This window comes from Rhamphochromis sp. 'chilingali' (assembly GCF_963969265.1).
Source record: "Rhamphochromis sp. 'chilingali' genome assembly, chromosome: 19".
NCBI classification, from domain to species: Eukaryota; Metazoa; Chordata; class Actinopteri; order Cichliformes; family Cichlidae; genus Rhamphochromis; species Rhamphochromis sp. 'chilingali'.
In genome coordinates this window covers 17,747,962-17,892,140 of record NC_137946.1, presented here as the reverse complement: position 1 = coordinate 17,892,140, position 144,179 = coordinate 17,747,962, and the positions used below count along the sequence as shown (strand labels likewise).

Below are 144,179 nucleotides of genomic sequence, written 5' to 3'. Positions count from 1 at the left end.
ATTTGCACTGCACAAGACATAATGTGGATTGCACAACACTGGTCACTATATTCTTCATTTCCAGTTAATACTTGTACAGCTGCTGTTAGTGTGTGTATATATATATATATATATATATATATATATATATATTAGGGGTGCAACGATATTCGTATCGATATTGAACCGTTCGATACAGTGCTTTCGGTTCGGTACGCATATGTATGAACAATACAACATTTGTAATTTATTTTATCAATTTTCCTTCTGACGATGCTGTCTGTGTTGAGCGCTCAGTGAATCTGCGTTCGACTACTCCGCCTAGGCTGCACTGTCCAGCGCAGATCCACTGAGCGCTCAACACAGACAGCATAGTCAGAAGGAAGAGCGCAGGGCAAGCTAGTGAGACAGAAGTTAAGCTCTCCTTTTAACATGGACCTCCCCCACCCTCATTCAGATCTGGCGTTTGGAATTATTTTGGTTTTCATGTGACATATGACCCTGAAGGTAAGCGAGTCATGGACTAAAGTAAAACAGTATGTTGAATGTGCCATGCAATGCTCAATTACATGGGTGGGAACTAGTGTGTTAGCGCAGTTAGCTCGTTAACGTGTTGGCCGTCTAGCCCCATGCACGGAGCGATCGGCGGTAGCTCGTTAACGGAGATTTGCCGTGTTGTGGCGTTAAGGTCATTTCAACGAGATTAACCTGAAAGCACTAGTGGGAACACAATGAATATGACTGCACATTTACGCCGACATCATCCTAGTGCAAAGACAAGTGGAAGCAGACAAAAAAAAGCAAGCATGCTACTAACTTTAGCCGAGTCATTTAGACAGCTGTTAGCACATAATTCTCCTTATGCTGCTGAGAATATAGCCCAGAAGAAGCGGATAGTATAGCTTTTAATTTGGAAAGAGCCATTTCTCTGTAATAAACTCTCTTTTCCAAAGATGAGTGATTCCTCAATCAGATACAGGGCTTGCAATATCGCTAGCCCGACGTCCCGGAGCTAGCGATTTTTTCAGTCGAGCTACCAAAATCTATCTCTTCCCTGCCCGTCGGGCTATTGTAGGAAAAATATATGTCAATGCTTTTGCATTCTTTCAGAAATGTAGCTGGGTAATTATGTCATTGGCATCGGTGAGCCACTGTCAATATGTGACATATTGAAGTCGCGTTTGAATTTGCGCTTGTTTTTTTGCTTTCACTTTGCAATCGTGCGAACTGTGTATAGAGAGCGACAGCACTGATCTGTGAGTGATGATAATTTGTGCACCAATTCCTCTGACATCGTCTTATTAATCGTTAGCTTACTATGCAAACATGACAAGTGAAATCTCCCGCAGCAAGCTTAAACATGTGAGAGGTTGATCGCGCAGAGAATCGCTGAGCTTATGTGAGTGAGTGTGTAAAAGCATTTCAGTTCTGCTGAGCCAAATAAGACAGGTCAGGGTGAAGAAGTGACAGCCAAAGAAAAGCTTACCACAAAACGGAGAAGTTATGACAAATCAGACTATAAGGCAAAAAGAAAGTGCAGCTTTATGGTTTCATGGACAAAATAATTTCTGTGGCTGCAATATGATGAGCTAAATAACCAGGGCTGCACATAAGTGGTCCGCAGGTGCGTATTCGCTGTCAAAATAAAAAACGCGCACAAGGGTTAGGGTTAAATTTAAAAACTGTACTTTTGAGTTAAAATATATATTTATAATTTTAATAAATGACAAATTAAAAAGGCATGAACATTTTTTTGTATCGAAAAAATATCGAACCGTGACACCAAAGTATCGAACCGAACCGAACCGTGAATTTTGTGTATCGTTGCACCCCTAATATATATATATATATATATATATATATATATATATATATATATATATATATATATATATATATATATATATATATATTCTGCACAGGGAGTGCAGAATTATTAGGCAAATGAGTATTTTGTCCACATCATCCTCTTCATGCATGTTGTCTTACTCCAAGCTGTATAGGCTCGAAAGCCTACTACCAATTAAGCATATTAGGTGATGTGCATCTCTGTAATGAGAAGGGGTGTGGTCTAATGGCATCAACACCCTATATCAGGTGTGCATAATTATTAGGCAACGTCCTTTCCTTTGGCAAAATGGGTCAAAAGAAGGACTTGACAGGCTCAGAAAAGTCAAAAATAGTGAGATATCTTGCAGAGGGATGCAGCAGTCTCAAAATTGCAAAGCTTCTGAAGTGTGATCATCGAACAATCAAGCGTTTCATTCAAAATAGTCAACAGGGTCGCAAGAAGCGTGTGGAAAAACCAAGGCGCAAAAGATGCCACTTGCCAAAGCTGCCAAGATGCCACTTGCCACCAGTTTGGCCATATTTCAGAGCTCCAACATCACTGGAGTGCCCAAAAGCACAAGGTGTGCAATACTCAGAGACATGGCCAAGGTAAGAAAGGCTGAAAGACGACCACCACTGAACAAGACACACAAGCTGAAACGTCAAGACTGGGCCAAGAAATATCTCAAGACTGGTTTTTCTAAGGTTTTATGGACTGATGAAATGAGAGTGAGTCTTGATGGGCCAGATGGATGGGCCCGTGGCTGGATTGGTAAAGGGCAGAGAGCTCCAGTCCGACTCAGACGCCAGCAAGGTGGAGGTGGAGTACTGGTTTGGGCTGGTATCATCAAAGATGAGCTTGTGGGGCCTTTTCGGGTTGAGGATGGAGTCAAGCTCAACTCCCAGTCCTACTGCCAGTTTCTGGAAGACACCTTCTTCAAGCAGTGGTACAGGAAGAAGTCTGCATCCTTCAAGAAAAACATGATTTACATGCAGGACAATGCTCCATCACACGCGTCCAAGTACTCCACAGCGTGGCTGGCAAGAAAGGGTATAAAAGAAGAAAAACTAATGACATGGCCACCTTGTTCACCTGATCTGAACCCCATTGAGAACCTGTGGTCCATCATCAAATGTGAGATTTACAAGGAGGGAAAACAGTACACCTCTCTGAACAGTGTCTGGGAGGCTGTGGTTGCAGTTGTCTAAGCATTTCACTGCATATCGTACTGTGTATGACTGTGTACGTGACAAATAAAAATTTGAATTTGAATTTGAATTTCTGGCTTTCTTAATGGGGTTGGGACCATCAGTTGTGTTGTGCAGAAGCCTGGTTGGCACACAGCTGACAGCTGTATTTAACAGCTGCTAGAATTCATGTTTAGTTGGTTTTTTTTCAACAGCACAGCCCAAACACACTTCCAGGCCGTGTAAGGGCTATTTGACCAAGAAGAAGAGTGATGGAGTGCTGCACCGTATGGCCTAGCCTCCACAGTCACCTGACCTAAACCCAGTCAAGATGGTTTATAATGAGATGGATCGCAGTTTCCTATGATTAAGAACCCTGGGATGTACTTTATACATTTTTTGCTCACTATCCTACATCCATGTTCATTTCAACTTTTGCCTCTCCAAAGTGTGAACTGGCGTGTCTATTGCCGTGACACTGGGTTGTATAATACGGTGAGACATTACTGATGTGGGTGGTAAAAGAGTGAGTGCAGCATGACTCAACAACTTTTGACACTAAGGAAAGTGTTGACCTGACAACCATTTATAGAGACAACGAAAGCTGTAACTCAGTCCTGGCCAAAAGACTTGAGTTACAACTGCTTTAAAATTACATGTGCCTGTGAGGACTGCTTTTATGTCCATTGAATGTCTGGACTGGTCTTCACAGAGATTGCTGCACAGGCATTAGTTTCTTCTTTTGCTCGCATATTTAACACAAGTTCACACAAGAACCCATTATCTTTTGCCACCCAGCACTTATTCCAATTGTTGGCATTTGTATAGCATAAAAGAGCCGTAACACAAAGTCCCAGAACAAAAGAAAATCCAAGAAGTAGCTGCTGGCAAGACAGATAGACAGAGAGACGCTCTGCAAAGCAAGACAAACAAATGTTTAACTTTCCTGTTAATATTACTGTTATTTGCTAAAACAAAACTTGGCTTGGAAGGAATACAAGTTTATTTTGACTCCTGTTCACACTCGAGTGTCAAATTTTAAACCTTGACACCCACTTTGACTTGTACTTGTATTTGCAGACCCGTATTGAACTTGCACCCTGAGAAAACAGGGTATCTATTCAGTAGTCGTAGCAAGTGAAACAAAAATCTGAGGAAGACGATGCACATGGATGCTAAAGTATGCAAAAATAAAGAAAAGGATAAGATTAGATTGCCCTTCTCTATTCTAAGTTCTTCATATTATAAGGTCAGTGATGACTTTTGTCTTCAAAACTACTCCCCCAATTTAAAGACCCATGTTTAACCCATTGCATCACTGTGCTTTACTCTACCTCCATTCTTTTTTTAAAGCCAGAGCATGTTTTGTAGTGTTTTCATAATGAAAAAGATATTTTTGCTTCCTACTGCAATAGTTGTGTTGGCCTTGGGTGGGCATGACTATGAGTTGACTGCTCCACTGCTTATTTCACGGTGTGACCTTGAACTCTTCAGTGTTTATAAGTATTTATGAAAGAGACTCTCTCCAGTGTAAACAGTTGGATACAGAGATCTTTTAACAAGGTGTGACTGAACTCTTCTGTGTTCTGCATGAGGTCCTTGTGGCTAAACACAGGCCTGGTTCATGTAAAGAATTTCTGACTATAACTGTCAGTAGCACGCAGACACGAGTCTCCAGGGCCTTTTAAAAAGTTTATTACTGGTGTTATAACTCTCTATATTTCTCCATTACAGTGTGTCATATAACAGTCTTTCCTCAGGCAAGTGGCTGACTTGCTCGTCATTAGAAACCTTTTGAGAGAATTTATGGAATCCAAATACTGCATTTTAAAGCCCATGAATAAAATATTGGCATATTAGCCCTTTAAAACAAAGTGCATCACATTCAATACAAAATAATTAAAGAAATAAATAAACTGCATGATAATTTTTTTCAGGAATAAATTGCAAAAAAAGGAAACATGATACAAATGTTAACTCTAATACGCAAATTAATATTTAATTATTTTTTTTTAAATTTCATCTGAAGGTTCAAAAAAAAATCTGGCAATTATTTTGTGGTTCAGGCTATAAAGACATAGAAAGACAACATCTATCCTAATCTTATATAACATAGCAAGAAGCAATACATAATAAAAAGTTGATAACCTAGTGCTCTATTGAGTCTGAATTTTGTCTTCCTCTATACAGATAATCACATTAAATTCAACATAGTGGAATTTTACCAAAGAAATCAAAAGATCAAAGAGCAAACGTTATCTCTATGAGGAATTGGTGCACATAAGACACGTCCCTTCCTTTTTCCGTGTTTATTCTTTGTTTGCCAGAGAGCAGCAGCAACAGAGTTCAACATCCTCTATGAAGATTATGCAGTGAAACAATAACCCGCCCTTGAATGCTTCTTTCAATCGACTTCTGATGGATGTTTGTATGATTAACTTTTAACTTCTTGTTTTCTTACAAAAGACATGTTTTGTTTTCAATGGACGTTTTCTCCTAGAAACATTGTTTTTACAATCTTCACTGTGGCTGACATGAGACTGACAATCAGTCTATTACTTTGGTCCAGACTAACATTTCCCCCCAACTGCTGAATATCTTGCCCAGAGGGACAGAACTTTGTGCAGACATTCGTGTTACCAAAAGGATGTTTGCATGCTTATTAGCACTGAGAGTCACTGACAGACTTAAAGATCTGCTAGTGCAGCACTGCAGGCTTTTTCTCCACATCCACAAAAGACCCATGTACGAACAATTTTTGGCTGCTGTCACTCAACTGACAAAATAACTAGAATTGCTTTCAATCTGACTATGAGATACATTTTTCAGATAGATGTACAGCTAAATATATGAATATGAATGAATGAATTTCCTGTCCAGAAAGCTGCCAGTGACATTCTACTTGTTCACAATGAAAGACAAGGTTAGTGCTGGAAAAATAAACAGTGCACATGTGTCACATCTGCTGAGGTTGCTGAGGCACTATGCCAAATCAGTGAGGATGGGGAAACAGGACAGAACCATAAAACATGAGTTTTTAAATTTATTTTTTCCAGATCAGCAGCTTAACTTTAGTCAGACCTGCTTCATTTTGGATCTTGATGAGAAGATTTCCTTGTCAAGTACTGACTTGTACATTTAAGATAGTGAGTCGGAAAGCCAAAAGCATCACAGATGTGTCTTTTCAGCAAATTATCAGTATTTGTATCTAAACTGTAAATGAATTGGTTCATGTGTGCTTCATGTGTGACTGTGTGAGGTCTCTGTAGAGCAAGTTTGCTTTTACACTGCAGTTCAGTTGATGACCAACTGATCTGTTCTTATCTTATCTGATCTTATACTGTAACAAATGTCTATAAAAATTACATTATTTTATTTTATTTTGTTTATTTGTTTATTTTATTTTGTTTATTTTGTTTGTTGTCTTTCTACTGGAACCAGCTAACTTTCAAATGAAGTGCATCAGCCCTTGCTGGCAAATGCATTACTATTCATGCATCCGTTTTTTGCTGTTTATCTGGGATGTGGGAAGGGATGTGCTCAGGGTGGTGTGGCTTCCATACCAAGTGCATAAATAACAAGTCGTCATCCCAAATATGTAGTGCATAGTAGTGAAAAGTATTACTAACACAAATACTGGTTGCAAACATTGGTTTTTATGTTGTGGACGTCTCTATATATTAAATTAATTACAGTGTCAAATGTTTGTTTATATAGTTGGTGGCAGATGTCAGTTTATAGTTGGGGTGAGGTGGGAAATTCCTGCGTTATTCCATAATGACACAGGCTCCTCTGGTGTGTTTAGCTTAAGTGCGACTGCGATGTAAAATTAAAAGAAGCGGCTAAAAGAAAACAAAGACAAATCAAAAGCAGCCGGCGGAGCTCGAGGATGTAATCAGTTTTTGTATTTTGCCTCTGTGATCTTATCTTTTCTTTAATTTAGCTTGTTTGTTGTTTAGAAAAGGCAGAAAAATTAAAGAACAGCTTGATTTTGTGCATTAGTGTGGATTCATGCATATGACTGATAAACTAAGGCCTTATATGAACAAACAAACCCACCAAGATTGGTCTCACATTTTTTTCCCTCCTCAAAAAAATCCATCCATCACTAAAACATCCTTCTTGTGAGCAGGCTGGCACATGAGAGAGTAACTTCATCGAGTGAGTCTTGCATTTGTGTTTGTTTTAAGATTTTCATCTGTCAGTTGCAGAATCCTGCCATAGCCCACTGAGATCATCCTCATTTCCACCCCTAGGGAAACATGAACTTTGACAAAGGCTTACATTCAAATAGAGGCATGAAGAGTGTCACTGTAATGAGAGAGTCATTTGGCGTGTCTATACATGCTCTCTAAGTAAAAAAAAAAAGGAATGTATGCCATTTCTTGTCTATATGTATCCATGTGAGGTACTTTAAGGGCCATTAAGTCATTTTCCAGTCATGCTTCACCTTCACCATGGCTACTTCATAAAACAGTCCAGCAATGGACAATTTCACAACTATTATTTGTTAGGTGTATGCAAATAAATTTGTGCATCTTCAGCTCAAATCAGAATTTTTACCAACTAGTAAATATCAGGAGAAACAGTTTTTATAATTTATCTACGATGTTGTTTTTTAAACCTTTCTTCTCATGTTTCTCTTACAGCAGCTAAAGTTTCCACATGGTCACAATCCTCTCTGATACTGTGATGCCAACATCTGCTTACTCAGACTCAAGCTGTCATTTAAGATGCATGGCACTTCTGGCAGAGTTTGCCGTTGCTTTTGTTTAAATTACCCTCTTAGTCATTCTGAATTTGTTATTTCTTTAGAATCATTTGACAGCTGATGAAGCTAAATCTACAAATAGATTATGTTTGTCACGGTCTGGGGGGCAGACCGTGGGGGATGTTGGAGAAAGGACCCAAACGCTGGACTTAATGAAATGAACAGTGGGTTTATTTACAGTGAGGTAAATGTACACCACACATTGAATCTCCAAAAGTGCTCCCTCGACTCCCGTGACGTGTCTTCTCCCAAGTGCTGGTATCCCGTGCTCTCTGCCCCTGTGCCTTCACACACCCCGTGTGTCTTGCAGTCCTGTGTTCCACTCTCCTGAGGAAAAAACACAGACACAGCCGTTATGGCACCAACTCCAGCAGGCATACACTGACCAGCACTACAAACACTGACATGGAGTCTAACTCAACGATCCTGCGCCGGAGGAAGCTCCATCGCTCTGTTAAGTAGCTCCCCCGACGATCCTGATCAGAAGCAGGTGTGTGGTAAGCTAGGCGTGACCAGCAGCTGGCAGGGCCACACCCATCAGGCCTGCAGGTGGCTGTCCTTCATCCTCCAGCCTCACACACATACACACACCAGCATTGAACACAAGAACACAGTGCAGCAAACATACATCCAATACACTAATAACAATAAAGGTCCACACTGTTCACGAACCCCGAGTCCCCGGAACCGGGTCCGTGACAATGTTCTAGTTTAAAGGATGTGCTTGCTTTCCGTGAATAGCTGAGGAAAGAATCAAGAGGAACCACCTGGAAAAATAAGGAACACAGACTCTAAAAGCTGATGGGAGCAGTTTCCTGTAATGTCTGTTCATTACTGTAGGGGGTAAGTTAAATACCAGCACTTTTCTTTTCTTTAATAAACATCAAAAACGTTTCACTCTGTCATTGTCATGGCTAAAATAAATGTGTCACATGTATAAATTTAAGTTCTTTCTTTTGCAACCCCAATAAAAAATGCTATAGGGGAGGTTTTGAATCACTGACCTCCATAAAGAGAGAAGGAATTCATTTTTGGAAGGTTTTGTTGTTTCAGCCTTTAACAGATGACTTACAAGCAAGTTCTTCATTTTAGTAAGCTGTGCTGAAACTGATTTTCTATGGGGACTTGAAAAAGCCTCTAAGTCTCTAGAATAAAAAGGCATGGGGGAAAGAATGATATCAAATTTCACATGTGTACCAGTTGTCTTTGTAAGTGCCCTGTCAAACTTTGCACGCTATGGGTGATGAGCCTTTGGCCTTAGTTGTGTTTATAATTGTGTGTTATGCAAGTGGAAAAGTCACATCAGACATATTCCCATTAATGCTTGACAGCTAACTCAAGTGCTGATGTTCAGGCAGGTAAAAAAAAAAAAAACACCTCCCAGCGAGCCAGTGAAAGGAAATATTGTTCAGTACCAACAGAATAAAAGTGCTTTTGAGTTACTGGACATACCAACCTGCCTTCTGGACATCTATTGCATTTTATTTGAAGATATTTAAAAAAAAAAAAAAAAAAAGGTTTTCCAACAGTCCGACTTCAACAGACCAAACAGTCATCTAAGGGCTTAATTTTTCCATGTGGATACTGATAAGTTTGAATCAGGGCACAGGGCTGTGCTACAACATACCCTGGCCGTCTTTCCATTATCTGCATTCACTCACTCTAATATTGGATTAGGGTAAATGGTCATGCACAGAGCAGTAAAATAAACATTCTAATCATTTTTAAGGTGACAGCTGCACATTCGAGCTCTGACACTTTAAAGTGGATCCATTAAAACATACTATAACACAGCCTAATAAAGGAGAAGTGGAAAACGTGCTGCCCTTCGACTTGATTTCAGATGGAAGTAGAAGAAAATTGCTTGGATTTATGGTTTTATCATTTGAGATTTTTATTGAGACGATTGTCATGAACTGTAGAACAATCTGCCTCATTAATAGCGCACAACACAATGTGACACACTTTCCAGTCTCAGTTTATTTGTTTCTTACATGTTAATTTGTCATATTATAGTAATATGTGAACATCTTTCCCAGTAACACGTTTCGCCTATGATATTTAACACTGATTTATTTGTTGTGGTTTTCTTCTTTCATTATCTGTTTGAAGTACAAAATGCAATGTTTATAATTAGGGATTGGTATCGTTTAGGTTTTATCCGATACCAGTACCAAACCGGTACTTTTGAAACGGTGAAACAAAAACGTTGTCCAAAAACCTCTCATGTTTAGCTGTTTTCCACTTTTTCTTTGGTCATTTTAGCCTTTTTGGCAAGGGTGAAGGGAGTATCTGCCATCAAACAAGAAGACAGCCGCATGTAACTACGACGGTGTTTGCTAGTTTACCTTACATGCATTAATGTAATAACGTGGTTAGCCTACTCAACGTAAATTACACACGAACAACATTAAGCTACTCATGCAGAGAAGAACGGCTGTTGCTGCCATCATCATCCGTCATCATTTCTGCTACACTGGCAGGGCTAGGGGCCAGGACTCTCCTCTTTGGGTTTTTGGGGGATGTTGCTAACTCCGGGTCAGATAACAGGCAACCCACCCGCAGTAGATGTGCTCGGTGTGAGGTCTCCCAGCAAGCTATCAAATATGGTGCATTTCTCAGCTTTTAACAAAATGCTATACGTCAACAGGTGTTTCATCAGATTCAAGGAGTTACCTCCTTTGCACAGTATCACCTTAAAGCACTTGTTGCAGGCTGCTGAGTTTGATTCTTTTGCATCTTTTGCTGTGAAGTACAGCCAGACTTTGACCACTTCGCCTTGGGCATTTTTAATCTGTAGCTCTGCTCCAAAAGAACGTACGTACCTGGACCCGCCTACTACGCTCGCAAAGGTAAAATGATTGGCTGGAATCCAAAGTGTATGACATCTCAGGAAAAAAAAAGCACCGAAATGTGCGCTGCTTTTCGGTCTGGTTACTACCGTTTATGTTAGAATGGGTACCGGTATCCAGTGCCATTACCCATCCCTATTTATAATGCACCTGGATAAGCCAAAATCTTGCTTTGCAGTATAGGCCTCAGGCTGTAAAGTTTTATTATTACTAACAACGAGACGTTCACATGCCCTGCGCTGGTGGACTCCGGGGCGGAGCAAAACTTAATGGATGAGAAACTGGCAAGGAAATTAGAGTTATCACTTACTCCGTTCGAACCACCCATCCCCGCGTCTACGTTGAATAATCAGGTGTTTGCTTTTATCACTCACCAGACCGCGCCAGTAAAATTAGTCACATCAAGAAAACCCCACTTATTTTAGGTTACCTCTGGCTACAGAGACATAATCCTCACATTAATTGGGCAGGGAAAAAAATCACCAGCTGGAGTCTGTTTTGCTTGGTGAACTGCTTGAGATCAGCCGTTCCCCCCGCCTCTGCAGAGCGGATTCCAGCCCTGTCACAAGCACCAGACCTTTCCTCCATCCCCCCAGAATACCATGATTTACAACAAGTGTTCAATAAAGATAAGGCGCTCTCTCTTTCCCACCTCACCGACTGTATGACTGCGCCATTGACTTACTCCCGGGAGCTCCGCTGCCCTCCAGCAGACTGTACAATCTGTCTCGTCCCGAGAGAGAATCGATGGAGAACTACATCCAAGAGTTGCTGGCAGCAGGAAAAATCAGACCGCCTTCCTCCCCCGTCGCCGCGGGCTTCTTCTTCGTGGGAAAGAAGGACGGGTCACTCCATGCATCTGTCACGGCTGCCGAGGCGAGCCGTGTGGAATAAATGAGGATCCAATCGCAGGCAGTCGTGGAGAAGTGAAGGTGATTTATTGAACACGAAAAGAATGTGGACAAACAGCAAACGGACCTCGAGCTAAACTAAACTGGGAAACAACTAAACTACAGAGCACAAACCTGAATGAAAACGAGCAGAGGAGGATGACGATGAACAGCAGGGAGAAGACACGGTGGATACACAGACTGACACTGAGTAATACAGACGAACCGGCAACAGGCAGGAGAACACACAGGGCTTAAATACACACACCAGTAATCAGGGGATGAGAGACAGGAGGGCAACACAGCTGGGAGAAATCAGAGCTGACAGGACAGGGGAAACGTAAACTGATCACACTCACATACGACACGGACCTTCACAATAGAACAGGAAACTCAGACACATGGAACCAGACAAGACATTGAACTAAACAGACAGATTCACAAACAGATGGGGTGACACCATAGACAGACAGATACAGACGCAGACTCAGAGGCAGACCGAAAATAACACAGAACTTAAACAATCATTATCTAGAAAATGATAACAAACTAAAAGCGCTGGGTCACCGACCCAGGACCATGACAGTACCCCCCCCCCCCTCAAGGGCTGGCTCCAGACAGCCCAGCAGAAACACAAAAACCGACCAAAACAAAACAGAAAAGGACCCGACCAGGGCGGGCGGAGGGGGCCCAGGACGGAGGGACAGAGTCCAAAAAGGCCCAGATGGTCAAGTTCAGGAGGCCGGGGACATCTCAGGCCCTCCAAGGTTTGGAGGCCTATCTCCACCCACCACCACTTCCCCTGCCAGTTGCGGACTCCCTCAGGTGTCGGTGCGTTGGTGGTTCTTTGTGTCTCGGGGTGGGCGTCCGGGTACACACCGGCTCACTCCTTGGCGGCCGCTTATCGGGGCCTGGAGCCTGGGGCTCGCTCGGGCCACTTCGGAGGTGGGGTGCCCCCGGCCTCTCGGCCTGGGGCTCGGTCACTCAGGCGCAGCTGGCTGCCGGCAGAGCTCACGGGCGCGTCACTGCAACTCCCCCTGGCTTCTGCTCCGCGGCTGCTGAGTGAGCCCTCATCTGGGACTCTCCTCAGCTCTTACTGGGACAGTGGCGCGGCTGCCCCTCTGTTGGTCTTCCTTGGTCTCTTGTGTTCTGGGGGCCTCTGGATGTCTGGAGTTTTGATCTCCTCCATACCTGCTTCATACCCTGGAGGACGGGGCTGTGGCTCCCCACACTCCCTAGCAGATCATTACATGGAGAAACCTTTGGAATGCAAGCATGCTGATCCACACAGGTATGCACACAGGTGTACACACGGGTATTCACAGACGCGGACTACAGCTTTCTTGGCTGCTGCCTCAAAGCACATTGTGCGCTGTCTATCTTGCGTGCTGCACAATATCGTTTATTATTTAGTATCTACTGATATCTACTGCTAGCTAGTTTATTGTGATGGTGCCGTTTTTTGTTATTATGTTGCTCTTTGTTGTTTGCTTTCTCTTCTGTTTTTTTTCTCCATACAGGTGACCCAGGTGTTTTTTTTTTTTTTTTTCTTTCTTCCCCCCCTTCTCACCGTCTCTTCTCCCCTTTGGTTTTCTTTCTCTCCCTCTCTTTCTTTCATTCTTTCTCCCTGTCCTATCCCCCAGTCATGTCTGTCCCGTTTGTAGCAACTGTAAATAAAATAAATTCATAATTATAATAAAGGTCAATCAAATGGACCAATATGGCAAGGCCATGATGATCCACTTGGTAAAATAAATCCGCTTGGCATCTTTCTTGGCCTTAAGACAACAATCCTGATGGCTAAAGATCCAAACGGGACACAAAAAAAAAAAAAAAAGTTCAGGAGGCCGACCATGCGAATGGCAGCGGGGCAGGTCCGGATGCCGGCCACGCAGTAGGCAGTGGCATGGAAACAGTTCTGGGGGCAGACCGTGCGGACGGCAACAGCGGCGTGGAAACAGTTCTGGGGGCCGACCGTGCGGATGGCAACAGCGGCGTGGAAACAAGTCCAGAGGCCGGCCACGCGGAAGGCAGTGGCGGCGTTCAGGAGGGCGTCCACGGTGGCGGAGATGCCCAACAAGCGGCCTGGCAGATGACCGATGATGTGGAGTTGGTAGTAGGGGACCTGAAGGCTGCGTGGCCCCTGCAGCCCCAGGCGAAGCGGAGGCTGGACCAGACGAGGCGGAAGCTGAGGCTGGACCAGACGAGGCGGAAGCTGAGGCTGGACCAGACGAAGCTGATGAGGACGCTGAAGCAGAAGCTGGACCAGGCGATGCTGATGCTGAAGCTGAAGTTGGACCAGGCGATGCTGATGAGGATGAAGACACGGAGGCTGGACCAGGCAAGGCTGAAGCAGAAGCGGAGGCTGGACCAGGCGAGGCTGAAGCAGAAGCGGAGGCTGGACCAGGCGAGGCAGCAGCTGATGAAGATGCGGAAGCTGGACCAGGCAAAGCAGCTGATGAGGATGCTGAAGCTGGACCAGGCGAAGCAGCTGATGAAGATGCTGAAGCTGGACCAGGCGAAAGCAGCTGATGAGGATGCTGAAGCTGGACCAGGCGAAGCAGCTGATGAGGATGCTGAAGCTGGACCAGGCGAAGCAGCTGATGGGGATGCTGAAGCTGGGCCAGGCGAAGCAGCTGTTGGTGATGCTGAAGCTGGACCAGGCGAAGCAGCTGATGGGGATGCTGAAGCCGGAGCCGGACCAGGCGTGGGTGATGCTGAAGCCGGAGCCGGACCAGGCGTGGGTGATGTTGAAGCCGGAGCCGGACCAGGTGTGGGTGATGCTGATTCTGGACCAGGCGTGGGTGATGCTGAAGCCGGACCAGGCATGGGTGATGCTGATTCTGGACCAGGCGAGGGTGATGCTGAAGCCGGAGCCGGACCAGGCGTGGGTGATGCTGAAGCCGGAGCCGGACCAGGCGTGGGTGATGCTGCAGCAGAGGCCGAGCCAGGCGACGGCATGGGTGAAGACACGGAGGCTGCAGCTGGCGTGGAAGCTGGAGACGGAGGCGCTGCAGCAGGCGGCGGCATGGATGAAACTGCTGCTGCAAGCGTGGATGAGGCTGCTGGTGGAGCAGCTGGTGGCTGGACGGGCTCCTCGGGCCCCCCAGCTGACGAGGAAGGAGGCTGGACGGGCTCCTCGGGCCCCCCAGCTGACGAGGAAGGAGGCTGGACGGGCTCCTCGGGCCCCCCAGCTGATGAGGAAGGAGGCTGGACGGGCTCCTCGGGCCCTCCAGCGAGAACAGTCTCAGGACCAGTGGGCACAGGGGCCCCTGGAACACACAGGACAAAACCAGCAGGTGCGACGACCTCTGGCAGGAACAGATCAGAACCAGCAGGCGCACGGGCCTCTGGCAAGGACAGATCAGAACCAGCAGGCGCACGGGCCTCTGGCAGGGACAGATCAGAACCAGCAGGCGCACGGGCCTCTGGCAGGGACAGAACAGAACCAGCAGGCGCACGGGCCTCTGGCAAACACATAGCAGACTTCAGCCGCCCAGAGCATTGACTCTGCTCAGGCAGTGACAGCCGGGTGCAGTCCTCAGCTGGGTTCCTAGCCTCCAGGGGTCCAGAGTGGGCTGAGGGCTGAAACTCAGCCTCTGGGGAGGCCCTGGAGCGCGTCACAGTCTCTGAACTGGCCAGCTTTTTAGGAATGATTACATTATCATTAGGTTTGACGCTCTGCTTAGAACAAACGGATGAAACACAGTTCCTTTTAGATTGATTTGACTGAGCTTGTTGTACCGGAGTAGCAAGTGACACAGGGTGCAGGGCTAGTGGCTGCTGAACAGGAGGCTGAACTGAGGGTGACTGAAACAATGGTTGGGATGACGACGGTGGTGGAATTGGAGACTGAGCTTGAGGCCGGGCGGCTAACTGAGCTTGAGGCCGGGCGGCTAACTGAGCTTGAGGCCGGGCGGCTAACTGAGCTTGAGCTTCCGGTTGCAGTTCAAAAGAATAAACAGTCCTGGTATTATCAGAGCTGGTGTTAATTGTCTCTGGGATATATGCCACAGTTTTAGCAGACCCTGGGTTACCTGACATGGGTTTAACAGGTTCAGAAGAACAACAGCCCTTTGCTTTCACTGAAGTCTTAAAAATGCCAACCTGGGAGAGATCGGTTATCACGAAGGTAGGTAAGCTTTGTGAATTAGCTCCCACTGACACACCCCGAACAACCCCAGAAGAAAAAGTCTCAAAGTTCAGATTGGAGCTGTTATCCTTTTTACTCACCACAGTCAGCCGCTCTGATATCCTAGGGTCCGACTGTGGCGAGGGGCGTCGACGGCGTGAGTGCCGTTTCCCATTTGAAGGCTGGACCGACGGGCCGGGCAGGACACTCTCCGTCGGGTCAGGGAGTGAAGCATGAGTTGCAGGGTGGGTGGTAGCAGGGGGGAGAAGATGAAGCTCGTTCAGAACGAAATTCTGTGTGAGCGGGTGAAGTGAGCTGAGCAACCAGGGGAGACCAGAAACTAAGCGCTGTAGCCGAACAGCTATGCCTTGGCGGAATTCTCTCCCCTCATGCTCGAGCCATAAGTTAATTAATTTGTCTACCGAGTAAATAATGTCCTCCCGGAGCTCCTCGGGCAGGTTGACTGCTGCTGGGTCCATAGTGGCCGGTTCGTACTGTCACGGCTGCCGAGGCGAGCCGTGTGGAATAAATGAGGATCCAATCGCAGGCAGTCGTGGAGAAGTGAAGGTGATTTATTGAACACGAAAAGAATGTGGACAAACAGCAAACGGGGCTCGAACTAAACTAAACTGGGAAACAACTAAACTACAGAGCAGAAACCTGAATGAAAACGAGCAGAGGAGGATGACGATGAACAGCAGGGAGAAGACACAGTGGATACACAGACTGACACTGAGTAATACAGACGAACCGGCAACAGGCAGGAGAACACACAGGGCTTAAATACACACACCAGTAATCAGGGGATGAGAGACAGGAGGGCAACACAGCTGGGAGGAATCTGGGCTGACGGGACAGGGGAAACGTAAACTGATCACACTCACATACGACACGGACCTTCACAATAAAACAGGAAACTCAGACACATGGAACCAGACAAGACATTGAACTAAACAGACAGATTCACAAACAGATGGGGTGACACCATAGACAGACAGATACAGACGCAGACTCAGAGGCAGACCGAAAATAACACAGAACTTAAACAATCATCATCTAGAAAATGATAACAAACTAAAAGCGCTGGGTCACCGACCCAGGACCATGACAGCATCGATTACCGAGGTTTGAACGACATCACTGTAAAGAATAAATATCCTCTCCCATTAATCAACTCTGTTTTCGAATCTCTCCAGGAAGCCACAGTTCTCACTAAGCTGGACCTGCTCGGATACGAGAGGGTGATGAATGGAAGACTGCCTTCAATACTCCATTAGGGCATTTTGAATATTTGGTGATGCCGTTCAGCTTAACTAACGCACCAGCGGTTTTTCAGGCCCTAGTCAGTGATGTGTTATGGGATTTTTTTGAACATGTTCGTTTTTGTGTGCTTGGATGATATTCTGGTTTTCTTCAGGACTCTCGAAGAGCATCACGTCCATGTGAGGAATGTGTAACAGCGGCTGCTGGAGAGCAGACTGTACATCAAGGCAGAGAAATGTGAGTTCCACACCTCATCTATTTCCTTCTTGGGCTACATTTTGGCAGGAGGACAGGTGAAGACAGACCCTGTGAAGGTCAAGGCGGTGCTGGAATGGCCGGTCCCGGAGTCACAGAAGAAGCTCCAATGCTTCCTCGGGTTCGGGAATTTTTATCACCGCTTCATTCGGAACTACAGCCAAGTGGCCGCGCCTCTCACCCAGCTCATCTCGTCTATGGTACCTTTCTTCTCGCCCCCAGAAGCTCATGCAGCCTTCGTAAAATCAAAGCAATTATTCACTTCTGCACCCATTCTAACCCATCCTGACACCTCAGCTTGAGGCACAGAAAAGAAGATCAGACACCAGCGAGGGAGGATAAGAAGGACAGACGCAACAACATTGCCATCCCCTATGTAGCCGGTGCATCAGAAAAACTCAGGAGAGTTTTCTCCAAGCATGACATCCCGGTGCATTTCAGACCCAGCAACACGCTCAGACAAAAACTGGTTCACCCGAAAGACAAAACTCCAAAACACAGACTTAACAATGTGGTGTATGCTGTACAGTGCAGCGAGGAATGCCCAGACCTCTACATTGGAGAGACCAAACAGCCACTTCACAAGCGCATGGCACAACATAGAAGAGCCACCTGCACAGGACAAGACTCAGCAGTCCATCTGCATCTTAAGGATAAAGGACACTCTTTCGAGGATGCCAATGTTCACATTTTGGACAGAGAGGACAGATGTTTGAAAGAGGAGTGAAAGAAGCCATCTATGTCCACTGTGAGCGACCATCTTTGAACAGAGGCGGTGGTTTACGACACCAACTGTCTGCCATCTATAATCCAGTTTTGAGTTCCCTCCCCAGACGCCTTAACGCCCATTCACATCGTGGGCCATCTGACCTCAGGAATTCGCATGATAAGGTGGGGCCAGGTTTCACAATGAGCTCACCCGAAACCCTGGCTGATTGGGACCCACACCCAGTTTCACACTGTGGTGGGGCGTGGTCTGCGGTGCCATGCAGGGAGGGCGGACGCACCTGCACGGCATCCTTAATCACGCCCGCCTAGTTAAAAACATGGGGACTCAGGGGTTTGGGTGTGTTGTGGTGTGACGTGACTTAAATAAAGATGGCTCTGAACGTTGCTCCGTGGTCCCGCCGTGCCTTATTCACGCCACATTGGTGCCGAAACCCAGGAGGCGGCATGGCGGGTACTGACCAGAGCCAGGGAAGGGAAGAGCTGGCCGAGATGGTGGCCGAAATAGCGGCCACCCAGCGGAAGCAGGCGGCGGAGGTGCGTCGCCAGCAGGAAGAGCTGCAGGACCAGCCCGAGCGCCACCTGGAAAGGATTGGGGAGCTGGCGGCGCTGCTCTGGGCCTGGGCGCCACCCCCACAGGTGTGTCCCGAGGACAGTGAAGCGGTGGAGGAGCCGTGTGAGGCACCTCAGCAGCCGGAGGTGGCAGACGAGGCGCGCAGGGATCTGCGCCTGCCGGAGGAGGGGGAACAGCCGGGTGAAGGGCTGCTCCTGCCGGGAGCGGTGGATGAGCCGCTCCAACCGGAGGCGGCAGACGAGGCGCGCGAGGGTCTGCGCCGGCTGGAGGAGGAGGAGCTGTGCGAGGGGCTGCTCGAGCCGGAAGCAGCAGCAGGAGCAGCAGCAGCGGCGGAGGAGGAGCTGCGCGAGGGGCTGCTCGAGCCGGGAGTGGCGGCGGAGGGAGTAGCAGTGATGGAGGAGTCGCGCGATGGGCTGCTCCGGCGGGGAGCGACGGAGGGGCCGCGCAAGGAGCTGGAGGTCCCCGTGCCAGTGGAGCCTGCTCAAGTGGAACAGGCGAGCGAGGCGTGCGCCACGCTTGAGATCGCCGTGCTCGCCAGACCGGCCTCACCACCACCAGAGGCCAGTACACGCTACACCTCTGCCCGGCCACCTGTGAGCTGGGGCTCACGACTGTGCCGGCCGCGCTGGGTGCACCTGCCACGCGTCCGACCTCCAAACCATCTTGGCCTGCGCCACTGGATTCGAGAAAGTTATTTTCTGTTATTTTACGGTAGTATTTTGGCGCACCAGCTGCCGGAATATTACTGTTTTTTTAAGATTTGTTTTTTTTCCTATTTATAGATAATTTCATTGTTTAATCACATTAACATGTTCCTAATTTAATGTTTAAAATTCACTTGAAAAGGCAAGATCCCATGTAAAATTAGCACAACAAACTGTATTTTCATTACTGGAAATAACCGTATTTTTATGAGGAAGTTATTTTCTGTTATTTTCTGGTAGTATTTTGGCGCCCCAGCTGCCAGAATATTACCATTTTTTTAAGATTTTTTTTAAACAGTGTGGGACACCTTTGAACTGGGAACTTGGAACTAATAACAGCATCTGACTGGAGGAGCGCAGAGTTCGAGTGGGTAAGTGCAGGCTAAGAAGATCTGAAATGTAACCTGGAGCCAAACCATGGAGAGCTTTAAAAACAAATAATAAAACCTTAAAATCAATTTAACTGGCAGCCAATGTAGAGATGCGAGTATCGGAGTAATACTCTCTCTCTTTCTGGTACCCGTCAGGAGCCTTGTGGCTGCATTTTGAACAAATTGCAGGCGGGACAGGCTTGAGTGACAGATGCCTAAGTAGAGAGAGTTACAAGAGTCAAGACGTGATAATATGAAAGCATGGATAACAGTTCCAGGTCTTTAGATGAGTTGGAAAAAACTGCGCGAACAACCGAATTTATTTGCTTGTCCAGCTTGAGGGTAGAATCAAAAATGAAACCAAGATTTTTTACATGGTGATGTACATTAGCTGATAATGGGCCCCAATTGTTTCTTATAAGACTAATAGAGTCCTGCTTGCCGAAAAATATAATGTCAGTTTTGTCGTGATTTAGTTTGAGAAAGTTCAGAGACATCCAGCAATGTATGTCGCTAAGACTCTCTGAGACTTTCTGAGACTTTCTGCAGTGTACTATTGGCAACTGTGTATCATCTGCATAAGAGTGATAGGAGATCTGGTGTTTCTGAAAAATGGAGCCTAATGGGAGCATGTATAAGGAGAATAAGACAGGGCCCAGAATAAAGCCCTGAGGTATTCCACAAGTGAGTGTAGCTGGGGAAGAGTATCTGTTACCCAGCATCACAGAATATGTTCTGTTCTCCAGGTAAGATGCAAACCATTTTAGAGCAGAGCCTTGAATGCCGACACATGTCTTTAGACCGTTTAATAGGACTGTGTGGTCGACAGTGTCAAATGCTGCACTCAGGTCTAAAAGAATTAAAACTGTACTTTTTCCATAGTCAGCAGCTAGAAGCACATCATTGAACGCCTTCAGTAGAGCAGACTCTGTGCTGTGGCAGGCTCTGAAACCAGAAGGATATTTATCCAGAATATTATGTATATCTAAGAATGAGGATAATTGGTGGAGGACAACTTTCTTGAGAACCTGGTTAGGCAGCTTTTTTTTTTAGAAGCGGCTGGACAACAGCTTGTTTAAACAAACGAGGAACAGTTCTATTTGAGATACTGCCATTTACAATAGCAAGGATGGTTTTTTTTTGTTGTTTTTTTTCCCCTGTCCCGTTTGGCTCTTTTGCCATCAGAATTATTGTCTAAAGGCAAAGAAAGATAGCAAGGATGTTAGGGCCGACTGTCTTCAGCACATCTCTGAGAAATGGTGTAGGTAACACATCCAAGGGGCATGTAGTTGGTTTCATGTGCATTATTGTATCAGTAAGATGGGATAATGAAACTGGTTTAAATTCGGAGAAAAAGAATCAACATGTAGGTGGTTCAGAAGGGTCTTGGGATGGGAGCAGCTGCTCTGATATTATCAATTTTTTCAGTAAAAAATTGCCGTGTGTGAGGCAGCCTCAGATATGGCTGAAGTGGTGGGATGCAGGACAGAGTTGACTGTGTTGAATAGAACTTTAGGATTACCAGAATTCTTAGTAATGATCTTGGATAAATAATTTGCTCTGATGGTGCGCTGATAGTTATTTAGACAATCTCTAAACACTTGGTAAGAAACGTGGAGCTTATCTTTCTTTGATTTTTGTTCTGCTTTCCTGCATTCCTGCCTGACGGCACGAGTGACCTTATTTAGCTAAGGCTGAGTTTTAAATTTTTTCCATCTACATTTTAGAGGAGCAATTGAGTCCATTATGTTGGTACAAGCACAATTAAAATATGCAAGTAGCTCATCAGGATTATTGCAATAAGGAGAACGTTCATCAAAGGTGGCTAAAGGAGATGAAGCGAAGGCAGCTGAGAATTGGGGAGCAGTTTCAGGTGTTATAGGACGTATAAGAGAGGGGGCCTGGGTTTGTTTGAAGGATGAGTGAGCAGTGGGAATATTAAACAAAAAGGAAATTATGATCAGATGGACACACATCAATCACCTCAACGCCGATCACCGAGAGCCCAGATGACAAGATGAGCTCAAGAGTGTGGCCCTGCTTATGTGTAGGGCCGTTGACAGACTGGGTCAGGATAAATGAGTCCAAGAGTTGTGAAAATTCCCTAACCAAAGGTTTGGAGGGGCAACACATATGGATATTGAAGTCACCAAGGATTAGCATTCTGGGTAGCATTCTGCATTTAAAGTGATCTCTGAAAACTGTTGCCAAGCCGCCTCCACGATGTGTTAAGGAAGTTACAGTTTTCAGGACTCAATTCCACAAAAGCAGCTAGATCATCAGTGGGTAGCCAAGGTTCTGTAATAAAAAGAAGGTCCAAGCCATGAGAGACAAACAGGTCACGGTATATGAAAATTTGTTCACCATGGACCTTGCATTGATTAATGCCAATTTAAGTGGTGAGGAATGTGTGACAGCACCAGATGGTACAAATTCCAGATGCTGAAAATTGGTGGTGTTGGCACCTCTGTTTTTCCCGTCCAGTCTAGTTGAGAGACAACAGGAAGCTGTCGAGATAGATGGTATTTGGTGAGAAAGTCCGTTTCCCACAGGAAAATTATATACATGCAGATTATGACGGCAGCCCCGGTGAATGTAGCACGGACGGCGAGCTATCCCCAAAGCAACACAGCGCACATAAGTTTGGGGAAGTAGCCGAGTCCTTGTGTTAAGATGTAGCAGTTCCAATTTTGAGTAGTGCATTCTGTCATTTGCATAAAGGTCCGAGCCTTTGATACGGCCATAAAAACACTGCATAGTCCAATAATAAAGCTGAGCAACGGTAGGCATATCAAGCATATAGTTAAAAGGGGAATCATAGTTTCTCCATTTGTTCACACAGCCAGGTTAAAACCACGTTAGCCAGCATGCCACAGCCACGAATTACAGCCCAGTGCCAGAAAAGTAGCTGTGATTACCTACCTGGCACTGTGCACACCATTGGCAGCTTGAGAAGGCAGATACTTGATGTGGTGACAGGCCAAACAGTAGTACATGCAGGGGGCAGCGAGGGCTACGTTAGGCTGGTGAGTCAGGTCCCCAGGAGAGTCTTTCACAGAAAAACGATAAAATCCAGGCTTTCCAGGGTCAAATAAAAAGCCGTGCTCAAAGGCTAAAACAGTTAAATTAAATACTTTAGTGAAAAATGAAAACGGAGCTACATACAGAGAACACACACACGAAGAGCAGCGGCAGAAAGACCCACCAGCGTACGCTCACCCGGAAACAGACTGCCAAATCAATAAAGTTCTGTTGGAGCAGCCTTTCAACGCCTCTCTCTGTCTCTTGCTAGCAAAGTTGACCCAGATAGTGAAGCTAGTTTTCGGCTATGAGCCCGACACAAAACCCGACGTATTAGCCAGAGATCCCTTTACTATGATTTGGAGCCGTGGACCTCTCTGAGGTATCAAGAGAGTGAAAACAATTTATTTTTATTTTTTTTACTAGCAGTCATAAACTACCCATGTGGAAAAGAAATACTAAAAACTTATAAAAGACTTGCATATGATGTGGCCTGCTTCATATAGTGAATCATATAAGGCTTATATGATTTACTCATGAAAGTGGCCACTTTCTCATTACTTTCATATATTGTTTTAATAAGTATCCAAAACATACAAGTTTCATTTATATAATTTTTCAAGGGATCTTATATCTGTTTTCAGTCTTGTATCCTTTTCATATGAGTTTCATACAAGACAGATACAAACTTTATAAGATTTATATATATATTTTCCATATGGGTAATGTGTACACTTACAGCTGCATTTTTATTTTGTTAAATACAAACAAAATTATAGCAGAAGTGCTGTCACATGTCTGGCCAAAAGAGAGTACCAATTTGTTTATTTGGTACTTCAATGAAAAGCTTAATTTAAGAATTCACGTTCACGTTTGCAGTTTTGTCTAGTTATACAATATTTGAAATTAAAAACACAAACAAACAAATAAAACAATACATTTTTGTGGGTGTTTTCTTGTTTGTTTGGTTTTTTCTTTTATACTATTTGAACACTAAAGTGGCCCTACAGTGAGATGACAGTGCCAGCAGTGGTCCACAGCTCAATTAAATTTGAGACCGCTGCTCTAATGTAAGCGTCTTGTTAATGTTGGTGAAGTCAGTTACACAGTGGACCCTGGGCCAGCAGTGCATGGGCAGGAATGCATTTCTTACTTGGAAATTTGGAGACCACTTTACATTTAAAGAACAAATGGATGGGCAAACTCTGCCAGTAAACAAGCTTCTCTCAGCTGGAAGTTCTTTTTAAAAAACTAATGTTAGCCTACTGCAGCTACCTTGTTTTAGTTGTGGTAGCTACCTGGGTTATGTGCCACTTCAGTATCTTCGATGTACTTTTGCTGTGTGATTTATTACTATTACTGAAGGCTGCATTACAACCTGCTAGCTGCAAATAATCATGTGCAGTTCTGAACACAGACAAAAAGAAAACATATCACTGATACAGAAATAGTTTCCTATACGAGATCTCTGCAAAAAGTGCAGTATTACCTAATGTCCACTCTACTGTTACTCATTTTATATTAAGATTTTAAAAAAAATCTAGTTGGTATTGGTATGGCGAGTAGCCTTCAGTAACATTCATGTAGTTGTAAAAAACATGATAATATATTAAGTAATCCAAAGTATTCAGAATACGTTTCTCTCATTGAGTAACGTAACGGAATACGTTACAAAATACATTTTGGGGCATGTATTCTCTAATCTGTAATGGAACACATTTTAAAAGTAACCTTCCCAACACTGGGCGTGTTTATATTGGAAAGTAGATATGCACCTGAAGGGTGGACTCTCACTGGCTGACTGTAAGCTGACAGTTGGCTGACCTCTGGCTGAAAGTAGCAATTTTGAGTGGCTGTATCTATACACACATTGATAACCTATCATGGGTGATGTCCATCTTCTATACTGACACTACACTGTTATACTGTCTTTATACTAGAGTATGACATTGGAATTCAGTGAATGAATCCAAGCATCATCTTAAATCAAATGAATCTCTTCTACACTTGATGTAACCTAACTCTGTCCATGGGCACCACAGACACTGTGCAACAGTCCAACACAGAGATTTACTGTGAATTCAACACATGAATGCAAACTAACCTTTTTATCCTGCACAAAACTACCCAGTATTTGCAACATTTAAATAACACAAAGTTAGCAAAATAGTAAGTTAGTAAAATGAAAGTACATAGTTTATCAAGACATATCATTTGCAAATACAATATGTGATTAAACATTTGTGATGACACTACACGCAAGCTTTTAATTTGAAGTTTATCACTGAGCAGTCCTCTCCTCTTCCTCTCCTGTCCTGTCTGTCTACATCTTTCAGCATCTCTGAGTGAAGTTAATCTTGCACTCTTTTGTCAAAGGAGCTTGCAAAGAAAAGCATCTTTACTTCTTTAAGTTGCTTGAAGACGTTTCACCTCTCATCCAAGAAGCTTCTTCAGTTCTAAGGTCAAATGGTGGGGAGTCCCAGATGGGACTGTCTGGGACTGGAGGTGGCAGTCTGGGACTCCCCACCATTTGACCTTAGAACTGAAGAAGCTTCTCGGATGAGAGGTGAAACGTCTTCAAGCAACTTAAAGAAGTCCAGACGCTTTTCTTTGCAAGCTCCTTTGACTACGATGTCCTGGATGACTGAGAACCTTCACAGACACTTGCACTCTTTTCTCTCCCTGTGAAATACAGCAGCTGGATGTTTAGCTATCACCACCAGTGCTGGTCAAGTTACTTGAAAATAGTTAATGATGACTTCCCGAAGAAAGTAATCCCATGACTTTACCGATTACACATTTTCAAAAATAATTAGTTACTTTATTACTTAGTTACTTTTGAAAAACATGATACATAACCTGAATACGTAATAAAGTAATAGACCTTTCAGCCCAATTATATTTTTTCTGCATAATCCATCATATAAAATGGAATCAAATGAAAAAGTCTCTTTTTAAGAATTGTTTTCTTTTCTAATCTTTTAACTTTATGCACATTGCGTTATATTGTTGCGAAATCAATCAATGTAGAGCAGTGTCACAAACCACGGAGGCCCCAGAAAAGTGCAATCAAACGTTGAGTTTATTAACAGCCCGGAGAAAACATCAACATATGTCTTCTGACCAAAATACATGTTGTGGACACTTATAAAGCAGTGGGGTACACGCCCCCCCCATGGCGTCAATGACAGATTAAAATAGGTTCCAGACCTTAGTCACAGTTAATTGTACATCTTGTACATCTTTAATAGCTATAAACAGACATAGAACTTCTCATTTTGATAACACCTTCCATACAAGGTAATAATCTTAAGCCCTCAGGGTCTCTGAGGCTAATTCTTGACTCTGCTCATCTGTTACCAAGTAGAATAAAATGCAACAAGTTTGCAACAAGAAGCTGGAAACATTTGGGCCTCTGCTCAGGCCTATTCCTAGATTATATGTATTATATGTACTGTAAGCATGCATTGCAGTTATCCTTCTATGTTCTAGTTTCCCTCAGCATGTATCACCTGGACAGTCACGCCAGTGAAGCTTAAAACACTTAATGAGCTGAACATCAACTCAAAATAGGCACAGATATGCAATGTATATAAAATACTTCTAACCGTACTTTTAGTAAAAGTTAACATAATGGAAGGATCCTCAAATGGACATCTTCAATAAACAACTGTAATGCAGTATCAAGACTGTGAGAAATATTATTAGGTGAACTAATGCTTTAAAGAATGTTATTAATGCAGTTATAATGATGCGGATTATATGGCAGCAATAAAAGAATTTCTATATCTCCACAATATGCAACAGTCTTTGACTTGAAGAAATTTGTTTAACATTTAAACCTATTTTCTGTATATTCCAGCATACAAAAAAATATAACTTTGTGTGTTTACACTCGCTCTTTCAGATAGATGCTGTCACGATCGGGCGAATTACACACAGTAGTTCGGCGTGCCCATGTGGCGTGCTGGCTAGACCCAAACGCGGCGAAGGCTAGCGGTGGGTGGGAACAGACACGCAGTTATTCTAGTAACTATCAGTGCACGAAGCGTGGCTTCGGAACTGGCGTTACAGACGGAGAGCGAGCGGAGCCGGGATGAGAAAAAGGATTGAAGGGAAAAACACTCACGGTTGCTGAATCAGGCAGAGACTGACGTCGGCAAAGTTTCGGAGCTCCTGACATGAAGAGAACGATGTCTGAACGGCGAACAGGTGGGTGGCGTCTCTTTTAAACCCGGCCCCGTGATCAGCTGATCACCGGCTGACAGGACCCCCCCCCCCCGAAGACCGGCACCCGACGGTCCAGGACGGCGGCGGCGGAAATCCGAGATGAGAGAAGGATCCAAGACGAAGCGGGACGGCACCCAGGAGCGCTCCTCAGGACCGTAGACAGCCCAGTCCACCAAATACTGGACCCCCCGACCCCGGGGACGGGAGTCCAAGATCCGCCGGACAGTGTAGACAGGACCCCCATCGACGAACCTGGGCGGGGGCGGGGCCCGGGAGGGGGGCGCCAGCGAGGAAGTGACGCGCCGTTTAAGCTGCGAGACGTGGAAAACCGGATGGACCTTCATGGCGGGTGGAAGCCGGAGACGATAAGCCACGGGGTTGAGTCGGGCAGTGATCTTGTACGGGCCAACGAACCTGGGAGTGAGTTTCTTGGACTCGGTGCGGAGCCGCAGGTGCCTCGTGGAGAGCCAGACGCGATCCCCTGGCTGGAATGGATGACCCGGGCGGTGGCGGCGACGATGCTGCCGGGTGTACAGAGCGTTGGCTCGGGAAATGGCAGCCCGCGCCCTGATCCAGGCCTGACGACAGCGGCGGACCATCCGTTCAGCAGCAGGTACGTCGACCTCTGCCTCCTGATGGCTATAGATAGGAGGATGAAAACCATGACAGACTTCAAAGGGCGAGAGACCGGTGGCAGAAGAGACGTGAAGGTTATGAGACAGCTCAGCCCACAACAGGTAACGAGGCCAAAGCGACGGTTGGGCGGAGACGAAGCACCTCAAGAAACGCCCCAACTGTTGATTGGTCCGTTCAACCTGCTCATTGGTCTGAGGGTGATAGCCGGACGAGAGGCTGGGAGACGCTCCAATCAGGCGGCAAAAGGCTTTCCAGAACCTGGCGGTGAACTGGGGTCCCCGATCGGAGACTATGTCCTTGGGGAACCCGTGAAGCCGGACGACATGGTCCAGGAGGAGCTCGGCCGTCCGTTTGGCGGAAGGGAGGCTGGCCAGAGCGACCAGGTGCACCGCCTTAGAAAACCGGTCTACAAAGGTGAGGATGGTGTCAAGACCGTCCACGGATGGGAGGCCGGTAACAAAGTCGAGGCCGACATGGGACCAGGGACGTCCCGGCACAGGGAGAGGGCGAAGGTTGCCAGCGGGCGGCTGAGTGGAGGACTTGGCCCGAGCACAGGTGTCACAGGCGGAAACGAATTCACGGATGTCCCGAGTCATGGAGGGCCACCAGAAGGCACGACGGAGGAGTTGGAGGGTCCTGTCGGGCCCCGGGTGACCAGAGAGCGGGGAGGAATGAGCCCAGAGCAAGGCTTCCTGACGGCACCGGGATGGTACATAGAGCCTCCCAGCAGGGGTGTCAGGCGGAGGTGGTTCGGCGGTCAGGGCATCCCGGATAGAGTCCTCCAAGGGCCACCGAAGGGGGGCAGCGAAGCAATGAGAAGGTAGGATAGGTCCAGGGTCTGACGTGAGGCCGTCCTGGGCGAACTGTCTGGAGAGAACCAGGGCGGTAGGAGAGGTGGAAATTGTAAGGCTCAAAGAATAAGGCCCAACGGGCCTGCCTTGGGTTGAGCTGCTTGGCAGTCCGAATATGGATCAGGTTCTGATGATCAGTCCAGATCAGAAAAGGGTCTTTCGCTCCCAGGAGCCAATGCCGCCACTCTTCTAAGGCCCACTTGATGGCCAGGAGTTCTCGGTCTCCGACACCGTACCGTTGCTGCGTGGGAGAAAATTTCCTTGAGAAATAGCAGCATGGGTGAAGTTTTCCATCCGGGCCGTGTTGAGAAAGGACGGCGCCAGCGCCAACATCGGAGGCATCCACCTCCACCACAAAATCTCTGGCAGGATCAGGGTGGCGTAGGACGGGGGCCGTAGTGAACCGGTGGATAAGGTCTCGGAATGCCTGTTTCGCACCTGGGGAGAGGCAGAAGGGCTTAGGCAGGTTAGCTGGTTTGGTGAGGGATGTCAGTGGGGCGACAACGGTGCTGAAATTGCGGATAAAGCGCCGATAGAAACTGGCAAAGCCCAGGAAGCTCTGTGGCTGAGGCCACTGGGTCACGGCTTGGACCTTTTGCGGGTCCATGGTCAGGCCATTGGAGGAGATGGTGAAGCCTAGGAAGGTGGTGGACCGCTGATGGAAAGCACACTTCTCCAGTTTGCAGAACAGCTGGTACTCGAGCAGCCTGCTCAGCACGGCCCGCACATGGCGAATATGGTCCACTTCGGTGCGGGAGTAGATCAAGATGTCATCTAGATAAGCAAACACCCACCGGCCTAGCATATCCCGCAAGACATCGTTGATCAGATGTTGGAAGACAGCAGGGCTGTTGCAGAGGCCGAAGGGCATCACCAGGTACTCCCAGTGCCCCTTAGGGGTGATGAAGGCTGTCTTCCATTCATCCCCTTCCCTAATTCGCACCAAATTGTAGGCGCTGCGTAGGTCCAGTTTGGTGAAGATGCAGGCCTGGGAGAGGGAATCGAGTGCGGTGGATAGCAGAGGAAGAGGATGGCGGTTCTTGACGGTGACTTTATTCAAGCCCCGATAATCTATACAGGAGCAGAGCCCGCCATCTTTCTTCTTGTCAAAGAAGAATCCCGCAGCTGCAGGGGAGGTAGAAGGGTGAATAAAGCCCTGTTGGAGAGCCTCAGCAACGTACTCCTCCATGGCTTTGTCCTCTGCTGGTGACAGAGAGAACAGGCGACCACGAGGAGGGACCGCTCCCGGGAGGAGCTCAATGGCCATGTCGTAGGAGCGATGAGGAGGTAGAGTAGAGGCTCGCCTCTTACTGAAGACCTCAGATAGGTCGTGGTAAGCCGGAGGGATCTTATCCAGATCAATGGGCTCCGGGGGTGAAGCCTCTTCTGACTTTGAGTTCTTTTTGGTCCGAGAGAGAAGGCAGCGGCGTGGACACTGGGGACCCCAATCCAGGATCTGGCAGGAAGACCAGGAGATGTGGGGGTCATGTTGACGGAACCAGGGGAATCCAAGGATGAGAGAAGAGGAAGTGGCCGAGACTACTAGAAACCGGATCTCCTCCTGATGATCCCCAATAGACATGTGAACCGGCTGGGTCTGGAACTGGATCGGGTAGGGTTGGAGGGGTCGCTCATCTACTGAGGTCACCGGGAGAAATCGATCGACGGAAGTTAACGGAATGCGAAGTCGAGAGGCTAGTTTTTGGTCGATGAAGTTCTCAGCGGCTCCGGTGTCCAGGAGGGCTTCAGATGAGAACTGTTGGTGTTTCAGGTGAAATATTACTGGTAACAGAAAACGAGAGGGGTCAGAGGAGTGGGAAGGGCCAGGTGGGACTCCCCCGCAGTCTACCTGGCGTCGTCGTTTCACGGACGTAGCGGGCACTGGGGACGACGGTGTCGAGCTGATCTACAGTAGGCGCAGAGACCCTCACGCCAGCGTCTCTCTCTCTCCTCTTTGGAGAGTCTACCCAGCTGCATGGGCTCCTCGCTGGATGTACTGCTTGGGCTAGCAGCGGCTCCGTCAGAGGGGGGAGGAGGCTGCGAAGACGTGGCCCTCTGAGGCTGGAAGGGTTTGAAGGCCCGAGGGGTGTGGCGAGGCCGCGACATCACTCGTTGGTCGATCTTCAGGGCGAGGTCCACGGCCTCATCCAGAGTTTTTGGGGCCTCACGGCCGGTCATCTCATCTCGGATGTAATCAGCCAGTCCCTCCAGAAAATAGAGTGCAGAGAAGCATCTCCCCACTTTAGCTTAGCGGCCAGGGTACGGAATTGGGAGGCAAAGTGACAGACGGGTCGACTGCCCTGGCGTAAATGAAGCAGCTGTGACTCCACTTCCACTTCGCTGCTCGGGGGAACAAACGTCTTTTTTAATTCCTCCACAAACAGGGCATAGTCATTGCAAGCTGCAGATTTATTGTTGTAGAGAGCCGCGGCCCATTCCTGAGCCTGGCCAGACAAGAGAGAGGTTAACAGTGCAACTTTTGCACGGGCGGTGGCGTATTTAGTGGGCTGACATTCAAACAGCATGTCTAAAGTGGCGAGCAAACCATCAGGCCGGCCATCAACTCCGTTCCACTTATCTGGTAGTCCGATCTGGGGCTCCGCGCTCACCGGCGCTGGCTGACGTTGCAGCGAGGTGACGGAAGTGGAAAGTTGGAGGACAGTTTTGGTGAGGGACTCCATTTTTGTGCTCATGTGATCTACCACACTGCGAAGATATAGTACTTCGGCTTTCAGCCGTTCGAATTCCGCTGGGTCTATATGCGGCTCACACATCCTGTCACGATCGGGCGAATTACACACAGTAGTTCGGCGTGCCCATGTGGCGTGCTGGCTAGACCCAAACGCGGCGAAGGCTAGCGGTGGGTGGGAACAGACACGCAGTTATTCTAGTAACGATCAGTGCATGAAGCGTGGCTTCGGAACTGGCGTTACAGACGGAGAGCGAGCGGAGCCGGGATGAGAAAAAGGATTGAAGGGAAAAACACTCACGGTTGCTGAATCAGACAGAGACTGACGTCGGCAAAGTTTCGGAGCTCCTGACATGAAGAGAACGATGTCTGAGCGGCGAACAGGTGGGTGGCGTCTCTTTTAAACCCGGCCCCGTGATCAGCTGATCACCGGCTGACAGGTGCAAGTAAAACACAGCATTTTTTTTTTTTAAATCCCAAGATTTAGCAGCATTTAGTCCTGTCGCTCTTAAATCTGTTTTCACCTTTAAAGCAGGAGTGGGGCAGGTGGAGGTTCGCCTGGTTTTGCAGCGGTCATGTCAGTGGGGGGGATCCAGGAGTTTCTCTGCGAATTTCAAATTCCCGTGGCAGCGTGCTAGGTGCTTGCTCAGATTTGAAGTTTAATTTTCCGCTGTAGAAATAAGTTTTCTTCCCACGCAGAGTGTACAGCAGATGCTAATATTTTTGTCACTTTTTACGGAATCAAACTCAAAGTAATGTAAGTACTTCCAAGCTTTAAATGCTGCATGGTCGTACTCTCTCCCTCATTTCATATTATCCATTGTTGATCTGCACACGTCTGTTGCTGCCAAGGATGTCCTACGCTTGTACGTCATTGCCATGAAACACTCTCACAAACAAAATAAGGGTTTAGTAACGCAGTAACACAGTGTGCTTACGGGAAAGTAACAGTAATCTAATTACTTTTTTGCAATAGCAATTGGATTACCCCTCTCTGATCACCAAAATGTACGACAAACTGCCAAAACTGTGTGTTTGCTGATGTTTATTGAACTGAAAGAAATGCTGAATTTGAAATTAGCTTCCACTTAAAAAAACGCCACTCCCTTCCTGCCACCTCCTCTTCAGTAGCACAAGCTAGATCCTGCACCTAGTAAACTGTGTTTGACACAGAAATCCAAAAACAGAGCAACTCAGGCAGATAACAGGGGAAAAGAGAAAGAAAGAAAATGAGAACAATAACTAGAATAAGGAAAACACAAGAAATACAACTTAAAAAGGAATTTTGCAACACTTGTAGATAATAAATAACCTGGAAGTTATTTATTCAAACCCCGTATTTATTGATAAGACCACAGGATATCACATATTAAAACTGAGAAATATAATGGGGATTTTCTTTAAAAATATCAGAACAGGAAAATGTTTACTGTTACTACACAGTGCAACTAGTGTGGCTAACATTATCATTAGCTTTTTATTATGTGACCTCTGGTCAGAACTATGTTGACACTATAATGATGAAAGAAATCAGAAATATCTAAAATCTTATAACTCTTTTATATAAATGACCATTGCTGTTGGCATAGATGTTAGGTATTTTAGTACCATGGTAGCATTTACTGGATATTGTTTTATAGTGACATTATACAGGAAAACTGTCATTCAATAAGGCCCCTTTGTTTTAGTTATTTTTCTCTTTGACCCAAGAATTGATGTGTGAGAATCACAGGCTGGTACAAGGTTGAAATACCACAGAGATCACTCCCTCAGCTACATTAGTTTCTTAATCTTTTAGACGCCTGTTGAAGGCCAAATGGTTTGTTTCAGATTTCACTAATGAAAGAACTCTTTGTTTTGTGCCTTGAAAATATGTCGCTGAGATAATCACAATTGTAGCTGAACTGATACACTACACAAAGGATGCTTCTTCACCCATGGGCAGGAAGACGCTGCCTTATCTTGGTCTGTACTGGTTTAAACTGATAATCTGCTGTCTCATGAATTTTACCCTCTATATAAACTGTTATACTTGTGAATAAAGTTGAGTCAATTTGGGAAGACAATCTGAAGCAGTCTCTGTTTTCTTGTTCTCCCAAGCTGCTCCCGAGCTCGTACTAACACGCTGAATGGCATGCTTGAATATTACTTGAGAATATATTTGACTGTGTTACAGACTAAGGGACATTCTCTGCTGATAGGTGAAGGTACATTCTCTGCTGATAGACGTCCACGCCTCGAAGGAAGTCGATCCACGGATTAGGCCCTGGAAACCGTTTCCTTCAATTTTGGTGTCAGAAGTGGGATCCTGACGAAGGTAGGCACTCGTCTTTTATTTTATAAGACTGTGTTATGCCTTTCTCAGTGATCCACATAGAAACGGGATACGCTGACGAGGCCTTCTTCAGTGGCCCACATAGTAACAAGTGGGATACGCTGAGGAGCCTTCGTTAGTGGCCCACATAGAAACACAGGAAGTTGCCTGTTGTTTTGTAAATAAAAGCAGAAAGGACACAGGAAGTTGCCTGCTGTCATAAACTAAGAAGTTGCTCACCAGCAGAAAGGACACAGGAAGTTGCCTGGGGTCATAAAACGAGAAGTTGCTCGTTAAAAAGTGAGAAGTTGCTCACTAAAAAGATAAAATTGCTAGCAAAAAATCAAGTAACCTCAGGTGTGCCACAGCAAAAATAAAAACTAACTTAAATCCTTCAAAGCGTCTAAACCCCTCTGGAAATCACTGACCATGGGTCAGAATAATTCAAAGACCTTAGACGGGTCCGATAAAAAATCAAAATTAACTGTAAAACCGAAAAAAATAAAATATAAAAATAGCGGCTCAGTACGACTCCCACTTCCGGTTACGTTTAACCCACGCTCGTGAATCAATGAAGACTTCCATGATTACGTATCCAGAACATGCGGAAGTGCTTACGTGACTGATTTCGTCTCGAACTTAAGAACTGTAAGTTTAATGCATCCTAATGTATTTCCGGAGCCCTATCCCGAACGATTATCGCCAGAAAACAGGTCAGTAGAAATGTTAAATACTATTTGTGATAAGGAAAGTTGATTAAAAAAGTCCTGTAAAAAATATATGATAGAATGTCATGATGTGATCAATCGCATGCTACCACTATGGAAAAAAGGACCCGAGCCAGACGTAAATGCTTTAAATCAAGCCAGTGTAGGCTCTAGTAAATCCACTGCAGAAAAAACTAGCCTTATATGCCCATCCGTTCAACCTACGGCTCCGCCGCCTTATGATGAAAAAACAGAATTAATAGCTGCTGCGGCGGCTGCACGTCACCAGCGCGTATATCCTGATATAACAGCAAAATCCCAAAGGAGTGAGGAAGGCACTGAAATGATACCTAAATCAGAAGAAGATGACTGGTTTAACCTAGATCAAAGACAGGAACGAGAATACACTGAACGAGAAAGAGAGTTACAGGAACATAAAAAGCAAACAAAACAGTTAATGGCAGAGTGTGAGGAAATCATGAAAGATCCTTTAACTGAACGTACGGAAGCTGAACTGCAGCAAGCAGTTTCCGTCATAGATAATCATGTTCAGCGCCACACTAGAGTAGCGAATGGTTTGACTGTGCCAAAAGCAATAACTAACACCAGAAATTTAATAAGGAACTACTTAAAGCAGAAAAAAGAGGAAAAAACTCAAGAGGGCCCCCACAAAAACACCCGTTATAAAGAAAAGCAGGGATCACAATTTAATGACGTCAGCACCTCCCTTCCGTTCATGATAATAGGGGACATGTGTTGCATTCAACCCCCTAAAATTTCAGAGTTAGCAGCAACCATTAAAGAACTTCCCGATCCTCTAAAAAATCCTACAGCCTTTGTTTCTGCATTACAGAGAAGTACCAGATACCACCACTTGGGTGGGCCTGACTATAGATATATATTATGTCAACGAATCCCAGGTGTGACTGAATCTCAGCTTATTGAAGAAGTAGAGGAACTAGACCCTAAAAATGACCAAGCAGCCAACACCACCTCGTTTTTGTGGATAAACGATGACAAAATCACAGCCTTTTTTCAAAATCTAAAGAAATTTCTGCTCACAATGTCTAGAGATAAAATTGATTTAAATGCAGTAACCATGTGTAAGCAAAAGCCAGATGAATCCATTCTAGTTTTTATGAAACGTTTCACGCACTGCTGGACTAATGAGGCATGCATGCCTGAAGGAGGAAATGATCAGATTTTCATAACAACATTCTTAAACAATATTCATCCAGAATGTTCACAACTATTGAAGCTGACTGCCACTGATAATCTCTATGACATGAAAATAAAGAACTTTATCACACTTGTCAAAACAAAAGCTGGTGCAGATCTTTTCCCCAACAGCACGAAGGCTAAAACTGTTAAGATGATGTTGAATTTTGATGTTGAAGGCTCAGAGGAAAGTGAAAAAATGATGTATGCAGGGGCCCCGCCCCCTCAACAAGCGCAGCAGGGAGATTTCAGAAGGAGAGATAGGAGTGGAGACGTATGTTTTTACTGTGGAAAAATAGGACACTGGAGGAGGGAATGCAAATCAGCAGCACGTAGGTCTCAACCACAAAACACAGGACCAGCTCCTGCCACTAGGCGTCAGCAGAGCTCTTACAGACAAGGTAACTGGCAACGCAGACAGGAATCACATCAAAATAATGGCCCCTTTGCACTTAGGGAGCAACCTTATAATCCACATTTTAATCCCCACCCATATGATAACGAAAGACTGGACCGACAATAGGGAGGCCCAGGTGAAGATGAGGGACAGTGTGAAGCACTACACACGATGCTGCATTTGCAATTGTCCCGTAACACAGAAAGCTTGCCCATGTTAGATATAGAAATAGGTGAAAAGATTTATTCCTTTTTAGTTGACAGTGGAGCCACTAAAAGTTCACTGTCTGGAAAATTCTATAGTGGGCCTGTTTCCTCTGTGTGCATCAACACCATGGGAATAAACGGAACTCTAGTGCAATGCCCCAAAACTCATTCTCTAAAGACACGCTGGGGCCCAAAACCAGACGAAATTACATATCATCCATTCATAATTCTTCCAAACTCGCCTGTCAATTTATTAGGCAGAGATTTAATGGCAAAAATGAACTTGTGTATTTCATTTAACACAAAGGGTGAAATGTTTGCAGATACTGATAACAGCTATGTTTTCTCTGCCCTATGCACCGACACCATGGAGAAGGAACAGCCTCTGTGTCAGCTGGACGCCTCAGCGGAGAATGAACTCAATATCCATCTGACTGGTATCCCACGTCACACTCTGTGTCAAAAACATGTGCAAACACCGTTACCAGGTAGCCCCATGCCTGGAAGCCACATATTTGTTTCTCTCACACTGTTCAACAACATGATAACTGCACACACCAGTGAAGGCCGAACAGTGGTTTTGTCACATAACTCAGACATAGGCTATGACATTACTGCACCATGTCGACACATAGATCTAACCTACCCCATACACTGTACTATCTCTGCTGTCACATTGCCAGCTGAATATCAAAACATGACATTATGGTCAAGAGGTGAGAATGATGTAGGATTTATTGACTGTACACCTTATCATGCTCAGCTGAAAAACAACAAGCCGGTATATGTCAAGCAATATCCCATTTCCGCTGAAAAAGCCGCAGCCTTAGACATCATCATAGGAGATTTATTGACAGCTGGAGTAATAAAGCCCACAGTATCTCCATATAACACTCCTGTCAATCCTGTGCCAAAGCCTAACAAACCTGGCATATGGCGTTTCACACAAGACTTAAGGCAAATTAATGCAGTCATTATGCCTCTACCTCCTCTTGTCCCAGATGTCCCCAGCATACTGACATCTATTCCAGCAACAGCCACACATTTTACTGTGGTGGATTTGTGCTCCGCCTTTTTCTCAGTACCTGTGCATGAGGACACACAGCCGATATTTGCTTTTACACATAGAGATAAGCAGTACACATGGACTCGCTTACCCCAAGGCATGGTAGACAGCCCTGCGGCTTTCTCAATGGTGGTACGTGCTACCCTGGACGGCTTCATTCCTCCAGAGGGCTGTACTCTGATCCAGTATGTAGATGATCTCCTCCTCTGTGCTGAAAGTGAAAAACTATGTCAAACTGCCACACACATGCTACTCTAGCACCTCCAACAGACTGGCCACAAAGCATCAGCAAAGAAAATGCAGTACTGTCAGACTTCTGTTCAATATTTGGGATTTACACTGTCTCACGGACAACGTTCCATGACTACAGACAGGGTCAAAGCTGTGACCTCTGTCCCTAAGCCCACTACACAGAAGGAAATGCTGTCCTTCCTAGGCATGGTGAACTATTGCAGACAGTGGATACCAGACTGTTCTTTTCATGACCACATTCTGCGTGAATGCTGCAAAAAAGACAAGCCTCCTCGAATACTGTGGTCCACAGAAATGACTGCCTCTTTCAATGCATTACAGGGAGCGCTGACCTCCGCCCCTTGTTTGGGTCTGCCTGACTACCACTTACCGTTCCACCTGTACGTCACAGAGAACGGCACAACCTGTGCAGGTGTATTGGCCCAAGAGCATGGCTGTGGCTACCGTCCAGTAGCCTTCTACTCAAAGGTGCTGCCAGCAGTAGTTCAGGGGATGCCGGCCTGCCTGAGAGCAGTAGCAGCTTGCTCTATCATGATAAGGGACTGCGAGAAGCTCACACTCTCACATGACACTATTCTACACACCAATCACCAGGTCACGACCATTCTAGCAAACATAACTACACAACATATGACCGCACAACGTCGCTCAGGTTATGAAGCTACACTGACTTCAACAGCAAATCTCACTATAAAAGCAAACAGCACACCCAATTCGCCAGCACACTTACTCATTCGTATGCTGTGTTCCTCTGACCGACAGGATGGTTCAGACGACCCTGACGTTCATGATTGTATGACACGTATACAGGAATCCACAGCACCACGCCCAGACTTAGAGCAGACACCAATCCCAGACTCAGTCATTGTTTATGTGGACGGGTCCTGTTCAAAACCAAATGACAACTCATTTCTTTGTGGCTATTCGGTGGTGACATTGCCTGACATCATACTAGAGGCTCACTCATTACCATTTCACTCAGCACAAAAAGCAGAGCTCATGGCTTTAATACGCGCCTGTGAGTTACATGTGGATAAGCGGGTAACAATTTACACTGATAGCCGTTATGCATTCGGTGTGGTGCATGACTTTGGCACAGTGTGGAGACAAAGAGGATTTAGATCTGCTGATGGAAAATCGATCGCTAATTCTGACCTTGTTCAAAGACTTTTGCAGGCTATACAGCTGCCATCGGCAATTGCAGTTGTTAAAACGAAGGGGCACAGCACGGCTGACACAGACGAAGCAGTGGGAAATGCTCTTGCAGACGTAACCGCGAAAGCAGCTGCTGCCTCACAGCAACCACCCAGAAAGGAAGTATTATCTTTGCCTTTACAGCTGCCACTTGTCACACTCCCAGACTATTTAGAAACAAATGTTGACCTAAAATTCATACAAGAGCAAGCCTCTGCCTTAGATTACACTTACTGGGAAAGTAATGATTGTACCTTAGATAACAGAGACGGCTTATACAAAAACCTTGAGGGTTTGATTGCCCTCCCATCTTCACTACTGCCAATCCTTGTCCGCCATTTTCACGGTGTGAGTTATGTCGGACAAAGAGGGGTAATAGGAGCAATAAAATCAAGATTTGTAATCGAGAAAACATCACATGCAGTAAAACGCATATTAGCAACCTGTCTAACATGTGCACGAACTAATGTAGGAAAACCAAAAGCAAAACATCAGCATTTACCACAACCAGATTTCCCATTTCATACATTACAAATTGATTTTACACACATGCCAGCACAAGGAAGCATCAAGTACTTACTGGTAATAGTGGACCAATTTAGTAAATGGGAAAAAGGGGCTCGTCACCTGCGTACAGAAGCTTATAAGATGCCCTGGTACTCTTACTACTGTTTAGATGTACTGTTCATATTGCTGTCTGTGGTCACTGTGCTGCTTCTCTCTATTGTGGCTGTTTTCAGATTTCTGTGCTGCCGAAGACAAAGAAAGATAAAAACTAAACAAAGCTAAAATATTTTCCATTTGGGAGATGACATACTATGTCTATTAGTTACTGTGGTTTAGTTTTACTCTTTAGATGTACTGTTCATATTGCTGTCTGTGGTCACTGCGCTGCTCCTCTCTATTGGCATTTTGAGATGTATGTATAGCTAAAGACCAAAACAATAAAAACACAACTGAGTTCTCTTTTAGCAAATGTTTCAATGAGTTCTTTTGAATTCTAGATAAACATGTAAAAACAGACTTTAATTTTTTTTTTAGATTTCTATGAATTTTTAATTGGAAGATGGTGCTATGTCTGACCATTATTGTGGTGTTACAGCACACTTGCTAAAATGATTAAACTGGGTTTTAATTAAAAAAAAAACCAAAACGTAACAGCAGATCGCTTGAACTTAAGATGGGGTTATTGCCACAGGCTAAACAAGGAAATGCCATCAGCAAAGGAGGAAAAGTTTAACTTGCTGATTGGCAAGGCTGCACACTTGGGTGTATAACAGCTCTAGAGCAGAGCTTTCCCTCATAGCTGAGAGGTTTTATACACATGGTATTAAGAAAAAACAAGACTAACATGTTGCAACAAATTATCAAGTCTGTGACATGCCTGGGATTAAAAAGAGCTAGAAATAGAACAATTTCAGAATGATGTGCATGCAAATGCTAAAAACCCCAAACATCTTGGCAAATAATTTTTAAAAAGGTTCAATTTGCTACTGGAAACTCTTCGATACAGAAAGTTTTTTTTTTTTTTTGTTTTTTTTTGGTTTGTTTGTTAGGAAGGAGAAAAGCAATGCCTAATTCAGACTGGCAAAAAGAAGAAAGTCACACATTTGGACATATTCATCGATTTTGACTGGTACTGCATGAATCAATGAAACACCAGAATTAGTGATGTTGTGGTTTGATATTCTTGGTTCTTCTGTTTTTAATGTGAAGTATTTTTGCACTTTGAACTTTAACATTTATGAAAATTATAATATTGTAATGTTGGTCTACCTGTACATACACATGAACTTTACCATTCACGGCACGACATCATTCAACGATGGACTGGATGCAACAGAAAGATGATCTGGGTCACCTACACACAAAAGGCCATTTACCACAGGCTCAGCATAACCTTGTTCTTTGACCAATATGTCAACCTTATAGATTTGTAGGGGAAAGAAGCTGGAAAGGTCATACTCTTGGCTGATGTTGAAGGACATAGTTCGGAATAAGGTCTTCAGGAAGTGCTCCATCAATAGAACTCATAAAAATGTTTTAATGAGTTCACATCTATTAACATGCAAACATAGATTTTATTTATAGAAGTCCAGAATTTATAGAATTTGAATTAGAAGATAACAAATTGTCTGTTAATCATTGTGATTTAGTAGTGATACAAAGTAAACTTCTGGACTTCTAAAGGGTCTGCAGCCTTAAAGTACGCAGCCTCAACCGTCCTCATGGGCCGCGTACTCAAAGACCGCTAAGGCCGGAAGTGCGAGGCTTGTGAAACGGGACGGTCTAGCCTCCGTCGCGCTGCCCAGGTTGCCTAGCAACCATGATACTAACAGCTGGAAACGTGTCATACAGCTTTGTTTGACAGACATGAAGGAAAAAATCTTTTGTTCATTTGTTTGTTTCTGTCTACATGAGCTTTGATCATTCTCTGTAAGATTAAGCTCAGCTCTCCCTTGTTTTAAATGCACTTTAGAACAACACGCAGCAACACTACACATGAGCGGGAGGAGGGAGGTATGGGGTCTTCACACACCCCCGTTCTCTACTAGCCATCGGGGCAGGGGGGCTGGGAGGAGATGTTGGCTGACTGATTGGCCTCCCTGCTGCTGCGGAACCTGGGACAGTCTGCTTGCTTCCACCCCGGGGGGAAGGGTAACATCTCTTGGGTCTGGGTTCTGTTTCCCCCTCTGGGGGCGAGGGTACCTGGACCCGGGGTATAGAGTATGTTTGGGGAGTGTGATATTGTGTACATGTCCATTTATGTCAATCCTTACGTTGGGTGAGTGCTGAGTGTTTGTATATGTGTGCATGAGGGTGGGAATGCATGTTTGTGTCTGTGTGTGCCTGTTTGTCTGTGTCTATATGTCAGGTCGGGTCTTAGACTCCACCTCTCTGGGAACTTCCAGGCCCATCTCCCCTCACCACACTCCCTGCCGGTGACTGATGCCCTCAGGGGTCGGTGCATTGGTGGCTACTTGGCGGGGCCTGGCGCCTGTTGCTTGGTCAGGCCTCCTCCGGGGTGCGGGGGGCCCTCAGGCCTCTGGCTCGGTTCACTCTGGCACAGCTGGCTGCCGGCAGAGCCGGCGGGCACGCCGGTGCAGCCCCCTCTAGCTTCTGCTCGGTGGCTACTGGGTGACACCTCGTCTGGGGATCCTCAGCCCTTCCCATGAGGGTGGCACGGATGCCCCTCCGGAGGTCCTCCTTGGACTCTCGCACTCTGGGGCCTGGATCTTCTCCATGCCTGCTTCATGCCCTGGGGGACAGGGCTATGGCTCTCTACATCCTCTTGCAGACTGTTACGTCGTTCCCCCCCCACCATGGTGAAGGCAAAGGTAGGAAGGAGACAGCAACACTGGACAACCACAATCAATGAAGGACGAAGACCACAGAACAGTTAAGTATCAGGCAGGATTTATTGGTTGCTTGCCTGGATAGTCAAACTTAACAACAGAAAAGAGGTGGGGGAGGAGGACTGGGCGGTTGATCTAAATCAAAGAAATTAATAAAACAAAAAGAGGTCGATAGCTTCCAGGGCCTAACTGAAAGAAAAAATGCAAAACAAAAGGCCTACCTAGCTACTCGACAAAAGGTCAGTAAAAACATACAAGAGTGGCATCAACCGCATAACCTAGTGTGACTAACAGAGTAAAACCTACAACCAGTGTATAGGGTACCCCAGCTTACCTGTCCAGCCTCCCACCACACACAATATAAAGAAGCCTGTTCGCAAATGTTTGTCAAAGCAGAAGCCAGCAGCCACCAGCTTCTTCTTCTTCAGTCAAGTTTAACGGCAGCTTGCATCCAAAACTGTTGCATTACTGCCATTTCCTGGCTGTTAACCGTCCATCACACCTGAATCCTCAGATCCTCCTGATGAGACCAATACTTCTCAAAAACAAAAACCACCACAGCCACCAGCTGGCCAGGGGCTGCTCATTTGTAGTAATCCTCGGCTTGTGATTGGCCAACTGGGCCCAGACCAGCCAATAGACACATGCCAATCAACTTCGAACTGGCCAATAGGTGGAGGCTTGACACCTGAAAGATAAACAGAACACAAAAGCAAAGCCACATCTCTTGGCACGTAACACAGACCATTACATGTGGAAACCATTTGAATACAAGCGCGCTGATCTACACAGGTATGCACACGGGTGTTCACTGTTCGTAGACTTAAATTACACCTTTCTTGGCTGCTACTTCAAAGCACATTGTGCGCTGTCTGTCCTGCGTGCTGCACAACAACATTGAATATTTAGTATTTAATGCTGTTTACACTTAGCTAGATTAATGCGATGGTGTTGTGTTTAGTATGTTGCTTTGTTTTTTTTTTGCTTGTTTTCTATTCTTTCTCTCTCAACAGGTGATCCAGGAGATTTTATTTATTTTTTTATTTTTTCCCCCCCCTTTCTCACTGTCCCTCTCCCCTTCTGTTTTTCTTTTCCTTCCTCTTTCTTTCTCCCTTTCCTATCCCTCACTCATGTCTGTCCCGTCTGTAACAACTGAAAATAAAATAAAATAAATAATAAAAACAAATTCGATCAAATGGACCAATACGGCAATGCCACGATGATCCATTTGGCAAAATAAATCCATTGGGTATCCTTGTTGGTCTTCAGACAACAATTCTGACGGCTAAAGAACCAAATGGGACAGGCAAAAAAAAAAGGAAAAAAAAAAAAGATTAAGCTCAACTATTGAACGGCGTATATTTTAAAGTAAAGGCTTTAAAACCAAGTTAGTACAAACGTCACTAATGTCACATAACTTTGCCGACATGTGGCCAACAGTAATGTTTTAATGTTCTTCGTTATTAAACTTTTTTTTTTTTTTTTTTTTTTGGCCTGTCCCGTTTGGCTCTTTTGCCATCAGAATTGTTGTCTAAAGGCAAAGAAAGATGCCCAACGGATTTACTTTACCAAACTGACCATCCCAGCCTTGCCGTAATGGTCCATTTGATTCACCTTTTATTGTTTATTTTATTTTCACTTACTGAATACGGGACAGACTTGACTGGGGGAAAGAAGGGGAGAAAGAAAGAGGGAAAGAGAAACAGCTGAGAAGAGGGACGGGGGAGAAGGGCAAAAGACAAAAACCAACAGAACGGGCAAAAAAAAAAAATGCATATATCAATCACCTGGATCACCTGCTGAGAAAGAAAAAAGAAAGCAAGCAGAAGAGAACAAGAGTAATAGAATAAACAACATCACAATGATATATGGGAATATGACAGTAAATACTAAATGTTAAACATTATTGTGCAGCACATAAGATCAACAGAACACAGTGTGCTTTGAGGTAGGAGCCAAAAAGGGTGTAGTTTGTGGGTGTGATCACCCGTGTGTACACCTGTGAGCATGGACGCGCTTGTTTTTTGTTTTTTTAAAAGGTTCCTTCATGTAATAATCTGCTAGAGGGTGTGGGGGGGCCACAGCCCCGTCCTCCAGGGCGTGAAGCAGGTGTGGAGGAGATCAAAACTCCAGACATCCAGAGGCCCCCAGAACACAAGAGACCAAGGAAGACCAACAGAGGGGCAGCCGCGCCACTGTCCCGGAAAGAGCTGAGGAGAGTCCCAGATGAGGGCTCACTCAGCAGCCGCGGAGCAGAAGCCAGGGGGAGTTGCAGTGACGCGCCCGTGAGCTCCGCCGGCAGCCAGCTGCGCCTGAGTGACCGAGCCCCAGGCCGAGAGGCCGGGGGCACCCCACCTCCGAAGTGGCCCGAGCAAGCCCCAGGCTCCAGGCCCCGATAAGCGGCCGCCAATGAGTGAGCCGGTGTCGTTATTAAACATTTGCACATAAATAAGTGACATAATATTCAGTACTTACTTAAAGTTTACTCTTCGGCCGCCCCTCATCCGCCGTTTTTTTTTGGCAAAATTATCCACACCCACCGCCGCGCTATGCATTCTGGAATATGTTGGGCCACGAAGTCTACACTGCCACAGCCTTAAAATTCAGGGAAATGAAGGACGCATTTCAGGGCTACATTTCGAGCAGCCTTTGAATTGGGACAGCCTTCGGCGCGCCGCTGTGACGTAATCGGCCTTGAAATGCGTACTTTAAGGCTGCAGACCCTGAATTGGGATACAGCCCCTGTCTCCCGTTTACCTGCTTGTTGGATGAATGTGTGGGCGCAGGTGAGTGATGTCAGCAGTTGGGTGTGACCTTTCAATTATTGTCTTATCTTACTGGCTTTTGCCTTTGTTTAATGGTCAGCAGGAATTGTTAAAGAACTTTGGCAGGGGTATAGGGCTGGAGCAAAGGCCTTGTTGTTCTGGGAATTTCTAAAAAGGAACTGGTAGTATTTTTATTTTTATTTTTATTTTTTTGTGTGCAGTGTGGAGCTGGATGTGGGGAAAAAAGTGCATGAGTTTTACTGCCAGCTGAAAGTTGCACTGAAAGAACTGGTCAAGGTATATAATAATATAAAAGGCTGATCAGAAGATGCAGGCGGATGTGATTTGACATAGCTTTTTTTTTTGTACACCACCAAATTACAACAGACATCTTGATTTGCTTTATATTGTAATTTAAATCCTACAATCATAGAACCTCAACAACTAAATGACTACTTATGAGCAAGAACTTGGCAACAGTGGGAAGGAAAAATGCCCTTTTAACAGGAAGAAAGCAGCACAGGCTATTGCATTGTAACTAGGGGAAGTTTCAGGGTCACCTGATACAGCCCTAACTCATTTGCTATGTCAAAAAGGAATGTTTTAGGCCTAAGTAGAGGGTGTCTCTCTCTTGAATCCAAGCTGGGAGCTGGTTCAACAGAAGAGGATATTTAAAGCTGAAGGCTTTGTCTCCCTTTTTACTTTAAAATATTCTAAAATATTCAAACCATCTTTAACAGGTTTGATTAATCCACAATGCAATCTTCAACATCGGCTGCAGACTCACCCACCCCCACTGCTGCTGTTCCACCTCTGACACCTCAGACACTTCACACCTCCTCCACTCACACTGCTCACTACTCTCCACCCCCAACCAAAGCATCCAGTTCACATCCAACACACTGCTCCAGCCTGTCTCTCTCAACCTGTCACATCTTCAACCTGAGCCTGAGGCTGGGGACAGTTCCACAGCTCTGGAAAACCTCTTGTGTGGTACCAGTGCCAAAGATTCCACGTCCCAAGGACCCCAACAGCTACAGGCCGGTTGCTCTGACATCCCACTTGATGAAGACCCTGGAGCGGTTGATCCTGGCTGAGTTTCGGCCCCTGGTGAGCTCATCACTGGACCCACTTCAGATTACCTACCAGCCTGGCACTGGAGAGGATGATGCATTCATTCATCGCCTGTATTGTTCCCTCTCTCACCTGGAAACTGCTGGGAGCACTGTGAGAGTCATGTTCTTTGATTTCTCCAGTGCCTTAAACACTATTCTTCCCACAGTTCTGAAGGATAAGCTGGAGAACTCAGGAGTGGACCATTACCTCAAAACATGGATACTGGACTACCTCACCGACTGACCACCGTATGTGAGAACTCAGGGCTGTGTGTCGGACAGGGTCTTCTGCAATATGGGGGCCCCAAAGATGTCTTCAGCCATCTTTTATGGTGTGATCTGCTGGGGCGGCAGCATCTCTGCTGGGGACAGGAAGAAACTGGACAGGGCAATCCGGAGGGCCAAATCTGTTCTAGGATGCCCTCTGAACACAATGGAGGTGGTGAGTGACAGAAGAATGGTGGCTAAGCTGTCATCCCTGTTGGACAACATCTCCCGCCCCATGCAGGAGACTCTGACAGCACCGAGCAGCTCCTTCAGTGGCAGCTTGCGGCACCCACGGTCAGTGTTGGGAAGGTTACTTTTAAAATGTATTCCACTACAGATTACAGAATACATGCCCGAAAATGTATTTTGTAACGTATTCTGTTACGTTACTCAATGAGAGTAATGTATTCTGAATACTTTGGATTACTTAATGTATTATCATGCTTTTTACAACTGCATGAATGTACTATTGCTGTGTGATTTATTACTATTACTGAAGGTCCACGGCTTCGAACCGTAGTAAAGGGACCTCTGGTTATTATTATATTTACATACTTCCAGCTCCCGTTTCTGCTCGATGACAGCTCGTACTTTTCTACTTCCTTTTTCTCCCTCCTTGCGCTCATATGGAAAAGATATATATAAAAGATATATATAAATCTTATAAAGTTTGTATCTGTCTTGTGTTAAACTTGTATGAAAAGCATATAAGAGTGAAAACAGATATAAGATCCCTTGAAAAATTATATAATGAAACTTGTATGTTTTGGATACTTACTAAAACAATGTATGAAAGTAATGAGAAAGTGGCCACTTTCATGAGTAAATCATGTAAGCCTTATATGATTTACTCATGAAAGTGGCCACTTTCATGAGTAATCACATATAAGTTTTTACTATTTCTTTTCCATATGGGACATAACGTGTATGGCAGTCCATTCTCCCTGCAGCACGGACTACACTACCCATGAGGCTACATTCTTTAGGGCTATGCCTGTAGCATTCTGTAGCTTAGCACAACAACAACAACAAAAAGGCGCTCTCTCACCCAGGAAACACACAGTCGCAGAGAGCGCGCCTCACCCTGTAACCATGGCAACCGTAACGCTGCCGCCTGGAACATAGCTGTCAAACAAAACCCAAACAGTCCTGACCCGCGACAATATGAAACAGGAAAATACCACCGTGTAATCCATTTATTTCAACAAAGTAACTGTATTCTAAATACCACCTTTTTAAATGGTAACTGTAACGGAATACAGTTACTCATATTTTGTATTTTAAATACGTAACGGTGGTACATGTATTCCGTTACTCAACAACACTGCCCACAGTGTGGGATGGAGAGATTTCACAGGTCTTTCCTTCCTACTGCTGTCAGACTCTACAAGATGGCCTCTGCAGGTGACCACACACATGCGTACAGACACATCCCAGTGTCAAGTGCAATCTTCCAATATAACAGTATAATTAGTACTTTGATCTATTGCATATAGTATTTTATTCTACTTTTTTTAATCTTATTCTATTCTATTGTTTTTCTCTCCTTATTTTTACTGGTCTTAACTTGTACTTTTTGCCATAACCAAAATATTTTCCACATGTGGGACTAATGAAGGTTTATCTCATCTTATAACTTATGATAATAGATCACAATTGTCTATCCTATAGGTAATACATATGTGATCTAATTTTTCTGCATCACTCTGAGACAGGATGCTTCTACATTTAGAGATGATGTGCAAATGCAAGAAAGCAGTCTTACATATTTGTTTAATATGCACATATGTAACCTTTACTGAAACCTGAGTGAAACTCTTTGAATGAGTCATTCCTCTGCAGATGATCAGTTAGCCATTTTAAAACTACTTTGAAGAGTATTTGAAATGAAAGGAAGGTTTGAGAAAGTTTGCAAGGTCAAGTGATGGCTTAAGTGATGACACATGTAAAAAAGCATGGATGCTCATGAGGATAAGAGTAAATAAAATAAGGAATGAGAACTTGACAAACACAGATCCTAAGAAGCTGGTGTGATCAATGGTACATGTGAACTGAGGCACGCAGCAGAACAACTCCAAATGATTGTGAAAGCACCTGCTCTGCATGTGGGAATGACAGCCCTGATATAAGATGTGAGAGATCCACTGAGTACTACAGTTGAACAGTTAAGTCAGATATATAATCCTGATTTTCATAATCTTTCCTACTACTGCTATGGTATGAATTGGCATACAGACACCTGGGCAAAACTTTAAACATAGTGGTGGTACAGGTGGCTTGAGAAGGCCTTTTTTTGTATGTAAGTGCATGGTGGTCAGACACGAGGGATGTTTTGCTACTAGTGGTGGATATGCAATATTTAAGTAAAATATAACTTACTAAGGGGCAGAAAAAGAGATAAACTAGAATACTCTGCAATAGAAATATGGCTAGGGAAGTGCCTTGTTCAAAATTTTTCAGAAGGAAGTACAGGAAAAATGTGTCGTTTAAAAGATTTAATTTGCTTCAGCAGCTGAAATTACAGGTTAAAGCGCTGGACCTCTCTGAGTGCAGCCACCTGTCTTCACAGAAAGGATGACCCTCATCGGGCTGTACAGGTTTTATACTGCGTCAATAAGAAATGATTATTATGCCAGTCTTCTTCCAGAACCCATCCTGACGTCTCCATTCGATGTCCTCTCCGTCTGCTCTTCGTCGACCTCCTATCTGCCCCTTTTTCCTGGAATCACAAAGACGGACACACAAACACCTCACTGCCTAGCCTTGATCATTTTAACATTACTGATACTAATATCTAGTTCAGGACATTTTGTTCGGACTCCCTTTGACCCCTATAACAATTATCAAGTGTAATGTGTAAGCATGCTGCAAAACCCTCTGCGCTACTACGTCATCTCAATATTTCAGCCCAGTCATACCACTGGATGAAGCTTCTGACCCTCAAACATGGAACGCCAACTTGAGCACACTGCACTGTGTATATAAAAATAATAAAACAACTTTATTTAATCCTCTTATAACGCTAACAGAAGGAGGCATTACAATGATCTATAATCCTTTTTTTTTTTTTTTTTAAAAAGGGTCCTTACTCTTATAACTGCATGACATGTCAAGATGGTGAAAAATGACTTGGGGATTTCATTGCTCTTAGCACACGCTAGGAAGGAGAAAGAACTGATGGGAATGGTGAGGTAATGGAAGAACAAATAGATGAGAAGGAATTTGGATGTTCAAATGATGGACAAGGAACAAACATTAATATCAACTCAGGGGAAAAGTCTGCGCTGGATTTAACTCTAGTGTCAAGATCCGCAGCTGAAATTTGCAATTGGGATGTATGGGGGTAAGGAGGTATGTTACTGTTCTGCTGGAAAGGAATGATAATCCTAGAAAAGGATAACTTGTATAAAGACCACGTAGACATGCTGACCTCATGGTATGGAAATGGATTATGTAGGAATTTTACTAGCAATACTATAGTGGTCTGGCCCATTTAAGATTTAAATGCGCTGTATGTAACTCATATCATTGGTAGCATGACAATACCTTGGAGTGTTTTTAAGTAGGCAAAAGGGGCGCAGGGACAAAATTGGGGCATTCTAAAACTTCTGACCAGATGTATGTATGTGTCTGACTGATCCACTCACTCCCTGCCTCCGTCCAGGCCATGCGACATATGGTCATCTGCTCAACCACAGAGCTAACACAGCACTCTAGGCTGCCTATTCTTGTGTTCGCTGAATATGTGTCGGTGGTCCAGTGTGCTGTTTTATGCAGCTTTGTATTTTTAAGGTATTCTTGGTTTGAGAAATGATCAGCTTTTATATTACCTTTTGTTGGGTAATTGAAATCCTTGTCTGCTTTACAGAAATGTGCTTCTTAAATTAGTGACTTACAACAAATACATTTTTTTTCCATTTGGGGTGAGGGGAGAAAGACATCAGGTAACTCATTTACATTATGTAGAGAGCAAGGATTCCTTTAGTTAAACTGCTGACGATAGGTAAGGAAAAATTTGAATGGAATCTTGCTGCAGTGTGTATACTGTCGTTTGTCATACAAGTATATGAAATCATTCCATGTTTGAACATATAAGACTACCTGTACTTGAATGTCAGGCAGAGAGAAGTCTGTTATGAGTAAGGGGATCATTATTTGCTTTGGTCTGTTACAGAAGCGATGCCATCATTTTGTGCCTGTGGGATGCCCATTTTCCTCAGTCTTTTCCTGATTTCATTTACACCACATTGCAATGGAGGAAACATTCTTGTGGTTCCTGTAGATGGCAGCCACTGGGTCAATCTGAAAATCCTTCTCGAAGAACTTCATGCCAGTGGACACAACCTCACTGTGATCAGGCCGTCTACCAGCTGGTACATCTCTGAAAAGTCTGATCTTTACACATCCATTACAATTGAAATGGATGAAGATCTTGAGCATTTTTTAGATGGGTCCATAGAGGAATACATCAGGGTATGTGACATCTTTGGCTCCATTTGATGGGGAAATTAAGTAATTTGTGTGTGATAAACATGTTTTAAACACTCTTTCCATTTTTAGATGCAAAGAGAGCGAGCTTCACTGCTGAATTCCTTCAAATGTATAAAAAAATTCCTCTCTATGATTTTTCAATTCCATTCATTGTGGTCTGAGTTCATAAATCAAATCCTTGATGATCAAAATATGGTGAAAATATTAGTAGTTTCCCAGTATGATCTGCTTCTAACTGATCCTGCCATGCCATCAGGGGCTGTTCTAGCCAAATATCTCAAACTTCCATTAGTACTTTATGTACACTGGATCCCTAGAGGGGAAGGCCACTTTGTGTTGACCCCTTCGCCACTCTCGTATATCCCGGTGCTAGGATCTGGTTTAACAGACCAAATGAGCTTTATTCAGAGGATCAAAAATATATTTTTTCTATATCTTTACCTTGTTCCAGCAGAACTTTATTTTTCTGCCAATCTATGATGACATGTGTAATAAGTATATTGAGGGTGGATGTGATGTCATCTCAGTACTACAGGAAGCAGACATTTGGTTGTTCAGATCAGATTTTGTGTTCGAGTTCCCTCGCCCCACTATGCCAAACATAGACTATATAGCAGGATTTCAGTGCAAACCAGCTCGGCCTCTGCCAGCAGAGCTGGAGGAGTTTGTTCAGAGTGCCGGGCAACATGGAGTCATCATCATGAGCCTGGGAACTTATGTCGATGCTTTGCCCAAAGAGGTTACAGATGAAATCGCCAGCGTGTTTGTGGAGATGCCCCAGAAGGTAAAAAATGCTGCAGGCTTTGTTTTGTCTCTTAATTGCACAGGTTAACACTATGCTTATGTAACAGAATGATTCTTCTTGTCAAGTTGCCTCTTCATGTAGAAAGATAAGTGCTCTTACTCAACATTGTGAGCTGAAATGTATTTTTTTTTTGTTTTTCTGTTCAGGTGATCTGGAAGCATAAAGGAGACCGACCCTCTACACTGGGAAACAACACACTAATAGTCGACTGGATGCCACAGAAAGATCTTCTGGGTCATCCACAGACCAAAGTCTTTGTAGCTCATGGAGGAACTAATGGTGTCCAGGAGGCCATTTACTATGGGGTCCCTGTGCTCGGCATACCCTTGTTCTTCGACCAGTATGACAACCTTCTACGACTGCAGGAGAGAGGAGCTGGAAAGATTATTCAGCTGGCTGATGTTAATGGCCACAGTTTTGAGCAAGGTCTTAAGGAAGTGATCCACCAAGAGAGCTACAGGCAGAACATTCAAAGACTGTCACGTTTGCACAGAGATCAGCCAATAACACCCATGGAGAAGGCAGTCTTCTGGGTAGAATATGTGATGCGCCACAAAGGGGCTCGTCACCTGCGTACAGAAGCTTATAAGATGCCCTGGTACTCTTACTACTGTTTAGATGTACTGTTCATATTGCTGTCTGTGATCACTGTGCTGCTTCTCTCTATTGTGGCTGTTTTCAGATTTCTGTGCTGCCGAAGACAAAGAAAGATAAAAACTAAACAAAGCTAATTTTGCTGGGACATTCCAAATATTGTCCCTAGTGTTGTAGTTTCACTGCAAAACATGCTAATTATGACTCTGTATTTTTTTCTTAAGTAAAGTGACAATAAAAATAAAAAAACCCCTCTAGAACTACATTTCACACACATTGTGTGCGTGCATTAAAACTGAATTTGGAAAGAAATTAAGTTGCTTTTAAATAAGAATGGAATCTAATGATTTGTAAACCTTAAACCCATATTTTATTCACAATAGGAGAGAAGAAATGCATCAGATGTTTAAACTCTAATTTCTACTGCATGGAAAAATATTTTTTTGGCTTTGATGGCAAAAAACGGGCATGATTTTTGTCATGGAAGTTATTACAAAAGCCTGGGAACACTTTGAGAAATCACTGACTGTTGTGGAATTTCAACCAGTAACTTCTAATACAGGAAGCTCCGAGATAGGCTCTCTGCTTGAAAAGGAGCCGGGGAGGAGACTTGGCCAGCTCTAACTGCTTCTTAACCCTCAGGATGTTGATCCTGCTCTCTCTGAACGCATGTCCACAGGGCCCACTACTTAAGCGCTCCACTCAGGCACACCTGTTATTAGCAGCTCTCCTTTAAATCTGTGTGCTTGATAACTAACTAGATTTCAATGTAGTGGTCTGGAAAAGTAGGCCCCAAGGATATGTTCATTTTTAAGGCTAGAATAATCTACAAGAGCTCTCAGTGATGTTAGAGTAATATGGTGGTTTTTACCTTTACTCTTTCACAAAAGGAAAACCCCCCCAAAAACAAACGTCTACAATTTTACAGGTTCTGAATGCAGGGTAGGTTAATGCAATTTAGCAGGAGCAAAGCTGAAACCAAATCAAATAATCATATACTCAAGTGACTTTAATTATACCTACCTAATTAACCTACTCTGATCTAATGCTAATATGTGATACTGATCTTGGAGCAGAGACAGGAGGTTGGGCACATCCAGAATGAAGATGCCCCTGAAGTCCAACAGGGAAACAGCATGCCTTGGAAATTCAATCCTCAAGTATGCAGTGAAAATCCAAATCTTAAAGTTCTTATCCACAGGAAAACCATTAAAATCTTGGAAGTTGTAATTCAGCAGAAAAACAAAAGAAATCCAAATCCTCTTGGATTTATAATGAACACAGCACAAATAAGCAGAGAAAAAGCTGAATAATACATAACCAAGTTGATCGCTCTGGCATCTCTACTAAAACGTTGAACTAGGTTGATTCTTCTGTACTGCTCATATCACAGGAGACTAAAAGATGAATAAATGATCTCTTCTGCACAAAACTTTTATACCTGGTCCTCCTTTCTCCCCCCTCTCTTTCTGGACGTCAGTGAGATGACATCTAGTCTCACCTCGCCATGGAGCAGGCTGTCTTCTGGGTAGAATTTGTGATGCATCACAAAGGAGCTCATCACTTGCGTGCAGAGGGTTATAAGATGCCCTGGTACTCTTACTAGTGTTTAGATGTAATGCTCCTAATGCTGTCTGCAGTCACTGCTCTGCTCCTCTCTATTTTTGTTATTTTCAAATTTCTGTTTTGTAGAAAAGTAAGAAAGAAAAACAAGTAAACAAAGCTAAATGAGACCCATTTTAAAATGAGAAAAAAAATCTTGTATTACCTTGTATTTTCACTAAAATGCAAAACAGTAGTTTACAAAGTTACAAATACATATAAAAATACATTTTCTTAAGAACGTGATACTTTGATTTTGCTACAAAAAATACATATAAAAAAATACAAAGAAAAGTCAATTGGACCCACTTTTTAAGAAAACTGCTAAGTAAAATCTTGACATTTTAAACCATTGACAAAAAATCTAATAATCTTTATAAGGGTCTATATATAGCTATCCATCATATTTGATCAGGAATGCCTTTTAAAATTATATTGAATGACTTATACTCATGTAAACACTCTACTGGAAGTTTTTTACATTTTTTATTAATTTATTAAATCTTTATTCAACATCAAAACTAATAAAACCAAATAAAACAAATCAGAGTTAGCCTAACAAACATCCAACTTATTGCACTCTTCACTTACAGAAGTCTTAATGAGACCTCTGGACTCTCCCATGGAGAAAAAAGCATTTAGCTATAGTGTGCTCTGTAGTTTCAAAATAAGGTGCAAAATAAGAGAATGCTGTTTGAGACAACTGCAAAGTATAGAAGATGCATTTACGCAAATAGAAAGGAAATTTAACCAATATTGCTTTTTCTATTAAAATGAAAATAAAAGAGGTCCCATCATTGAGTCTTGGGGCAAGAAACAGGAAAAATCCAAAGAGAAGTGGCAGGCCTGTGCCCAAAGCTAGGAAATGCAGCTGGACAGCAGGACAGATGAACAGCTCCGTATCAGGAGAGTTATGTTGGGGAGGGCCTGCCAGAAAGAACATTCACAGACTACAGGGGTGACCTGAAAATTCAATCTATCTTGTTATAGACAGGTTGTTGATGGACAAAAAGGTACTTTTCAAACACAGGAAAATTCTGTACTGAGCGGTATGTCAGTTGATGCTCTTCCTGGTACAACCCAAAAGGGGATTTGTGTCTCATCCTGGAAACATGAGTCATTTGATTGTTAGGCAAACGTGTAAGCCAAAACACTATAAAGTCACAAATTTTATCAATAAATACAAAGAAATAGATTTCAAATTTGAATAAAAAACCAAAAAATAGGGTAATTGTTTTTAGAATATGCTACAATGTATCTGCTACAGTTATTTGTGAAAATACACTACCTCCTGAACAATATTATCTATGAAAGTTAGGGTTTCAGTGGTGATCCTTTTTAACATCATAGCACTTCTCAAAATCGTCCTTATTCTTTAGTTTATAATTCTTTGGAAACTTTAATTTCCCATTTACTGCAGTCATTCTTAGTATCTGTAACATCTTAAACAATTAGATCACTTTGAACTGAAGCAACCAACATTTTATTTGAGAAATTTAAAATGAGTATATCATTAATGCAAGTATGTCAATGTGTATGCATAAAAAAGGTAAACAAGGCATTTAAAACCCTGAAACTAAATGATCTCCTGTTGCTGGTGAGAAAAGAAAGAAAAAAGACCGGCACACCAAACCCTGTACAGGTGTGGCACCTCTAGACCTCTACCACTCCTTATGTGTTTTACACAAAACCAGGAAGAAAATACAGAGAAGAAGTAAGCAGTATGGGAGGAGTCATCACGTGTCAGTGTTAGTGGCTGATAAACCATAATACCCGTTCAGGCAGAAAGGGTTAACAGGGTTAAAGCAGTAGGTTTAAACAGATAATCTATCCAGATTTAAAGTCACCGCAACTCACAATAAGTTCCAGTAATTGTCAGTGAATTTACTTTCTTACAAATGCCAGACACGAATGTGCCATACAGATAACCGGACTAAAGTTAAGCTCTGGTAGGTTTCATTCTGTTTAAATGTTACAGTTTTACTGTAGAAGTGTAGCAGCTGGATTTTACAAAGTAATTGTTATACACTGCAACTTGAGGCAGGCAAAAACCGCCCTTAAATTACTGGTGATAGTGTTTCTATAAAGAGCAAACACATTAAACAAATAGTTTTTTTTAAGAAGCATTTAGAGATGTTCATGCTGTGTGTCATCTTGCCTGCTAATATGGACCAGTGCCAGGGATGTCTTAAATTCCCTTGAATTTCAAAGTAATTCTGTTGCAATCAGTCAGCTTGCTAATGTTTTAAACCTCATGAGCACATATGTCTCTCAAACAATTATCTCAAGATAATTAAAAAAAAAATCCAAAATAAATCTTCTCACTGAGTCTGTTAAACTTTCATTGTTTTAAACTAAACATACGACAAACCACTCTCACTGTTCACCTGCCAAGCATAATTTTTATTCTGTAAAAGTCCTGAATGAAATCCAAAAGGGACTAGAAAGCCGCAGGTGTTAGGACCCAGCAGAGACATCAGTAATACCTGCATTTTTTTCCTTCCTGAGGAAATTGAGATGGTTGTTTTTCTCTGGCATGTAAAACCAAAGCAGCAAGAGTGGGTTCACCAAGTGAAACGGTATTATGAAAATTAACTCACAAGTTTGCACTCTGTCTTGAAAATCTATCTGCAAATCGTAGAGGCACTAATGATTAGCTTACACAAAGCCATGATCGGTGCAGCTATTATGAAGTATAATTTTAAAGCGCTTCCCCTGCTTTTTTGGATGTAATGAGCAGCCATTAAGGACCTGTAGCTGACGCCCTACGATTTCAAAGTTTACTAACTTTACTGCAATCTACAGGCACAGCTCCGTGGACAGTCATGTAAGACACATAAAATAGTCCTTCAGAGTGATTACTGGGCATGTATTTTCTTATAAATATTAACATATTTAAAAGGTCTTGTGACAAATGATCAATAGGAGGCAACTTTGATTGTTTCCCCTTTACTTCTTGGTATTTGCTCTTTCTTTTTTTAGAAGCCTTAATTCGTATAAAAATAAGAAAATACAGTGTACATAAAATACATATTAAAATCTAATAATATTCTTGATGGTTACACAACTCATTTTTATGTATTAAGTACTTTTACTTGTGTCATTTACGCCACTGGACAATACCTAATTATACTTTTTAAAGTAGTGTAGCTTGAAACATCAAGGTTTTAGTAAAGGTTCTAAATTCTTTCTTTGACTGATCCTAAGTGGATCGTAAGAGGAATGTCAGGCCTTTCAACTAGATTTAATGTTCAAATATGGTCAAATAACCTCTAGGTCAAATCCCTGAGGAAACTAAATACATTCCATAAGAGCATGATAGCTTATGTATTTATTATCAGTTTGTCAGTTTGTCTTTTTTGACACGTTAGTCTGCTATAAGCATTGTACTTATGTAACAGCGACAGTCACAAAGGTGCTCACAGTGAAACAGTATCAGTTCTCTGATATCACTAAATTAAATTTAAAAAAAGTGACTTGTCACGTGTCACAGGTAACTAATTTACCAGAGAAAGAACTGCTCTTGTATAACACTGGAGTTTGAACCCATATGTAAGGAATGATGCATTGGTAGTCCCTGGGCAAGTCCCTGGGCAAGCAGGACTACTGTTGCCTCTTTTTACTGTGGGTAAGTTCATTTCAGACACATCTTCCTTCTCCTGTTGACAGTTGTTGAAAGTTTCTACTGTTTACAAATGTATAAAATAATCTTGAATTGTACTGTATATATATTTAGTCAAACTTTTTAACCTTTACTTGTCATATATATCTTATACGTGGTACATTGACTGATATGACCCTGTCTCCTTCTGACATTATAGGAACCATGGCTTCACATCGTGGGTGGGGGTTGTTTGTTATACTCACTGTTTGCCTCATTTCATTAACACAACATTGCAATGGAGGAAACGTCCTAGTTTTCCCTGTAGATGGCAGCCACTGGATCAATATGAAGATCGTTCTAGAAGAACTTCATGCCAGGGGTCACAGCCTCACTGTGATCAGGGCCGCAAACACCTTATTTATCCCTGAGAAGTCTGATATTTACACATCCATTACAATTGATTTGGGTGAAGATGTAGACAACTTCTTCGAGGTGTACCTTCAAGAGCATATGAGGGTATGTGACTATGGATTTAATGTATTTATTTCGGTGTGATGCATTGTGAGTCGGGCAGCGGTCAAAGGTGGAAGCTTTAGCAGTCTGATCCCAAGAGCTTTGAATTCCCACCAAGATTTGTATTTCCTGCTCAGTGCCTCCACTTTCTAGTTTTCCCCAGTGGGTGAGAGGGTTGCTTCGCTGCACCTTCAGGTTAGGGAATGTTGCATGTGCTAACTCCATGAACAAGTTGCTGGCCTAAGAGGAGAAGTTAAAGTATGTTGGGATCTTGTTCACAAGTGAGGGAAGGAAGGAGTGGAAAATTCTTTGTGTGAATAGCATAATATGCAAAACGCACTGTAAATAAACATCTACATGATCTGCACCACAGTTGTGTTTATAGTTTTATGAATGGTGAGTGATAAATATCAGAACTGAGGAACAATATTACCTCAATTCAGTGAGTTTTATGGTAAAGGAGATAATAAATAAAAGTGCTGAAGCACCCTCCCTTACTATGGCTGCCCTGCAGATACTTTGTGTGACTTCACTTAGGAACCTCCATAATGGAAAATGACCATTTGACTGGACCCTGTATCTCTTTGCTGCTGGATAAGGTGGTTGGGGAGAGGGATGTCAGTGGATTTCTGTTTAGACCGCTGCCCCAGACCTGAATAAGTGTCAGAAAATGGATGGATGGATTTATTTATGAATAACACGTTTTTTTCTAACTATTTTTAGGCACAGAGAGAAGGGACTTCACTGCTGACTTTCCTCAAACTCACCAAGGATTTCCTTTCTATGATTCATAAGGCTCACGTGCTGATATCTGAGATGGCCAAACATATTTTGAATGATCAAACTATGGTCAAAAGATTAAGAGATTCCCAGTATGATCTGGTTCTAACTGATCCAGCTATGGCCCCAGGGGTCATTCTAGCCAAATATCTCAAGCTTCCCTTAGTGCTCAACGTACGCTGGATCACCAGTGGAGAAGGCCACTTTGTGTTAGCTCCCTCACCCCTCTCTTACATCCCGGTGCCAGGATCCGGCTTAACAGACAAAATGAATTTCATCCAGAGGATCAAAAACATATTATTCCATGGCATTACGCTGTTCCAGCAGAAATTCTTGGTGGGCCCAGTCTATGATGAGATGTGTGATAAGTATATTGAGGGTGGATGTGACATCATCTCACTTCTTCAGGAAGCAGACATTTGGCTGTTCAGGTCAGATTTTGTGTTCGAGTTCCCTCGCCCCACTATGCCAAATGTTGTCTATATAGGAGGATTTCAGTGCAAACCAGCTCAGCCTCTGCCAGCAGAGCTGGAGGAGTTTGTTCAGAGTGCTGGGCAGCATGGAGTGATCATCATGACTCTGGGAACCTTAGTTGATGCTTTGCCCAAAGAGATTGCAGATGAAATCGCCAGCGTGTTTGCCAAGATGCCTCAGAAGGTGAGAGAGCCCCTATAATTTACAATTTTAAAGCTGATACGTTACGTTCATTATAGGTGTTGCATTAATTTTCAATCAGCTAAATTATTGTAAATACAATTTATAATCTGAAAGTTGTAGGTACTTAATAGCGTTACAAATAACTGCCTAACTGAAGCAGAATAATGAAACAATTATAATCATATAACAATATAATTTCAGCTGTCTTTCTGTCTGACCCAGAGGTAGTGTAAATCTTTATAATTTAAGATAGACAGAAAGTCTTTAGACTGAGAGGTAGGGAGAAAGAACCAAAGGTTTGTTGAACTTAAACATTTTTAATAACAAAAAGGGAGGAACAACTGAAAAAACATGGCAGTTGAAGAGTATATGAAGTAAGTAGGAGAGTTCATTTAAGGGTAAATCCAAATAAGCACAAAGTCTAAAAAAACAACTAAGGACAAGTCCAGCAGGTGAACTGTGAAGAGAGGGCAGACAAACAAAGGAGTGGAAATGACATGTAAAGCAATACTTTAAAAATAAAACAGGAAAACCACACAAAGACTACTCACAAGTCAGTAAGTTCTTTCCAGAAACAAAAGCTTTTATCATTACTGTCTGTTTCAGGGGTACTTACATACTAATGGTCTTTATTTTTTTGTTTTCTAACCAGGTGATATGGAGGCACAAAGGAAACCGTCCCTCTACACTGGGAAACAACACTTTAATGGTCGACTGGATGCCACAGAAAGATCTTCTGGGTCATCCACAGACCAAAGTCTTTGTAGCTCATGGAGGAACTAATGGTGTCCAGGAGGCCATTTACTATGGGGTCCCTGTGCTTGGCATACCCTTGTTCTTCGACCAGTATGACAACCTTCTGCGACTGCAGGAGAGAGGAGCTGGAAAGATCATCCACCTGTCTGATGTTAATGGCCACAGTTTTGAGCAAGTCCTTCAACAACTGCTCCATCAAGAGAGCTACAGGCAGAACATGCAACGAATGTCACGTTTGCACAGAGATCAGCCAATAACACCCATGGAGAAGGCAGTCTTCTGGGTAGAATATGTGATGCGCCACAAAGGGGCTCGTCACCTGCGTACAGAGGCTTATAAGATGCCCTGGTACTCTTACTACTGTTTAGATGTACTGTTCATATTGCTGTCTGTGGTCACTGCTCTGCTCTATTCTATTGTGGCTCTTGTTAGATTTCTGTGCTGCCGAAGAAGAAGAAAAGCAAAAGCTAAACAAAGCTAATTAAGGCCATATTTGTTTAGAAATACTGTAGTCTAAAGTGAGTTATGTAAAGCACTGTTTTTATAGAAAAACATATATATAGCCATTCTTATCTCAAATTTTTATATGGTACAAATGACTTGACAGTTGTTTTTTACTAAGTGAATTGTCAAATATACATTTGGTGATTAAATATAGATTTAATGATACATTAAAAATCAAGATCCTGTGATTTTTAATGCCAAAATATCAGTCTCTGACTGTTAGACAATGACCAAATCACATTTTATTTTGTTCTTTTCTCATAAAGTGCTCTATAAATAAAAAAAATTTAACATTTAAAAAATAGTTTTAGTGTTTTTACTAAAAATAATGTCTGGTAACTTTAGCAGTCTGATCCCAAGACTGCTAAACTTCTGACCCCACTTCCGCCAATCCCTTTATTGTGGCGGGAATGAACCTGCATAAGTTCCGGGTCAAGCAACTGCGTGTTTCCTGCTCCTCTGGCTGCTGTTGTCCCTGTGGTTGGCGTACTTGTCCGATATCGACAAATTTTACACTACATACCAGTTGGCAGCGTACAATAACCCGGCCGATTCATTCATCTTTACACCACCTCACAATCGACTCAACGGTGAGTTATTTGTTTGTTTTGTTTTGTCACAATTAATGAAAATGCGGAGCCGCCATCGCACATGCTAAAACGCCGGTAAGCTAATGCTAGGCTAGCGACAGTAAGTGCAATTACTAGTTTTATTTATTGAATATTGTGGTTTTTGTTTATTCCATTATGGCCGAATGTTGACTTAACGTATCTAGAGTTGAGCGAGTGATTTGATTTTTGCAGTTTTGTCTGCTTTGAATGTTTTTTGTTACTTTTCTGATGAAATGCCAAAACGGCCTTTAAGATTTTGCATTGAGTTAAATTCCATTGAGATTATTGAATCTGTTGCGCAACACCTCAAATTCAAATTTTATTTGTCACGTACACAGTCATGCACAGTACGATATGTAGTGAAATGCTTGGACAACTGCTCGTGACCTAAAGAAAACAAAAAAGGAAAAGGCTATGAATAAGATTGGAAATAAATATGAAAAATTAAAAAGGGTATATTTAACTAGGAAGGAATAAAATATAAATTAAGGTTAAAAATGAAATAACTGTACAACACAAATTAGAATGGAAGGGTAAATTTAACTGGGAAAGAATAAGATAAAATATATAAATTAAAGTTGAAAATGAAATAACTGTACAACACAAATTAGAAATATGTGGTTAAATGAGTTTTGTAAATATATTTGATTAACTTTGGATAATGTTTATTAGCTTTATTGCTGATATACTTTGATGGGACCCATGAGAATGTTTTTCCATAATAGTATTTTGAATGAAATTCATTATAAGAGATGATGGTTTATTGATTGTTGTATGAAACATGGCATTAGTTACTTGTCTTTGTTATTTATGTATTTATTTTGTCACAGCAGTAGAATGCTGTTTCATTTTCTTCGGTGAATGATAATTTATGTTTTTGACCTTGTTTAGGTCAGGTTTTTTTTTTTTTTTTTTTTTCTCCCGCGATCAGCCCTGATCAGCACGAGATGGCGAGCCACCCGACCACCGCTACGTTGCGGTAGGAATCGTAAACCTATGGACTGAATTAAACTGTTGACACATGACCTATCACAGGTCCATGGAACTGAACTAAATCTCATACTGGACTACACCTCATCCCACCTCCTTTTGGAACCTAATAAGCTGTTTTGTATTGTCAACATTATTTTTGTTTGTGATATATATGCATATTTTGGTTATTATTTTGTACATCCGTCTATACATTTCTCATAACAAACATAATATATATATTTTGAGCTCTACTTTGGCTTCCTGTGTTTTATTCACACACTCAGGCTCCATAGTCGAAATGAATTTTGATAGCTCATTGTCTATGAAGCTGCAGTCAGGCGCCCTGGTCCTTTAACCGCGTTACACTGGCAATGTCTTTAGTAATGATAATAACAATGACAATTTTATTTATATAACACAAATCTCATTTACTCTACATGGAGGAAGATGGCATTAAAACATATGTAATTGATCTCATGTCTGCAGGCAGGTTGTTCCAAAGTACAGGATCACAATAACTGAAAGCACTTTCAGCACACTGGGATGTTATTCTGGGAACAATTAAAAGATCTGAACACGATGCCCTGAGAGTCCTGCAAATATGAAATAATTAAAGCTACTTGATATGAATGCAAGTAATGTAACACCTCTGTGTAACTTGTTGTCTAAGTATCAAAGACAGTTTATTGTTTCCTTTAGGACTCCTGTATTACATCAAATTGTGAGAACTGGCAAGTTGATTACAAACCAAGAACACATGTAACTCATTCTGCCAGGATGCCGTAAAAGCCAATTTGTCATGGTCCTGGGTTGGTGACCCAGTGTTTTTGGTTGTGTACTTTTACTTTTGATAGTTTTTGTATTATGATTGTTGTGTTCCCTCTGTTTGGTGTTTCCCTGCTTGTGTATCCCCTTAGTGTAGTAGGTCTCTGTGTTTAGTCCGCGTCTCTGAGTCTGTGTTTCCTGTTTTACGTTGAAGGTCTGTCTTATGTCAGTGTGTTCTGTTTACGTTGCCCCTGCCTCGTCAGCTGTGATGTCTTCCAGGTGTGTTCCCCTCCTGTTTCCCATCCCTTGATTCCTGGTGTGTGTATTTCAGGGGCTGTATCCCAATTTAGGGTCTGCAGCCTTAAAGTACGCAGCCTCAACGGTCTTCAAGGGCCGCGTACTCAAAGACCGCTGAGGCCGGAAGTGTGAGGCTTGTGAAATGGGACAGTCTAGCCTCCGTCGCGCTGCCCAGGTTGCCTAGCAACCATGATAGCTGGAAACGTGTGGTTGACAGAAATGAAGGAGAACATATTTTGTTCGTTTGTTTGTTTCTACATGAGCTTTGTGTGATTTAATAAGTATCTGAGGTAGGGCTGGGCGATATGACCCAAAATTCATATCTCGATATTTTTTAGCTGGATGGCGATATAAGATATATATCTCGATTTTTTTTTTTTTTTTTTTTTTTTTAAGCCATAAAGTAAGAACAAAAAGAGAGTTCTTAGTCAAAGCTGTGTCCCAGATGTCACACAGGCACTTTTATTAACATACAGCACAGATGTACATGAAAAATTACTCAAAATTAAATTATGAGAATTCATTAAATAATAATGCTCCATAAATAAAAGAAAACAAGGTTGTTTTTGTGCTAAACAAAGAGCTCACAATTGTGCAGTCAAAATGTAAACTAAAAGACGCTGAGCGTAATAACAAAGACAGATTTCACAGCTGCTCTGTTCCCAAGTTTTACTGTGTGACTGATAGCCTGGAGTTTGAAATCCGCTTCATAACCACCTCTCTTACAGGTGCCATTTATGGTCCTTATACACACACAATACGGTAATATTACGTTGATGCACAGTACGTATCACTCCGCGAAGCTCCTCAGTAGCCGTAATGCGCCGACAATCTATTAAGCGGTGCAGCTCCGTAGCTTACCAAAGTCGTACTCAAACATTTTTGACAGATTGCTGAGCGCCGTGTACCACATAAAATCGGTTCGCGGCCATCAAGCACAACCAGAATTCATACATAAGGCGCGCTATCAACTTTTGAGAGAATGAAAGGATTTTAGGGTTAGCGCTGTTAGCTCGTTAGCATGTTTAGCTCGTTAGCACGTTGACGCCGTCCAGCCCCACGCATGGGGCGATGCGCAGTAACTCGTTAACGGAGATTTGCCGTGTCCGTCTTGTCGCTGCCTGCACGTGAAGCGATGGGGGAGGAGGGGGAGTTGTCTTCAGTGAAGGCGAGGCGGAGTAACGTTGCGTAGAGACAAAAGTGGGCGAAAGAGAGGCAAACTTGCGGCTCCACAACTATAATTATAACGTAACATAGACTATATCGATATAAAGGATATTGTCACATCTTATATCTCGTATAAAAATATATCGATATGTTTTAAAAACTCGATATATCGCCCAGCTCTAATCTGAGGCTGAGACCACAGGACTGTAAAACATGATTATTGGGCTTCATTTCTGTACTGAACAGTCATTTAAGATTAGCTAGTAAATAACAAATAGTTAATGTTGTTCATGAGACTAGAGTCAGTGTAAATATGATATGGCCAATATTATAGTTATTATATTAATCATTATTAGTTATTACAGCAATGAGTTTGAACTCAAATCAAATCACTTCTATTGTCACATTACATGTGCAGGTACACTGGTACAGCACATGTGAGTGAACTCTGTGTCAAATACTGAGCTTCAGTAAAGATTCAAGTTGCAGCTATTTATGTCCTATCACCTTAAATCTTCACTCAAAGACACTCAAGTATCTTTGACAGTGTGTATTATATATGTATTATATATGAGACAAATGTTGTTCCTTCAGTATGTTGGCATTATTACATTTGGCTCAATGCTTACATATATGTGTAAAAACAAAAAAAAAAAAAAATGTGCGAGCTGTGATAACTGTCTGATAGAATGAAGAGTAGACTGATATATGAAATATTCCTTTATTGGGTGAGAAAATCAGACCATGTCATAACTGCTTTAAGTCATACAGAATAGATATCAGAGCCTTAAACAGGCTGGCTTCTGCTAAATGGGTCAAACTGGGCAGAAAGTCTACAAACACATAACATCCTTATAGAATATGATGTAACACTATAGATCAACTTAGCTCAGAATATATAAAACATATAAACAATTACAGCAATATGATGCAACAAACACAGCAGTGCTACTAATCCAAAATACTCAAAGCTTCATAGAAGTGGAACAAACATTTATTTTTAGCTCCATTCTGCTGCTGATACATACTTTAGGTTTCTGAATATTACACTTGTTGCTGCCTTTCATAGTGTGTAACTTGAAGGCCCTGAGTACTTTCTCCCACACTGAAAACACTGGAATGATAAAATGATTTGAACATAACCTAATAAGACTGATTCAGGACAGACAATTAGTTATTTTAAACTTTTCTAGCAGTCCTTTACAAACAGGGAACAGTCTGTCTATTCTCTCCATCTGTCAGCTGCTGCTGGCTCTTACTCCTCCTCTTCCTCACACACTGCTGAGTTTGTCCTTGTGGATCATCAGGGGTGCAAAGCCTCACAGATGATGTGCAGCAGTGGGTCCCTCAGTCTGTCCTCACTCTGGACAGACACACTTGCAGTTGTCACACATGGAAATCAAATGTGTGATAAGCTGCAGGATTCAAACACAAGTGTAACTTATAAATACATGTTCATACTTTTATTACACAATCAGAGAGAAAGAAAAAGAGAGAGAGAGTGCAGGACAGACAGACAGGTGACAGTCTCAGGTGCACACACTGCTACAAAACAGCACAAAAGAAGGAGGATTTAGTGTGTGTGTTATTACGAGTGCTAAACAAGAAGAATTCCCAGATGGTACAGTGGACACATGGGTGACTCCTGTGATTAAAGCATCTTTCTTTCAGCTTAACGAGTGAACCGTCAGCTCGTTCAAACACACGTTAAAGTCCGTTTGGCTCAACACCACCGAACAGAGGCAGCAATATAACATAGCTAACATTAACAGTGCAGTGGATCCTGCTTGTGCCGTGATATTCAGGACTGCAAACCGAGCAGCATCACTGACTTTCAGCTTGTTGTGTTTGTGGATATATGACTGACTTTAATTATCCACAAAATCATCACATTCTCTGTAAGATTAAGGTCGACTATATATATATTTTGAAGTAGAGGCTTTAAACCCAAGTTAACGCTGCAAGTACAAACGTCACTAATGTCACACAACTTTGCCGACATGTGGCCAACAGTAACGTTTTAATGTTCTTCGTTATTAAACATTCGCACATAAATAAGTGACATCATATTCAGTACTTACTTTTGACAGTTCACTCTTCGGCCGGTCCCTTCTGCCGTATTTTGCGGCAAAATGATCCACACCCACCACCGCGCTATGAATTGTGGGATATATGGGACCACGAAGCGTGCACCGGACCACGCTTGATATTTGGGGAACTCGACGGCGCAGTTGGAGTATGCAGTTGAAGTACACTTCGAATTGGGACAGCCATCGTCGCGTGGCGGTGACGTAATCGCACTTAAAATGCGTCCTTAATGCGTGCAGACCCTGAATTGGGACACAGCCATAGTGTGTGTTACCTCGTCCTCGTTGCTGGTTTGTCTGCGTCTCTCCGTCCGTCTTTCTGTGTATTTCCCCGTACCTCCCTGCATCTTGGTTTCTGTTTAGTTCTGTTAGTTTTCCAGTTTAGGTTTTCTTAGTTTCATGTTTCACCCGCGTCATCCCTGTTGTATCCACCGCTGTTTAATAAACTCACTTGCACCAGAGCTGCCGCTTCCTGGGTCCTAACTAATTCACACGCTTGCCCCGGCAACCCGTGACACAATTTTTATGAAAGACCTGGAGAGCTGGTATGCACTGTTTGTTATTCTTTTTATTTATCAATTCAACTTACATTATCCTCTTATTTAAAATCAATACCAGTGCAGAAAACCCCCTAAAAAGATGATGATGGAAAAAATCCATAATTTTAGAAAATAGTGTGTATTAATACTAGTGCTGTCAGCGTTAATCTCTCGTCTCGTTATCTCGTTTAACGAGATTAACGCTGACAGCGCTAATTAAAACCATTACTGTTACCTAAACAGTTCAAAAACAGATGCCTTGAAATAATCAGCAATTATGACCACAGCTTTCTGAGAGTTGTAACATATTAGCCAAATAGAGAAGGTTGTATCACAACTGATTATTTCAGTGAGTTACATCAACGAGTAATTGACGTAACTCAAAGTCAGCTGAGGTATGAGAGAAAAAGAAATAATCGCAGATCTACCCAATGAAACTGTCATATAAAGGGATAGAGGGGATTTCCACTTTTTCTGATCAAATGAAAAACAAAACACAAATTAAGGCCTGTGTCAAGTTACATTTGCTCACTAGCCAAATAGAAATACAGAAAAACGGAGCCCCCTAACCTACTGTGTAATCAAGAAGTAAAGACAAGGAATTTATGCAATTGTTTCTTCAGTATTTTAATGACATGGGGATACAGGCAGGGTGGTATATTATGTCTCACAGTAAGAAGGTCCTGGGTTCAAACCTGCTGCCTACCTGGCACCCTTCTGTGTGCAGTTTCCATGCTAGACCTACCCCAGTTTCGGGTCTCTCAGGGTGCACTGGCTTCCTCTCAAAGTATAAAGACATGCATGTTAGTGGGTGATTCTTTAGGTGTGAATGTGACTCAGGTTTGTATCCCACCTCTTGTCCTATTACAGGTGGGGGCAGGCTTCGGCCAACCCTGAATTGGATAAGTGGAAGAAAATGGATGGATGGTGATACAGGCTAAACCAATAAATACAACTAAATAAAACAGTTGCAGATTACACAGTGTGCAACAATGGCAAATAAAGTTAATACCATTCTAATAAAATGAAAATGTGAAAAAAATGCTAATCTAGTTTCAATTTCTCCAGCAACATATACAGGTAGAAATTGTGAGGCCTCCCTTTTAAGAAACCTCTGGATCTGAAAAACCTCCAGCTCGCACTGGAACAGTTCCTGAAAAACCAGGCCAACATGAAATGCCAAAAAAATTGTGGCCCCCCTTATTTGGATTTTATTTCTTTTTATAACTCATCCATCTGGATACTGGAGTTAGGAATATAGCAGCTTTGATTGAAAGGTGTCCCAACAGAGGGCCTGTAGCTGATTAATGCCTCCTAGCCCTCACGACTGTAGACTGGAGTCACTGGAGTGAATCACTCCATCGCGTTTTTGCCGTTTGCTGTTGTAGTGAATGAAAGTCTGTTGCTTAGCATTATGTCTATGCATTGCACCCGTATTGTTCTTCTGCAAATACAGTGTCTACAATTTTCAAGATACGATGTTCTAATTTTATGCAACAGTAGATACCAATAACAACTTGAGTTGATTTAATTTAGGTGAACATCGGGTCAAAGTCGGTTCGCATTTTTCCTTGATCCTCATTGTTAGCTGCCAAGGTTAAAGTTGACCTTGAAAAAAACTTCTAGAAACCATATAGAGTAATATATCTCATGAAAGGGGACAGAGAAAGCTGTACACACAAGTGTAATTTTTTTCAATACGAAGCCCGACAGTGTTACAATTACAGCACAAAGCTTTGCAAAATTGCATGCTGCATGAATATATCTTAAAATCTGATGTTGTAACGGCTTATAAAAGCCAATGATTTCAGGGAATTCTCCTCCACTTGTATGTGTAAAGATAAAAAATTATTATGTAATGCTTCAAGGTCATAGGTTATAGGTTTGGCATCCGGAAATTGTTATAAAAGCAGGCTGACGTCAGCATGTTGTCATAACAACATTCTAAAACATCACAGTTTCAGTATAGCCCTTGCCCTTAGGGGGGAGTTGCACTCTCTGAGTACTCTTGTTTATGCTAAGGAAACTATTTTTGAAGTGATGACATAAATCAGCCTTCAACCTCTAATCCAAATTTGCCCACTTATGGGAAATGCTAATAATGAATGATTTCAAAACATCCAAAATCCATGGGTAATGTCTATTACCTCAATATAGACATATGTACCTAGTCATATGTAACATGTAACATCCACAAACCAAGATGGCGGCGCGCACAGACGCAGCGGCCCGGAGCTCCTACACTTTTGCACTTTTGGTGGTACTGTGTATTATTTCACACAGTCTGGGGTTACTTCAATACAACAGAGATGATCTACTACAACTAAGCCGTGGAGTTCTTCAACTAACATCCGAGTATCTCATTCCCCCGGAGATCGTTAAGCAACCCCCGGGGCTACCCGCAACAGCAAGCCGCAGGAGGAGACGTTGCGAGCGGAGGCAGAAGAGAGGCAAGCGGGGAGGCCTGTGGGCACGGCTAAAGACTAGTCCGTTTAAACCACCACTCCCGATCATATTCCTCTCCAACGCCCGTTCAATCCGTTACAAACTGGATGAAATACGACTGCAGATCGTCACTCGACGGACTTTTAATAACTGTTCGTGCATGATTTTCACTGAAACCTGGCTGGACAGCGCCATTCCCGATGCGGCTATCGATCTAGCAGGCCGCACCGCCTATTGAGCCGACAGGTCTGCGGACTCGGGTAAGAAGACTGGCGGGGGGCTGTGCATCTATATTAACAACCTTTGGTGCACGAACGTCACGGTAACGGAAAAACTGTGCAGTACAGAGGTAGAACTGTTGGTGTTAAAGTGCCGTCCATTCTATCTCCCTCGGGAATTTTCTGCCGTTTACATCTGCGCTGTTTACATTCCACCAGATGCTAATGCTAAGCTAGCGTTAGCACAATTGAGCAGCAGCATCAATAACAGCCTGGTAGCACACCCGGACAGTGTCTTTATTGCGGCTGGGGATTTTAACCACGCGGACCTGAAATCTGTACTTCACAATTTCCACCGTAATGTGAAGTGTGCTACCAGAGGAGATAGAACGTTGGACCAGGTGTACACCAACATGGCGAATGCGTACAGAGCCCAGGCTTATCCCCACCTGGGTCTGTCAGACCATCTCTCCCTTCTGCTACACCCAATATACACACAAAAGATCAAGAGCACTGGGATTACAACCAAAACCGTGAGAACATGGCCGCAGGATGCTATTCCGATGCTTCAGGACTGTTTCCACTGCACAGACTGGGATGTATTCAAGGTGCAGGACACTGACAATCGTGTCGCATTGGACAGTTACACCTCCACTGTCTTGGACTACATCTGTTTCTGTGTGGACAATGTAACAACTTGGAAACGATTCCGTGTGTTCCCTAATAATCCACCCTGGGTGACACACGGAGTTCAACAACTTATTCGAACAAGGAACAACGCTTTCAAATCCGGGGACCAGGAGGCATACAGTGCTGCCAGGGCCAACCTGAGAAGAGGCATCAAGACTGCCAAGCAGCAGCACAGGAGGCGTATCGAGGCCAGGTTTGAGAACAACACAAACCCAAGGCAGGTCTGGGAGGGCATCAGGGCTATCACGGACTACAAAAGAAGAACACCATCACCCTCAGCCGACAGTTCTACTCTGGCTGAGGATCTAAATCTCTTTTATGCCCGTTTTGACAGGGAGAACACCGACCCTGTCCTGTCCCCTCTCCCCTCAACCGACCCTGCTCCGGTCCTGAGCACTCATGAGCTGAGGCGTGTGTTCCGGAGCATTAACACCAGGAAGGCGGCCGGGCCGGATGGAGTGCTGGGCCGGGTGCTAAAAGACTGTGCTGCGGACCTGGCGGACGTCTTCACCTCTATATATAACACCTCGTTGTCCTGTTCACTGGTACCATCCTGTTTCAAAGCAGCAACCATCGTTCCCATCCCAAAACAGTCAAATGTCACATGTCTGAACGATTTCAGACCTGTGGCACTCACCCCCATTCCCGCCAAATGCCTGGAGAGACTGGTCATTAAACACATCAGAGCTGCTTTTCCACCATCCCTGGACTCGCACCAGTTTGCATACAGGGAGAACCGCTCAACCGAGGATGCGATCGCCACAGTGCTGCACACATTACTGAAGCACTTGGAACACAGGAACACCTATGCACGGCTCCTCTTTGTAGACTACAGCTCGGCTTTTAAAACCATCCGGCCATACAAACTCCGTCCCAAACTCCACCAACTGGGACTTAACTCTTCTCTGTGCAACTGGATTGTGGACTTCCTCACTAACCGTAGACAGAGTGTCAGAGTGGGTAAGAACACCTCTTCCACCCTTGTGGTCAACACCGGTGCCCCTCAGGGGTGTGTTCTGAGCCCTCTGCTATACACTCTCTTCACCCATGACTGTATTTCCTCCTGCGCGTCCAATCTCATTGTTAAGTTTGCAGATGACACTACAGTGCTCGGACTTATATCCAACAATGATGAGACAAACTATAGGACAGAGGTGCAACAACTAGAGTCATGGTGCCACGACAATAACTTGGTCTTAAACACCAAAAAGACCAAGGAGATCATTGTAGATTTCCGGAAGAGGGGTCATAACAACCATCTGCCTCTCTTCATTGGCAGTGAGGCGGTGGAGAGGGTGAGCAGTTTTAAATTCTTGGGGGTAACTGTGACCAAGGACCTGTCCTGGGGCAACCATATCACCTCAGTTGTACGGAAGGCCCAACAGCGCCTCTACTACCTGAGGAGACTGCGGAGCGCACACATTCCCAGATCTCTGATGTTGAACTTCTACAACTGTGCCATCAGCAGCATTCTGACGTATGGATTTCTAGTGTGGTTCCCCAGCTGCACCAAGGCCGATCAGCAAGCACTCCAGCGGGTGGTGAAAGAAGCTGGCAGAATTATTGGAACAAGTCTGCCAGAGATCAGTAATATCTTCCCCACTCGCTGTCTGAGGAGGGTGCACAGTATCCTGCGGGACCAACATCACCCTGCGCGCCACCTTTTCCATCTGCTGCCCTCAGGGAGAAGGTACAGGTCTATACAGGCCAGAACATCCAGACTGGCCAACAGCCTGTATCCACAGGCTGTGAGGCTCCTGAACTCTCTGCCCCCCTCTCACGGACAATAACCATATCCAACTTCTTAATAGCAATGAACTGGTCTGCATTGGTGCATCATATCTTTATTCTCTTCCCCCTCCTGCCCCCCCCCCCCCCCCTCTTTCTTAAATAGATAACTATCATATCTGATATCATATCTCACAGTACAATAATATTGAATGGGTTGCATTGTTGTATTTTGTCATGTTTCTCAGGTCTTTGTCTGAATTTCTACGAACATTATTGCTAAGGATTGTCTTATTGCATTGGAGTCACACTGGGTTAAATATGTACACTTGGGTTTTAAGGGGTATTTATTATTTTCTTCTTTTTTTTGGGTTGTATGGAAGCCCCAAACGCAATTTCATTGTTCTTGACAATGACAATAAATAAATAAATACTAATACTAAAATATTTACATTTTATACAGTCCATGGTGGTTTTCCACATAATTTTGGTAAAAGGAACACGTCAGTTTTTCCAGACATAATGAATAACACTTTTACAAATGCGTGTGTTTTATGTGTGCATGTGGGAACGGCTCACATGCGTACATAAAACAGGTGCTGTGCATGTCTCTGTATTGCCACTGCTATCAGCAACTGAGATAGCCAGCACCCAACCTTCCTTCCTTCCTTCCTTCCTTCCTTCCTCTGTGTCCTCATAATACTTACACAATCTGTTGCACTTTTCCTGCCCAACTCCCTTGTGATTCCTTGGAAAATTGTTCTTGTGAGCATGGCTGGTAATGGATGAGCTCACTGTGCATGTTCTGTGTTAGAGGCTAGTCAAGGCTTAGATGTAAGATCAAATAAACTTTCATTCTACACAGTAAAGGTAGATTTAAATGAGAAAATTGCCAAATTATAAGGAAGTTTTCAATATATCTATATCAATATCCATCTAAATATATATATTTAACTATCTCTTTCTCTCAAAATAAAAAACAACAACAAACACGTCCATGAGAGTTTCAAGTTTCCGTTCCCTGTCTTGTCACTCAGCTCACACACAGAGAGAGCCTCTTTGGCTTGTGCTCTCAAAGGGCATCTCCAAGGCCTGACATCATCCTCTCCACAGTCACACCAATCACATTAATTTCACCCTCTATGGAGGAACTACTGGCCAGGAGCACAAATGGCTCCAGTGATTCTGCACAGGAAATTCTGCTTTACTTAAGTTTGAAGCTTGCACATGTTACTGTCTGTTGAGTCTTGGCAGTCATAGCCATCCTTCAGTGATGTGGAATTCTCCCAGACAGACCACAGCATCCATTCTCCAAAATCTGCTGGATCATGTGGTTTAATGCTGCAGCACCTGCAGTGTTTATGACTGGAAATGTTTCTCTACTCAGTGTTGTTTTCTTTAAATGATTATAGTTTAAATTCATTTTTTGTTTGAATTACAGTTGGGGCTGGGTATTTCATTTTTGGCCTGATATTCTTGGGTACACGAAAAACATGTATCTTTTAGATGCTTTGGAAGACTCAGTTTTTACTCTTCTATATTTATTTGCACCATGATAAATTTTCACAATCAAAGATATTCCTGATGATCTGTTTGCACAGTGTACAGTACAGATGTACTGTATGCATTTTATACTTATTTGCTATTCACATATAATATGGCAACCTTATACATATCCAATGTTATGACATTTCATATCTCCTCTACTACCAATCTATGATGTTTATGCCATAAAAGTGAAGACATTTCCTTTTGATGTTTTCTTAATTTAAATTTTTCAAGTTCTGGTTTGACTCCTCATTTGTTAAAGATACCACCTGTAAACACTTTACTTTAATGTAGCATAGTAGTCTTTGTATGTAATATGTAACAGCAGAAAGAAATCACATAGTATGATTAGTAGCAGTGACATATTTGGAGTCATTTGTAAATGCTAGATGTCACAGTACATTAATCTTAAAGTGAATCCTGGATGCCACTTTGCTGTTTGTCTCTGCAGACTATCCTTGAGTTCCATAAATTTTAGATCTGCAGCTATGGTCAGCTGGTTTTAATTTAGAGTTGGAGCATCAACAGCAGAGCTGTCTGGCATTGATGGGGAAGAGTGTACGGATCCTTTGGGTCAGAGCCCAGGAGATATAGCGCAGTTTCAGTACATAAAAATTTGGCCAGAATTTGTCTACATGATGGAAAAAAATTGTACAGGTATCAATGCAGGGAGCAGTGCATGTGGCACAAAAGTAATAACGATGATATATCTTTGCTAATCAAGCAATTAAAAAAAACACATTTTGGGGCTGATTTATTATGGATGATGAATTAACATAAGAACCAGATTAAGATTAAGAGAAACATTGCCTCATTAAATTATTAAATTAAATAATCAGTTTTATTACTTTGCAATTATTCAGGGCTGATTTTGTTTTTTGTTAATTTATTATGCTCTTTTGTGTATGCAAAGTTTGATCTTCCTCTATCTAACTTTCAATATTAAATGTGTTACACTGAATCATAACAAAGGAATTATAACAAATGCAATGTGTGTGTGTGTGTATATATATATATATATATATATATATATATATATATATATATATATATATATATATATATATATATATATATATATATATATATATATATATATATATAACACCCAGCACGCCACTGCGGGCGGTTTATCCTTCAAGCTCGGGTCCTCTAGATCTGCTGGAGCCACTCTCCTAGCTTGGGAGTCACCGCACCTAGCGCTCCGATTACCACGGGGACCACCGTTACCTTCACCCTCCACATCCTCTCGAGCTCTTCTCTGAGCCCTTGGTATTTCTCCAGCTTCTCGTGTTCCTTCTTCCTGATATTGCTGTTATTCGGAACCGCTACATCGATCACTACGGCAGTCTTCTTCTGTTTGTCTACCACCACTATATCCGGTTGGTTAGCCACCACCATTTTGTCTGTCTGTATCTGGAAGTCCCACAGGATCTTAGCTCGGTCATTCTCCACCACCCTTGGGGGCATCTCCCATTTTGACCTCGGGACTTCCAGGTTATACTCGGCACAGATGTTCCTGTACACTATGCCGGCCACTTGGTTATGGCGTTCCATGTATGCCTTGCCTGCTAGCATCTTGCACCCTGCTGTTATGTGCTGGATTGTCTCTGGGGCATCTTTACACAGCCTGCACCTGGGGTCTTGCCTGGTGTGATAGACCCCAGCCTCTATGGATCTTGTGCTCAGAACTTGTTCTTGTGCTGCCATGATTAGTGCCTCTGTGCTGTCTTTCAGTCCAGCTTTGTCCAGCCACTGGTAGGATTTCTGGATATCAGCCACCTCCTCTATCTGCCGGTGGTACATACCGTGCAGGGGCCTGTCCTTCCATGATGGTTCCTCGTCTCCCTCCTCTTTCTTGGGTTTCTGCTGCCTGAGGTATTCACTGAGCACTCGGTCAGTTGGGGCCATCTTCCCAATGTATTCTTGGATGTTCGTTGTCTCATCCTGGACTGTGGTGCTGACACTCACCAGTCCCCGGCCCCCTTCCTTCCGCTTAGCGTACAGCCCCAGGGTGCTGGACTTGGGGTGAAACCCTCCATGCATGGTAAGGAGCTTTCTTGTCTTTATGTCAGTGGCTTCTATCTCCTCCTTTGGCCAGCCTATTACCCCAGCAGGGTACCCGATCACGGGCAGGGCGTAGGTGTTGATGGCCCGGATCTTGTTCTTACCATTCAGCTGACTCCTCAGGACTTGCCTGACCCTCTGCAGGTACTTGGTGGTTGCAGCATTTCTAGCGGCCTCTTCATGGTTCCCATTTGCCTGCGGGATCCCCAGGTACTTGTAACTGTCCTCTATGTCTGCAATGTTGCCTTCTGGTAGTTCAGTCCCCTCAGTTCTGACTACCTTCCCTCTCTTTGTTACCATTCGACTACACTTCTCCAGTCCGAACGACATTCCAATGTCATTGCTGTATAGCCTGGTAGTGTGGATCAGTGAATCGATGTCTCGTTCACTCTTGGCATACAGCTTGATGTCATCCATGTACAGGAGGTGGCTGACAACTGCTCCATTCCGTAGTCGGTATCCGTAGCCAGTCTTGTTAATGATCTCACTGAGGGGGTTCAGGCCTATGCAGAACAGCAGTGGGGACAGAGCATCTCCTTGGTAGATCCTGCACTTGATGGTGACTTGTGCTATGGGGAGCTATGGGGGAAACACCAAGACGTTCTCAAGCCAGCCAAGAGATATAATCTCTCCATGATATCCTAGGTCTGCCCTGGGGCCTCCGCCCAATGGGACATGCCCGAAACACCTCACACAGGAAACGCTCAGAAGGCATGCTGGAACCACCTCAAGTAGTTCGATGTGGAGGAGCAGTGGCTGTACTCTGAGCCCCTCCCTTAGAAGTCCCCTCCCGAACTTCTCAACCTATCTAAGGGAGAGGCCAGCCACCGTTTTGAGGTAGCCCATTTCCACTGCTTGTGTCTGGGATCTCGTTCTTTCAGTCACTACCCACAGCTCATGACCATAGGTGAGGGTAAGGATGCAGATTGTGTGGTAAATCAATGATAAACTTTGCTTTTACACTCAGCTCTCTCTTCACCTCAATGGACCATTACAGCGCCCGCATCATCAATCCATCTGTTGATCTCCCGCTTCTTTCTCCCATCACTTGTGGACAAGACCTCAAGATACTTAAACTTCACCACTCCACCACCTCTCCAGGTGCTGAATCTCATTCCCACCACTTCACAGTCAGCTGCGAACCGTTCCAGTGCGAGCTGGAGGCCATCACCCGATGAAGCTACAGAACCACATCATCTGCAAAAATCAGAGATGAGATTCTAAGACCACCCAACTGAAAGCCTTCCGCCACTTGGCTACGCCTAGAAATTCTGTCCATTAAAATTACAAACAGAATCGGTGACAAAGGGCAGCCCTCACTGAGTCCATCATCCACCGAACCCACGGAACGAATCCATTAAATTGCCGGCTATGTGGACCAAGCTCTTTCAACGGTTGTATAATGAGCGAATGGCCCGTAGCAATGGGCCAGACACCCCGTACTCCCAAAGCACCTCCCACAGTACACTCTGAGGGACACGATCAAATGCCTTCTCCAAGTCCACAAAACACATGTAGACTGGTTGGGCAAACTCCCATGCACCTTCAAGTATCATTGAGAGGATAAAGAGCTGGTCCAGTGTTCCACGGCCTGGACGAAAACCGCATTGTTCCTACTGTATCCGAGGTTCAATTAACAGAGAGACTCTCCTTTCCAGCATCCTGGCATAGACTTTCCCAGGGAGGCTTAGGAGTGTGATGTCCCTATAGTTGGAACACACCCTCCGGTCACCCTTCTTAAAGATGGGAACCACCACCCTGCTCTGCCAAGCCAGGGGTACTGCCCCTGATCTCCATCCAACATTGTAGAGGCTTGTGAACCAAGGCAGCCCTACGACATCCAGAGGCTTCAGAAACTCACCCCAGGGGCTCTGCCACCAAGGAGTTGTTTAACTGCCTCAGTGACCTCGCCCCCAGAGATAGGCGAGTCGTCCCCTCGTCCCCAGACTCTGCTTCCTCCACGGAAGACGTGGGAGTTGGATTAAGGAGTTTCTCAAAGTATTCTTCCACTGCCTAACAATGTTCCCAGTCGAAGTCACAGCGCTCTACTCCACACAGTGCAGGTAGAACATTGTTTTCCCCTCCTGAGTCCTCTGACAGTTTTCCAGAATCTCTTTGAGGCAGTCTGAAAGTCTTTTTCCATGGCCTATCCGAACCTCTTCCACACTCGAGTTTTTGCTTCAGCCACTGCCCGATCTGTGTTCTGCTTGGCCTTGGGTTACCACCATGACAGGCACGAGCCACCTTGTGGACACAGTGGCTTCAGCAATAGAGGTGACTCAATGTCCCAAGTCTCCCCCGGAATGCTGTTGAAACTCTTCCCGAGGTGTGCGTTGAAGATCTTGCGGACCGGGGCCACTGCCAGGCTTTCCAAGCACACCCTCACTATAAGTTTAGGTGGGCCAGGTCTGTTATATAATAATAATAATAATAATAATAATAATAATAATAATAATAATAATGTGTCTCTGTTATTATCATAAGTAATTATCCTCATAATAACAATATTCAGTATTTTTCCATGTCTGTGAATGAAAGAAGAGAACAAAAAACATGCTGAAAACAGAGTAAGCTGCAATTTGTTTTATCAGGGCCTTGTGATGTTAAGCAACCATTCCTTGTGCAAACTTTAACTTTTCAGAGGCAAGTTGCCACCAGTCATTTAAATGATATTACTAAAGAGCTACACCATGGACAGAAGCTTCTTGCGTAATGGTGATTCTCAGAAGCAAAAGTAAACCAGGAAAACATGAGGTCAATCAGTGCATGTGCTACAGTTAAGACACTCCTTGGTTGAAATCCAAAAGTGAAATTGGTCCAAAATTTTGCTTTCAAAATATTTTGAATAATTTAGTCAGATAAAGATCGTAAGATATGACAGCAAAGTCATCACAGCTCAACAGGTAGCTGCCAGGGCTATTGTCAGATTTGCAGATGAAGCATGCTTGATACTACAATTCTTGAAGCTGTTACCTGTACATTAGTAGACACAATCAGGACTAAGTACACAATAATAACTGTGTAAAACTTTTTTTTGTTTCTTTTTAACCTGCATGTTATACTCATATTAACATATTAAAAATATACTGTAAGTGATAATACTTTGGATAATGTAATAATATACATGAGATATAATTGTGAACATTTCTTATTTAAACCATTTAAAAAATAGTAAAAATGTTATTCAGTTTTACATTTGATTTCAGGTCTATGGACTCTTATGAAAATTAAACTTAGGTTTATAGACATCTGTCTGAGGAAGTGATAGCTCATCTGATTTAGTGTCAATACTCTTGAAAACCTTTTGATTGCTTTATGCTTTTTTGGGGGTTTTTTCACCAGCACTTTACTTTCAGTATATTCATATACACGATGTAGCTCTACAGACAGAATAGCCATGTTAGATAATGGAAAAGTAGATGAAAGGAATTTCTTTAGTCATAATCTGCATTGTATTCACACATTTATTGGTCACTTGTTTGTAAGGTACAAACATAGGATTGTAAAGTCTGATTGCGTATAGACATACACGAGTCAAGTTCCCGATCAAAAGTATGAAACATCTGTCGATCTATCGCCGTCATGATAGAAAAAACCCCATCGTGGCATTTTAAAATGATCATGCCATAATTTACAGAGGTACAGTAGAAGATCTACCGGTAGCAAAACACTATTTAAAACAGAGCACCATATGACAAAAAACAACAAACCAAAAGAATACAAAACTCTTTTGTACTAATCTGTTTGCAAAGTGATATCGAAAAAACAAACAAACAACAATTCTCGTACAATATACCTCACCTTTCACCCTATTTTGCCCCCACATTAAAAATCACTATTCCTTACACACCAAAATTAGGGAAATAAAGAGTTTAATCGTATGGCTATTACACGAACTGTGCCTCAGATGGAATAACAAACAAACTTAATGGTTCTTTGGATTAAGAAATGGCTAAATTAATTTAATCTCAATCTGCGGTTTTTCAATCCACCACTGCTCGACCAGGAGCGCTGGAGATGCATACAATCCTTGTGGTGAGCCCTAAGCATTTATCTTTCTGCAAGATTCACTCCCTTGGCTTATGGTGACGCCTGACCAGCCTTGCCCGCCTCTTCATTCCAGCTGAAAAAGACAAAGCAGAGCGAACAAAATGTATTAAGAAGATAAAGGCTGTGAATGCATCAGCAAGTAATTATACTGTTACCTGGAGCTTTCCTGGCAGCAGCAAATCTACCTCCTTCTGCGAATTTAAGAGATAATATGGTTAGTTTGTATATTAGAGATATACAGACAAGTATGTCACAAAATTAAAGTCAAAGCACTTACCTTTAATGATTCTGCTAATTCTCTCAGACTCCTCATCGATCAGACTTGGGTCTCCGTGGATTGTAGTGATCCTGGAAAAGTCTGGGCCTGAACGTTTGAAACAAAACCATTACATCTAAAATCCGAAATCATGTTCTGAGTCAAATCAGTTTTTAAAAAAGCTTCATGATTACTTTCCTACCTTGAGGTATCCACTTGCACTGAATATAGATTTATAATCATGATCATTTTAAGGAAATTAAACATTTGAAATAAACCTATTTGGTATAAAGTGTTTATGGGAGGACACATTACCCTCAATGATCTGAGGCTCGTTCGCCGTGGTGTGTCTGGCTCCACCTTCAGACCGGCAGCGGAGAAGGGTGTTGAAAGTCATTTAACGACTTAGCAACTGTACAAGTACTGACTGACAAATGGACAGACTGACAGGCACATACACCCCATAAAATACTGTACCTCCTCCGCCACCACCAACACAGAGTCAAGCACACATGGGTAAGCTTATGAACATACACAAATTGCACACAGACGCACAGTACCATTAGCCCAAGAAATAAGCTGCAAGACACCAGAAAAGCAGCTGAAAGATCACCTGCTATTGTACCCAAAAGACAATGGCCCAATGGTCTGATAATATAATAATATAATTTGCACACTGCACAATTCTCACACATACATAGAGGATGTGCAACCTCCCCTAAGAAACAACAACATCTATACTAGGATGGAATTGGATGTCTATCCAGCAGATGGATTGCAAAAATGAACCTATGTTCCTTGCATGCTTGCCAAAGATTGTCGTCATATTCTGTGCAATCCCATGAACCAGGCTGTTAAACAGGGCTTTCCGAGCACAAACAAACACAAAAACAATAAAGAGCAGTTTGATGTATCCAGTCCGAAATGAGGACTAATTCATTTTTGTGTAAATCTTGCTCCAGTCAACACTTGTCCGTCTTTTGGGTACCTCAGTCATGAGCCTTACTGCTGAGTTAATTGCTAACTCCTCTCTCCTTTAGTGTTTTGCTTGTATGTTTTATCTCTAATTCCAAACTCAAATTATGATCCAGCCATCTAAACCATCATCAAACAACACCTCCCTGTCTGTTTAGTTTGTTGATTATGTTGATTAGTCTGTTGAAGGATCACATTTCCTTCCACCACTACAAGACACTTTGAAAGTGTCTTGTAGAACCTTGCAGCCCAGTTCCTGTGATCTCTGTCAGGATTTGAGTCTGCCATTGTTCACCCCGTCGAACACAGCAGTCGTGGATGCTTTCACAAATCTGAGAAACTGAGATGACAGGTTCAAGCAGCAATGGCGGCTTTGACTGCCACTTAGCCAGCCAGAGAAGGACTGGATGTAAACGATCCACATCCCTGGTTTCATTCTACCGGCAGTCAAAATCCAAACTTCAGGCCTTACAATAAAAAAAAAAATGTTGAAGACCATGGCTGAACAACTGTGCTCAAAAGAGCCAAGTCAATGCATGTGCTTTACAATCCCTTCTCTCTTCTTCTGGTCATCATTATTCTTAAGAAATGCAGTATACACCATAGAGGAAGAGAGAGTAGTTACTGAAGATGAGGCATTCACAAAAGGATCAACTCAAGACAAAGAATGGTGCAAACAGTATCTGACTTAGTAGCTGATCACCACACAAAAATGTGATTAAAGGTGAAATTAAATCTGCATTAAAAGAGAGTGACACACAGTGGCTAATATCATCATGCAGATCTGTTAGAAGGTGCATGAACGCTCTAAGATTAATGCTACTACAGTCTTCAAATCAGTAAACATGCAAAGGAAACTCACCTGTGCTGCCATCTCCACCAACACTAGCACCTGTGATTCAAGGCAACATCATCAAATCTGTTCCAAAAACTTTGTTAGCTTCAAATTTGATCATCTATGATGGAAAATGAATGATATAAGCATTTTTTATGAAAATTACCATCAATAACTCTTGTAACTTTAGTAATAGAAGGCTGTCCCTCAATGACCCTGGTGACTTTGGTCTGTGTAGGGTTTCCTTCAATGACCCTGGTGACTTTGGTCTGTGTAGGGTTTCCTTCAATGACCCTGGTGACTTTGGTCTGTGTAGGGTTCCCTTTGATGACCCTGGTGACTTTGGAAGCTGCAGAGTCCCGTTCTATGACTCTGGTGACTTCGGTAAGTGTAGGGTCCCCTTTGATGATCTTGGTAGTAATTGAAAAGTTCGTTTTGATGTCTTCGAGAAGTGAAGGGTCCCCTTCGATAACTCTTTTTACGGTAGTGATAGATGGTTCCACTGAAATAACCTGGGTAACATTGCGGATCACTGTTGACTCAGGAACTGTAGAGAGGGAAAGGTAATTTCAGCATCGGTCAAGAATGTAGGGAATAAGGGTGTAACTCCCTCAAATTCTTTATTATGGAGGAGTCTGAAGGCACATTATGTGTAGTTTTCCAAGCAGATAAGAACATGCATTCAAACCAAGAAGATGGCATGAGCATGGTAAGTGATTGCAGCACTGAAAAAAGGAGGCCTTAATCAGTCCTGCACTTACACACTTTGAGAAATAATCAGGACTGTATGAGAATTTTTCACTTTTTTCTTTAGTTGGTTTAGAGTCTTTCAGCTTTAAAAACTACTGGCTTAAATTATAATAAATGAGATGTGACATCTGACAAAATATCCCCATCTAACCCCAGAACCTTCCCCAAGAAACGTTTGCCAAAAATATCACTTTTTGTGTGTGTGTGTGCGTGTGTGTGTGTGTGTGTGTGTGTGTGTGTGTGTGTGTGTGTGTGTGAGAGACAGTATATGTACAAGAGCCAGCTGAAAGGTGAAAGATTTCCATTTTTATCAGAAGGCTGCTCTTTGGCCTGAGGTTGCTTGATAAGTGCCCTTTTTAGTAATCAGAGCCAAGATCATGTCCAGTAGAGGGTTTTGATACAGGCGACACGGGCGGTTGCCCGGAGCGGCATCGTTGTGGGGGGCGGCAAAAAAATAAATAAAAAAATTGCTCGTACTCATGCTGCCCCGACATCATACCAGCGCATACTGGGGATGGCATAGGCACCGATCGGTTTTCTATTGCCCATTTGCTGGGAGTAAGGGCGCCCTCCGTTTGCTAGGTGCGCCTGCTGCTTGCGGCACAAGGAGGACAGGGCGGGGCGGTGGGGGGATTCTCTGGCTGGCTGGAGCAGCATCTAATAACCAGCTCGCAAAATAAAACGAAATAAAAACAAACCAACAAACATGAAAACACCAGACATTATGATACAGACTTATTATTTGCGCCGATGGTTTTTCGAAATTCTGTATGCGAGACGTGAGTGCGAGAGCCCTCAGTGCGCCTGATAGTACAGTATATAGAGAGACGAGACGACGAGGCTCCAGTTACAGCAGTGCAAGTAAACAAACAATAAATATAAGAAGAGTAAGAAAAAAACTATACACTAGGGATAAAGGGATCAATAACAATTTAAAATTTATATTTTATAGTTTGATGATTTAAAGTCTCACACACAACACGTCGAAAGGGGAGGGAGACCTGCTGCTTCCAAATAGACCACATTTCATTCATAATGTTTTCAGTCCAAGCACATATGTATTCATGATTTGAATCCTGGGTTGTGCAAAATGGCAGAAATACACCCTAGACAAAGTGAACTAAGGTGTAGGTTTATTAGGTTATGTTGTGGTGATCCTCGGGTTGAGGGATGGGTGTTCATACTGCAGTGCAAAATTAAAACCAAGATGGACAAGAAAAGTTCAAAGCCATCAGGTGCTCAATTTAGAAAAAAGAGAAAAGAAGAGGAGGAGAAACGAGCAAAAGATGCAGGTAAGCAGATGTGTCATTGGATAATGGCAGGTCATCCTGAAACAATCAGAATCAAAATACTTTATTAACCCCTAAGGAAATTATGTGGGTTACAGTTGCTCCAAGAAGAAATGGTAAAAATAGTAACAGTAACAGACTAAACTCCAAACAATACATTATATTACAGATTTTAATATTAATTAGTCATTGTCAATTGTTGATTTGTCCTGTTCTCATTGTATAATGAATTATGATGGCTGTATGGTAGCCGTTTGCATACTATGCATACTCTCTCTCTCTTCATGTGTGTGTGTGTGTGATTTTATAAATACTTCAAGAATGATAAAGTATTTAGCTTACGTAGCTTAGTATGAGGAATAGTTAGGATTCTCTACCCAGATGAGTAATCGCACATCAATTGTATAATCACTGTAAAGTTGTATTTTTAGATTTAGTTATTGTAGCCCTTAAATCTTATGAACATGGTTTCTTAAAAGATAAAAATGAAAATCCCCTTGAGATCTGAAAAACCCTTTGTTTTCTGAACCCACCCAGCAAAACAATGGCCTCTACATAAGTATTACCACAAAAGATCCAAGCAAAGACTGATTTTTCCTTCTTATATTCATTTGTTTGATTAAAAAACATACAAATATAACAACAAATAATATGTCTTAAGACCTACAATCCCTGTCTAATATACAAGTAAGAGTGTCCAGACTTTTAACTGGTATGTACTTACTTCTCTGAGAAACCTCCTATGAGACATGAATTATTAATGTCATTGCAAGACAGATTTCACTTTATGCATATTTGTATTGTTGAGCAAAGAATATGCATTTGTTTTAAAGGAATGTCTGTTATTTATGATCACTGCAGATTGTAAATCAAATAAGTGCAGACTCAAGTCCTTTGTGTAGTTAGGTCTTACCTTCAACAAAATGAGTAGTTGTTGTGATAGTCCTTTCTGAGAAAGTAATAAAATTAGTTTTAGGTTCCTGCTCAGGCAAAAATATCTAAACATAATACAGTGATAGTGATATTATGGGAACTTACTGATGAAGGTGAGCGGGATCTCAGTGTAAGAAAATCCAGAGACAAACTAAAAAACAAAAAGCATAACAGAATGAAAGCTTCAAAAGTCAACCAGTAAAACCTCTACACAAATACACAGACAGGGTTTCCCCTTCACTACCTTTATCTGAATGTACTTAATCAGCTTCCTCAGGAGGATCAGTAGGTCCTGACGGCCCACAGGAAGGTCTGTAAGTAATACACGTCACATTTAATGTATATCAAACAAGCAGAATGCAACCAGGCATACAGGTGAACACACAGCACACGTTCTTACCCCCTGGATAAAGAACATTCTTCACAATATGGATCACACCGTTTGTTGCCATCAAGTCACTGTGTGGCACATCCACAGAGTTGACATGGATAGAGCTGTCTACCTGGTAAAACCAAACACAATTAAACGTTACCTTCACACAAATTTAAGAATATTTAAGTCATTTAAGAAGAATGCAGTGTGAGAGCTGGGAATTCCATTTATTAACGTTACTAATATCCTACAATTGTCCAACATGCAAAACTGAGGCAAATCACACTTTGAGCTGAGTTTGAAAAGTTTTTCTGCCCGTGGGCTGAATTTTAAACATTAATCTAAGAGTGATTTCATGAGTTTCATTAGCTGATACATCTGAAACTAACGCTCTATGACATTCCCAGAAGGATTTAGAAACTCGTTGCTGGCTTTTTTATTAAAAAAAAAAAAAAAAAACTCTAAAAGATGACATACAGATTTAACTTGCAGGTTCTTGCCCTGGAAGGTTTTGAGCAGATTGGTAACTCCTCCCTCTAATCCTCCATTGATGAAGGTCCCATTACTGAAGTGGTACAGCAGGATGTTTCTCAGAACAGTTAGATCACCTGTCGGTGTCAATATGAAGGAATTATAATTCATACTTTGCACAATGTTAAACAATGGTTTTTTCTCATTTCTGCATCAAATAGTTCCCTATTAGATGAAGATACATTGACAGCATTGCTGGGTTTTTCAAAAGATAAGTGCATATGTGCTCACTGCAGTGGGGTACTCACTTTTGAGCAGAGCCATGTCTTCCTTGCTGAGGTCGACAAAGGCATCGTCCGTTGGTGCAAAGACGGTGTAAGAGCCTTCCTGCTTTAACAGATCATACAGACCTGCTGTTTCCATTAACGACAGGAATTTCCTACAGTCATTCAAATAACAGAAAGAAAAGAAGAAAATCAGGGATGCAGGAATAAAATAGGCACAACGTTTAAGAGCAATGTACAGTTTAAGTGTTTACAATAATTGGTTAGTGGAAATCAGGTGATTTTAATGGTCCACTGGAAGTATATTTTCACCACAGCCTTAGTGTTGTGGTTCAGACAGAAAGAAATTTATATTCTATATTTGTGTATTTCCACAAGCAAAATGGTTTTAACTGCAATAACACAATGAATATCAGAACAGATAAAAAAAGGTTTCCCTTTTAAGCCGGGAGGATTATAGTGTTAGCAGGGAAGTTCAGGCAGAGGGTGAATGAGATTTGCATTCTCGTGTGGTCCCACTGAGTCACAGATTTGTTTTCCTCAGTTCTTCATCACCAACCTTTACTGGTGCCTTTAATTACACAGTGAGAAATGTTCTGCTGAAAGTGAATCATCAACAGCATCAGAAAAAGATGTTTTATTACGCACACAAGCAATGTGCGATCACTGTTTCCATCCCCACTACTGGAGATAAAAATCTCACTTGACTCAAAGAGAAATCATTTTCAGCAACAAGTATTTTAGAATGATACTTTGCTCTTACTTGAAACGTCCGTCAGCAATCAGGAGCTCATAGATAGTTTTCTCAGGTGGTTTGATAAGAGACCTCACAGAATGGAGCATCCCATTGCTCCCCTCCTTACTGCCACGGACCATACATGTGTTTTCTATGCACACAGCCTGTCAAAAAAGGAGCATTCATAAAGTTAAGCCACAGGTTTAAAATTCACTGTACAAATCTGGTAACTATTTGCTTGTGTGGAGGAGGGCTGTAAGCCTTTCTTTTTTTTTGATTGTCATCAATCACAATAAGACAATGTTTCTGTGGAAAAATTAAACCCAGCTGACTCTAATATGCTATCTAGTGGAGCAGAAACACACTTCATCTGCCAAAAGCTGGAGTAATTAGATGTTTACAGATTTTTAAAGACAGCAACAATATACCACACACTTGGTAAGGCTCACATAAATCAGACTAAGTTACTACTTTCTGTGGTTTCTCTCTTTTTCTTTCAGATTTCACTTGGTTAATGTAACAATACACACACACACACACACACACAGAATTCTCACAGCGCGGTAAATGAAGACTCGTAGCAGTTTTCCAGCGATTGTTTCCAGCGTCTGTTCGTTGTAAAGCTCGCTCAGTTTCATTTTTGTCTTCAAGATGTGGTTTTCCAAAATGAGTCTCAGCGTGTTTGTGTCCATTGACATCACTTCACCTGACAGAGAGAAATGTCAGAGATTTAAATAAGATGGATAGTTTTAGATCCTGATCAAATAAGGCAAAATGCCTTGCAATTTAAAAGTGTGGCATACATTATAATATTTTTGGTTTGTAAAAGACAAAATATTATAACCACAAAAAAGTGCTACTTTTCTATAGATAAGAACATGTTTCAACTCACTAGTGAAGGCATTGTTGAAAGGAGCTAGGAGGGTGTACTCTGTCTTTGGACCCAGGGATTCAGCTAAGCCCAGTTCAGACAACTTGCTGCTGAAAGTGCTCTGGGAGGTTTCCAGTAACGATTTCACTTCCTTGGCTGACATGAACAATACAAAAAAGATATGCCTGTGACCCATTAAAAGGAAGACGCCAAACGATTTAAACAACTTCAAAATGTGTTTGTACCTGAGTCTGGGATCAGCATCTGGTCTATCAGGTGGATGACGCCATTGGTCGCTACAATGTCCTTCTTCAGGACCATCTTGATGCCGTTCACAGTCAGACTGTCACCGTCACAGCCAATCTCTATGCTGCTGCCTTCTGCAGTCTCATACATGAATCCTACCATGATTGCTTCTGCACACTGGACACTCTTTAACAGGTGGTAGTTCACCAGGGCTGACAAGGTTGGTCAAAGTGTGAAAGAGGCTAAATTAATTACATTTAATTGAGTAATTAAATAAACATAAACACAAGTTGAACATAGGTTTGCAACTCAAATTACACACCTAAAGTATCTAATTATTATGTGAAGCCTGTGCTGTGATGTGTTATTCAGGAATTACAGGTATGCAGATGAATCAAACATCAATGTTCTCTGTGCTCATTATTCACATTTAGGCATGTATTTATGCCACAGCTGAGCCCGACTATCAAGCTACGCCAACAAATTTAGCCTGCAAAAGCAATGCATTAGAAACAGAAGCAAAATTTGTATTGTATTTTATTCCAAGAAGAAACCTGTCACTGACTTCATGCCTGTATTCATGACTCAGCAAATAAGCAGATAAGCTGTTTTTTGTGTGGTTTTTGGATTTGTCAATTCAAAAACAAGTTCAAAGTTCAAAGTCCACTTCATATCAATTTGTCTGCGGGCCTACTATGAGCTGTGTGAAGCTGCCGCACACGCTCATAGTAGCTCATAGTAGCTCATAGTAGTAGTGGCCCTTTTTTTTTAGCATATTTACCAGGCCACAGGAACAATGTGAAAATGTTATGGTTGTACTTTATGCTCTCATTAAGGCATCACATTTTTACTGTACCTTTAACAACAGCTGGGTCTTCCATGATATTCTCCAAGTAGTCTGGGTTCATTTTGTCAAAGGCGTCATTAGTTGGAGCAAACAAAGTGTATTGGCCAGGCTCACCCAGCTTGTCCATCACATTGGAAGCTAATGCGATAGCCTGGGGAACAAGACACGATGTAAACATTTTTCTAAGAATCAGATGCTATAATGAGTTGGATAAAAGTTACTGTTTGTTAATGGTGAACTGTACAACTGTAAACTTTTTTGAGAATAGTTTCATACACTAAAAGAAGAAAGGTCTTCATTGAGCTCCAAGTGATCCTTGATGGTGTTCCCCACGGCCTTGATTACCCGATCGATGACATGCACCACACCATTTGTGGCCAGCTGGTTAGCATTGAGAATCCTGACACAGTTCACTGTAACAACCTTAGGAAGTAAATATTTTATGAAGATCAAACAATCAATGGCTTAATTGACTCTTATAGATATAATTGTAATAATCATGCAGCATTGCGCTTGTCTACACCGTTCATAAACTGACCCCATTTGGGTAGTGGTTGAAGTGCAGTCCCTCTTCATTGTACATGGAACTGACAGTCATGCCATTCTTCATGTCTTTGGTGAGGACACGGTGGTTTACCATGTGGTAATGCAGAGCGTTGTAGAGTTCAATGTTCACATTGTTCTCTAGTGCAGATCGTTGAGCCTTTAAAAATCACAGTGTTAGTTTCATCAAAGTATAACTGTGTTTGAGCAGACATTATTGTAAATGCATTTCTCTCTAAGGTTTTAAACACAGGTTTACTCACAGGGTCCAGCTCATCCCAGGCATCATTGCTAGGTGCAAACAAGGTGAAGGCGCCTTTTCCCTCAATTTCTTTTCTCAGTTTAGAGACTTCAGCATATCGCTGTGTGGTTGTAGCCTTGACAAAGCCCAGTGTACCATACACATGGTCAATGGGAGCCACTGGTGGTAAGGTTGAGAGTTGTGAGAAACCAGAGGAAATATTCATATTGAATATATTGTAATTTTTAGTTGATTTTGAATGAATCTGTTGAGCCATCCACCTACCTGCAGTGCATCCTTTCGTACCCTCGAGTTTCATATAACCTGGACAGCATTCATATACAACCACCCTGCCAAACCATTAAAAGAGCAGTGAGTTATTCAATAAGTAGATAATCATTAAAAACATAGATTAATTTAATCCAGATATAAAATGTCAAAAAAAATTTTTTAATTGTTCAGGGTTGTGCATCTTTATCATATAAATTTCAAACAGAGCAAGAGTCTACATGACTCTAACACAAGGTGATGAACCGAAACAAAACTATACCATCTCAACAAACTAAAATAAATGAGTCATTGAAAAAAAACCTGTGCAGCTGTGAGATAATGAGGAGCCCTGGGAATGAGGGCATTGAAAACAACAAATGAGGAAGTAACTCTTGACACTGGCTGACCTGAAAACCACATAGTAAACTTATGAAAAAGTTTGACATGAATTAAACATAAAAAAAAAACTGTCAAAAAACCAACAAGTTAAGCAGACTGGAAAGGAGAAAAAAACATTTACATGGTTTGTGTTTCCACAAGAAAAGTGACAAAGAGCTCAAAAAGTCCCAAGAGGAGGTTAATCGAGAAAAATTTGGTGACTGGGAAGATCTCTAGTAACTTTTTTTCTGTCTTAAAAAGAAGAAAGAAAAAAATTACAGGACCATGTGTAAGCACTATTATCAAAAAACAGACTGTTATCTGTTACATTTTTATGGACAACTCTAAGTTACTTAGTTTCCTCTCTTCTTTGTGGTACACTGCTGTCAGACGTCTCACTTGTCAAGTCGAATCCTGTAGTCTGTAAATTTTCCAGAAAACATTTTCACAGATTTTCATTCTTTAATTTCACTTCTAAAAAAACAGACGGGTGTCTTCATTTAGATTTTAGGTGGAAATAAAGGCTTATCAAAACTTGTAAAAGCGTAACTCAAAGAAATGTGTCATGGACCTGGATCTGGTGACCCAGGGTTCATGAGTGTTTGTGGACTGTTTTTTTTTTATGGGTTTGTCTTGGGCTGTTTATGTGTGGTGCTTGTGTCCCTCTTTTCCTTCTTTGTGTGTGTTTGTGTGTATAGGCGTTTATATGTGTGTGTGTGTATCCGGATCACCGTCAGGCCTGGTGAGTGTGTCCCCGCCAGGCTGGCCACACCCGAGGAGGATGATGGCACACACCTGCTGCTGATCAGCCTCGTCTGGGGGAGCTACTTAGAAGAGTGGCTGAGCTTCCCGTGGATGCTGGATCGTTGCAAGACTTCCCCTTCAGTTTCCCAGTAAGTCAGTCGAAAGGGTGAGTCTATCATAATTGTGGGCTTTCTAACGGCTGCCTCTGTGATTTCTACAAGAGGATTGCAAAGACAAGAGGGCAGCGAGCACGTTGTATGGAGGCACAAAGGGAGCAGAGACACAGAGCACGGACACTGGGGAACGCGCACGGGATTGACTGTCATGTTATTATTTACTGCACTGTAAATACACTCACTGTCTGCATCCAAGAGTCCCTTGTTTGGGTCCTACTTTCCCCGTTCCATGACAAAATGCAAGATAAGCACCAGATAAGCTGTGCTCATAACAGGAGCTCAGCTGGCACTCTTTTGCATTGGCATGAATGAAAGAATGAGGTGTGAGAAGGCTAATATAATGAGACACAGGACAGTACTGTAGCTCTAATGTGAGAAGTTTTACTGAGAGTAAACAAACCATAGATGGTTTGACAGCATTTGATTAGGATTAGTCCCCAGTTAACGAACATTTTCTAAGACAAACTAGGAAGTGAATAACCTGTACTGGGGTTTAATTTGAAACACTTCCTGAGTTTTCAGCTCCGGAAATTAGTTTCGACTTTTTCTTTGAGCTCATTACACTTTCATTACATTTTGCAGAACTTGAGGTTTTCCTGCCTTTTTCTCATGGAAAAATTGTATTTCCACATGTGCACATTAGTTTTTCATGATTTACAGTAAACCAGTCTATCAATAGTTTGCTTTCTATTCAGGAATCGCCAGTATTGATAAATTACGCCAAAGCAATACTTTTTTAAAAAATAGCTTACTGCAAGTACACCAACCTCAACCATAGCTTCTAACTGCATAAAATGTAACATAAAAATGTAATTCTTACAAACAAACAAGCAAGGAACACAACCACAGTCAGTATGCAAGTAGATTCAAGTCCCCTCAACTGAAAACCTTATTCACACACAATCACACATGTGCATGTACACACACACTTTCTACAAAGATTCAAGCTTGGCAAAGTTAATCCATTTAATTAGTATTTGTGTGTTTATAGATAAACGTCTCTGTGTGTGTTTGATTCTGCTGAATGTGTTGAATTAGTCATTTTGTGCAAAGAGGCATGTTGCTTATAGAGCAATCCCTCTTTGCCTTGACACTAATTTCGGTAATATAAAATACATAAATACCCCTCCACGACTGGCCGTCAGGAAGGTATGAAGTCATTGCTCCCCAGCTCCGCTCTGACAGGATAATAGATTCAACAGAGACCTGAAACAGAATTAGCCAGTGCACTGTAGCCAAGCCCCTGGTTGCATCACAGCATGAAACAACTCAATGTGGCTTCCAGAGGAGCAGATGTGCAAATATGGGGCTTTGGTGCACGCATACACGCACGCACGCACGCACGCACACACACACACACACACACACACACACACACACACACACACACACACACACACACACACACACACACACACACACATACTGTACTCATACAAAGGCTTTAGGTGGGGTTTTCTGGCACCAGATAAAGACATTGGAGTGTTTTTTTAAATCCTCTGTAATCACTAATGAACAGTCTCTGTTCCATCCTCATCCGTCTGGTCTTAATATTGTGTAGAAGAGCTTTTTTTCTATAGATGGGTGTGGACTTCATCTAAATACATCTTTAAGAATCTGACTTTTACAGTGGTTTGTTATAAAGTCCACTTAATTTTAATCACACATCCTGTGCTTCCTGCAAATAGTTTTCTTTAACAGAAAAACCGTTTCTTTCATCCAACAGCTCAATTCAAATGAAATCCTCAAAAGATCCTATGGTACCATTATATCAAGAGAAACATGAGCAATTCCCAAACTATGTTAGGTTAATAGTTAATACTTTTAGGTTGGTATAGTGATCTGAAACTACACATGCTTTTAACCCGCGGTGTAAGATCAAAGTTTAGTTTTGGAAATATGTTCAGGATGCTCAACAGCAACAAAACCATTTGAAAAAGATTAAACGTGAAAGTGTGTGACTGACCCACTAGCGCTGGAAAAGAACAAAACAACTAACCAAAGCAAAACAGGGTATCTCTCTGGGTGATCCAATCTATCACCAGTGGTGCACTGCAAAGTGAGACAGATAAGAGGAGAATATACTGAACACTTCCAGCTGTTTAGCAAAGTGCTTTCTGTGGGAAAAACGTACTTATCTTTGATGTAGATTTTGCTGTTTGTAACACTACAAACCTTTTGCATGAACTAACAAATTAAGTTATAAACCAGAAAAAAGTTAAATGCATTGAAATTTATTTTTTCGGCTAACAAAATCCTATTTTAGAAATTGTTTAATTTAAACATTTTAAATATGCCATATTCACATTACATAAAGATCTGACAAAAATAATTTGTAAATAGCCTAATGGGACTTGGTAGTGATGTAATGATGAGGCCAAGCAATTGTGTTTCTTATCTTAGAAACCCCTACTAGCTTCTCGTAATCTACTGTCACATGTTTTGACCAGTAATTCCTGGTTGTTTTCATGTCTACTGCTGTACTGTTTTGGGAGAAAATGACTCACCCCTGAGCTCACACCCCATTTTCAGCCTTATCGATACCGCAACAGGTGCTCCAGTTGACTGCATGACTGAAAACAGACGGGTGTATGTCTACATGTGTGTTCTTGTGTGTGCATGTGGGCTAACGACAGAGACTAAGTGTGTATGTTATTTTCTGCTGCTTCTGCACTTAAGTATACCAGAACAGCTCCAACTAAGCCTTACACTCCTTTAGGTGCGTTTCATGTAATATTTTATGAAATTATTTTGCAGGAAATAACCTAAATAAATAAATCCACCACAAGCACCCTAAAGACGGGGCGATCGTGGCTCAAGAGTTGGGAGTTCGCCTTGTAATCGGAAGGTTGCCGGTTCGTGCCCCGGCTTGGGCAGTCTCGGTCGTTGTGTCCTTGGGCAAGACACTTCACCCGTTGCCTACTGGTAGTGGTCAGAGGGCCTGGTGGCGCCAGTGTCCGGCAGCCTCGCCTCTGTCAGTGCGCCCCAGGGTGGCTGTGGCTACAATGTAGCTTGCCATCACCAGTGTGTGAATGGGTGGATGACTGGATATGTAAAGTGCTTTGGGGTCCTTAGGGACTAGTAAAGCGCTATATAAATACAGGCCATTTACCATTTAAAGTTTGGTTTCTTATTATTTTCATAAATGCACAAAGACATTACTGGTTTGAACCATGCAACTTCATTTTAAAGCGAAGGTTAAGAGGAGAAAGCGAGATGCTATAGGTTCAGATAAACTGAGGTACAAGTCTGAGGGTGCAGAAAGGGTTTGGTCAAACATATTGGGCTTCTGCTGATAGATGGGTGATGAAGCTGGGTGTGGTTTGCACTTTTGATCAGACCAGTCTAATTCAGTGCAAATAATGATAAAAAGATGCGCTAATTAGATCCAGTCGGTCTTTCAGTAAACACTTACGTATTCTTGCCACAGATGCTGCGTTTGTACCAATTCCTGCATGTGCTGAAGTACTTCTTCTTGGTCCCTGTGACTTGCTGCAAAGCACACACATTGGGTCTGTAAGAGAGGAGAGGGAGGAGAGGGTGAGGTGGGAGTAACAAAAGAACATAAGGAACAGGATCAGGAAGGTCAGGATATGGAACTGTACAAGCGTAGCAGGGGGAAGGAAGGCGACAAGGATAGACAAGTTGACAAAAAAGACCATGAGAAGATGTGGGGAGGTGTGTATGTATGAAATGGAAAAGAATGCATGGCCGAAAAAAGCGATTTACACATGTCAATATGCAATATTTATGTTAATAAGACATTATATGGACAAAAGTACTGGGTCACCGGCAAATGACGAGTACAGGAGCTGCTCACTCATGGAAACTGATAAGCATGAAGCTCCTTGAGCACACTTTCTGTGCTGATGTTAATGTCAGAGGAGGTTTAGAGCTGTGCAGTCATCAGAGTTTTAGTAGCTTTTAAACACTAAGAGCTGCAGGACAGGAATCACATCAACTCTGCTACTTCATGGCTGAGTTGATGTGGTTCCTAATTGCTTCCACCTTACAAATATACCACTTACAGTTCATTGTGGTATTTCTAGGATGGAAGAAACTTCATGAGCTGACTTGTTGCAATGCTGTCGTCTTAACACAGTACCATACTTGGATTCAGTGAGCTCTTAACAACAACCTTTCCCATTCACAAATGTTTGTAAGGACAGGCTGTGTGAGTAGCTGCTAGATTTTATACCCCAAACACGTGAATTTAAAGATAAAGGGGTGTGGTCCAGTACTTTTGTCCATACGGTGTATTACGCAAAACCAAAATTTGATGCATGTGCATTTTTTGTCTGCTTTGTGGGTTTTTTTTCAAGTTAGCAGACATTTATTTCAGCAAGTAATAATGGTGCTTTATTAATGAAGCAGACAAAGCACTAATGTACAGTATCTGCTACAGTAATGTGTGCCGCAAGTGTACTGTACTTACAGTAAGGTCAAAACCACCCAAGAAGCGGAACGAATTATTTGGATCATTTTGGCATCAGTCTTAATCCAAAATATGATTTTAAAGAAGATTCATCTTATTCAATTTACATGTGAATTTTAAATTACATTAATTACATAATTAATAAATACACAATTAATAATATTTGGAATATTTCAATAAGAAATACACTAAAACTTTTTTAGAAAGGGTTATTTCTTACAGTATTTGGATTTCTCTGGACTTCAGTTGTTGATTTTTGCATGTTGAATATGTTGATGATCAAGCGGAATTTCCTATTTTTCATCAATATGACTGATCTGTTCATGAAACTGTAGTGCTCAGTAAGATTTAAAACCATATTAAAAATTTACGTAGTCTAACCTTTTACAAATGCTACTGTTTTATTGCCAGATCATACAATTTATGTTCTTGCACCTGCAAACAAGGTGATAGGAAAAATATTAAGTCTACCTACCCTTGATCCCTGGCCCGTATGCGGCTATGGGTGACTATCTTGTCATAAGCTGAAAAAGCTGTGGTCTCCAGACTGCAAAAGGCCACCAACACTAAGGTCACCACCAGAAGCCGATGCATCCTGTGAAGTTATCAGTCCTCAGTGCTGCAAGGGCTCAAACACACACTGCTCTTGTCTTTCAAGTGCACACATACACACACACGCGCACACACAAGCAGGAGTCCACAGAAACACACGGGATATGTGGGAACACAAATGAGAGAGGGAGCTTTTATATGAACAAGCTTCTCTAACACACCCACTCCCTTTTTAGTTCTTCACTGTCTATTCCATACCATTATATCCTTCTCCCACCCGCATACACCCTTCTATTCAGTCGAAATCCTTCCTCCACCACTAACTCTCCTCCCTCATGTTCGTATGAATTTTGCATGAATTTGCAGACCACCGTCACATCCCAGAGCACCAAGGGCACCCTGTACTTCAAACTTTACGTTGCTGTACAAGCTGCAGTGCCCGCCTGTCTCCAAACTGTGAATTGTGTTTAAAGTATGCAAACCAGTGATGATTTGTTCATTGTATGTAAAATATTAGAGGATTCATTTTTTTCTGAGGCTAACACCCACAGAATTTGCACTGCAATCAAAAAAGATGCCAATAAAGATGCATAAAGAAAAGCAGATTTTAAGATACAGATCCAAACACTAGTTTGACAATAACACCTAAACACGGGCTCTAAGCATACCTCTGATCTCTCTTCATGAGACTTCTGGCAACAAAATGTAAATAAAATTGATATAAAATGCTATAAAATAGAGGTGTAAATCATGCATGAAGACCTACTGTGGTGAATCTGCACAGTCTGGTATTTTACTTGACACCCTTGAAGGAAACCTGACTGTATTTTTATCACACCTCCCCTGGGACCCCACTGTTCTCCCCTTTAACTTTTATCACATTGATTCATCGTTTCCATCAACGTCCCGTGAACTCCCTTTTGCGCTCCTCTTCTCCCATCATCCTCCCTGCTGTCATGTTCATCGTTATCAGCTCAACTTTTTCCCTTCAGCTGTCTCTGTCTCCCACATTGAAGCCAGATCTGATACAGCTTCAAAGAATAAATTAATCATGAATACAGGCTTTCCAGACATCCTCGTGTACAGTCTTGACTTTTCGACAGGTGTGCTTCACACTTTACACATGCAGGTCGAGACAACTCAGACAAGGCTGATTTATTGGACCAAGAGCCATTTCTTTCATTGCTGTTGTTTGAAAACGGATACGCCAAGAGTGCGTGTTTTATTCTTTTACAGTAAATATAGTAAAGTAAGAGAGGGGGTTAAGGTTAGGGGTTAGGGGGTTAGGGATTGGGATGAGAACTATGTTTTAAAAACAAAGGTTAAGACAGCTTTGCTCTGAAACTGCAAATATGTACTCGCTCTTATGAACTCACACAACCTCTGTCTTTCCATGAATGACAGATGAACAGTCTCCAAGAGTCTCCTGACTTTGGAAACATCTTTCTGTCTTTGAGTCCGCTGTTTTTGAAATTTTGCTGTAATTGTAATTGTATTTTAATATTAACAGGTTATCCTCTAAAATCGATAAATGAAGCTCATGTGTATCTATAGCAGTTCTTTATACAGTAAGTATAGTGCTTGGATTTGTCACTCTACCTTCTTCAGGAATCACAGCAGGAAATTTGTGCTATGTATGACGTCTCCCCCTACTGGGAATTATTTGTCAGTACAGTCATATGTAAGGACAGGGACTTACATAAAACCTTTCACAACGTCATACATTTTTATTAGTAAGTTTTGACTAGGTAGTAAATGTTAGACTTTGAGTGTTGAAGAGCGGGCCACAATTTCCAAGGAGCCAGCACAGCCTTTACTCTAATAAATCTAACAGAACCCTGAGTGTGCGAACATTTATAACCACTGGCAAGCTTTGCAGTTTGGTCCTTAGGTTGCTAGATCCTTGAACATATGTTTTTTTTTTTTGTGGGTTAGGTAAATTGCTCCTATTATATATATAGTTTTTTCTTATAATTAAATAAAATGGTCAAAATGTTTCTATTTATTAATTCTTTATCAATTATTTCCTTGAGAAAACAAATCACACTCAATTTTAAATGTAAAAGACTTTTCAGGTTATTTAGGTCATATTTAAAAGTCACATCAGTGCTCTTAACCACGAGTATGCTACTGTATAAGACTTCAGCAGTTAAAACACGTAATTGTGAGTCATTTAAATATGCAATGATAGGAGATATCTATTCATGTGTTTCTGTGTCTGTGACAGCTTGGTTCAATCAAGTTGGAAGATCTATCATAAGCCCAGGAGCATTTCAGTACAGCCTTTTGATCCCACATGGAGCAAAATTTCATCAGCTGCTGAATATTTCATTTCCTTTTCACTTGCTCGGTCACTTGTTCACTGAAATTAGAAATTAGAGGCCAAGCAGCACAAATAGGAAAGCAACAGAAAGTTCAGAGAAAACAAAAAATATCCAGTCTGTGGGGAAACATATGCGGCAGCTGATGAAATTTTAAATAATTTCATAGTTTTACAGAAATTGTAAAAGTTTTGAACTGTGTTTTTATGATGCAGACAGTGCATACTATAGTTACTGTTACATTGTGTAGAGCACAGGTTTTCTATTAATTACAGTGCTTAAACCCCATTTCTCCACTTTTTGTACAAGTGTATAATCACTGTAATACATGTTCACACTCATGATGTTCTTAGGAGCAGAAGAGATGTTAAAGTGGAGCAAAAATGTTGCCAAATTAGCCCTTGCAGTGTGTGGTTTTGGGAAACTGATTGTGAACTAATGGAAATGACATTTCACGACAACTGTTGCTGAGGCAAAAAGAGAAAAACATGAAAGGAGTTCTGTACAGTACTTTAGCTCACCTTATGTGACATCTGTTCCAGGAAGTCACGTGTTTTAACCACCAGTACATGACAATACAGCAGTAGTGTTTGGTCTGTTCACGCTGTTGACAGGGTGATAAACTTCATAAACTTAATCACATTAAGAATAACTACTATTACTACTACTACAGGCTTAGCTGGCAATGTACTGCCGAGGTGCTACCAGCTTTGAAAATTATTTCAGCGGAAATAAGCACAAAAACATCTTAGGTAGTGTTTCACTTGGAAACTTTAAGTAAGACTATAACTTAACAGTTTAGCACTTTAGTTTAACAATACCTAAAGTTGTCTTGTTTTTGTGTGTGCCAGGGAACCACTTCAAATTTGATATTGATATCACAACCAAATAAAAAGAGGCCCAGTAGCACTGATATCAATACTTTCAACTTCTTTGTTCTTCTGAGATGAATCATCACAAATTTGGAATTTCTGAAGACATTTTAATGGCCATTAAATCACTGTGATTTTTGTTTTCCAAAATAATGAGTTTACACAGCAAATCACCCTCTTTAGAGCTTTTCATGTATTTTGAAACTAGGTTGTTGTTTTTTTTTGAAGACCTGTAATGTAAATGTGTGTCTCTAATGCGCCCCTACGGGGTGACCGTGGCTCAGGGGGTTGGGAAGCGCATCTGTAACCGGAAGGTCACCGGTTTGATCCCCGGGCTCTCTGTCCTGGTTGTTGTGTCCTTGGGCAAGACACTTTACCCTACTGGCAGAGGGGCCGATGGTGTAATATGGCAGCCTCGCTTCTGTCAGTCTGCCCCAGTGCAGCTGTGGCTACAACTGTAGCTTGCCTCCACCAGTGTGTGAATGTGAGAGTGAATGAATAGTGGTATTGTAAAGCGCTATGGATGTCTTGAAAAGCGCTATATAAATCCAATCCATTATTATTCTCTTAAGGTGCTTCTTCTGTAGTTCAAATGTGCTATAGCCTATAACACAGACGTGACAGCCAACACAAAAAGTAGTATACGTTTGAAGTATATTTTTTCATTTACAAAAAAACACACAATCAATTTAACAGAGTGGATTAGATACTGAACTTAGAGGATAGAAACAACATATCAATCCTATCATGCTAGTACTGATCCGATACAAATACCAGCATTGGTATTGATACTAATGATATTTGGATCAATGTGCTCACCCTTACAGAGAAAAGGCATGGTATTGCTAATACCAGTGATATCACAATAGTTTTATATGAATTTATACTAGTATTATCACTGATGGTATGACAAAGCACTACTTGAAACCCACCTCTACTCTGCAAACAGTATATGGTGAGCTGAAGGCCCACATCCATTTAAGGAACTGATTTTCAGATAGTGTTCATCTGAATGTAGATAGTAAGGAGATACATGATATGCCCATTTTTTGGCTACTAGCTCTTTGAAAGTCACAAAAATACTACTTCGTGGCTGCCAAACTATATTATCTTTGCCATTTGTCAAAAATACAGAAAATCCACAAAAAATGACAAAAATTATGTGTTTAAAAAAAATTAATTAAAAAAAAAAAAAAGCCAGGCTGCTAGTAACAAAGTAACAAAGCCTAAAGACACGCCTCAAGAGTAAAATAGACCATTTGGTGATGCTTGTCTGACTCCTTTAAATAGAAAGGTATTGTGTGACCCAATTAAAAAAAATATCAGTTTGCATAACAACTATTAACCATTTCATTATTTTTATACATATGCATTTGTTTCAGCATAACCTCATAATCTACTATGAAGATATACAGTTAACTTTTGACAGTATCAGTTACTGTGTTTATGCCTGTCTGGGATTTGCAATGAACAAAAGAGGAGACAGGAAATTAAGAGTGTATTTCTATATTTATTCTTGATTTATGTTTCAGTTTCTATAATGCCATTCATTCGAACTAACATGACATCTTAAACTAACAGTTAAAAACAGCAGATCTGTTCAAAATAATGAGTTTATTCTTGAGTGACAAAACTTGAATAATACGTTGCTTTAAATAATTTATCGGCTGTGTTCATAATGTCTATCTCAGATAGTTTGGCCATGCCCTACTTTACAGAAAATACTTGGGATGAACTGTCAGCGCTGAATTTACAGTCGGCCTAATCAGTGTGATGAGAATCATGATCCACAGTTCTTGCATAGAAAACTTTGACAGAATTGCTGTTGCAATGATCAGAGTTTGAGCGATCTTTGAAAAAACTGTATGCCATTTTAAAGTGTGTAAAGTGCAGAAACAGACAGAGTAAGGCAGAAAGTCACGTCTAAAACAGAACACATCTATTGCTCTAATAAGATACTGATGGGGAGAGTTAAATGTTCATGGGTAGAGGGAAAAAAAAAGAGGTAGAGAGAGACGGTTATATGGTAACCAACAGGACAATTTGAACTGAAATGCACATATCAGCTGGGAGAAAAAGCTTTTTTCTTTCAGGAAATCATTATTGTCCAATCACCTCTGGGGTCTTAAAACGAAATATAGTAATCCTTAAATGTGATTCCTCGTAATGCTTACACGGAGCTTCGAACAATGTTGCTGCATTTCCACTGCTAATATAACAGCGTTTAAAACAGTTAAACCAAAGGCCTCCCTGAGTCTCCAAAGATCAAAGCTGATCATAAGTTTAGTAATAACTGGAAAAGTTCGACTCATGTTCACAATTCTCACTCGAGGCTCACGTTGATTGTCAGTCTCTCTGTCTTCAATCCAGCATTACTGGGCCTGTAGTTCTGATCACATCGCATCACAGCTTAGGCATCGTCTTTGTATGAGCCAGACATACATTCATCAGCTACTGAGTCAGTACAGGTTAAATCCTTGTCTCTTTCCTCGGTTTCTCTTTCTTCACACTGGTCCAAGCATTTTTTGCTGTTCGACTCCTCCTTAATTTCCTCGACTTCTTCCTTCTTTTTTGTTTCCAGGAGTTTCCTCTCACTCTTTTCTCCAGCGATATGTTCCTCTAAGTCTGAGTCCCCACACTCCCCTGCTTCTTCTGACAAAGAGTACATCTCCCTCGAGCTTTCTGCTGCGCTTGATGAGGCTTCTTTGTTGCCCCTTTGGTGTTTCTGAAACAAACCAAAGTCAGATACATCTTTGGAGTTGCTTCTCCTCTGGCTTGACATTTCACCAGAGCTCTCATCAGAGACCAGGGACATGAATCCATTAGGTAGACCATTGGAGGCTTCAGGTGGCCTGGGTGCAGCTGTTGAACTGCCCAGCTTGAGGATGGATGTAGCGATTTTGAATCGATTAAATTTGCTTTTCATCTGGGTGCTCTGTGGGCAAGCAGAGACCTTGAGTGAGGAATTAGGGTACGCAAGGCTGGATTCCACTGAGCTGCCACTGGCCTTTGCCACATTTAAAGCTGACTTTCCTGTCTTCATCATTCCCATCACCTCATAACGGAAACTGGAGATATCTTGTTTCAGCTCCTAAAAAACAAAGAGCAGCTTGACTGTGAAATTTATAACTACTAGCTGTTGGTATCAGCAAAAACTGAGCTGTATTGATTTAGCTAAAAAAGCTATCTAGCTAGCTTTGTAACTAGTTAGCTAACTAGTTAGCTAGCTAGCTTTGACTCAAAAACAGTTATGAGACAAAGCAACACTATGTCTCTAAATGCCTGTAGTCTAGACTAATAATTGATGCATTATTTATCTTTGTATGATCATGGTTATGTCTGTTAAACTAGGAAAAACAGTCACAATGCCCTTCAAATACCTTTGAACTATGATGAAAATCTGGATTAGTGAGCACTTAAACCATCTCCTCATACATCCACATATATATTGTCTTATCATCATTATCTTGTCAGAAGATGACTGTTATTAGTTTGTCTGATGACTTCCTTAAAGGATTTGCATTAACAGTCAACGCATTACAATAATGGGAAAAAAAGATTAAATATAACCAAAATGCAAAAGAAAAATATACAAACATGATGATAAATAACATAACATGAATGTATAATGAATGAATGAATAACATGAATGTCATATTCATTCAAGAAGACTACCTTGAAGTTGTCTTCAGTCAAGCCTTCCTCTGTCTTGGCATCTCGAATCATGGCAGCCACATAACGTTTCACCAGGTTCCTCAGTACCTCCTACAATAATTAAAAAAAAATCTTGAACACAAAAGATCTGAAACTTTATTCAATACAAACTTCAAATGAATGAGACAGGAAACAGACAAATGTGCTCCTCTACAATGAAAAGTGATTTAAATCCTACTGAGTTCAGTTGTTTGGCTGATTTTGTGAAACATCATAAAAGCTTTTTATGGAACGTCCGCTTCAGGGTGTCAGCCCTGCGTTGAACCTGCCCTGTGTGTATCCACCTCTCACCCTTTGACCCCCACCTCCCCTCCCCCCTTTTGTAACAGTAATTAAGAAAATGAACAGATGAAAACTGAGTGCTGGAAACCTAAAAAGGCCAATTTGTGTCTGCCGCACACACTTACACAGACAGTGGTGAGAGACTGTAATTATTTTCAGCTTGCTTTCAAAGAGACTGCACTTACCTGGTACTGATGGTTTATCCTCAGGTTCTCTGCAGCTCGCCTCTACACAGACATCAGATGCCAGAGGTTGGTTAGAGAAAGAGTGGGAGATGAGTTAAAAAAAAACAAACCTAAAACATATTTTGTTTTTCTTCACAGTATCACACTTTTCTGTAAACTCTGCTATCTGTGAGGCTCGATATGTGTGTCTCCTGAGTGCTGCACCATCAAACACGAAAAAGTTTCCCTCTAAAATTAGGCTGCAATAAAGTGAAAATTCTACTTTCTACAGAAACTAACACTTATTTCACTGGGTTATTTCGTTTAGTGTCATACAAGACAAAGCAGAGCAGCAAATCTTGACTCTCTCTTATAAGTAAAGTTGCCTGATTATTTTTTTAAATAAAATTCAGCTCAAGTCATGGAAATTCAGCTCTCAATCACCGCTATTATGCCATGTCATATCAGGAAGCACTCTGGAAGCCATTCCTATACAACTCCAGACTTCAACATTATGAGTTCAAACAACTTTGTTTGTATAAGTACAAGTTACTCTCCACAGTAAAGCATATTTTACATCCATGGACCGAGAGGGTCCAAGAAAGATGTCCCTGCTCCAAAACTAAGACTTTCACCTTTGCCAGAAAGTTTTATGGTCAGGTGCAACAAACATTGAGCTTGTCACAAGAGGTACAAGTATGTCTGGAGGAGTGAAGGTAAGGCTTTCAAACCTAAGAACACTGTACCAGGCAAAAAGCGTGGTGACAGCATCATGCTCTGGGGCTGTTTTGCTACTCGTGGTACTGGTAATTGTACAAAGTGGGTGGAACAATGAAGGTGGAGAACCTCCAAATTTTACAATTACACGTAAAATCAGCAACTAGAATGTTGAAACTTGTACAATTGGGTTTTCCAACCAGACAATGATCCAAACACACATCAACTGGTTTTGGAGTTGATAAAACCTTGAATGGCCTTTGTAAAGTCATAAACCTCCAACCACAACTTATTTACAAAATATGAATTAGTATAACTGAATTTCTCAGTTATAAGTTAAAAAGATAACAGCAATAAAATCTTTCAGCTTATTATTCCTTATGTTCATTTTTTAAACCAACCAACCAACCCCCCTTTTCTCTCTCTGTATGTGAAAACCATACAAACACATTTGACACCAGCCTTACCCCAAGGGTACCAATGGTGTCAGGGCGCTTGGAGCTTGTCCTCCACACCTGCTTCTTGATCCAGCACATGAGGTACCAGAATGATTTGGGGCTGGGGATGATGTTGAAAGGAGCTGGCAGAGTACCCCCTTCTTCAAAATAACTCATCCACAGTTTTGTCCTTGCAAATTTCCACTCAATGTCTGCATGGTCCTGAAATCAGATTGAGGTATATTTGATAAGAATGAATGTTTTGGTTGAACTGTTACACTTACATGACTGTTTGCAGTGTTTTTGATTAGTGCTCACAGCAATGTGCTGGTAGGAGTTGTTCATCATAGCTATGAGCATGTTGAGGAGGACCACCAATGAAATGATGTTGTAGGCCCCGAACATGTTGGCACCGACAAATTCAGTGAACTGGTGGTCAGCATCCACATTGGTCACATACAGGCTGATCAAACCAAAGATAGACCAGAAAAGAGACTGCAGGGTCTCAAATAATCTGCAAGACAACGTATGCGATGTAAGCCAAATTTGCTAAACAGTACAGATACATGCAGTAAATAAAATGTGTCCTTGCTAGTTGAAAATGTATTCAGTTGCAGGATGGTTTAAAAAAGACTGAAGGAACCCTTCACTTAGTGTTAATGAGATTCTGCTAATACACCAGCTTTTCTTAGCAACTGAAAATTTGACTGAGTTCCCACATTTTGTAACAAGTAACAGCGATATACACGAACGCACAGCTCTCTGATTCTTTGACACTCTCTCTCACACACAAGATCACACATTCACACTACTCGAGCAAGCAAGACAGGATTCATGCAAACTCACGTGGAGAAAGCGTTATTCTGATGCACACATCGGATGCCCTTACACTTTCCTTTCTCATCTGAAGCCTTAGTGTCATAGTAAAAGTACAGCTGGTTCAGGCCATTAGCGAAGGCGAGCAGAACCTGAAAAGAAATGCAGCGTGTGGGCGAAATTATGTAACTTCATTCACTACTTCTGTCACATATAATTTACTGTTCCACTTCTTGTCTTTGTTCTGCTCGTGCGCAAACATTTACCAGGCAGTAGATGAAGAGGAACTTCAGGATGTCGAGCAACATTCGCCCCAGAGAAATCTGCAGTGGCCCCAGGTGAGAGTTGGCCGTGAACAGTGAAATGAGGCGCAGGGAACTGAAAATGTTTGCAATGGCAAACACTGCTTCAGCAACTAGTGTCGGGTGCCACATTTCCCACTGGTTTCTGGGTTTACTTCCGCTGTACTGGATGAGCAAAAAAAGAAAAAGAAAAGATAACTTGAGCATAAAGAAAGGTCACAGCCTGTTTAGTCTATTGTCAACACTAGTGGTTACCTTAGTATAGGCTACAATCTTCAGGGAGATAGTGGCCAAGTACAGAGAGTTCATGACAAAGTCCATCAGGTTCCACCAGTCATGAACATAGTCTTGAAAACCACCATCCCACATTTGCTTGATCTCTGCCCAGATGAATCCTAGAAATTAGATTATAGAAAAACAGAGCATGTGTCCAGTATTAGCATTTTATATGATTGCATATTATTTTAAAAAAATTGAGGACTGTAAAGATAAAAATACTCCTTATGTTCTCTTCAATCTGCAGCTACTGTAGCACCCCTGACTCAGGCTGGCTATTTTATTGACATGCCCTTTGAGGAGATGTGAGCTACTGTACATTAGCAAACAAACATGTCTACCAAATTTCATTATCACAGTTTACAATGTTCCCATGTTGACATTTACAGGCTGGCTCGAACACATGATGAAAGAGAGCTAAGGCTGCGGTAAATGCCATTCAATTTTGTATTTGATTATAAACCAAAGTACTGAACAGCTTAAAAAATCAAAAAAGCATTTTCACAATTCTACTTGACGGACACCCTCAGTCTCATGATATTTCAATGGATGCAACTGTCATTATTTTATCTGGATAAATAGAGGATGGAAGTCCCACTGAGATTAAAAATCTCCCTTTCAATGGACACATGGTATTTAACTCAAAACTAAAGAAAAGTAAGTTAACCTCATGGCAGTGCAGGAAAAGAAAAAAAAAACAATCAGGAAGAATAATACATTATGCCTGAACTACAAACAGTTGATCAAAAAGCTACTTTCAGCTACTTCCTTATTCAGAAGCGGTCGCCACAGTGGGCATCTCTGCATGTTTGACTTGGCAGATTTTTTTGTGCTGGACACCCTTTCCAATACAACCCCCATTGGATTTGTTGGCTGTTGTTGAAGAGATTATTTTGGACCAAAGGTGATGGAAGGACTAAAGTCAATGCCTAAAGTCATGTTGGTAGCATGGCTAAAAAGTAAATAGTAAAAACTGTGGAGGGCAGAAAAGCATGTCAACAAGAAGCACTTAGTCACTGAGCTCAAAATCTGCTGCGATGCCCGAGGCAGGATGAAAAAATAACATTTTTATAGGCTTAATGTTCATTCAGCACTTTGATCCAGTTCTACTTTGTGTAGTATTTGGAGTCGATCAGCAACGAAAGAAAAATCACTTGTTCCCATTAACAATTGTAAAGTTTGGAAGTTTGGAAAGTTTGGATTTGACTTTTCCATAGAAACATCAGCTGAGGTGTATGGTTGTCATAGCAAGAGTAATTTAAACCCAATATTTAAAGATTTAGTGACATTAACTGACCACAAATAAGCTCTCTACTTTTTTACCTTCAGCAATTCACCAGTACATTCACCATCAGTACACTATCAAACAGTATAATCATCCTAATGCAGAGTACAAAACCACTGTACTCACCCAGTACCCAGGGCAGGATCATCCACTCCACAGCGGTGGGTGGAGGGCCCTGCCTGTCCTGCCTGTTCTGCTCCGTGATAACAATGTGCTGGGAGGCGAGGAGCAGCAGGAACAGAAAGGTCAGGTAGGACGCCGTGTGGCAGATGAACTTGATGAAGGGCTTGCGGATGAAGAGGCCATAGCGACTCTTGGGAGCGATGAGGTAGCAGAGAGCAAACACAGGGAAGAGGAGACCTATGAAGACACAGGTGACAAACTTTCCCGCCCAGTGACGCCGCCTCCAGCCAGGGAACTCATCATACCAGCGTGATGCCAAAAGCTGCTGACAGTTGGGCTGAGCTACAAACTTAAAGGGGGGATATAAGAAGGGATGGGGAGAGGTTTAAATGTTTCATCTATGCTGTTTGATTTTTTTGTTTTTAAATGGCTCAAAATAACTTTTATTACATTAGCTGTGTATAGCAGGCATATAGGCCTGCTTGGAAAAATCATCCTCAGCCTAAGACTATTTAAAGGTTTTACACCGACCATCATGCCCTTGTGTCAGTATCCTGGAATTAGTACCTGCAGCAAGCTTCAGTTAACGGAATACAAAAGACTGAGTAGGATGTGTTGGTGGTGTAGAAAATTGAAGGGTTATCATGTACACGCACGAGTATTTTAGACTGAAAAACATATTGGCTGTCTTACAGAAACAAAGGTGGCTTTAAGCAGGCAGGTGGGCCATCTCAAATATTTCTACATGTTTAAAAAAGAATGACTGCATAGGATTTTTCTGAGATTTTCTTAAAGCCCTGGTCTGAATATGATTGGAACTTAATTTAAAGACAAATACCTAACGTGACTGTGAATGCATGTGAGTGAGCAGAAATAAAATGTTCAGTAACGCTAAAATAGCGATGCATCAGAAAAGCAGATTAGCTTCAGTGCTTCTCGCCTGAGTGTAGGTATATGGAGGCATACCCGGTTAAAGCAAAACAAATTCTGCTACAAATGAGGGTTACATCATGAGCATGCATGCATATGCAAGCAAATTATGCAGGAGCACACAATGCTGTGAAAAATCCTGATGAGCTTCCATATCAGTATATCAAGTGTTGACCAGCACCGGCGGGTGCCAATTCACCAACTCTGCAGCCTCGTTTCCATGGGAACCACAGATCCTTATCTGTGTTGGGGTCTGAAGCAGAATGGCTCATATTTCCATACTTCAACTACAGTTTTACCTGAAAATGTGAGAGGAAATGCAGAGCAGAAGGATAGAAAGGGCTGAATTTTATGGATGAGAGGAGAAGAAGAAGTGGTATACTCGTTTTTTCTTCTTCTTTTTTTTTAACCAAATTTGAGAGCGGGATAAAGAGAAAGGGAAGACTGAATGAATGTGTGTGAGAGACAACGACACTGTATTTGAAGAATAAAGAGAAGAAAAAGTCCCAACTTTTTCTTTTCAGATGATTTCTTTGAGCACGGGCCTTACTGCAGTGAACCCATGGGTGCAGACTGAAGTAAAATAGAAATAGTAATAATGATAAAAAATAGAAAGTCTTAAATTCTACCACAGCTATAAATATAATTTACCACTATTTAAAAACCGCTTTTGTCACTTATTCATCAAACCTGCGTCATTTCAGGTCTTTAAAGTTCTGAGTGTTCCATTTATAAACAGAGGAATTTATTTTTAACTTGCATCTTTAATTAAACATCAGAACCTTAATCCTGATTAAGAACTGTAAACACTATTTCCTTGGGCTTCTTGACGTGTTGCGATAATCAGCACGATACATTAAACACTGGCAGTGATGGCGAGGCAGGAAATTATGCTAATTAACATGATATATAGGAAATCAATGTGAGTATTTACTCAACACGTGGGCTGAAATTAGAAAGTAATAAATGCCTGAGATTGAATTAAATTGTCTGGTATAAACTAAAAGACTGCGTTCTAAGTAAGATGTTGCTGGCTATTTTATTTAAGAGCCAGGTTAAAAGAACAGGTTTTATTCTCTACAGAAAATCTCTCTGGCTGTACCTTTGATTGCTCTTAAATAAAAAAAAGTTCACCTTTCTATTGAAATATTGTACAGCCATTTCTCATCTGTCACAGTCACTTACCAAAACCAGCCACAGTAAAGTGACATATTTGCTTTAAGTGGCTTTTTTGCACAGCTCAAACCATCCAAGTCCAGTTTGAAAAATGTCTCCTAGCAAACTGCCTATCACCAAGCCTAAAATGCCAGGAAAGTGCCTGTAACTGTGTGAGAGCTGTTGGTGCTTTCTAGCTCGGCAAAGACATGTTCCCCTGCAGCTCTACCGACATAAAAGAACTGCTGAAAGTTTTTTTTGTCGCTATCACAGACACACAGTGACAAGCAAACAGCATTCAGATGGGTGTAGGTTGAAATACAGGTTATATGAAATCCATTGTTTTGGTCCACTACTCTCTCAGAGTTGCAAGGGTAATTACATATCTAAAAATGTAAACATCTAATATCTGTCATTATAGTTAAAATGTGTGTATTATGGAAGATTTGAGTTTATAGAAGATTTTGGTGCACACTACAGTTACCTATCCATCATCTATGCAATACTGTGCAAAAGTCTTGAGCATTTCTTTATAATTTGCTGCTAAGTGGCTTTGAGTTCATCAGAAATCTTTGGCTCTTTTTTCAGTGCAGTCTTTGTACCTGACCACCTTCAAAGGAATATTTTGTTTGTTAAGCAACTTAACACTGAGCCATGAATCATTCAGCAATAAAAAAAAATAGCTCATGATATTAAATAGTATATTGTGTAAACATAAGAGACAATTTAGCAAAGAAACAAATTTAAGTTGTATCTTTCACACTTTGTTACTAACAGTCTGTCAAAAACACATCACAACACAAAGATAAAACAGTTTGTAAAGTATAGTATTTTTCACCAACAAGATGCCAAAGAGATATTGTGTGCAGCGTGTCCTTAAAAAACTTCAGGAACCTGGGACAATTAAAGACAAAAGAAGAAGTGGGAGGTCTAAAAATCTATTTACAGTAGACACACAGTATCTGAAACTCATGTCCTTAAGAAACAAGAAAAAAAAATTCAAGTAAAGACCTGACAGAAAACCCAAGAGATCCATCTGGCCCCTCTGTTGATCCTACTACTGCAAACTTGTTAAACCTACATATGTGAGATACAATTATTGCTTCCCTTTATTTCTGAGTTTTACAAAGGCTGAACTTTTGGTCACAGCAAACTGACTTGTTAAATCAGATTCTTGCTCCTGGATCAGCTGAGCACAAATGTTTTTTTCCCTACACAACACTTACTACTCTTGGTGCAATTTAATTTCTACTTAATGGGGACATTAAGATGGCTTGAAAATCTGAATTGCAGTTTTTATGAGATATCACAAGGGGGTAACGTCAAACTACTGCATGTAAAATTGATGGGTTCCCCTCGGTGCCTCAGACAATTTTAAATATTAAAGAGACAGTCTGTTTATGTTTGTACTGTGATTTTTCAGTCTACTCACCTCACCTACATTTATACCAAGAATATCTGTATAAAATTTAAGTAATCAACATTTGAACGCTCCAGGGAGAGAAGATAATCTGCTCTTTAATGTTTATGGGTTACTGATCACATCTATCTGATTTGACCTCCTGCTGCATCAAAGCGCTGCCTGCCCTATGAGTTCAGCTCTTTAGACAGAAAACCTATGGAGATTTCTCTTCAAACTGTTATAAATGGCCTTTTTAAACCCTGGGAGCACATCAGCGCACAGAGCCAAAAACACACACAGATGCGAGGATAAATGCACAAATGTAAACAAGCCTATTTGCACTTTACACAAATGAGAAACGTCCTTCATTTTGTTCAGCCGAGGGTCAAAAACAGACTTTTAATGACTCACATTCATAAACAGAAAGCACTATTTAAAAAAAAAAAAAGTCTTCCATGCAGACTGAGTGTCGTGATTATTGTGAGAGTTTTAAAAGGTTTTCAGATCAGAAACCAGTGTTTCAAAGCACTGAGCAGAGATCGCACCACAGACAATGAACACTCTAACTGCTCTCTGCATGAACAAACAAGCTTTTCCAGCCCCAGTAAGTGTCCATTTAACCCTCAACACTTCACTGGGGGCAAAACTTTACGGATCATCTCTCGCAAACAAAAGGCATTTCCTATTAAGAACTCTGCTTATCTGTGTGCGTGTGTGCGCGCATAAATGTGCACTATACAGATGTGATTTTCTGATGTGAAGCAGCAGATGAAAATGTTTTTCAATGGCCGATTCATGCCATGTTTCCGTTTTCCAAACGAATGAGAAGTTTATTGAAGAAAAATCTCCCCAAATGAGGTTACAGTTTATTGAATATTGTCTTGCGCCTTAAATTCATGTAAAATCCTGTTTCATGTCTTTGCGAGATGACTCTGCCTCTTCTACACAACAAAAAGCACTACCTTCATAACTGCTGCATATACTCCTCAATCAAACAAGAAATCAGGCATAAAACAGAGTCCAAAATGAGTTAAAAATAACACAAAACACCTTACTGCTCAGTTTTTCCACATGATAGTTTTTCTATCATAGCAAAATGAAAAGAAATCTGTCAGCTCTGCTCTTTGGGCTAAAGTTGTAAGAAATAAATGTCTAAAATTACGGAAGAAAAGCTGATAGCTCATTCCCCAGACTGTCCTGTAATTATAAAACACAAATTTGTCTTTTTTCTGTGAATCCATTGTAAATAAAGAAATTTCTCTAGTAGATAGGAACATTTAATCATTTATCTGTTACTAAATTACTTTGACGTAGCATAAATGACTGTGGGGGTGGTCTTTATTAGCTGGAAAACCTGTAAAATATATGAAAAGGTAGTTAAAAGTCCAAAATTAATGCGATGCTTCACATTTTCCAAGGCCGCCCAGTCGGCCAAATTGGAGTCTTTGGTGGATCAATTGTGGCCCCCAGGGCTTATGTTTGACACCCCTGTTCCAAGAGAACAAAAAAGTAAGAGTGAAAGTATTAAATTTACTGAAATAGAAACTTTTCAGGCAGTTTTACAACAATAAGACTGCAAAGAGACAGCAACAAACTTCTTAATCAAATTACCACATGCTATAATAATTTCTCACAGACTGAGCATTTCCAATGACTTCATCTTGAAAGGATTCTTAACAACTCCAGGTGGCGAGGACATTTATCATTTGAAAAGGGCGACTGGGTGGATTGTTACTCTCATCCTTGACACTCTGCTCTCCATCAAAATGCTGGAGCGACTGAAAGCTGCTATAGATAGCCGATCCAAGAGAAGGGCACGTTGGGACTCGATAATTAAAACACTGCTGGGATGAGGAGATGCTAGGAGGCACAGTTGCGGCAAAAGCAGCGCGAGGCTTGTTTGTTTACAGTGTGTGCAGAGAAAGATTTACTGGCAACAGCAGAGGGGTTCGGTAAGATGACAGGGAACTGTCCATCATCATGTCCACCTGTGCACTCGCACGGCCCCAAACTGTCCTTCTGTGACTCAACATGCTCATCCGCCAGCCTGTTTGTTGATGCGCAACAACTGCATGGATGAAGGAGGAAAGAGCAGTGTCATAAAATGAGACTCCCCCAAAAGTGCATCATCTCTGACAGCCACGCAGGGCTCCCAGCTAAGGACAGCTGAATGAATTATTAGTCGCTCCTGGGAGGGATGCGTCTGCTTCTTCATCATTTCCTACCTCACCTTCATATGCAGCGTAACAATTCTGTTGTAGAAAATCGATTTAACCCCTTCTTCTTGCTTTTAGCCATCCCATAATTTAGCAAGTCACCGAAAAATCTCCTACATTCACCATCCCGACACTGGAAAGCGTGATCGGCTTTTGCATTAGCCTTTGGGTGTTACGGTAGCTTTTAACACTAACAGGAACATTCATAACGACATGGACCTAACCGAAGGGGAGTGCCACATTAATTAGAGACGAATGCTGAAGATTGAGCAGATGCAAAAATCCACAGATACACTTTACAAGAATTAAATCAACTTATTTGCATGTTTATTGTTTATGGCTCTACCCACCGGGGAAGGTTTTACATCCCAGTGGAAATAAAAGGATGAAATCAGCAGACCAGAAAACTGAATATTGTTTTGGAGTTACCACGTTTGGACCATTTCCACCACAATTATTTACATCCATTTGAATTGCAATGCAGCGCCTACAAAGCTGCTAAATAAAAGATCCCAATTTACTCCCTAGGAAATTCAAATCTGGACTGTGAATGTAATCAGTGTTTATATGGCATGTTTACAGCTCCTTCAAAAGCAGTTGCTCTGTATTAGACTTTCCAGATCGTACAGGGAAGGTGGATACATGTAATTAACAGTTCATTGTCTTTTCCTTTACTTAAAACCAGTGTTGGTCAAGTTACTTGAAAAAAGTAATCAGTAACTAATTACTGATTACTTCCCCAAAATAGTAATCCCGTTACTTTACTGATTACTTATTTCCAAAAGTAATTAATTACTTAGTTACTTTTTAAAAACCCGATTTACAACCTGAAGAGGTGATAAAGTGATATATCTTTCAGCCCAATTCTACTTTTTCTACATAATCCATCATACAAAATGTAATCAAATGGAAAAGTCTCTTTTTTTTAACTTGTTTTATCAGTTTTAATCTTTTAACTTTATGCATCAAGCAAAAATTTAATTATATGCAACATTCTCTGACTTGAATAAATTAGTTTAACATTGAAACCTATTTGCTACACATTCCAGCACATAAAATAAAATATTGTTTGTGTTTACACTCACTCTTTCAAATAGATGCAAGTAAAACACAGCAGAAAATAAATAAAGTCAAAGACTCAGCGGTCCTGTTGCTCTATTTTCACCTGTAAAGCAGGACTAGGGTAGGCGGAGGTTTACCCTGGTGCAGGTGTGCCGCGGTCAGTTGAAGAATCCGCGAGTTTCTCTGTGAGTTTCCCATTACGTCGTTGCACACTCGGTGCTTCCTTGGAAGTTTAGGGGTTTTTTTCGCTGTAAAAAGAAGTTTTCTTCCCACGCACGATGGACGTTAATGTTTTTGTCACTTTTTATGGAATCAAACTCAAAGTAAGGTCAGTACTTCCACGCTTTAAACGCTGCACGCTCATACTCTCTCCCACAATCGATATATGATCCACTGTTGATCTGCACACAGCTGTTGTCACTAACGGCGCACTCGCTTACGTCACTGTCATGAGACATTCTCGCAAAAAATCACGGTTTTAGTAACGCAGTAACGCAGCGTTCCTACGGGAAAGTAACGGTAATCTAAATTACCGTTTTTGCAATAGTAATCCCTCACTTTACTTGTTACTTGAAAAAAGTAATCAGATTACAGTAACGCGTTACTGCCCATCTCTGCTTAAAACCGACCCTAACTCAAACCTAAACAATTAACATGAATGTTGAGCTAAATTTCTGACATGCTTTTTTAAGGGTATTAGCAAACATATTCAGTCTACAGCTACAATACAAACATGGATTTATTTATTAGATAGTTGCCTTGCAACTGTAATACTCTGGTTATTTAATCCGGGCATCTTCATTCCCATTTGTTATCTGTGTGAGCTGCCAAAGGGAAAACAGTTAAAAACCTTATAAGACCTTTGCACCTCATGTCATTAAACCCGAAGCTAATCTAACATAATTACAGCACTTCTCATCAGCTCACAGTGACACAGACGAGACCACGTTGGCTTGGTTCAGCAAAACTCTCACATTTGGCAGGTTGACATTTTATTACAAAAATCTAAAAAACAAAAACAGCTATACAATAGATCACGAAGAAAACACTGTTAAGCAATGTGACAGAAAGAAAAATAATACTAGTGGAAAACCTGCATGATTTCCTATTTTACACAGTTTGGAAGGCTACAGCTGTAATATTATAGTCTTATCTGACTCTCATTGGCCTTAAGGTAAAGGAGGGCACACTTGACTGAGATGCAGTGTTTGTGTGGGTGTGTGTGTGTCTGCAAAAGATCATTTTGTTGATATCTAACAGGATGACATTCTCTGCTTCCTTCCCCGTCCTGCAACCCCGGCAATGAAAAAACAAACAAGCAACCCATCTCATTGCCCATCTGGAATTTTACACATTACCATATGTCTGTGTATTAATGGTATAAATTAAACGTATGAAGGCCTGCCATATATCAAAATATGACACTCATGTCATACACCCACTTCGGTATTAGTATTTATTCAGAGGCTGAATATTACTATACTTTTCCCTGCTCCCTTATTTCCAACGGGTTGCCACAGCAGACGGCTTTTTACAAAAGATGCTCTTCCTGATGCAACCATCCGAATTATCTGGGCTGGGACCGGCACAGCAAGTTCGCCAGCTTGTGTCTCCTCCTGGTCTCAAACTGAGGCTCTTTCATGTTTAAGGTGAATGTGTTACCCACTACAGCATGGAGCCACATTACACATGCAATACAATGCAACCATTGCTGGATAATAATTTTACTTTGCACATACCTCTTTTTGGTGGTATTTGATAGCTAGCTTGAGTCTTGCCAGATCATTAGCGCCCTCCTCTTCCAATAAGCTGATATCATCTTTATAGTTGAGGATCATCTCCAGCTCTCTGGAGCTCCTTGTTTGGTCCAGGAGGTCTTTTGCAAACTGCTTACACTGCTGGGACAGCTCTTCATACTCAGATTTAAACTCATTCTCCACCTGGAAGCAAAAGGTGGAGTAGATTTAAAACAAACACTGTAGTGCTGAAGAGCAGGAGTACGTAAAATGTGAGTAAATATGTCAGGAAAAGCCTTGGGGATGTGAAACTCATTTTACATCATGGGACACATACAGATGATTTTGATCATAAGTGGGCCAAACCAGCGAACCTCCCCTTTCTGTCAATGTGAACTCATCTAATTTTGTGTTTAATCCCATTACTAAAAGAAAAAGAAGGGCAAGTTTAGCAGTACGTCTCAGTTTATCTACATAAAACTAATAGAGCTGTAGTAAATGAAAGAAATCTGTCCGCACAAATAAATACGTTTTTTAAATTACAGAAAAAGTTTCTTGTAGTTAACTGCCTGGACATACTTCACATTCACTGAAAATGTCTTTTTTTGCTCCTGTGGACCCTTTGTAAAAAAAAAAAAAAATTTCTATATTAAATAGAGAAAAAAACAGGAACTTTCATGTGTTTAATGGTTATTGTTTATCTATTACTTAATAGTAATAGATAACTTTCTGCATCAGGAAATCTCTTACGTCTTGCTTATACACCTTTTATGGATCACCTCTATTAGCCATGTTCTCTTGGAGGAAAACAGTTGACCTATCTAACTAAAATGTCTGTAAATCGTAGAGCACATACAAAGATAACAGCATTTTATTATATTTTAGCTGGAGATATCAATAATATATATATATATATATATATATATATATATATATATATATATATATATTATTATGTATGTGTGTATATATATATATATATATATATATATATATATATATATATATATATATATATATATATATATATATATATATATATATATATATATATATATTTATTATGTATGTGTGTGTATATATATATATATATATATATATATTTATTATGTATGTGTGTATATATATATATATATATATATATATATATATATATATATATATATATATATATATATATATATATATATATTTATTATGTATGTGTGTGTATATATATATATATATATATATTTATTATGTATGTGTGTGTGTATATATATATATATATATATATTTATTATGTATGTGTGTATATATATATATATATATATTATGTATGTGTGTGTGTATATATATATATATTATGTATGTGTATGTATATATATATATATATATATATATATATATATATATATATATATATATATATATATATATTATGTATGTGTGTATATATATATATATATATATATATATATATATATTATGTATGTGTATATATATATATATATATATATATATATATATATATATATATATATATATATTATGTATGTGTATATATATATATATATATATATATATATATATATATATATATATATATATATATATATATATATATATATATATATATATATATATATATATATATTATATATATATATATATATATTATATATATATATATATATACATATATTATATATATATAATGTTTGTCCTCTACCCCCCCCCCCCCCCCCCCCCCCCCCACACACACACACACACACACAACTTTTGTACATGTCGAGGAGCGTGTCAGGTTACATTTCACTGTGTGTTATACTTGTATAACTATGCATGTGACAAATAAAGAACCTTGAACCTTGAACCTATTAAATATTAGATTCAACATAAGGGATTTATTTGAATTCTTATCTAATAAATTGAAAGGTCATTTTTTTGTTACACAGTCATATTATATAAAGTTTAAAAGGTTAATTAATATACATACTGTTGGTATTTCAGCTCCTCAGAATCAAATCTTACCAACTGATGCTCAAGCTCCACTATTAGCTGCCTCTCTTTCCCTCACCTTGCTGAGCTCCTGCAGCTCCCAGCTGAGCCTGAATGCGGTTAGGAAGGGGTCTTCGCTGGAGAGCGCAATTAGTGAGGGACTCGACAGTGCTTTGTAGATGTTGAGTCGTGAGCGCGAGTGCCGCAGGCTGTCCACATCCGAACTAGACACACACTCCACACAGTTGCAGCGCACCTGCAACATCAAACAAATTGTTGACGCATGGACACATTTTAATGAGGCTTCTCTGTGTTTAGCAATGGCTCATCTTCCAGTCTTGCAAATCAGCCGCTGTTCTGTCAAGGTATGATACTCAGACCTTCAAGGGACAACCTAACCTGTAGATGTATGTGCACATTTTTACATTTTATAGAAATACACCACCACATTGGATTTTAAATTAAACAAAGTGCATACTTTCAGCTTGGGTTTACCAATAGGATCACAGTAATAGTTCAGAAATTACAGCCATCTTTTTACACAGTGCCCCATTTTCAGATGCTTTGTCTTTAGTACTGAAAGGCATGCTCTGTTGGATAAATACCATGCAAATGACTTTGAAGAATCTCCCATTTATTTCTCTTGAGAAATGCTTGTTTTGCGTTTGTAGCACCCTTCGGGTCATTGCCCATTTGCACTGTAAAGCATCATCCCATCATTTTTGCAGCATTTGGCTGAATCTGAGCAGAGAGCAAAGCCCTGTACACTTCATCACAATTCATCCTGTTACGTCTATCAGCAGTCATACAATCAATAAACACTAGTAAACTGGCTCCACTGGCAGCCATACATGGTCATGTCATAAAAATGACTGCACCATGTTTGACAGATGATGTTCCTGCTTCGGTTCAGGACCTGCTTCTCTCCTTCTTTATTCTCCTGTCTTCCCATCATTCTGGCACAAGTGAATCGTAACTTTATCTCCTTTCAGAACTGTGCAGGCTTTCTTAAATTCTTTAGGAGAGGCTGTCTAACCTGGACTTGTTGTGTTTTTTAGACAGTGGTTTGCACCTTGTCTTAAAAACTCTCTATTTATCTCTGTCTTGATTGTTGACAGTGATTCTTGTGCCTCCTTAAGAGTATTTCTGACTTGGTTTGATGTTTTGAATTTGTTTTTCTTAACCATAATTCTCACTAATGCTGTCTTTTGGTGTTGTTAAGCTGGTCAGTGAACTCTTTCTTTTTAAGAATGTAACAGAGTGTTTATTTGGCCACACCAGCTAAAGTTTTATGATGCCTCTAATAGGTTTATTTTGTGTTTTCGGGTTAATGATAGCCTCTTTCACTCACATCAAGATCTCTGTGGATCTCATAGTGAGAATTCAAATTAAAACCTAATAAATTTAAGTTAATCTTGTTATCGAATCCATATATTTTATCTACTTACGTTTTCATGGAATAACCAGGAAACAGGCATCACCTGGTTATAAAACTGTTTATTACCCCAATGACTTCTGAGCCTCTGCAAATGGCTTTAATTACTTTTATGAAACCCTGCACTTCAAGCACATATTATGTTTGTTTTAGAATCCACTGTGGTGGTATACAGAAGAAAAAATCCATAATTTGTGTCTTTGAACCCACACTTTTATATGTGTAACTATGGTATCTTGCATAGAGATATTAGATATGGTTCACTCACCTCATGTGGCTGTGGCATAGACACACCTTTCTGCACCAGAAGCTTGATAATTTCATAGTTGTTGGTGTGTGCAGCAAGAATGATAGGAGTGATGTCAGGGGTGAAGTCAGAGAACTGCTTGTCCAGTAGGATCGGTGGAACCTTTGCAGGGAGATGAGAGAATGACAGCACATGTGAACAAAGCTGTCAAAGAAATACAATAGACGCTGACCTGCACAGTACCTGGGGCTTTTAGCTCCTGGAGGTAAAGATAGTTGAAATCCAAACAAGAAATTGTCCTCTTGGAAAAAGAAAAAATGCCTTACATATCAAGGCTAAGGGGCACCAGTAACAGCAAAGCGAGATGCATCAGCGTTTAACACATTTCAGAGGGAATTATGCTCAGAGAGAAACTCATTCTACCTATCCCTCTTATCACCCACTCCAGCTAAGTCCTTTTTCAATTCCCATATCATTCAAGAAGGGGAATACAGGTGCGGGCAGCAGAGGAGTAAGCTGTGCCTTTTTAATTCTTTTAATTGAAGGCCTGTTATCTGATTCTGTGGTGAGGGAGAATGGGAGAAGAGAGAGAAGACAGCTCAAGAATGATTGGAGGGTAAACATGGAATAGGTAAGGACCTGCTTAGCAACTCAAGGCAGAATAATGGCAGATGGGACTATGACTTTCTGGTTTTACTGAAAGAGCTTTGCCAAGAATGCTAAAGAGACAAGCTTGAGAAGGCTTGGTCTAAACTTTAACAACACCGGGAAAATAGCAATGTAGTTGATATTTTACACCTTTTGAGTCTACAGACTGAGTTTTGTTTAAGCTGTCTTGCTGGTTCAATAAAACAAAAACAAAAAAACTGCATATATACAGAATTGCATAGGTAATTTAAATGCAGTTCATCCATGCCAACTCACAAGTGAGAAATTTGCCACACTGCCGAGCTAAGCTAATTAGCTTAAGATAAGGAGTTTATGCGTAGAAATGGTCTGTGGTGTATGGTAAATGTTAAATGTGACACTTACTATATATTGTGCCTTTCTGCCTCACTGATTCAGTCACACACATTCATACAGTGCTTGCCTTAGTCCATGCCTAAGCTCTTCTAGACAACATTCAGACACACACGGATACTCTGACGGATACATCAGGGGAAACTTGTCATTCATTACCTTGTCCAAGGATCACCTACCTGAGCCACAGCCACCCAGTGGCAAAAATGGTAGACCAGCATTATAAAATTTCATATAATTATGAGATTATAAAACCCACTTAAGTGGTAGTGACATTTAAAGTTATATCAACTTCTATTTATTTTTTTTAAAACAGCATGTTACATTATAAACATTTTATATAAGATTAAGGTTTAGGGTTTTTCCTTGCTCAAAATGGGCCCATGGAGGGTATCACACTATTTGTAAGGTACTAAAAAATGATTCTATGATAGAAGAGTCCTGCATTATACAGAATTAATATAATATAAACCAGCAGTTATAGTGTCTTGGCTTTGCAGGGCAGTCGCAGCTACCTGAATTTAATTTATGTAAATTAAAATTACCTCAGAGTTATTACCTGCTCACTGTTTCTGCCAATCTAAACCCTTACAATCATAGTTAATTATACACTCAGTGTTTTTCCATTAAAACAGCAAAGGGCACTGTATGATAGTCTAACAAAACTCCTCATTTAAATCATGCCCTATAGATATATACCAGCGCCTCTTCTTCTTGAGGACTCTGAGGAAGAACCACCTGTCCTCAGACATCCTGGTGAACTTCTATCGCTGCACCATCGAGAGCATCCTGACCAACTGTATAACAGTCTGGTACGGGAACTGCTCTGCCTCGGACCGGAAGGCGTTGCAGAGGGTCGTGAAAACTGCCCAGCGCATCGCCGGAGCACCACTTCCTGCCATAAAAGACATCTACAGGAAGCGGTGTCTGAAAAGGGCTGGGAAAATCATCAAAGACCCCAGTCACCCATCACATGGACTCTTCACCCTCCTGCCCTCTGGGAGGCGCCACAGGAGCCTCCGGACTAAGACCACCAGGTACCGGAACAGCTTCTTCCCCACAGCTGTCAGACTCCTGAACTCTGCCTCCTGACATCTGACCCACGTTAAACTCATGGACTGAACATACACACACCCACAATGGACAACTGTACCCTCAAACACAATAATAACATGGACTGAACCACCACTCACAACCACTAGCACTTTATATAGCCTCTGTAGAAACTATCTACACCCTCACTTATCTTAACTGCACTACTGTATAGCTCTGTGTAAATAATCATTCTGTACATTCGATAATCTTTAATCCTACAACTGTTTACAACTTGCATAGTTCCCATTTCTGTATAGCTGTATATCCCAGATTCTGTAAAGTTATTTATTTCATATTCTGTATAGTTTTTCATATTTATATCCTGTTCATATCCTGTACATAGCTTGTACTCACTACAGCCTGTACATACTTATAGTTATAGAATATTCACAACATACTTCATACCGTGTACATTATAACATACCATAATAGACCCATTTCTGTAATATACTCACATATCTATATTATTGCTAATATATATTGTAATATATCTATATCACTAAAGCACTTCTGGATGGATGCAAACTGCATTTCGTTGCCCTGTACCTGTGCATGTGCAATGACAATAAAGTTGAATTCTATTCTATTCTATTCTATATCTGCATTTTTCCCATTAGTTCTGATGTATTTTGATCTGTATGTGCTAACACTGACATACACTCAGGCGCCACTTTATTGGAAGCACCTTGCTTGTACTTGCTTGTATCTTTGTGGCACAGACCCAACAAGGTGCTGGAAACATTTCTCAGAGATCTTGGTCCATATTGGCAGCTGCTGCAGATTTGTCAGCTGCACCTGCACAAAGTCCCGTTCTGCCATATCCCAAAGGTGCTCTGTTGGATTGTAATCTGGTGACAGCGGAGAACAGCGAGTACTTCGAGCACAGGGAGCTCACTGTCACATCCAGGAAACCACTTTGAGGTGATTTGTGTCTTACGACCAAGTGTGTTAACACTGATGTCGTAACGCAATGGATATGGTCAGCAACAAAACTCAGGTAAGCTGTTGTGTTTAAACAATGCTCAGGTGGCCCAAAGTGTGCCGAAAAAATATACCCCTCCCACACATTTATACCACCACCACTAACTAAGCCATGTTGGAGCCATGCTTTGATGTCTTTTGCACCAAATTCTGCCTCTATCTGGGTTTAACATTCTATCAAATGTTAAAAAAGACATTTTCACCCATAGAAAAACCACTCACTGGATATTTTCTTTTTTCAGGCCGTTCTCTTTAAACCCTAGAGATGGCAGTGTGGGAAAATCCCAGTAGATTATCACTTGAAATACCAGCCAGTGTGGCACAAACAACAATGCCATATTCAAAGTCACTTAGATCATTTTTTTTTCCCATTCTGATGCTCTATTTGGACTTCAGCAGCCTGCAGTGACCATGTCTATATGCCTAAATGCACGGGGCTGCTGCCATGTAGTTGGCTGATTACATATTCATGTTTAAAAACAGCTGAACACCTATATTTTAAAAAGATTTCTTTCTATCAAAAATACGTACACAAAAAAGAAAGTAAAAAAAGACCTAGACTCTTTGGTATTTGCAAAGCTAAATAAAGCTATTAAATCCTAAAAGACCAACTATAGGCATGACAGTATAAGTCACAGTTAAGACATGATGTGAGATGTTTTAAAAATATTTCACTTGCAAGCAGCCAAGCAGAAACAGAAATAGTAAGCCTTTGTCACCACTGCTCACTGAGGAACAAAGCATGAAGAATTGTTCTCCAGGGGTTTTGGTTCATTTTCTCCAAAATGTTTCATCATTCATATAGCATCCAAAAATCATTATATCACACAGGGACACTAATTACTTGGGTAGCTTACTCTCAGAGCAGTCACAGTGCAGCAGCAAGTCTAAAGCGTGGCACAGAGCCATGTCTAAGAGTCGCCACATTTCGCAGAGGTGGGTGATCTAATAAGCTACAGTATATATATTCTGTTCTCCATGTGGGAAGAGGTGGGACATCAAATAATCTACATCAAACAGCCTTGGCCTGTGCCCAAGCAAACTGATATATGTGAAACTATGGTAATTGCGGAGAAAGGAAAATAAAAAGCCCACTCTTCTGAGTAACACATATTTGTTACTCATAGGGAATCCACCATAAGCATATTGATTAAAAATACAACAATGGCATCTGCAGCAGCAGCAGAGTGTGCGGTTACTTTTGTTTTTACCGTGCTCTATTTTGAGCCTCCCTGCTGGTTTTCTACTGCCACCCGACATCATCACAAATGTTTAGATAGAACTGGTGTAAAAATGGGACACCGGGCGGTTTTTGAATTACACTGCGGAAAATAAGCTCAAGTCTCAGATTCAAGCGAGCATGAATGCATTTACTCCGCATCGTGCTCTGTGTTATGTAGGAAGGAGAAGGATTTCCTTCCATAAGCGCCCTTATATCGAAAGGCTGTCGGAAAAAGACAAAGATGAAAAAAAATAAAATAAAATAAAAACAAAACTCAAAACCACCCGAAGGTCATGCAACTGAGAAGCTGTGTGAAATCCATTGTTTGCCATTGACAGATGCATATCTGCTCTCAGAGGATAATACATGGAGCTATTTAAAAAGCTGATAACCATGCGGTCCTCAGCAGAAAACAAATAAGCCAAAACACTTGTGAGATTATTACAAACATGTCATTCAGACGGCTTAAAATAGAGAGACAAATATACACAATTCCAGCCAAGCGCAAAATGAATCTTGGTATTAATAAATCTCAGAGAAGACACTGGCAACAAATACGATGTGCTTTTTCCAAAGAGTTTTTTAATATAATCAATGAGCTTCTATTGGAGTGATATGGTGGCACTAGAGTGATCTGTTTTCACAGCCTACTCAGTGGATGGGAAAAAGCACTATCTTACAAAGGCAGTAAGATAAAGTGTTCCACCTGATTAATGTCACAGCTGAGCAGTTCAGACTGGAAATTTCATCCATTTGACAAACAATCCCAATCTCTCTCTTTGAGCTCACGCTGCCTTTCCCTGCTTATTATTTTCCCCTTTCCTTCCATTTTTCAACAATTGTTCAACTTAATTTTAACTTGAGCTTACTTCATTTATTAAAATTCTTATTGCAACAGGTTTAGAACAGGAGGAACATCTCTCCATCATTACTGCTCACAGGGAGAGGAAAAGAAGGACGTATGTGTGCATGTGAAAGCACACAGAGCAGTAAGTCAACAGAAACTAAAGCTCTACACATTTTGTTCCTGATCATTACTATAAGTGGAGTATTAATGAATAGCGGTCCACAAACTAATGTGAAACCTTCCTAGAGTAAATAAGAGCAAACCTAAATTAAACAGTGTATTTTCTCTGAGTGAACTCAGTGCTCATTAAACCTCTCTCTCTGTAAGACTTGTTCCTTTTCCAAAACACAGAAGGCTTATGAAGCAGCTTTTTGGAGTGTCAGCTTTTGTTGTTGCCAGCAATACTGGGTCAGTTAATCTGGATGGTCTAAAAAGCTCCAGGCAACTGCATTCAGTTTATAAGCTATACAGTGAGTAGCAGTACTTTACTGGGACTGGCAATCACACTTTATCATTCAGTCACGAAAATCCCTGAGCTGCTGAATGTTGTTTTTAGATTTAAAACTAAAGTATCCAGAAATCCTTTACTGCCATTGGGTAGAAATTCAATAACAACCTTATATGTATCTATACGTAGTGTAATTCAAGCGGTTGGAGAGGAAGCTACTTCTGCACATACTCTTTGCTCCACCACTATTATTTAGAAACTCTTGAGTGTGGTGGGAGACTCTAGCCAATCACAGGGTTTTCAGAGAGAGCGCTTTCCGTACTATGTATGCAAATCCATACAGACTTTCTTCCCAATAGTACAGGAAAGGTTAACAACCCTGTATTTAAAATAACTGCACACAATATGGAACAAGGAAGATGGACTTAAATTATCATTCATAATGATCATCCATCTACCGTATTTTTTGGACTATAAAGCACACTTAAAATCCTTTAATTTTCTCAAAAATTGACAGTGCGCCTTACGTATGAATTCTGGTTGCGCTTACTGAGCTCGAACTAATTTTATGTGGTACACGGCGCTCAAAAATCTGCCAAAAATGTTTTGGTATGATTTTGGTAAGCTACGAAGCCACACCGATCTGGAGTCTGGGTCCAAACTCTGCTTCCAGTCCCAAAGTCAAACGAACACTGCGGCATCATTGAGAGTTAAAAACTGTCTAAATTCTTTCATCTTTAATAAAATGATCAATGTTGCTGCTTTACCCGGTGTAACAATTAAGGTTAAAATCCAGAACTTAAATTTAACGGAGTTAGATGTAAGCAGGAAGTTAGCTCGCTAGTTTCCACCTAAATATGATATAGCATGTTCAGACTGAGAGATTTCTGGAAAAAAAATAAAATGTACAGCTCTGCTATCACTTCCAATGAAGACAGAAAACTAAACAGCAGTGACTTTTGTAGGGTTACTAAAGTTGGACTAGCTGGTATATAATGATGTGCTATGTGATCGCTAGCAACACAGCTATGTTAGCGTAACATAAACACAGTGAAGCTGGAGGATGATCGCTAACTTTTTACCACTCGATAAGTTAGTGTGAGGGTTCCTGATGGTTAGGGACAAATGCAATCGCATGGCAGGATGCTGTAAACCGACCAAACTTCAGTTAGGAGAACAACTGAGATAATCCATCCAAAATATGAGGTTAGTCATTATTATACTGCAACAACATGGGAATAGAGCAGGTGCGAGAGAATTCAACATTAATGAATCAATGGTATGGAAGTGGAGGAAGCTAGAAGAATGAGTTGAGTAAAGTTTGACTTATCTGACTGTTTTGCTTCACTTAATGGACCTTATAATCCAGTGCGCCTTATGTTCCGAAAAATACAGTACCATACTGAAAACAGGACTGCTAACTTAGTCAGTTTGCATGTGGTGTCAATTAGAATACAACGCCGTTTAGGACCATTATTTGTCTTATTGCTCTACCATGCTGTGCTTAGGAATGATTTCTTGCCAGTGGCAAGACTCTGATTTACCTTTGAACATCTCTATTTGACACTGAAAGAAAACTTTTCAAAATTCTGTGTTTGCAGGACGTTTCCCTCTTTTATCTAACCATATTCATAGTGACTGGATAGGTTTTGTTGATGAAGGTTAAATGTTTGAATTGAATGTTGCAAATATTTAAGCCTTCTGCAAACGGCATCCAAACAATCAGGCACAGCTGTGTCTAATTCAATTTAATGTTGATGCAGCTCACAGTATCAAAAGTGCTCTTTTAGTGGGAGGGCCTGAGGGTGGAGAGAGTAGAGGGCAAAGGGAGGATGAGAGCTGCACCTGTATATTCCGGCTCTTTTTGCCATTTGCAGCTTTAAGGTGGGAATACTTTGGAAGTAATGCTCTAAACATAAAGAGTAAAGGATTTTTAAAAAAATGTTAATCATTCATTAATGCAGGCATTCAGCTTACGATAAATGATAAAGGCGGTGCATTTATTAAATGGTACACTGTACTAGCCAGGAGAATGTTATTATGTTGGCTACAAATGAAACTGGCACAGGTCCTGGCACACAAATGGATTAAACACTGCACTTAAAAACAGCAAAAAAAAAAAAAAAAAACCAAAAAACAAAACTCAAAATTAAAAAATGCAATTAACTACTAAAAGGACAGAAACATAAAACAATTCGTTGGAAAAGCAAAAAAAACAAAAAAAAGCTAATAACTTGGAGAGAAAATAAATGTCAACTATTGTTTCCCTGCTAGCATGTCTCCAACCTGGACAGCCGAGAACAGTCTCGGCAGAGAGGCGCTTGTGGCTCTTGTAAATTTATGTTAATATGCAACTCTTTCCACTTTCCTCAGTCCCTTCCTCACCTGCATGCCACCACTCGGCTTCTTGTGATTTAGCAGCAGCTCCACAGCTCCCACCACTTCCTTGCGAATTGCATGCAGCAGGGCGTCACCGACATACACGTTGAAGCTCAGCAAGAGTTCGATGATTTCCAGGTTCTCGTTCTCAATGGCGATCAGCAGAGCTGTGCGGCCGAGAGGGTCGATGCAATTGATGTTGATCTTGAAGTAGATCTCAGCCTCCTGCCAAAATAAAGTGATTGAAAGCCAGAGTTTGTTTCAAGACATACTCTGGGACTCTGGGGTTCAGATTATGGAGGAAGACACACAGGGAATGAACATTTTTGAAAGGAACTGTAAACTCTTCGCACCTTTTGTAACTGAACAAGCTACTAAAAGTTTGTAGTTTTTCCTCTGAATCTGGAGGAGTGGAGTGGGAGTGAGTTTACCAGATCTCTGTAGCTCACTCTTTTGTATCTGCATTTGAAGCTAGCAGCACAAGACTAAGCTCGCCACTACTGATGGCATAACACAACTCAATATCAGTTGAACTGTTGGCAGTCACGTTGAATTGTGGGGAATGTAGGAATAAGAGTACCCCATGTTTCTGCTGCATTAATTTTACACTTTATACTTTTCTTTTTTAACTTACTGTTTTGTAAGTAGCTTTCTGTCATTAGCTGCCTACAAACGCAATATTTTAAGAAATATCACAACAAAAAGGAAGTTGTAAGAATGCAGATGTCCCTTCTTAATCTCTATATGGACAAGCCAAGCGGGCAAACTATCACAAATTGTTATTGTGGATCGTGATGTCATTTGTCACTATATTGCTAGATGACATGTCCTGATATATTACAATTTTCAGCCTCTCCGTTGCTACGGGACTACAAAGCAGCTGCTCCCTGCCAACACTTTGTCTCTGCTACTGGTTTCTATAAAGAGCCTGCGTATTATTTGAAATGCATAGCAATTATTGTGACTTTGCATCCTGCCCATGAATCTTCCAATCTCTTCCACGTCAATCAAATTACATTAACGCTTTAATATTGAGCCATTCCCTCATCCATAATTTTGAGCTTGATGCATCTGCATTAATTCGTCCCTTTATCAGTCAGTTTCTCCATTCCTCCACCCAAACACACACACCTCAAGCGCTTGCTTGACACTCGCATAGTCCCCTTTCTCGACGGCTCCAAGGTAGGCTTTCTCTAAAGGTGACAGCTCCGACTCGGCCCGCACAATTCTCAACGGGATTCGGTCCCGGTATGAGGAGCTGTCAGTCCGCCGGTAGTAGAGCTGTGACATCTCTCTAAGCTTCAGCTGACCAGCACCCTGTTAACACTGCTACAGCTGCTGCTGGGCTGGCGGGGTTCACACTAGAGAGGATAGAGACAAAGCTGTAGAATAAGCTTGTTGTTGGTTTTTGCATAACAAGTAGGAAAAGAAGGAAAAGAGAGGACAGCGGATACACATGCAGAGCAGAAAGGGCTGTAATACTGAGATGAAGCTACAGTAGTAGTTGACCCCTCTCCATTTATTACATGCGCTACATGATCTAATTAAGAACTGCCTGTTTATAAGCGTTTTCCTACAAACTGTGCAAGAATTACGGTTGAATAAAAGGTCATTTTAAATGTAATATAAATAATGAAGAAATATAATATAAGATGACAAGTAGACAAGTGGAATAAGACAGTCAGGAGTCAGCTGTCATCGGGTGAGAGGTGGAGAACAGTCTAGACAGATGTCGAGCTCAACACATGATAAACCATTTAAATATTATGGTTTTATTTGGAAATAAAGAAAAAATTGCCTTTTATTGTTCTTGTAGCATTTAGTAAGTTTCAAATGCTCAGAATCTAACGCCAGGCAATGTTTACATGCTGGCAAAAATCAAGGATAAAAATGTTTAAGTTGTGAGGTAGGAAAGAAATCAAAAACACCTCCACTGCATTGTTTTCCTCTGGTGTCCTGTTAGAGAGCTCTAATATAAAGCAGAAAGATCAAGTGTAGACATGACAGCGGCTGCTCCTGCTGAACATGTTTCACAAACAGCCATCACGATACACAGCACACACTGCAGGAAATACTTGCAGCTGCACTGGATGGTACGATTCATTAAATCTCAAGTTTCTAACTGCTTTATGTAATGTGCTTAATCATTACTAGTTGACTGACACGTTGCATCTTCTCAAATAATATGCACTTTGTTTTATTTCCTCTGGTCCCTGGTTTCTTCACAATCTAAAACATCTCTAAATATATTGTAACATTGAAATACTGAATGTAGATAAAAAGATGAGATAATATTGTTTAAATCATGTGAAAAGCAGCTTTAGTACAATGCTTCTGTCACAAACCCATTTTAAAATTCAAAACTGGAGCAACCATAATAATGACTGAAAACTAGCATCTGTGCGGATGTGTCGACTGTCACCTCTGAACATATTTCCAAGATATTCTGACAGCCCTCTGAGAATTTAAAACTGAAATGAGCAAAGCAGACAAGAACACAGAAAGTGCTGGAGATGAGGGCGAAATATAAACCAGGTGAGTCAAAAACAACATTAAGTGGAAAACGTTGCACAGTCGTAAACATAACAAAAAACAAGAGGTTCAAGTAGTTAGTGCCTAAAGGCTCCCCTCTCTCTCTTCCCACCGTCTCAGGACAACTCATTACTGCATCTATCTGAAAAATAATGATTGGACCCGCAGCAGCTAATTAGTTTATGAGAACAAGCCGAAATGCAGCGATTTCTTTAATAAATATGAGTAAAAATATTCATGCTGTGCCCATAGTCCCACATCCTAAAATAGCACATTTAAAGGCACAGTTCAAAACTTTTGATGCTATCATTATTGGCTCTTTTACTGATATGAGAACATGGTAGGTTTGGATATAGTTTGTTTCCCCTGTGTTTCCTGTCTTTCTGAGTTAATCTGCTTCAAGTGGTCAAGTCCTTCTCTCATAATCATCAGTGTGATATCAATCTTCTAGCATTAGCCACAGTTAAAAGGAGGATAAGGGTACTTTGTAAAACACTGTAACAAAGATTTAATTTAAATAAACAAGCTGTGTGATTGGTTATGCTTTCAGTTTTAGGTGTGAGAACTTTTTTTTCAGTCTGCTGTTAAGAATTCAGATGTTGAACATGATTGATCATCTATAGGAGCAGAGAATGTTTAAGATTGAGGGTAAAAGTATTAAAAGTGGATAATATTAAAGGAAAACAATATTTTCCTTTGATCCTGCCTGGACCTGCATTTTGATGGCAGCACTTCATACCTCATCTGAGATCCTTAGTTTGATTTTACAGAGACCAGTTTACCTGTATAAGTAATTGCATGCAACTGTCAACATAAGGAGTCTGTTTAGCAGAAAACTAAACTCTGCTTTCAGTACAACAAGTGGTTTACGATAAAAACAAGTAGCAAAGGACAAGCCAAACAAAACAATGTATATCTGTGTTTAAAAAAACAAAATTATAATTTAATTTTGCTCAAAAACAACACAGTAAGTTACGTCATCGGGGTTCTCTGTGACCTAACTATATTGGTTTGCATTTGTTTGCCAAAATATTATAATGTTTTAGACAAGAGTGTGTTTTAGTGTTTATCTGACACACAGATTAGATCAGGCTACATATTGCAATGTGAGGGTTATGTTATATTTTCTGGTGCTTGCTTGAACCTGCGACAGAAATTGCCTCAAAAGACAGCCGCTATTAAGGGAAGCTGCCAACCAAGCAGAAACGCTACAAAAGGTACGGCCTGCTCATAGCTCTGTGTGCAAATACTGAAACGCACACGCAGGCGCCCACGCTCAGTAGCGCACGAGCCAATACACACAACCACGCACGCACACGCGCGCGCACATACAGAGGTAGCCTTTCTGTGCACTGGCTCTCTTCCCCTAATGAGTTTGCCGAATTCAATTCATTACTTGGAAATGGGAAATCTCAGCTGTTTGATTACACGGTGCAGCAGCGCACCAACGCCACGGCAGGGAATCTTTTATTCTGAAAGTTGTAGTTCTCAAGCAGCATCGAATGGATTTCCAACAGACCATGCAGCATATTTAAAGCCCATCCTGCGCTTACAGTAAAAACAATCATTAAACTGCCACGGTTTTAATTTTTTATCAGAAACCTTCCGAGGGTAACATGCCTTACTCTTGTCTGCTGAAGAGCCTTATATAGTCAAAGATCAGTAGTAGTACACAGAAGCAAATGACAAACCTTTGGGATGATGGACATTGGAACTTCGCTCAGGGAGCTCAGTGGTCTTCCTGTGGAAAACAGCATGAAAATAATTCGCCTCAACTTCTTGGAATTTGTATCCCCATAAATGTAGAAACAGCAGTGTTAAAATCCCGCTTGTTAGTGTTAGAGATGTCAGCGCGTCTTTTTCCTGTTTTTTTTTTTTTTTTTTTTTTAGTGTAGTACGCATTCTTCCTTCTCGTTTTTTGGATACTTCTTAGCACTCCTCCTGAGAATCCACATTTGGTCAGGTTTAATCACGATTTCCATTCCGTCTTTTAAGGAGGAGGTGCGGGAAAAAACGCAGACCGGCTCACACCGCATTAAACTCACCGCGCAACAAATTCTGGAGACGAAAATAGGCAACAACAACCAAGTTCCCTCGGTGGATTACACCTGGTTTTTCAACGCCTCCAGTTTTCCCCAGGGTGTACATCCACCAGTGTTCTTATCCACCTGTTGGAGGTGATTGAGCGAAAAGCAGCGCCTCCAGAAATAAACGCAGAGCAGCCAGATGCCTGGCAGGCGGTCTGCGGAATAATGCTGCTGCAGACGGGTTGTGCGCACTTGGAGACGCATCGAACACAGTGGCACTGCAAGAGGAAAGGGAGAAAAAAAAACATCTTAGCAAGCAAGTCAGCCAGGCGTTTAGTCTCACTTCCACTGAATGAAAGTTACACTTGACAAACTACATGATTCCACCTTCACATTCAGCTGCTTATCCAATGAGTTGTGGGAATTTTATTAGCATCAGAAGCCAGGAAAATTCACTAAAAATCACATAAATATCAATCCGGATTACTTATATTCGGAATTCAACTCAAATTGATGTAGAGAAAAGAGACATATGTAGAATATTCACCGGACTCACTTACTATTTGAATGTTTAAGAATTGGAATTACTAGAATAACTCTTTGAGATTTATCACCTAATCAGGCTTAAACCAGGTTCACTGTGTTTTACTGATTTGTTTATGTCAGTTATACTATGGATGCCTATAGGAAGAGAATTGACTCAGGCAGCTCACATCCCTTCTGTCTTAATTATCAGTGACCTGGACAAACTTCAGGTCCTTGGATTTGGCACTAAACAGTTCACCAGGCCTTCTTCAAACACAGTTCCTCTCTCCCTCCCTGATTTACACATTTGGCTGTGTTGTAAATTCTTCTTAAAAGTGTGTAACGTTGTTGAAAGTTTAAACAGTCATGTTCAAAGAGTCTCCCGGCCAGTCTTTGTGTTTTGCTGTGTGAGAGTTTATGTTGGCAGAAAATGCATTTAAACTGCAGGTCCGGTCACAATGAAATGTCACCGGGGACACTCATTTGGCTACAGAGAGCGTTTGATTATTCACTGTTTGCTTCTGCCAGGACGGATACACTGGATCCACACTTTGTTTGTGCGGACTGGATACAAGAAAGATATATGGGCTTTGACCGCTTATCCATCTTCCTTTGTACTCTGCTCTTGCTCATTCACAGCTAGTCAACGTAATCATTCAGAAATACTGGACGGTATATTCACTGTAACAACACACAGTGGATTACCAGTAATAGCTCGATAGGGTCTTTGTTTCATGCATGCTTACAAATACATGTCAACTTAGTCTTCAAAGAAAAAAAAGAAAGAATCTCCCCTTCTCTATTTGCACTTTCGGCATCCTCTTGAGAAATTTCTTAATTAAAATTAATTTAATGCGTCATGTCTCTGCTGCTAATTTCTTTGATGTACTCTGTGGAGTCAGATTAAATGACTATACCCTTGAGGCTGCAGGGTTCCCTGCTCTCACCCTGAATCCCACATGTAGGCTACTTTAAAGCAACTCTCTGTCTCCCTCGACTCAGCCTTTTTTTAAAATCTGGTTCATTCATAATTATTACGATCTATCACCAGAACAAGGAACGCTTGCTTTTAAAGCACGATCACCTGCAGTTTTACAGCCCAATGAATTTGAATTAGTCACCTGAAAGTGATTTAGGAACATACATCCAAAGCAGCTGAGTGCTGATCCAGAAAAGAAGGTAGTTAATTGAATTACACATTCAAAATCAACGTGGAATATTTTATTTTTACTGCTCAATCAAAGACATGGAATTTAAAGTCAGTCATTGCAATCTGCTATAGTAGTAATACTCTTAGACATAACATTTGTGTATTTGAATAAGCATTTTTTTAAGAAGGTGTGAGGCAGATTTGGTTGTGTGTAGAGCACGTTAAAATACCTCTCCTACACAGCATTTGTGTGGCCGACTGGTCAGAAAACATGAAATGTTTTTGATTCTAAAAATAGCCCTGAGGTTAATTCTGCTCCCATAAAAGGCCTTTTAAAGGGGATTGATTGGAACAGACTTTTAAACAACATGTAATGCGATGTGGAGAGGGGTAGAAAACCAGCAGAAGATTCCTCCTGCCTCTTAAATCGTTTTAAGCTGCCTAGTGACACTATAGACATTTCGCTGTAATGAAGGCAACGCTTCTTACACTGGTTGATTGAATTTTGCCTCAAGGCGAAACACAGTATGGCTTCAGTAGCAGAGGGATTCAAAAGCAGGGGGCTTCTTTTCTGTTTTTGTTCAAGAGATGCTTGCTAATGGTGAATTACCCTTATCAGAAATGCGGTGTTGCTTTACTTGTTAATACAAACGCTCGAGCATACTGAAGAGTGGGCACAGAGCTGTTGGTTTGAACTGCTCTGCTGCTGCAGCACATTTTGTGCTTTTGGTGTGTGTGTTTTTCTGTCCTCTTAGATTTTTGCAGTAACTTATCACAATGAAAACTTTTGTAGTTGGCCATTTATGAATAAGCAGGACTGTAGTACAGTCGAGACGGTTCAATTTTTCTGGTCACGGTGAGAGATTAGGCAGGAGAATGTGTGGCAGGTAGTTTCTGTAGCTACAAAGCAAACAGGCACCGTCTTTGTCTGTGAAATGTAACATGGCTCCTATTCCAGTATGAGCATCCAGTTGGCAGTGACAGCTCCCTTTGCAGCATCCCCTCTGTCCGTCTGTCTCCTCCCCCTCTTTCTTGTTCATATCACTCCCTCACACTCTCACACAGCCGCAGGTTAGACCCATGTTTCCTCTTCACCTCCTCTGCCAGCCTTTAGCTGAGTCGAGCCTTACTGCATAAAGTAACTTAAAGGTTTTCATAACCCCTCTTTTCCTCTGCTTGCATCCGTGGGAGTTGAGCTATATTTTGTATCAGTTGTTCAGGGAGTTCCCTGAGGTAAGAGTGGCCATCCAAGCTGTTTGATTCATCATTACGCTCATGCTCTCTGAGAGGTTACTGGGTAATTAAAATTGATCTGTCTCAGTTGTCCCTGGAGATGCGTTGAGGCCGAGCCCCCCCACCCCGGATCCCCAACACGCACAGTTCATATTTGTTACAGTCAGCAAAAATTATAGAAAAGAAGAAGATTGTCTCAGCAACGCACAGTGAAGGATTGTAATTTGCTTTTTTATTTCCTCATATTGGCTAGGCACTGTCGTAGGTGGAAAACTACAATGGATTTTATTTCCTATCCCTTCACTTTTGCATAAGATAAACGAGTCGCCTTAAAAATTCTCTTATATAAAACTAATCTGCTCTGCAGAATACCTTTTGTCCAAGTAATTCCTGCTTGGATTGTGCTTTTCTAAAATCACGTTATCATGTAAGAATTGATCTTATTTTTTTCAGGGGCACTTTATAAAGAAAGCCTGGTGAATGACTGTCCTCACAGCTCAGGATGTGTGCTAAAAACACTGCAAAGAAGGAAGCTTGCCTTACTTAATTTTATAGTTTAAAATTGTCTTACAAATTTTTAATGGCTAAATATCACATGATAGACTAAGCTTATTTGTAAACTAGAAAGTACTTTTGGCTGCTCTCTTATTTCCTGAAGGGTTGCCTCAGCGGACGCATCTGCATACTCGATTTGGCACTGATTTTACACTGGATGTCCTTCCTGATGTGACCCTCCAATTTATCCCGGCTTGTGATCCCCCTCTGGCTGGGTTTGTGCCTCCCCGTAGTTTTGAACCAACTTTAACTAAATGCATAATATGCCTTTGCTTTTTGGTTAGATTGTTGAGAGCTTAAACCTGTAAGTGGAGGTTGGTGTGCATTTGTTGAGAATAAGATTAAAATAGAATTTGTCATTAGTTTCATGTGCAAACACACCATTAAATATGAAGCAATCATGCACATATCCCCAGAGTAATGGTATTGTCTTCTTATATACAAATACAGTGCAATTAGTACAAATTTCAGGGACTTTTGAGAGCTGTTTCCTGTGTAATATCAACACGCTGCGGTTACTTAGAGGTTCCACTATACCAGTGATGCCAAGGATAAGTAAACAGTTCTTCCTAAGAAATCATGGCTTGCTGCAGCAGAAATGCCTCTCACTGCTCAGATATCACTCTCCAGACCCCAGAGAGAATAAACAGATTGTTTCGGAATACACACATGTCATCTCTAAGTACATCCTGCGCTACTGTACACTGTTCACTAACCTCGAATCTTGAAAGAGCAGGTTTGACTCAGCTGCAGTGATCTGTCGAGGACATAGCAGTTACCCGCAGTTATTTTAGGCTTATGTAACTATATCTGTAATACTACTCCCCCCCACCCATTTAATTTTGCACAAAATGTTTCCAGAGGCCTGTGTGATATCTTTTTGATTTGTTTGATATTTTTATAGTGCTTTCTATAAAAGCACAACTGAAAAGTGCTGTTTAAAGATTCTTTAGAGGACTGAACCATGACAGTTAAGGGGCATTTAGAGGGTCTGATAACAGAAACCATTCAAAGTCACATTTTACCTCTGAGTCCTTTAAAGGCAATGAAAGAGTCCCTCACTGGCTGCTCTTTCGGTTTTGCCGTAACCATGCTATTATCACTCAAACAGAAGTGGTTGCCCTGGAAATCTCAATAGTTTTCAAAACAACATAATACATTTAAACCGTATTACCACATTCCCTATTATCTGTCACCTTCAGCTCTACTTTTGAGTGGCACGGCTGCTGCTAAATTGAATGTCTGCTTTTAAAGGCAATAGAAAAGTGGTTGTAATTTAACATTGCTGAAACTTGCTTTTGAACAAATTAATCCATCACTTTCCCAGCTGACAGGGGGAAAGGAAAAGAAAAACTTAGGCTGAATAATAAAACAGCAGGCTTTGTTCTGAAGAAATGTACTGGCATACCTTAACACATTCAAATGCAGGAAAGTGGATCCCTTCGCTTCTAACACATTTTTCTAAAGATTCATATATAGCCTGGATGTTTATGAGTTTCCTGTGGGTTCTGACAAGCAGCATACCTTCTTAACTAACACCATTTCGTGAAGTAATTTGCAATCGCTTCTATAAATAGGAAGCAATCTTTGTCCAATGAGTTGTCCACTCAGGTTGAAAGCAGTTTTTGACCCCTGAGGCAGCTCATTGTTGTTGCTGGAGGAGTTATTTTGGTGGACCTTACTGTCTATATAAGTTGGAGCTTAGGAGACTATAAAAGAGACCTTTTTTCCTCAAAATTCAATACTGACTTTCTCTTAAAGGTAGAGCGAAAGGGAGAGACCTTCAAATTGTGTTTGCATTTGGGACGCTTTTCTTGAAAATGTTGAAAAAATGACTCAGAGGAAGCAGCTGATTGAAAGTCTGTAAAAATCATAAACTTCCAACTTTTTAAGAATAATTTTGCATCATTTTGTTTAGAAACTGAACATCCAAGGAATTTTAATTTAACTTTAATTTCAGCACGTTTATCCAAATATGGCACACTATTAGGTTGAAATGATTCAGATCTCTATCAGCTTTATTAACTGTGATGGTGGCAAACAAGGACAGCTGCTTTATAAAACTAATCCAACATTATGTAGAAACAGAGTCCATGATTGAGGAGCTAATGGACTAACACTGTGTTTTGTTATTTTTAATTTGGATGATGGGTAATAATTGCTTGCATGTCCAATTAAATATCCAACTGAAAGAATCATTCTGGACAGAAAGACAACTCAATGTTGGGTTTTCTCTATCCCGCTATAGCAATAAAGAACAAAGGCAGAAAACTCAATATAGTCTAAATTCAGACCCACATTTAATTATTAGCATCCAACCAAATACAATTCAGCCTTCTGAAAGCTTAAGCAGACACCAAGAAGTAAAGAAATTTCATGTCAGAAGACTTAAAGCCAAATTTGCTTTAAACGTACTTTTCTCTTAAATAAGTTTGCCTGACTCTGTCTCCATGAAAAGAGAATGAGACATTTCACTAATTGATCATTCTGAACTCAGAGTCCTCATTACTATCAGTGTGATATTCGGGTCTTGCTTCCCGTCTGTCAGATAAATGATCTTATAATCCGAATGTTAGTTTATAAAAGTACATTTATGATTTTACTAGCCCTCTGTGATTGTTTTAGCTCTGCTCAGAAACATTTATGTCTGGAATAAACTCCCAGAAATAAATTTAATTTGTAGAAAATTATTCATACTTTCATAGTGTTTTTGTAATGATCTGTCCTTAGTTTTACATTTAGTGTTTCTGAATGGTTTTTTTTTGTTCCCTTTTCTGTATACCATCTGTCTTTGTCTCATTTGTGTCTGTGTGAGATTGTTCTTGTTCTCCTTTAAAGTTTATTTGCTGTTTATTTCAAAGTTTGGTTCCTCGTGTGGTTTTCTGTGTTGTATATCCCTCCTTTGTTCTTTTCCCTGCCCTCGTTAGTGTTTGTGTACCATATTACCCTTCTCTCCCTGCTGTGAATACAGTCTGTGTCTATGTTTGTCAGATTGTCACTGCAACTCCCTCTTCTTTCTAATCTAATCTGGTTGATTTTGCCCTTGGATTTTCGTTTTTCATGTTTTTGGCCAGTGGTCTTCCTGCCTTCCTGTCTGCAGTGCCATCTGTTGATCACACGAGTTTTGCATATAAAGGGCTGGATTTCATTGCAGAATATTTTGACTCCTTTGGTAATGAAGCTTGTCTCCAATAAAAATGTTATTTTTATTACATTTATCTTCTTGTATTTCATTTTAAGATTACTAAATTTTGTCTTTGCCTTTATTATCTTCATGATTTAATGTCTCCTGTTAAGTACTTCCATGACCTTTTCATTCAGAGGTGCTATACAAATAAATTTGCTTTACCGTTGTGTGAAAACTAACAGCATTTAAAATGCAGAGATCAAATCTACTGTGTGTATGTTGCAGTAGATTAGATGTCCTTCGGTATTATAGCATTAAGCTTAGAACCTGGTTTGCATAATGCCTGACTCCATCACTTGTACTGTGTCTGCTGTTTGAATGATAATTCAGCAACGGCTCCTATTACTTAAAACACACTATTACTCATTACTCACTTTTACTCATTGCAAGGGTTAGCCGAGTACAGTAAGTTTATTGTTGCACTTTTTGGTGTTTTTGAAAGGGAATTTCTGCAAAAGCAGTGTGATCCAAACCACTGATGTGATAGGCATTAGTGAAGCTGTTTGCTTTTTAAACCACTTTTCTCCCGACTTTCAGAATTCTCAGGCACTTTTAAACTTTGATAATAATGTTTTGTACTAAATGTAACAACATGTGGAGAACAGTTTATCAGGGTTTTAAGTCATTAACACAATATTATAAGTTATTTTATGTTTTTTATGTTAAACGTTTCCATACCCTGTTCAGGGGTATGAGTGTTATGGTAATTTTGGGCTTCTGGTGATTTCTCTGAACTGGTCTTTTTACCAAAATGGAATGATTTTACTGGAGAAAAATGCAATAATGAATACGCAAATTGTCAATAGGGGTGAGGTCAGGGCTTTGGGGAGGCCATTCAAGAAGCTAAACATTAGGCTGCTTCATCTTTTCCAAAACCATTTTTCATGAGGTCAGTCTTGAGAAACCATTTCTCCAGAAGGCATTTTGCTTGTCAGGCGAGCTTGAAGGTGTCCATTTGGCTTCTTTCTTGGTCATCACTCTCTCAGTCTGTGGTAAAGAAAAACTCCTTCAGTGTGGACAGTGATGCTGGTGTTCCACTAGCTTCCAGTTCGTGGAAGGGTTGAGCCTTAGTGGTTTTCTTGAACATCCTAACCAATTTCCTTTCATATGAGGGTGACTGTTTGGCTCCCCTTCCAAACCTGTGGCATGGTGGCACGCCCAAATAACTTGTACTTATGTACAGTTTTTTGAATTAATGATCTTCTGATCTCCAGTTGTTTAGAAATGGCTGCAAAAGACATTCCCAACTTGTGTGAATCTACAAATCTTCTTAAATTTTGTTGGATTTTCTACTTGTACAAATTTGTCTATCAAGTTAAAATACATTCAGGACAACTTGAGTGTATGTCTTTGAGCCTGCATGTACACTTTTGACCCTGTGTGTATTAGACAAAATCCAAATAAATTCAAACTTCAAATCATAAAAATACTAAAATTACCGTAATATTCATGACCATGATGAGTAGGGATAAGAATCGAGAACAGGTTCTTGTAGAGAACCAGTTCGCAGTTGTTCATTTTTGTGGGGAATTGTCAGTCTGGCTGCTCATCGATCCCACTTGCACTACATTCAGCTGGTGCATCGGAGGAGGGAAATAATGGCACAGTCTGCAACCTGGACAGGGAAATTTCTTTTATTTTTCTTGCACAAAAGGACGAGCGCACAATGGTCCAAACTGCATCCACAATAGAAACAACTGCATTATGCTGCGAACGCTAGCCAAGAACCCAAAATGATTTTAAACATGAGTGAATGCCTCCCCAGCCCAGCAGCCAGACCCTGAACTTCAGCAGGTAACAAATGCAGTGATGAGCAGTCAGGCTGCAGCCTCTGTTTCTACCTGTTCATGTTTCTAAAGTAAAATCCCTGTGGCAATCGCTTTGAAGTCTATTTGTGCTAGAGAAATGTCTGTTGCCTAAACAGGACCGTTAAATCACTACACACAATTAAATGTCAGATACATTTAATTTAAGTCTATTCATTAATGTGGCTTCTCTTAAATGATGTTTTGACATTATTTTCTTTAAAATAGCACTGCCGCTACAGGTGCGTTTTCTATTTCCTTCTTCTATTGATTTCCTCTCTCACCTCAAATACAAGCAAATCAGTGGGTCTGGAAGCCTGGAATCATTTGCCTGCATCCGTCTTTAAAATGGTGGGCACACAGCAGATTTTCTTCCCAGCACGACACAAAGTCAAAGAAAAAACGAATTGGGGGGGGGGGGGGGGGGGGGGGGGGGAGCATCTCTTTTTAAGCAGGGCACCATTGTGAGATCTGAGGTCTGTAATTGAGAACCATGTAGGGATTTCATGCAAAAAGAAAAAAAAAATCTTTGCAAATTCTTTTAAAACAGCTCAAAGTAACTCTTGTCGCTTCAGTTGTTTTGAGATTTGGATCACATGTCCATAAAAATGTAACAGAGGGACATAGAAAATGTTAAAGCGAGGGGAGGAATAACCGACACAGCTCCGGTTGCTAAGGCTATCGTCCCTCGAGATGCAACTTAGTCTGTCTATGCGTGTGTGTGTCTGTGCAGCTGTGAGAGTTTTGTATGTGTATGTTTGTGCAGCTGTGAGTTTGTGCACATATGTATGCCTTAAGCATTAGTGTGTGTATGTGTTTGATTTGCTGACAGATCCTCTCACTTCAGAGAATTAATGTGTGAGACTCTATGCCCCAAGGCAGCTGGTGGAGAGCCAGGTGTTACCTCCTGTCTCGCTTCCTCTATCAAGGGCTATGACCAGATGAGGAGTCCAAAGGCCTTTTTTGTGTTTGTTTTTTTTGTCCTGGAGCTATGCAGACACCCAAACAGAGATGACAAAGAAAGGACAGAAAGAGGACAAAGTAGAGTAAAGTAGATCTGTCTTGTTCTGTCTTCACTTGTGTTGTACACCAGCTTTTCATGAGTGCTCAGTGCAGAGAGTTTGGCCTTTGTGTGTCTGACAGACGTGCTGTGTTCGAATGTTCACCTTACTCCAAGTAACAATGCAGCTATTGATTCCCCTGATGGTCCTCTTCCCACCTTCCTTTCAGGCTGACGCAAAGCTGTTTTCGTACTTCCTTCAATGTTCTACTCACTCATTATCGAATTCAACCCTGAAGATAAACAAATCACCAATTTGCCCATATAAAAACAGATTAATTTAACTGTGCTGTTTTTTTTAAGCTGTTAAATAAATCGTCTTACTGACCAGTTTTTAGTCAAACAGTGACTATTAGTGACTATTGTATTAGGCAGTCAGTGTAGTTGTGTCAAGACCCATTTAGTTCAAATAAGTTTGTTTTTCTATCTATAGTTATTTATATTTGGCAGTAAGTATCTGTCCTGAGACTTCCCTTTGCAAACGTAGAAAGCCTAAGGTGGGAACAGGAGCCAGAGCAAAGGAGACAATGACAACAGAAACAGTTGATTAAATCAGAAAGCATGATGTGGAGGAGCTAGGGGGAGGTGTGTTTGCAAAGTGGCTTGCAGGAAGTGTATACAGCCTGAAGCATCTGAAATAGCCTACCCTAGGTTGCATGAGTGATGTGTACTGGTAATAAGATCAGCTAATTTCATGGGATTGCTGGCTGAACGAACCAGTATGGTTGAACATTGGTCCTGTAGGTAGTTTCAAAAAGTATATGGAACAACCAGTCACTGGGTCTAATCTTGTCTGTGTTGTTCTCGGCTCGCCTTCAAACTGCCACTGAGAAAATCACGGAGAACTCTTACCATACAAAGAGCTTCCTTATAGTAATATGAAACCAAGTGTTTTGTTTAAATTCTACCCTGGCATATCGGGTTAACTGTCAGGCTACTTGGACTTTGCTTTTGTGAAGGTTGCAAGCACATTTGTATTGTATACCTATAATTCTCCATTCTGCATAGCCAAGTACCCAAGCAAATCTGCTATTGCTAGGTCTGAAAATAACATAAATAAACATGTACTGATCTTAAACCACATTCTTTTACTGACCAACAGGCTGCACGAAGAAGCTTCTTTAGTGCAGCCCATGTTTATTTTAATCTAGATGATGAAGCAGGGTATGATATAGAGTATGGCTACCTGTCCTGACAAGTTGCTACCAAATGGTCATATAGTGTCATTTGTTACTCGATATACCACTCTCGCTGATGTGTAGGCTTTTGGGTTTACAAAGAGGTTACTTTTGGATTTTAAATGCGAGTCTAGTATCATGAACTCACATGTAAATAGTTTTTTAATGTTTTATCACTTTTTTTTTTTGCTTTTTTTCATGCCACTTAATCTCTGAATTATTTTAAAATGGGATAACCATTCAGCATTAGATTTTCCAATGATTATTCATGTAGGTTTATCATTTATAAATGAAAATTGCATGCTATTTTCACTCAAATCATACTCTACATGGATGCTGAATATTTAATGACTTTTTAAAATTTCAGATTATAAACAGGTGGGAAGTAAACTTGGAGAAGGCAAACTTTTATTCTGCTGTTTTGCTGAGCTCGTTGTTTGCAGTGTTTTTGCAGATGCTTCACTTGTTCTGTAAAAGATGAAGTCATTAAAGACATTTTTGTGCTGGAGTCAGCAGCCGCCACTGCTGTAAGTTAGAAGGGCCTATGTCTGACAAAAACAGGGAAACTAACCAGTTTGACAAAACTACTTAATATGTTGAGCTTTTTAAACATTGCACATCTGTAAAAGTGCAGTTAACAGTGTTTACACTAAATGCTTTAGTTGCCCTAAAGCTCTTTTTACAGCTCTTTGTTTATCCGACTGCTTTACACAACAAGCATTCAGGGTTTAGTTTGCTGCTGAGATATTCATGCACTGTGTATAAAGAAAAGAGCTTTTAACTATCTCTTGTTTGTGTGGGGGGGATTTACAGACTGCCAACCTAACAAATCCTAGGTTACAGTGACTTTTTTTTCCAGATGCAGTTTCTTTTGTTTTTATAAACAGCATTTGTGTCGGTGACAAAATGTTCCCATAGTAGATGTCACACAAAGCTTCTGCAGCAGATTGTTGAGAATGGGTTTACAAAAGCTCTGTTCAAGAGGCAAAACCAGTGCCCTACTTGCAGGAGCACAGAGTGGCTTTGAATTCTTGTTCTTCTAATATTAGATTCTCAAATATTTCAAATTGTTTTAGGCAGAGCTGTAATTGGACAAATGTGAAATATTCATTTGTGTTAAGTTCAAAGTTAAGACAAAACTTGCTTAATTGTTTTAATTAAGCGTCTTTTTTTTCTCTTTTTTCAAATTTTCCTGGCAGACTCAAAACATCTGATAGGCATCAAATTGGACTCAACTTTCAGAAAATGAAATGGGAAAAACAAAAAATAAATTTTGTTTGATAAAATTACGTAAATTTGAAAATAATTGATTGATTGATTGGTAATTTATTTCAACATGTGAACAATATACAAGTACATTTAGAAAAGAAATGAGAGAAAAAAAAATATACTATACAAATTACATACAAAAAAACATTCTGATTAATTTACATGTTGAAAGGGAGTGGGAAGAAGTATACACTTATTTAATCCCACCCCTGTCCCATAAATTATCAGTGAATATTTAGTCAGCTTCCTTACTGATATAATTTGTAATAAAAATAGTGAACAGATTTCTGATATACTATATACTATAATATCACATCATGAATTTTTTGTTTGTTTGTTTTTAAATAGAGACATTCACTTAATTTAAATATTTTCCTTTTCTTTATAGATCGAGAAGATCATATTTTTATAACTCTTTTTGAACAGTTTTATGTTTGGACATTGCTTTAATTCCATATTCAGTTTGTTCCATAGTTTCACTCCTTGAACAGAAACACAAAAGCCTTTTCTTGTAGTACGTACCTTCATTGTTTTGAAGTTACAAAAACCCCTTAAATTATAACTTCCTTCTTTCAAAAAAAACATACTCTGAATATTACCTGGCAGTTCTTTATTTTTTGCTTTGAATAGAATTTGTGCTGTTTGGAATTTCACTATATCGTCAATTTTCAATATTTCAG

The 144,179-nt window shown here is 41.3% G+C and overlaps 3 protein-coding genes, 1 long non-coding RNA gene and 1 pseudogene across 6 annotated transcripts; 3 read left to right on the top strand and 2 right to left on the bottom strand.

Moving 5' to 3' along the window:
* Positions 1-45,163: 45,163 nt before the first annotated feature.
* On the top strand, positions 45,164-52,004 carry LOC308386891 (UDP-glucuronosyltransferase 2C1-like; annotated as a pseudogene). The gene is made up of 5 exons (XR_013974725.1): positions 45,164-46,114; positions 47,154-47,223; positions 49,994-50,292; positions 50,380-51,094; positions 51,262-52,004. The product of XR_013974725.1 is annotated as a UDP-glucuronosyltransferase 2C1-like (transcript).
* A 5,100-nt stretch (positions 52,005-57,104) lies between these two features.
* On the top strand, positions 57,105-60,102 carry LOC308387136 (UDP-glucuronosyltransferase 2A2-like; the record flags this gene model as incomplete). The annotated part of the gene is made up of 3 exons (XM_080867033.1): positions 57,105-57,431; positions 58,152-58,865; positions 59,518-60,102. 3 exons carry the CDS (start codon positions 57,105-57,107, stop codon positions 60,100-60,102), a joined length of 1,626 nt encoding a protein of 541 aa, XP_080723159.1.
* Positions 60,103-60,570: 468 nt separating this feature from the next.
* Positions 60,571-64,507, top strand: LOC308387388. The gene is made up of 3 exons (XR_013969937.1): positions 60,571-60,715; positions 61,628-63,060; positions 64,127-64,507. It is a non-coding gene; the product is annotated as an uncharacterized lncRNA (long non-coding RNA).
* A 14,269-nt stretch (positions 64,508-78,776) lies between these two features.
* Positions 78,777-95,658, bottom strand: postna (periostin, osteoblast specific factor a). The gene is made up of 22 exons (XM_080866767.1): positions 95,438-95,658; positions 93,943-94,041; positions 89,245-89,309; positions 88,982-89,139; positions 88,714-88,878; positions 88,452-88,598; positions 88,185-88,326; positions 87,328-87,540; positions 87,104-87,238; positions 86,769-86,917; positions 86,239-86,375; positions 85,500-85,630; positions 85,198-85,328; positions 84,748-84,850; positions 84,592-84,659; positions 84,453-84,498; positions 84,328-84,363; positions 81,542-81,922; positions 81,403-81,432; positions 79,587-79,673; positions 79,465-79,500; positions 78,777-79,382 (listed from the first exon to the last, which is right to left on the bottom strand). Exons 1-22 carry the CDS (start codon positions 95,554-95,556, stop codon positions 79,327-79,329), a joined length of 2,634 nt encoding a protein of 877 aa, XP_080722893.1. The 5' UTR covers positions 95,557-95,658; the 3' UTR covers positions 78,777-79,326.
* A 4,551-nt stretch (positions 95,659-100,209) lies between these two features.
* Positions 100,210-131,780, bottom strand: trpc4a (transient receptor potential cation channel, subfamily C, member 4a). Of its 2 annotated transcripts, XM_080867129.1 has the most exons (16): positions 131,556-131,641; positions 131,202-131,251; positions 128,110-128,339; positions 126,985-127,203; positions 119,008-119,148; positions 117,384-117,560; positions 115,328-115,528; positions 106,827-107,172; positions 105,395-105,534; positions 105,104-105,304; positions 104,868-104,989; positions 104,340-104,535; positions 104,052-104,243; positions 102,889-102,930; positions 102,383-102,472; positions 100,210-101,798 (listed from the first exon to the last, which is right to left on the bottom strand). In XM_080867129.1, exons 3-16 carry the CDS (start codon positions 128,266-128,268, stop codon positions 101,118-101,120), a joined length of 2,907 nt encoding a protein of 968 aa, XP_080723255.1. In that variant the 5' UTR covers positions 128,269-128,339; positions 131,202-131,251; positions 131,556-131,641; the 3' UTR covers positions 100,210-101,117. The 2 variants fall into 2 exon arrangements, with proteins under 2 accessions (XP_080723255.1, XP_080723256.1); XM_080867130.1 differs by lacking the exon at positions 128,110-128,339 and having other exon boundaries at positions 131,556-131,780.
* Positions 131,781-144,179: the final 12,399 nt, after the last annotated feature.

Coding starts and splice junctions, on each gene's coding strand:
- postna (XM_080866767.1), bottom strand. CDS start 95,556: ATGCATCGGCTTCTGGTGGTGACCTTAGTGTTGGTGGCCTTTTGCAGT. Junction 94,042..95,437: donor ATACGGGCCAGGGATCAAGG/GTAGGTAGACTT, acceptor CCTCTCTTACAG/ACCCAATGTGTGTGCTTTGC. Junction 84,660..84,747: donor GAATGTTCTTTATCCAGGGG/GTAAGAACGTGT, acceptor TATTACTTACAG/ACCTTCCTGTGGGCCGTCAG.
- trpc4a (XM_080867129.1), bottom strand. CDS start 128,268: ATGTCACAGCTCTACTACCGGCGGACTGACAGCTCCTCATACCGGGAC. Junction 119,149..126,984: donor AGCCGAGTGGTGGCATGCAG/GTGAGGAAGGGA, acceptor CTCCCTGCAAAG/GTTCCACCGATCCTACTGGA. Junction 104,244..104,339: donor ACTCCTACCAGCACATTGCT/GTGAGCACTAAT, acceptor ATCTGATTTCAG/GACCATGCAGACATTGAGTG.